Source organism: Nuphar pumila, chromosome 13, assembly GCF_984573655.1.
Source record: "Nuphar pumila chromosome 13, dmNupPumi1.hap1.1, whole genome shotgun sequence".
NCBI lineage: Eukaryota > Viridiplantae > Streptophyta > Magnoliopsida > Nymphaeales > Nymphaeaceae > Nuphar > Nuphar pumila.
In genome coordinates, this window is record NC_143261.1 from 17,880,344 (window position 1) to 18,024,522 (window position 144,179).

The window sequence follows — 144,179 nt, forward strand, 5'->3', positions numbered from 1 at the left end:
GTCGCTATAATGTAAATTCCTCATGCACATGTCTCAATTACATACTACAAATATCTAACAAATCAACACTAGAAAACACTTAATATTTGATAAATTGGTACAAATATCACATAATATATTACTATAACTAACCCTATACCCTAAACCCTAAACCCTTAATATCTTACTAAACCCTAAACCTAAACCTTAATCCTAAACCCCAAACCCTTAATATCTTACTAAGCCCTAACACTAAACCCTAAACCCTTAATATATTACTAAACCCTAATCCTTAAACCCTAAACCCTAACCCTAAACCTAAACCCTAAACTCTAAACCATAAACCATAAACCATAAACCCCAAACACAAACCCTAAGCCCTAAACCCTAAACCCTAACCCTAAGCCCTAAACCCTAAACCCTAAAACCCTAAACCTCAACTGTAAACCCTAATTCTAAACCCTCGATTTGTATGCTGATTGTGTACATCGATTTATGAGCTATCAACAACAATTTCATATCGATTTGTATGATATTTGATCATCGATTTGGGTTATACTATGACATTAAACTCCTCGATTTGTTAAACTGCTTAAAGGTATATATTATTTTATTATAAAATCTTTGGCGGGTCCCATAAGCATTAAACTCCTCTGCTATAAAAGGAACTCCTCACAATATTTCCCCCTAAACGTTCCACAAAAAAATCTTTGCCGTCATCTGCTTTCGCCAAAGCAACCTTTGTCGTCTCGGTGAGTTTCATGTAACCATGTGTTTTTATGATTTATGAAGTTACCATGATTTGTACTTAGGTTTGCTAAATCTTACAATGATGTTTTTGTGTTGTGCAGGTTACCAATGGCTTACATTCATAAGAGAAAAAATACTTCGGCATTAGAGGGGATGACTCTTGACAAAATCATCGAACAATATGCTTTGTATGAGCAATTAGAAGCATACTACAAAATAATAGCACTTGAGAATGATAAAAAAAGAGGAATTGCTGGTAAAGTATAGAGCAGAGCCTAATCCATCAGATATTGAAGATGATAATCCAACGAAGAATGATGAGAAAAAAATAAAGATGAAAAAGAAGAAGGATGACGAAGAGAAGCAAAAGCAAAAGAAGGAGGAGGATAATGAAAAAAAACAAAGGAAATCAAGGCAAAAGAAGGAGGAGGAGGATAGGGAAAAGCAAAAAAAAGAATAAGGAGAAGGAGGAAAAGAAGCGAAGGCAAAAGGAAGAGGAGGAGGAGAGGGAAAAACAAAGGAAGAATAAGGAGAAGGAGGAAGAGAAGCGAAGGCAAAAGGAGGAGGAGGAGGAGAGGGAAAAGCAAAGGAATAATAAGGAGGAGTAAGAGAAGCGAAGGCAAAAGAAGAAGAAGGAGGAGGAGAGAGAAAAGCAAAGGAAGAATAAGGAGGAGGAAGAAAAGCGAAGCGAAGGCAATTGAAGAAGAAGAAGAAGGAGAAAGAGAAGCAAAGACAGTTGAAAAAGAAGGAGGAGAAAGAAGAGAAGCAAAGACAATTGAAGAAGAAGGAAGATGAAAGGCAAAGGAAGCAGATTCATGACAAGGAAGAGAAGGAAAGGCAAAGAAATGAGAAGGAGGACGAGGAAGAGAAGAAAAGACAAATAAAGAAGAAGGAGGATGAGGAAGAGAATGAAAGGCAAAGTAAGGAAAAGGAGGACGAAGAAGAGAAGGAAAGACAAAGGAAGGAGAAGGAGGATGAGGAAGAGAAGAAAAAAGAAAGGAAGAGGCAGGAGGAGGAAGAGAATGAAAGGGAAAGGAAAAAGCAGAGGATGGACGCGAAGAAGCAAATAAAGGAAGAAGTATAAAAGCAGAGGAAGGGAGGGGATGAAGAGGAGAAAAGTGTGACCAAGGTACATTAATCGCTACTGTATATCGTGATGTACTGTTGAAAGTATTATTATGTATAACGATTACTATAAATAGTGATTACTCTATATGGCAATTACTATGATAGAGATTACTATCTATAGTGATTACTCTATATAGTGATTATTGTGATAGCAATTACTTTGTATAGCGATTACTATGTATAGTGATTACTATGTATAGCGATTACTCTGTATAACGATTATTGTGATAGTGATTACTATGATAGCGATTATTGTGATAGCGATTACTATGTATAGCGATTATGAGGTTACCATAATTTGTACTTAAGTTTACTAAATCATATAGCGATGATACGAGCAAATGAAATGATGTTTGGTAAAAATGACTTGAAACGCAAATCGCTCCAGTCGGCCACGATTTACTATGATAGGTACTATTATGTATAGCGATTACTATTTATAGTGATTACTATGTATAATGAGACTAATTGTGATTTGATATTTTGTGTTACAGGCAGGTCAGAAGAGAAGCAAAGCAACAGGTGAAAAGTTGAAAGTTAGAAAGACCGATTACGAAAGATGCACTTCGACGACCTTCTGGACCAACATTATTTTGAAAATTGCTGGAACACCATGACCCATCTGGTCAATAAGTGGAACCATAAGATGAACACGTTCTAGTTTGGGGGTTTTGAGATCACCATGACCCTAGAAGATGTGGTGCAGATTACTGGCCTTAAGTGCCATGAAAGTGTTGTCCTATTACGGGATTCAAACTATAACTCAAGAGAAAAGTGCACGACCCTTCTAGGAATGTCGATGGACGACTGAAGTCGATGTATTTCTGGTGGAAGCAATTCCACATCGATGAAAGTTTCTTCTTTTTGTAATAAATGGGAAAGTCGGTTCACTACATGTGCATTTGAAAGAGCTGACCAAGAGTTGCGTAGCTTCCTTCTTTATTTTTTTGGACTTACTTTATTTTTTGATTGTTCTGGTTTGAGAATAAGTTACTTGTGGCTGCAGTTCCTGGAAGACTTAGATGAAGTCGACAACTGGGCATTGGGTGCTGCTATGCTCGCACACTTGTACAGTCAACTTTACTGTGCGAGTAAGAGTACAAAAACTGTCAGGGGGTTTTGGCCATTTGTTCAGGTATTTATTTATTATATATTTAGTACTTGTAGACTAAACTTATTGAAGGTTGTAGACTTACTAATATATTATTTTTCTAGGCTTGGGCGTGAGAGCATATTGTCGCCTTGCGTCCTCAGTGTGGCCCTGCGATTTATGGTTTTCCGAAAATCGGTCGATGGGCTAGAATGAATGTCAAGGAGGATCATGCTAAGTTCATTTTAGATTGTCTGCAATTAAATGAGGTAAATGGTTTAAAATCTTTGTAATGTTTAGCATTCTTAAGTAATCATCGCTTTAAGATTTTGTTTTCCTTAGTACAAATCGTTATCTCCTTAGCATCTAACTTTTATTAGCATAAATTATTGTAATGTTTAGCATTCTTAAGTAATCATTGCTTTAAGATGTTGTCTTCCTTATTACAAATTGTTATCGCATTTGCATTTAACTTTCATTAGCATAAATTATTGTAATGTTTAGCATTCTTAAGTAATCATCACTTTAGGATTTTGTCTTTCTTAGTACAAATCATTATCGCATTTGCATCTAACTTTCATTAGCGTAAATCGTTGTAATGTTTAGCATTCTTAAGTAATCGTCGCTTTATGATTTTATCTTCCTTAGTACAAATCATTATCGCATTCAGCATTTTGAATGAATAATTATGTCTATATCTAAACCACAATCTCGATTGTACAAGTTGTGTGGAGACCGTATGGAGATGGGGAGGATGAGGACAAAGAGGTTGTTGTTGTGGCTGCGAGACTATCTGCCTGCGATATTTGACTCTTTAGCAAATGTGAAGTTGAGTTGCAGTATGGCAATCGAGTACTCCAAGCTGGCTTGGGACAGGCGATATACCAAAAGTGCTTGTGGTATTGAGAAGGAAGATGAATAGTGGTGGGGCCAAGAACGTGAATTGGCATAAATGCTTCAAGAAACAATTGGATAGCTGGAATAAAGGAGGTGTTTGTGCCATACCATATGATTATAAAGAACGACAATATGACCCCAACTATTTCAAACAATATTGGCAACCCATGCGTCAAAAACGATAGATTAAGGAGAAGCAACCTGAAAGTAAGGTCACTCTTGTCCCCGAGCATGTCGTCTTCCAGCATAGCCGTAATGTCCATCATATCCCTTTCGCAGATACTACGATTCCCTCTATTATAGTACACGATAATGAGCAAACATAGCTCCCAAAGGAGAAGGTATTGTCTGACAAAAGGTTAGCGATACTAGAGAGAGAGAATAAGGAGTTACGAAAGGACGTGTAGAATTTGGGAAGACAAATTGGGTCATTGGTTGAGATGATTACCAGTGGGTTTAATAAGATCAAGGGAATGAAGAGGCCACCGAATAAAGAGACTCAACCAAGGCAAAGAAAGAGATGATTTATATGTCCATCTGAGTCGTCAAGTGCCAGTGAATAAACATATTATGTGATTTGTGTATCCCAATAATTCTATGTTATAATTCTATCATTCTTTGTTGTAATTATATAATTCTTTCATTAATAAGTGTAACACAAAAGTGCCAGTGAATAAACATATTATGTGATTTGTGTATCCAAATAATTCTATGTTGTAATTCTATCATTCTTTGTTGTAATTATATAATTCTTTCATTAATAAGTGTAACACAGAAGTGCCACTGATTTATGTACAATAATTTATGAAATTACCATGATTTGTACTTACGTTTGCTAAATCATATAGCGATTACTAGTTTAGGGTTTATTATTTATAGTGATTCCTGTGATAGCGATTACTCTGTATAGCGATTACTATGTATAACGATTATAAAGTTACCACGATTTGTACTTACGTTTGCTAAATCGTATAACGATTACGAGTTTTGAGTTTATTATTTATAGTGATTCCTGTAATAACGATTACTTAATATAACGATTAATAGGTATAGCGATTATGCAGTTATCATGATTTGTACTTACGTTTGCTCAATCGTATAGCGATTACGAGTTTTGAGTTTATTATGTATAGCGATTCCTATAATAACGATTACTCAGTATAGCGATTACTAGGTATAGTGATTATGAGGTTACCATAATTTGTACTTAGGTTTGCTCAATCGTATAACGATTACTGGTTTAGGGTTTATTATTTATAGCATTTCCTTTAAGAGCAAGGAACATCGCATAACATTAGTTTAGGGTTTAGGGTCTAGAGTTTAGGAAAACGTCATCTGACACACTACTGATGTTATGAGATGTGTCATTCATTTACACGTACTAACATTGTTTCGATGATACTAGCAATAAAATGACGTCTTTTAATTAGTGCGCAATGTAATTTCTTTATTTATTATATTCTTTGGGCATGATTTTTGAAAATGGGTGGGACGTGAGACAACGTGAAGACGTAAAAATGAATGAAGCGTCACATAACTTTAGTAGTGTGTTCCGTAAGGAACACAAGACATTTCCTTTAAGAGCATGAAACAAGTGACATTTCATTTAAAAAAGAACCAGAGCCTTTCCTATAACTTGCTTCGTGAGCAATGAACAGAAAAACTGACATTTCTTTTAACCTCCTTTGTTGCAAAAGTTGTATCGATGTCGAAGAAGGACGCTACGATTCAGTCGAATGTCCACAAAAAAGGGTACCTTCGATTTCTTTAACATGGTTTATCTTTTTTATGTCGTTTACAGTTTGTTTACTGAATATAATGCTACAGTTTGTTTACTAAATATTCAGCTAATTTCAGTATAACATCCACAAAACAAGGTGCCAGAAAACTCAACAAAGTGCTCGAAGAGAACATCGACTGGATGCGAGATGAATTTGCAAACGGAAACACTATCAATAATTTTGTATGTATGAAACCACTATCAGTTATACATTTACGTATACCATGGGTATGTATATTAACAAGTGTATATTTATTGTAAACAGACTATACACGATTTTGTCATGTATATTCAAACAAGGGAACAACCATGTCGGTCTGTGTCATCACCCCTTATTTTATTGTATATCGGTTATCTTATGTGTTTATTTTCTTTTTTGATTTACTAATGTACCTTCATGTTTTAAACTTACTATTATTACTGTTTCGTTCAATAGAGTATTGTCTGCCAAATGCCATACGCGACTGGATTTCAAGATGAACTACAATACTGGGCTAAGGATGACCAAACAGAAGATTTTTGTTCAAGTGAAAAGGTTTGTGACCATATCGATTTGTAAGATGTTAAATCCATTTAAGATCTTGTTTTGATTCTTAATATCGATTTTTAAGCTATCAATAGGAATTTGCATATCGATTTAAGATATTGTTTTGATTCTTAATATTGATTTCTATGCTGATTCTTAATATCTATTTTTAAGATATCAATAGGAATTTTCAAATCGATTTAAGATATTGTTTTGATTCTTAATATCAATTTCTATGTTGATTCTTAATATTGATTTAAGATTACCGTTTTGATTCTTAATATCGATTTAAGATATTATTTTGATTCTAAATATCATTTTTTAAGATATCAATACGAATTTCCAAATCGATTTAAGATATTGTTTTGAATCTTAATATTGATTTCTATGTTGATTCTTAATATCGATTTAAGATATTGTTTTGATTCTTAATATCGATTTCTATGTTGATTCTTAAAATCTATTTTTAAGATATCAATAGAAATTTTCAAATTGATTTAAGATATTGTTTTGATTCTTAATATCGATTTTTATGCTGATCCTTAATATCGATTTAAGATTACCGTTTTGATTCTTAATATCGATTTAAGATATTGTTCTGAATCTTAATATTGATTTCTATGTTGATTTTTAATATCGATTTAAGATATTATTTTGATTCTTAATATCGATTTCTATGTTGATTCTTAATATCTATTTTTAAGATATCAATAGGAATTTTCAAATCGATTTAAGATATTTTTTTATTCTTAATATCGATTTCTATGTTGATTCTTAATATCGATTTAAGATATTGTTTTGATTCTAAATATCAATTTTTAATATATCAATACAAATTTTCAAATCGATTTAAGTTATTGTTCTGAATCTTAATATTGATTTCTATGTTGATTCTTAATATCAATTTAAGATATTGTTTTGATTCTTAATATTGATTTATATGTTGATTCTTAACATCAATTTTTATGCTATCAATACACATTTCTATATCGATTTTGTAAGATATTTTATAATCGATTTGCATATATTGATTCCTACATTGTGGCAATCGGAAAAGCATTCGGTCTTATACGTTTTGGATGTACGAAAATAAAAAATATGGTTATACAACTCTTTGAACTTTAACGTTGGTGTAGATCGTGACATTGTGTATTTGGTAAGTTTCTATCTATAAGATTATTGTATCTTGTATCGTGGCCCAAAATTTACTTGCTTTTGCATAAACCACAAGTTGGATTTTTCAGAGACATGTTGGGTGTCGTCATTGGCCCGTGGAGGCATCACGTCGCAGAGGATGCTCCTTTACAAAATATTGGCATCGATTGTGGCGTCTTTGTAATAAAGTATATTGAAGCAATATACTATGGACGAGAACCAGAATTCACCGATGTATGTTATACACTTAAACATGTTTTATTATCCTATATTATTGGCGACTACATTTCTATATTGGTCTGACTTTTGGGTTTTTTTTCTAGGATGATATACCTGGATTCCGCATAGAACTATGCAAAAAAATGATGGATTTTCTAATTGCGGAAGATACAAAAACCCAACCTACAAGATTACCTAGAAGGCAATGAAGGACGTGAGGCCCCCAGGAATAAGAGGAAGTCATTTTAAATGTCTACCTATTCTCAAGGATAACGTGAAAAGGGTTACATTCTACTGCTGAGAGAGAGAGCAATTTTTGGTTCAACATTCAATTTCCCGAACGTGACAATTTTTTTGTGTACAAACATTTATAACAGATTTTGTAGACTGTGTATACAAATTTTGTAAGACTGTACAAAATTTACATTGATCCATAAACCAACATTACGCACCTGACTGTTATCATCGCCGGATTCTGATCAGACTTGCTGGAGTGGCACAACTCCGACCATAGGTCAAAACCAGAAAGTGTAAAAAGACAAAATCCTTGCCTTACTGTCTTCTGTCACCCCATAAAATTTGGGAAATTTTTATAGAAGTTTGATATCCTAAATCCCCTTTAGAATCAACATTTTAGGCAAAAATCACAAAATTTAGGGTTTTTACTTGAATTTCCATATTTAAAAATACAAAAAATTAGATTTTCGAGCTCCATTATGTTTTTAGGGATATTTTAGGTGTCCATGCCAAATTTTGCTTAATTCCAAGTTCATTTGCTCCATGTGTTAGTTTATCTTTAAGTTCAGAAGCGAAAATCAGGTTAAATTTGATATTTTATGATATTTTCATCATTTTAAGGTTTTTATCATGTACATGAGCATATAGAATTATATTAGGGTTAATTTCAATGTCATTTGCATTTCACATTTTTCATTTTTGCAAAATTTATTTCAGAAAACCCTGGTTTCAAGGCCATAGTCTTGTTATCAGGGGTATTTTGGTCATTTAACCTAAATTTCGAAATTTCAATTTCTAATGCTCCAAAATTTCATGCATATCATCATATTTTATCATATTATGTTTGATTTATTTTATTTGATTTTTAAAATTCCAAAATTTACAAAAAATCTTTCAGAAAATCCTAATTTCAAGGTCATCAGGGGTATTTTGGTCATTTTAACACCAATTTCAAATTTTCAAGTTTATTTTTGAAATTTATTCATTTTTTATCATGTTTATATCAAAGGGAGTATGATTTTGGGTTTATATCTTAATAATATCTGGTAATTTCCCATATTTTCGGATAAATTCAGAAAAACCTACATTTTTGTGCTAACCTTGTTTTCTAGTTTTGCAGAAACATTCAAGAAGAAGATTTAACTTTTATTTCTTTTATTTCAATTCAATGTAAAAATCAATGTAATATTTGGAATAAGAGTTACTTTTCTGCTTAGAATAGGGTTACATTGCATATAGTTTAATTTCTGCAAAATTCCAATATCTGATATATGATCCATGTGCATTTATTTTAAATCCACTATGGTTTACACGAATGGCACGTGCACAAGCTTTTATGGAGTTTATAAACTCGGTGGGATTCGTATTTATGGCCATAGTCAGAATACGAAGAAAACCAAGATTTATGATCTTTATATCAGCCACATTCAGCCTACACTCTTAGGCTAACTTCAAAATGCACTGCATTTCTTAAAGTTTTAAAAGGATTTCCCAATTCCTCAATGAAATTCCCTTTTCAAATTCATATTCATTCATTCATATCATTCAAATTGCATCATTTTCAAATTCATTTTCCAATTTCAATTTCAGATAAATCAGTTTTCCCAAAAATTTCCAAGTTTCTCAGGATTGGATTTTCCCAGAATTCTAAATTTTCAAATGAGATTTCAAAGTATTTCCCAAGTTCAAATCAAGATTTTCCAATGTTAACATTCTCAAATTTCAAAAATCCCAAGTTTTCAAAAATCGATTTTCTCAGAGTTCTCATTTTCCTGAGAATCCATTTTCCATTTCAAAAGTCATTTTCCAATGAATTTCTTGATTTTCTCAGAATTCTCAAATCCATTTTCTCATAAAATCAATTCCAAGTTTTCAATCTCAAAACCAATTTTCTCAGATTTTTAAGTTTTCCTGAGAAATCACTTTCCAATGCAAATTTCTGATTTCTAATGAAATTAAATGATTTTCCCAAAAACTCCAATTTCAAGCACTTTTCCAATCATTTTCCAAATGCATTTCAATTTTCCAAAGCAAACATCATATTTTCTCAAACTTGCATTATTTTCAAAATTTCATAGTACAAGCCTGATTCTCTGTGCATTCTAGAAAAAATAGAGCATAATTTAGATATTTGAGTCAAGTTAAAGCACATAATTGATCCTTGGTTCAATTACCTTTGGTAAAGGCGCCAGGAACGGTTGAACCTCGTACCGACAGGCGGATCTCATTCCACGGAATTTTCCCGCAAATTTTTAAAACGGAGGCGAGTTAATTTTCAAAAACCATTTTCAAAACTTTGGTCGAGTTTGACTCGCGAAATTCGTTTCTCTCTCGCAAGGGAGGGGAAAAATTTTGCGATGATAACACTGACACATATGTTTTGAATACGCAAATCACCACCTCAAGTGCACAAATTGCAACAATATAAATTCCATATGCACATGTTTCAAAATCATAATACAAATATCTTGCAAATCGACATATCTTACAAATCGATATAATATTGCATAATATATTACAAATCGATTCTTAATATCGATTTGTATGCTTATTCTTAATATCAATTTCTAAGCTATTAATAGGAATTTTCCTCTCAATTTTTATGATGTTTTATCACTGATTTGCAGATATTGCTTCCTAACACGATGTCAACTATAAATTTATAGGATATTATATCGATTTTTGTGAGATATTGTTTTGTTTGTTAATATCGATTTGTAATATATTATGCTGAATTATTGTATATCGATTTGTAAGATATTATGTGTTTTCTAGTGTCGATTTATGAGATATTGTTTTAATTGTTAATATCGATTTGTAATATATTATGCTAAATTGCCATATATTGATTTGTAAGATATTATGCTGAATTGCCGTATACCGATTTGTAATATATTATGCTGAATTGTCGTATATCGATTTATAAGATATTATGTGTTTTCTAGTGTCGATTTGTGAGATATGGTTTTGTTTGTTAATATCGATTTGTAAGCTATTATGTTGAATTGTCGTATCAATTTATAATATATTATGCTTAATTATTGTATATCGATTTGTAAGATATTATGTGTTTTATATTATCATTTTTTATGATATTTGTAACATGATTTCTATTGTAGAATTATAACAACGAATTATAACATTACAACAAAGAATTATCGATTTACAACAAAGAATTATAGAATTACAATAAAGAATTGTCGATTTACAACAAAGAATTATCGATTTACAACAAAGAATTATCAAATGCTAAACATTACAATGATTTACACTAATGAAAGTTAAATGCTACAACTATTTTGTAGCTGAAGAATCCATACGTGATTCTTGTGTTGCGTTGCTCACTTTTGAATTGAACTGAGCCTATCATGAAACAGAACAATATCAGACACTATATTAAGTTCAACAAGAAATGCAAACATCCTCCCAAAATTATTACATACCAAAAGACTTGGCAAACTCATGCCAATGTTTCACTCAAACAGGTCAGGAGGATTGCAGGTTCCAACGTTGTAGTGCACGTCTGTAGGGTATTGTTGTATGTTGCAAATTACACAAGTTAGATATTGATAAGTTGCATGTAATACAATTTATATGGAAAGCAATATACTGTATTACATACCTGTTCATGCGAAGGGCTTGGTTGTTTCTTAGATATTTTCTTGCCAACCAATTTCAGTGCACCCTTTGCCCTCCAACGACTACGATCAGAGGCAGGTTTCCTTTTGATACTCTTCGCTTGGTGAATATTTTCATCATAATCTACAACGTTTACTCCTGACTTGTCGAAGATGATGTTTACGCTTCAGCGCAACTTCTTATAAGAGTCAGGGGAAGCATGATTTTCACTTACGTTGTTCGATCCCGTTTTCTTAGATTGGTCTTCATGAGCTGCAATGGACTCATGATGAATTAACTGTACTTTTTCAAGTAATTCTCTTGACACTTTTCTCATACATACATAGGCTTCTTCGCTTTTCGATGCCAAATCTGCAACATGCATAAGTGACCTACATAGTTGTTGGTAACAGGAGGTTATGTGGCACTTCTCATCAACACTAGATGGATTGACATTATTTGTATCCAGCAGTTCAATCTTTGCTTGTTTTGTTCATCTTCGTATTATATATGACTCAGGTATTTCTTGTATCTTCTCTTGATTAAGTGCCTTTAATGCATAATGACATAAAATACCTTTGAATTCAAACATTTTGCACGTACATTCAACTGTTTCATTGTCAACATTGTACGTAACATGTGTTTCTTTTCTTTTTGGATGCTCTTCACCCTCTCATACAACATGGTATTTGTGCATATTCTCATATTGCATACGTCCTTCTATGTTGCAATTCATGAACTATATAACCTCCTTCTTAGTCCATTCAAATATAGTTAGTGTATACGGATCTGTAGGTCGCGTCAATATTTTTATGCCCAAAGTTACAGGGCGGGTGTTAAAGCATTTCACATTTTGTTCAAGCTCATTCTGTCTAAGACCGTCTACAAATAATTCATATTGTTCTATGAAGCGAAACATTGTTAAACATGAATACAAGATTTTCTTCAGTGTGACATGCATAGATTCAACTCTTTGTGTGCTTATCATACATGCACAAAAGTATTATCTTCCATATGTCAGTGCCCACTTCTCTTTGTCTGCGTATAGATTTTGTAACCACACACAGCCTTTAAGCTTGTACATCTGAATCATTTCCTCCCAATCAGACATAAATGTAATCTCGTCTATACTCTCAAGTACACACTTTCTAAACTTTTTATCAAACCCTGTCTTCTAATTAAAAATGTGTCATATGTTCTTTACTGCATTTTGAAAGATATGTCACAAACATAGGCGATGATATGCATATGGCCATACATGAGACACTGCAGCTGCAATTGCATGATCATCATCTGTAAGTACAACTCCAGAGTGCTTCTCATTCATTGCCTGTGTAAATACTCTGAACAACCACTCAAAGGTTTTCTCGGTCTAGTCATACAAAAAAGCACTGCCTAATATGCAACTCTGTGAGTGATGGTTCACTCCAACAAACTGCACAAATGACCACTATTCCGTATTAATCTTCATTGTCGTATAAAAAACAAGCACATCATTGAAGCATTCATAATCTACTCTTGACTTTGAATCTGCCCAAAATATATTTGCAGCATATCCATCATCATCAAGTTGCATTGCACTAAAGAAACCAGGGTCATTGCTTGATTTCTTCTGTAAGTAATCAACAAAAAAATATATTTCTCCATTCTTCATGTTATTTGTCCTCTTCCTTCTCAAGTGGTTTCTTAGATCCATAGGTGTGAATATCATATTCTCGCGACCATCATCTATGTGCTCACACAAATTGTATGTCTTCTTTGGTGCAATGCCGACGCTATCAGCTATTTCAGTAATTGCAGCATGTGCTTCAGTTACTTTACGATGTGACCTTAACATATGAGTCATAAATGAAGTGGCTAATTCATGATTATGATCATTAATTAAAGTACGGACTACATATTTCTCATTCAAAAGTCTTCTTAACACCACTCTCGTTGGACAGCCACATCTTGAATCTGGCTTGCTCCTTGTTGGATTTTCACTTGACTTTTTTCAACCTTGCTTAGAACAAACATGTCTTTCTCACCACGACATCCTGTGCATTTTTTGACCAAGAATACCTTCTAACACTGAAGCCAAGTTTTAAGACATAATCATTATAAAATTTGTATGCAACTTCCTTATTATTAAACTGAATTCCCTCTACAAGAACAGAGTCAAGTGTACTATCATGTAGACTTGAGGTGCCTGCACCTTTGTCAAGTGCAATGTCATGATCGTCTACCTCATTATCGAATTGCATTTCATCTGCTAGAATATTCAAGTCAAGAGTGAATCCAATGTCTGCACCCTTCTTATCATGTGCATCATTAGTGCACATATTCACTTCTTCAGGTGTGTCGATAGTACGGATGTTCATTGCTCCATGACTTTCCAATGATTGAGATATATCATCTTCACTGCAACTAGTTGATATGCTCAATACTTTCATGAGCAAAATAACAATTTATGTTAGCCAACACATACATTTACTACGATTTATTCAAGATGCATATAACAACGTCTACTGATTAGTTAAGCAAGTCAAAGAAACAATTGAATGAATCAAGTATCAAAGCAACAACATAATATCTTACAAATCGATAATAAAAAACAAAATCATATCTCACAAATTGACACTAGAAAATACATAATATCTTACAAATTGATATACGACAATTCAACATAATATATTACAAATCGGTATACGACAATTCAGCATAATATCTTACAAATCGATATACGACAATTCAACATAATATATTACAAATCGGTATACGATAATTCAGCATAATATCTTACAAATCGATATACGACAATTCAACATAATATATTACAAATCGATATTAACAACTAAAACAATATCTCACAAATTAACACTAGAAAACACATAATATCTTACAAATCGATATACTGCAATTCAGCATAATATATTACAAATCGATATTAACAAACAAAATAATATCTCATAAATCGACACTAGAAAACACATAATATCTTATAAATTGATATACGACAATTCAACATAATATATTACAAATTGCTATTAACAAACAAAACAATATCTCACAAATCGATACTAGAAAACACAATATCTTACAAATCGATATACGACAATTCAACATAATATATTACAAATCGATATTAACAAACAAAACAATATCTCACAAATCGAAACACTTCAGCATAATATATTACAAATCGATATTAACAAACAAAATAATATCTCACAAATCGATATACATGTTACTGCAACCGCAATTTGCATTACATTGCATATTCTGAGTGAATGGACGATACCGGATGGGGTAGAGGCCTTGCTTGCATCTGTAACCAGGCATTCTTGTCAACAGATCCCACCGCCTTACAAATATCTTCAAGTTTCCAATCGTCGAAACAATAAAATCTACCTACAATAACAAAACAATGCCTTAATGACACTCACGATGACATACGTTCTTCAACAATAACATGATGACATGAAAAGGTCCTTACCACGCTTTAATGACACTTGTTGGAATGTTTGTGTGTCATTGCTTTTTTCCATACTGCCTAACGAAAATGAAAAGAAGACTGTAAAAAGAGATGACCGACAAATCCCCCTATGACGCCCTCCAATAATCGAACTAGTCGTTCGATTTATAGTTATCTCCATGAGGTAGGAACGAACCCCAAAAAGTTTTCTATCTAACACAAGGCAGGAACTAGAAAGTGGCCATGTGTTGTAACAGAAGCTAAAAACAAAGGCGGAACATACAAATCTATTTATGGAGAGCGGGAGGACATTTTCGTCAACGCATATCTATCTTACAAGAAGACATTTCAGTCAAAAGCATATCTACCTTTTTTATATGTTATTTTATTATAAAGTCATCGTGGGCAACATTGGCATATGAATTATCACAGGTCCCAAGATATTCTTCCGTACACACCAAAACACACGAATTTGTGTTTCAGGGAGAACACACAACACCCTCTCGAAAGATGGGATGGTGGCTCTAGGTTTTTTGTAGGACGCAAATCATAGCATTTGATTTTAGTGTTGTATCCACTCATGATGTAATGACACTACTTTGGGATGCAAATGAATCAGTAATATGTCTGCACTTGGCATAACTTGACCTTCAAATTCTTCTACTAGCAATCCCACCTAGACTTTCACCTGATTCACAGCCCTAAGTCCACTAGCAAAATAAGACTTTATCTAGATCAATTTTTGATATGTTAAGGAGGATCAGGACTTAAAGCCCAACAATCCATAACTGGATGTGCCCATCTTTAAGAGCTCAGACCTGGGTTCAGATTCACCAAGGGTCTTACAGCACCTGCCATTATCCTATAAAAAATGGAGCAAGTAGCATCTTCTAATTGGTCTTGAAAATATGAACCCATGTCAAACAGAATCAGTAAATAATTTATTACAGATGATACTCGGCACACTCCATTGACATCAATTTGCATCATTGTCGCTGCTGTCCGCAAACATTGCGGCCATTTTCATGGCGACCTTTGCCGCCATCTCCTTCCTCTGAATGTCAGGCATGAGTCTCAAGTTCTCTCGCATATGACTGATCTCACACATTAACTGTTCCAGATCCTCAAAACCCTGCTTTGTATCTTCATATTCTGGCTCAGCTACGTTTTTACTAATCCTTGGTGAAGATGCAGTTTCTTCCACTGCCGTAACAGATTCATCCAGCGTAGACACCTGCAGTTGTCCAGAGTTGCAAGCATGTCCCTCAACTGAAACACTTCCATTAACCACTTCTTTCGAATCTTCAGCTCTTTCGGGGTTGTTCAGAGCAACCCATGTGTCTTCTGTATCATCCCAGGGTTCAGCTGAACCTTTTGATAGAACTTCGTATTCAATTTCAATATCAGATTCCTCATCCGAGGATACTGTCAAATAATGTATCATAAAACCATCAGTGGCATGGAAAGAAATGTTGCTAAGCAGATTCAAAGAAACGAAAAAAAAACAAGTCTTCAGAGCAGTGAAAAGAATGTAGTCAATTTATTACAAGCAGCACCTTTCTCCACAGAATACGCATTTGTGTTAGGCATCTTTATTTCGGATTTCATAATCAGTCCAGGCCACATGTGAGCAGAAAGAGCACCATAGATCCGATCTACTCCTTGTACATCTCCATCGACTGACAAACCTGTTAAAATGGCACTACACTCCACGATTACATAGAATTCACACAAAGCCCAGCACAATCAAAGCAAGTACCAGTTGTGGTTCACAAAAATAATGTAAAAAAGAGAAAAAAGTATAAAACAGCTTGAGGGAGGAAATGCTTAAGAAGACACTGCTGGATAGAATAGAAGCTGGCAAATCGGAAAAGCTGTTTTCACTGCTAACAACTCATACACTCTGGTGCATTTGGAAGAGGCAAGTGTAATGAAAGACTAGTGGAAATAACAATGTCACAAACGTGAGTACAAGAGATGCACAAGCATACAAACAAGAAGCCACTAATGGGCAAAAATACAATAAGCCACAAGGGAGTGATAAGCACACAAAATATAAGTGGGAGGACTTAAAAAATATAAAGATTCTTTATTGAAAATGCTTCAAAAAGCATAAAAAATAAGTGGGGCAAGAACCCCTTTTTATACAACTAATGGAAGCAAAGGGGCTCCCCCATAGAGTCGGTGGGAGCACCCCCCCCCCCCCATAGGAGGATCCCAGCCACTCTTATGAGGGCCCATTCAAATGCTTGATAAAAATAAAAGAAAAAAACTAAAAACAAGAAAAAGGTCCCTAATGAACATACGTATTTACAATTGAAAAGACTAATTTGTCCCTAGTGGGCATTACAAAGAACATGAAGAAAATATATATATAGTGCCTTAAGGGATGGTGAGATCACCGAAAGTTTGCTCAAAAGAAAGGAGGACTTAAGGGATGGTAAAGCTTTGGTGAAGAAATTCGCTTGGTATTTTGAGGTGACATGAAAGTTCAATAGTGCCTCTTAAGAATTCATCTTGATGTGCTTTGTTCGTTCATGGAATGTATGATTACTGTAGATGGCATTTTTGCTGTCACAACATAACTTTGAACTAGAGATGATGACTTCCATATATTTGAGAAGACTTCTTAACCAAACAAGTTTAGTTGTGTTGGTGGCCATAGCCCTGTAGTCGGCTTCTGTGGAAGATAAAGACACCTTTTGTTGCTTCTTACATCTCCAAAAAATTAATGATTGTTCAAATAAAACACAATAACCTATAGTAGAAATAAGATCATTAGGGTTTCCACCCCAATCAGAGTCAGTATAAACAATTAAAGTTAGAGATGAAGAAGATAAGAATAACCCTTTTGCTATAGTTTTTTTCATATATCTAATGATTAGCAATGGCAACTACGATGTGAATGGTAGTAGGAGCATTCTGAAACTTACTGACATTGTGTACAACATTAACAATGTATGTCCTAGTAATAGACAAATATGTTACAGATCTAATTAATTGATGATAATGAGTGTGGTCTTTTAAAGGAGGTCCATCATTGGCTCTCATCTTAGCATTTATCACTTCTGGAGTCTTCACATTTTCGTCAGTTAATCCAGATCTAGCAATAATATCTGATACAAACTTCATTTAAGAAAGGACATATCCTCTAGGAGAATATGCAAGAGGATCATATCATCAACACACAATAGTAAAATAGTTATGTGGTCCCCTGTATTCTTAACAAAAATAAGTGTCAGTATAATAAGTAAATCCACTATCAAGAACAACTTTACTGAAACGGTCATACCAAGCATTAGAAGCTTGTTTAAGACCATAAAGAGCTTTATTAAGCTTAAGAGTTTTTTCTTTTTCTATTTCAAGACCCGACGGAGGTGAAAAAGGTACATAGGATCTGACCCGATCCATGTACCCAATCCATGTAACATGTAACGTAACCATGTAACTTTTGTTTTTCGTTTATCGGGTCTGGATACACCAGACCCGGACCCATACTGTAATGTAACTTAAATATCTAAGTTTAGGTCACGATTTCATTACTGAAATCGTGACAGCCGTAACTGCTCTCTCTCCCTCTCTCTCTCTCTATTCTCTTTCTCATCGCAGGTGCAGCGTGAAGAAAAGCTTTCATCGTAAAGGAAAACTTTCATGGTATCAGAGCATTAGATCCATCTAGGGGTCGAAGGGGATTCCAAAGGTGCGACGGATCAAAGGTTTGAGGTCGTTCATCTCCCATCTTCCTTTCTTCAGATTTTTTTTTCTCTACCTCCATCCCCAATTTCTATCTATCGTTTTCCCTTTCTATCTCTCGTTTTTTTTTTCCTTTTTTTTCTGTTTCTCTTCAGTCTTTTCTTCTCCTGTTTAGTGGATTCACACCTCACGTGAATCCCTAAGCTGTTCACGTAAGGGAATCACGTGAAATCTCTTCAGTCTTTTCTTCTTCTACTGGTCTGGATCCGCAGTCTGATCGTGCTTTCGGCACAGACCTGCGACATCAAATCTGGGATTCTAAATCCCTTTGATGTCCAGCCTGCTGTTTGTGTGATAACTTCTTTGAGTCGACTCTCAGAACCCCTTTCTCGTATTATATTCCTTTTGACTGTTACCAGTGGGATTCACATTGAAAATACAGTCTGGATTTTGTTTCTCTTCTTTTTCTTTCGTTCCTCATTACTTCCACGTTAAAATTACAGTCTGAATTTCTTTTCATTGCTTAAATATCCGACCTTAAAAAAAAAAAAATACAGTGGGATTCACATTGAATTTCTTGGAATACAGTCTGCATTTCTTTTGACAGCCTCTGGTCACCAATTTTCGAGTTTCTCAGTCGTCGTAAAAAAAAAAAAAAAGGCAAATCTTTCTGGCTGCAGACTGAGCATTCTGTGGGTACTCTGGTAACACAAAAAGGGGTTCTTTTTCTTGTTAAAACTCTTCTTCATGGATCTTCATTCCTCTTCATCCAATCTTTCTTCAAGTTTTCTCACTCAACTCGTTTCTGAAAAGTTAACTACCTCAAACTTCTTGATTTGGAAGAGACAAATCATTCCTTTTATAAGGAGTCAAGGTCTCTTAGGTCACCTTGATGGAACCACTCTCGCTCCACTCGAATTTGTTACGAGAGAAGAAAAAGATGACAAAGGAGTAAGTTCAATTGTGTATGTCAAGAATGTAGAGTACCTCAACTGGGAAAGGAAAGATCAGTCGGTGGTTGCATATATCACTTTCACCTTGTCCCAAGAGGTCCTTGTTGCAATTCCCGACAATTGTACTGCTTTGCAACTTTGGAAAAAATTGGTTCAAACATATTCACAAGTTTCGCAGGCACGAATGGTTTTTCTCAAGAGGGAATTTCAAATGCTGAGAAAAGATTCCATGACCATCATGGAATATCTAAACAAGATGAAGACTATCACAGACCAACTTGCAGTTATAGGATGCGCGGTGAGTGACAGTGATATGGTGCAACAGACTTTGAGTGGATTGGGATCCGACTACAATATGATCGTCACTTCACTATTGTGTCTCCCTGCCCTTCCTACCTTTGATGAGTTGCGAGCAAAATTGATTCAGTATGAGATGACTCTGAAAGGGTTCTCTGAGGAATCTCACATTCACACAAATTCCCAAGAAGTTTTTGCCACAGGAGTGACTTATGGTAGAGGACGAGGAGGACAATGGCGCAGTGGACACGGAGGGCGTGGTCTGCTTCCCACTCCAAATACGTCAGCTCATGCGCAGGGATCAAGAACCATTCCTACTTGCTTCCTTTGTAACAAAAAGGGGCATATCAAGGCGAATTGTTGGCATAATCTAGAGAATAAAGGAAAGGGTCCACAAACAGAAAACAAAAGGAAGGTATCAAATAGTGTAGAGATTAAAGATCTGCTAATATCTGCCTTGTTAGAGTTGAAATTGAAGCAGAGTGATGAAGGTACTTGGTTTGTCGACTCAGGAGCAGCGACTCATGTGACAGGTGATGCAGGTAAGATTTCTAATCCCATTCCTTATTTTGGAAAAAGTAAGATTGTCACTGGAGATGGATCCCACCATCCTGTTTCTCATGTCGGAAAAACTGTCATTCCCATGTCATATTCCACTCTTACTCTTTCAGACGTTCTTCATGCTCCTGACATTAAGAAAAATATTGTCTCTGTTTCCAAACTTATTGATGATAATAATGCTTCAGTTGAATTCACTCCCTTCTCTGTGCAGGTCAAGGACCTACGCACGAGGGAAACATTCGCTGAAGGAAAGAGACGAGGCAATATGTATGTCTTTGAAGAAGCTCCTTGTCATGCTGTTCGTCCAGTTCACCTGAATTCAAAGCCCTCATTAGAGTCGTGTTCATCCTCTTCTGCTAATGTTTTTAGTATTTCTGAATGTAATAAGCCATTCTTATGGCATAGTCGGTTAGCACATTGTGGGAGTCATTTTATTGAGAAACTTGTATCTAATAATCTCATTCCAAAAGAAAGTCTCAATAGGGATGAGAAAAGTCACAAATGTTCCAGTTGTCTTTCCTGCAAGAGTCATGTATTGCCTTTTCATTCCATTAATAAGAGAGCTTCAAAACCTTTTGAGATAATCTGTTCTGATGTATGGGGACCCGCTCCAATTGCCTCTAGATCTGGAAGCAAATACTATCTAATATTTGTCGATAACTATTCTCGATACACTTGGATATATTTCATAAAAAATAAGTCAGAAGTCTTCTCTTTGTTTCAAAATTTTCTTTCCCTTGTCAAAAATCAATTTTCTGAGTCCGTTCAATTTTTTCAATGTGATGGAGGTGGAGAATTCTCATCCCGTGATTTTATTGCTTTTCTTCAAAATAACGGTATAGGAAGAAGGGTGTCCTGTCCTCACACCCCTCAACAAAATGGAATTGCTGAACGAAAACACAGGCATATCGTTGAAAGTGCCATGAGTATGCTCCATGACAACAATCTTCCCATCAACTTATGGACAGAAGCTTTTCATTCTGCCGTGCATGTGATAAATAGACTACCTATGGTTGTTCTGGAAAATAAGTCTCCTTATCACTGCCTTTTTGGAACTCATCCTAGTTATTATGATCTGCGTGTTTTTGGTTGTGTCTGCTATGTACATATCGATCAGTCCCTGAGAAACAAGTTTCAAGACACCAAAAGTGCAGATTTGTGGGATATGCAGATGACTACAAAGGATATAGGTGTTATGATCCCACTAACAAACGCATCAGAACCTCAAGAAACGTTGTCTTTGATGAACAAAATTTTGATCACAGAGCTGACACAACGAATATGCCAACTGAAATTTATTATCCTTGGCTGAGCTCAGAACTTTTTGCTGGTTCCAATGAAGCATGTTCCTCAGACTGTGTGCAACAAGAAGGAGAGGTGTTTGAGAACACTGGGACGTCGGAGTCACAGAATGCAGAAGAAATACAAATACCGGGCAAATACAAAGGTATTGTCTATTCTAGACAGAGGCCGACAACATCAAGCCATTCAGATCATGTCTCAGTCGCCAATCCTGTGCCTTCTCATACTCTTACAGCCAGAAAATCAAACCGCATACGACATCCTATTGACAGGTGGGTCAGTTATAACAACTTCTCCTTGGATCTTCAACTGTTTTTAACTGCCATCAATAAGGACGAAGAGCCCATCATGTATTATCAGGCAGCCGCTTCTATGAAATGGGTAGAAGCCATGAATGATGAAATGCAAGCCTTGCATGAATGTGGAACATGGGAAGTTGTTCCCAGACCACCTGATAAAAATGTTGTCGGATGCAAATGGGTCTACAAAATCAAGTACAAGCCAGATGGAACAATTGAACGATATAAGGCAAGGCTTGTAACAAAAGGATTCACTCAAGAAGCTGGGCAAGACTATGATGAGACTTTTAGTCCGGTTGTAAGAATGGGAACGATTCGAATCATCATCTCCCTGGCTGTTGAACATGGATGGAATTTGAGTCAGCTTGATGTAAAAAATGCATTCTTACATGGGAATTTGAAGGAAGAAGTATACATGGAACAACCCCTGGATATCAAGAACAAAATTGTAAAACCCATGTATGCAAGCTAAAAAGAGCCATCTACGGCCTGAAGCAAGCATCTCGCTCTTGGTTTGATAGCTTCTCGTTGGAGATTCAGAAACATGGATTTTCACGTTCCATGCTGGACCACTCATTATTTATTTTTAAAAGCCCGCCTGTGACCACTCTATTATTAATTTATGTCGATGATATTATCATCACAGGAAACTCTGCGGACCACATCCAAGAAATAAAAGACTTATTAGGTCAAAGGTTCAAAATGAAAGATCTTGGAATTCTACGCTATTTTCTTGGTGTAGAAGTTGATAACCAGGCTCATGGCTTGACACTCACTCAACACAAGTACACCGTTGACGTTCTCAGCAAGGCAGGCATGAAAGACTGCAAACCTCTAGGAACTCCGAGTGTACTTCACCAAAAACTTAGCGCTCATGATGGAGATCTGTGTGATGACCCCACCAGGTATCGTAGCATAATAGGAATGTTACAATACCTCACATTCACTAGACCTGATATTGTTTATTCAGTCAATCAAGTGTCTCAATTTATGCATGCGCCACGTACTGGACATATGGAAGCAGTCAAGAGGATCCTTCGATATCTGAAAGGCACTATTGGAGATGGATTGATATATTTACCACAGTCATATGGCCAAGACGAGCACCAAATTACTGTATATTGTGATGCAGACTGGGCAGGGGATCCTGACGAACGAAGATCTACATCAGGATATTGTGCCTTCATTGGAAGAAATTTAGTCTCTTGGAGCAGTAGAAAACAAAAAGCTATCGCTAGATTAAGCACTGAGGCTGAATATAGACCCATGGCTGCTGCCACTGCCGAAGTCACATGGATCAGGCATCTTCTTACTAAAGTAGGAGAAAAGATCTCCCACACTACCTTGCTCTGTGACAATCAAAGTGCAATCAACATGTCTTTCAATCCAGTACATCACAGTCGTGCCAAGCACATTGAGATCGACCAACACTTTGTGAGACAGAAGGTTGAAGAAAAAGAGATTGAGCCTGAGTTTGTCAGCACTGAAAGACAGGTTGCAGACATATTTACCAAATGGTTAACCAAGGACCGCTTTTGGATGCTTAAAAGCAAGTTGTTCATGGTTCAAAACCATAATCAACTTGAGGGGGGGTGAAAAAGGTACATAGGATCTGACCCGATCCATGTACCCAATCCATGTAACATGTAACGTAACCATGTAACTTTTGTTTTTCGTTTATCGGGTCTGGATACACCAGACCCGGACCCATACTGTAATGTAACTTAAATATCTAAGTTTAGGTCACGATTTCATTACTGAAATCGTGACAGCCGTAACTGCTCTCTCTCCCTCTCTCTCTCTCTATTCTCTTTCTCATCGCAGGTGCAGCGTGAAGAAAAGCTTTCATCGTAAAGGAAAACTTTCAGGAGGATTCATATAGACTTCTTTACAAAGATTCTCATTTAAAAAGACATTCTTAACATCTAATTGGTAAATAGGCTATTGTTTGATAGACGCTAAGGCTATTAGAGTTCTTACACTAATCATCGTAGCAACCGGTGCAAACGTTTCTTCGTAATCAATTTCATATTCTTGTGCATACCCCTTAGCAACTAAGCTAAATTTATATATTTCTAATGACCCATCACTTTTAGTTTTAACTTTATAAACTTACCTACAACCAATAACCTTTTTACCCAAAGGGATAGTTACAAGTGTTAGCTTTGTTGAGTGCTTCTAGTTCTAGGTGCATAGCATCTACTCAATGCGAATATTGCTTAACTTCTTTAAAGTTTGAAAGCTCATCATATGAACGGATCATCATTAGATAAGCTCTATAATTTGGGAAAAAAGAGTCATGACACAAATTTTTGAGGAGGTCTAATGTTTTTAGAGGATCGTCGAGGTAGGAGTTCCTCAACTTGGTCATTTAAAGGAAGATTTTGTAAATATATGTCAAGGGCATTTTGATACTCATTTCCCTCACACTGGGTATACACATGAATATCATTAGGATTCTCATTGAGAGAATCATCATTTTGATGAGAATTGTCATCACAACCATTATCACAAATAGTATCATTAGAATCTTTAGACTCATTCCTAGGTAATAAGTAAAAGAGAAAAAAATAATCAATATCTTGGGTTTTGGAGGTTTAAATCTATTTTGTTCTTCAAGAAAGTCACATTTCTTGAAACATAAAGTTTGTTATTTTTAACATCATAACACCTATAACCCTTTTGATTTTCACCGTAACAAATAAAAACACATTCAAGAGCTTTTGGTGAAAGTTTATCTTGTCCTTGAAAAAGAACAAAGCATTTACAACAAAAAATTCTTAATCTTTTGAAATCAAGAGATATTTTGAATAATTTTTCAAAGGAGAAAATATTTTTTAAAGATGAAGATGGCATCCTATATATAAGATAAATTGCGGAAAGAGAGGCTTCGACCCAAAAGTTCTTTGAAACATTTTTAGAAATAAGAAGAGTTCTAGTTGTTTAAATAAGATGCCTATGTTTTCTTTCGGCAAGACCATTTTGTTTGGGAGTTTTAGGACAAGATCTTTGATGAATAATGTCATTTTGTTTAAGGTAGTTTTGAAATTTATTTGACATGTATTCCCTTCCAGAATCAGATCTAAAAATTGCCATATTATTTTGAAATTGATTTTGAATAAGGATATAAAATTCTTTAAAAATAAAAAAAAACACTGGATTTGTTTTTAATAAAGTAAACCAAGCGTATCTAGTGAAATCATCAATAAAAACAACATAGTATGAATATCCTCATTTAGACATAACGGGTGTCAGTCCCCATACATTCGAATGCATTAATTTAAATGGTTTCTTAGAAATAAAGTTGCTATGTTGATAAGAGAATGCATTTTTTCAATACAATCATTGCATGTAAATTCTTTTCCATTACAAAATTTTCCCCAAAAAAGAAAAAAGATACAAATTAAAGACACTAGGATGACCAAGCATTTTGTGCCAAGTGACATCTTTAGATTGAACATGATTACAAAATGATTTAGATGGTAATGACAAAAAATCCATATAATATAGGTCTCCTCTTCTATAGCCTTGCCCAATCCACTTTCCGGACCGAAGATGCTGCACATAACAATTGGTAGGTGAAAAAGAGACACTACATTCAAGAGCGATTATTTGAGAAATGGAAAAAAAAATTAAGTTTTAAAATAATTATAATTTTTAGAATATAAAATTCTTTGTCTTTGCTTAAAAACTTTTCAAGGTTTCCTATTCCTTTAACATCTAAAGATGTTTCATCGACTGTGAAAACAAATGCTTTAAAAGGGTTAAGACTTGGTTTTGTAAGGAAATAGGGGAAAATACAAATACCAAGCGATAGCACTTGAAAGTCCACTAATGAACAAGAAATAACAAGCACATAAAGTGCAAATACACAAGCCCACAAAGAGGAAATTACAAGCACATAAAGTGCAAACACATAAACCCACAATGGAGTAATGCCAAAAGGCAAAAGAAATAATTTTATTAAGAGAATATGTGAGAACTACCATTTGAATGAGAGGGGGAACACCCCTTTATATACACAATACAATGAGAGAGGAGGAGTCATTGGGACTCCCACAATGTAGTCGTTGGGGAGCCCCAATGGTCATATTTATGATTGTTGGGTGTAATGAAGTGGATTGAATCTGATACACATGCAAGAGCACTCTTTCAATCAAGTGGAATGATTGATTGAATCACCGAACCACCCACACAAGGGTCTAACAAACTAATATTGCATATATTTACTCAAGAGAGTGTGTTCAAAATACAAGGCCTTCAAGGCCAATTTATAGAGCAAGAGAGGGTTGTTGGGGCAGCTCAATGTGACTGTTGGGCTGCTCCCAACAGTTAGAATTCTAACCGTTGTGAGCATATTCAACACTCATATTGGAGTTGCTCCCAATGACCCAAAAAACAATAAAATAAAAAAGACAAAAAAACAAAAAAACAAAAAAGAAATAGAAATAAAATAAAAAGAGTTGTCAGCCCCTATTGGGCTAACACCTATTACAGTGAAATACTGAAATACCCTTGATGGGTATTTCGGTTTACAACCTTTAAACATACATATATGTATATGTATACATATATACATATGCATACTATAACATATCTTAACCCCCCCCCCCGCCCCCCCTCAAACTCATGGTACAACCACGGAGAGTTTGCCAAGTAGGAAGTGGAATCTGAGTGATGGTAGCGTTTTGGTGAAGAAGTCCGCGAGTTGGTATTCTGATGGAACATAAGGTAGTGTGATGGTCTTTTGCAATAACTCTTCATGAACGTAGTGACAATCCATCTCAATGTGCTTCGTTCTCTCATAAAATGTATAATTGCTTGCAATGTAAACAATGTTCTTATTGTCACAACATAATTTCGAAGGTTCTGCAGTATGAACCCCCAAGTCTTTGAGAAGTTGTCTCAACCAAACTAATTCCGACGTAGTGGTTGCCATGACCCGATACTCAGCTTCAGTCGAAGACACTGACACCTTCTGTTGCTTTTTGCATCACCATGAGATTAGAGAATCACCTACAAAAACACATAAACTAGCGGTTGAGCGTCTATCATTGACATCCCCTCCCCCAATCAGAGTTAGAATATGCAATGACTTCTAGTAAGGAAGAGGATGATAAAAACAAGCCAAGGTTAATAGATTTTTTAATATATCTAACAATTCTCATTACAACACTCATATGTACTGTAGTGGGTGAAAGAATCTCCTCTTTAACCTGTGTTGAGAAGAGAGAGAAAGTAATACGAGAAGAGAGGTTGCGGCTGTCACGATTTCGTTAATGAAATTGTGACCTAACGATTGTATTAATATGTTTAAGTTTACATTGTGGGTTCGGGTCTGGTGTAATATCCAAACCCGGAACAAAAGTAAAAATACAGAGTAGAGAGTTATACATGAATGGACTCGGGTCTGGTATAAGATCCAGACCCGAAACACACACACACTTTTTCAGATCCTCTCAAGTTGATCATGGTTCTGAACCATGAACAACTTGCCTTTAAGCATCCAAAAGCGATCTTTTGTCAAGCCCTTGGTAAAAATGTCAGCAACTTGTCTTTCGGTGTTAACAAATTCAGGCTCAATCTCTTTTTCTTCAACCTTTTGTCTCACAAAATGTTGGTCGATCTCAATATGTTTGGCGTGACTATGGTGTACTGGATTGAATGACATATTGAGAGCACTTTGATTGTCACACAGCAAGGTAGACGGAGAGATAGTTTCTCCTACTTCAGTTAGTAAATGCCTGACCTATGTGACTTCAGCAGTAGCGGCAACCATGGATCTATACTCAGCTTCAGTGCTTGATCTAGCAACAGCCTTTTGTTTTCTACTACTCCAAGAGACTAAATTTCTCCCAATAAAAACACAATATCCCGACGTGGACCTTCGCTCATCAGGATCTCCTGCCCAGTTTGCATCACAATATGCAGTAAGTTCACGCACATTCTTACCAGACGATTGTGGAGAATATATCAGGCTATCTCCAATGGTCCCCTTCAGATATCTGAGTATCCTTTTAACTGCCTCCATGTGTCCAGTACGAGGTGTATGCATAAATTGAGACACTTGATTGACAGAATAAACAATATCAGGTCGAGTAAATGTGAGATACTGCAACATGCCTATTAGACTGCGGTACCTGGTGGGATCCTCATACAGGTCTCCATCATGAGTACTTAATTTTTGGTGGAGCACACTAGGAGTTGTTAAAGGTTTGCAGTCTTTCATACCTGCCTTGCTGAGAACATCTATCGTATACTTGTGCTGAGTGAGGGTCAACCCATGAGCCTAGCTATCGACCTCTATGCCAAGAAAATAGCGCAAGGCTCTGAGATCTTTCATTTTGAACCTCTGTCCTAATAGGTCTTTTACTTCATTGATGTTATCTTCAGAGTTTCCTGTGATAACTATATCATCAACATAAATTAACAATAGAGTGATCACATTCTGACTTCTAAAAATAAATAATGAGTGATCTAGTAGGGAGCGTGAGAATCCATGCTTCTGAATCTCAAGAGAGAAGCTGTCAAACCAAGAGCGAGATGTTTGTTTTAGTCCATAGATAGCCCTTTTGAGCCTGCACACATGCGTTTTGCAGTTTTCCTCTTGATATCCAAGGGGTTGTTCCATGTAGACTTCCTCCTTCAAATCTCCATGTAAAAAGGCAGTCTTAACATCAAGCTGACTCAGCTTCCAACCATGTTCAACAGCCTGTGAAAGAATAATTTGAATTGTTCCCATTCTCACTACTGGACTGAATGTCTCATCATAGTCTTGCCCTGCTTCTTGAGTGAATCCTTTTGCAACCAGTCTCGTCTTGTATCGTTCAATGGTTCTATCTGGTTTATACTTTATTTTGTAAACCCATTTACATCCAACAACATTTTTGTCAGGTGGTCTGGGGACGATTTCCCAGGTTCCACATTCATGTAAGGCTTGCATTTCATCATTCATGGCTTCTACCCATTTGGTAGAAGTAGTTGCCTAATAGTACATGATAGGTTCATCTTCCTTATTCAGAGCAGTTAAGAAGAGCTAAAAGTCCAAGGAGAAATTGTTATAATTGACCCATCTATCAATAGGATGTCGCATGCGATTGGATCTTCTGACCTCAAGAGTATGAAAGGAAGTAGGTGTAGCTGCTGAGGCATGATTTGAAAATTTTGGCGGCGCCATCGTTCTCTGTCTAGTATAGCAAATGCCCTTGTATCTGCCCGATACGGATGGTATTTCTTCCCCATTCTGTAATCCTGATGTGCCAATAGTCTCAGCCATTTCTTCTTCCTGCTGCCCACAAACTGGAGAGCAGACTTCATTGGAACCAGCAAAAAGTTCTAAATTCAGCCAAGGATGGTAGACTTCGGTGGTGGTAGAGGGCATATCCATTGTGTCAGCTTTGTGATCAAAATTGTGTTCATCGAAGATGACATTTCTTGAGATTCTGATACGTCTATTGACGGGATCGTAATACCTATATCCTTTGTAGTCTTCGGCATATCCCACAAATCTACACTTTTGAGCCTTATCCTGAAACTTGTTTCTTAGGGACTGATCAATATGCACATAATAAGGAATAGGTTTAGAAAGTTTACCTGCATCACCAGTCACGTGAGTTGCCGCCCCTGAATCGACGAACCATTTGCCTTGATCATTCTGCTTTGGTTTCAATTCTGATAGGGCAGATATTAACAGATCTCTAATCTCTGCATTGTCTCTGATATTAGTAGGCTTTCTTTTTTGTTCTGTCTGTGGAGTCTTTCCTTTATTTTCTGGGTTGTGCCAACAATTTGCCTTGATATGCCCCATTTTGTTGCAAAGGAAGCAAGTGGGGATTGACCTTTGAACTTGAGTGAAAGTCCAGATATTTAGAGTGGGAAGCAATCCACGTCCTCCGTGTCCATTTCGCCCTTATCCCCCTCGCCCTCGACCATAAGTCACTCCTGTAGCAAAAACTTATTGAGAATTTGCATGAGCATGTGTTTCTTCAGAAAATCCCTTTAAAGTCATTTCATACTGAATCAATTTAGCTCGCAACTCATCAAAAGTAGGAAGAGTAGGCATACACAATAGTGAAGTGACAATCATATTATAATCGGGTCCCAATCCACTGAGAGTTTGTTGCACCATATCACTGTCACTCACGACACATCCTATAACTGCAAGTTAATCTGTGATAGTCTTCATCTTGTTGAGATATTCCATGATGGTCATGGAATCTTTTCTTAGCTGTTGAAATTCCCTTTTTAGAAAAACCACCATTGCCTGTGAAACTTGTGAATACGTCTGAACCAGCCTCTCCCAAAGTTGCAGGGTTGTACAATTGTCGAGGATTGCAACAAGAACCTCTTGAGACAAGGTAGAAGTGATGTAAGCAACTACTGATTGATCTTTCCTTTCTCAATTTAGATATTCTGCATTTTTGACATACACAATTGAACTCGCCCCTTTATCATCTTTCTCTTCTCTCGTAACAAATTCTAGCGGGACTGGAGTGGTTCCATCCAGGTGACCTAAGAGACCTTGGCTCCTTATAAAGGGTATGATTTGTCTCTTCCAAATCAAGAAGTTTGAGGTGGTTAATTTTTTGGAAACAAATTGATTGAGAAAACTCGAAGAAAGACTCGATTGAGAAGAATAAGGATCCATGAAGAAAATGAATCAGACAAGGAAATAACAAGGATATTTGGGTGTTCACGGAGTGCCCAGTCTGCTGTCAAAAAAGGTTGGTTCGTCGCAAAAAAAATTTTTTTGCTGAGCAACCTTCGAGAAAATAGCGATTAGATACTGTCAGATTCAAAAAATCAGATCTGAATATTGCCTTCCCTTCCTTTTTTTTTTAAAAAAAACTGAGATTGACGCAATAGGAATTTCTCACACGAACAAAATTTGAAACTGTCAACTGTGTTTTCAGATTTGGGCAAAAACAACTGAAGATAACGTTGACACTCAACTGTCAATTGAGTGTCAGTTGAGACAGTGAGAAGAAAATAGGTTGAAAGGAGGAGACACTTGATAGAAATGAAAGCAAATTAAAAAAAAGATGTCAAATATCAGATCTAAACAGCAAAAGGTTGATTCCGGTCCAAATGGCAGAAGGATGCGCAGGGGAGTAGTGCTCCAGATCTGGTGCAAAAGCAATCAGATCTGAATACGGCAATATGAGTAAGAAAAGGTTGACTTTAGGGTTTCACGCGAAACAGTAGATTCACGTGAGATGGGATTTTTTGAGGTTCACGATGAGACGAGTTTTTTTTTTAGATTCACGATTCACGATTTACGTGATGGCTTAGAGATTCACGTTAGGGAGATGTGAATCCTTCAGGAAAGAAACCAAAAAGGGGTTCAAGAGAGATGAACAAAATTGAGAGAGGAGAAAAGGAGAGATCTCAAACCTTGGTCGCACCTTGTGGAAGTCTTTTCAAGCCCTAAGTAGATCTTGGCTCTAATACCATGAAAGAATCTCCTCTTTAACCTGTGTTGAGAAGAGAGGTTGCGGCTGTCACGATTTCGTTAATGAAATCGTGACCTAACGACTGTATTAATATGTTTAAGTTTACATTTGTGGGTTCGGGTCTGGTGTAATATCCAAACCCGGAACAAAAGTAAAAATACAGAGTAGAGAGTTATACATAAATGGACTCGAGTCTGGTATAAGATCCAGACCCGAAACACACACACACTTTTTCAGTGGGAGCATGTTGAAATTGACTAGCAAAATGAATAGCATGAGATATATCAGGGCGAGTAATAGAGAGATAAGACAAAACCCCAATCATCTGTCTGTAGGGCGTTGGATCTTGCAAGGGCTCTCCATCATCTATTTTCATTTTAGCATTTATGACTTCCGGAGTGTCAACCAATTTCTCATCCGAGAGTCTTGATCTTTCAATGATCTCTGCCGCATATTTTGTCTGTGATAAAAAGTAACCACGATTTGAGTAAGCAACTTCTATTCCAAGAAAATATCATAAAAAACCAAGATCCGTCATATCAAAGTTGGCTTTAAGCACATCTTTGATATGGTTAACTCCCTGCTTATCATCTCCGATGATTATCATATTGTCTACATACAATAACAGAATCATCATTCTTACATCAAAAGACTTAACAAACAATGCAGTATAAGTAAAACAAGATTTAAAATGAAGTTGAGTCATCATATCACTGAACCTATCATACCAAGCTTTTGGAGCTTGCTTTAGGCCATGCAAGGCCTTACATAATCAGAGAGTTTTTTCATGTGCTAAAGACAAACCAGAAGGAGGATCCATGTATACTTCATCTAAGTTGTCATTTAAAAATGCATTTTTAACGTCCATTTGAAATATAAGTCATTTCCTAATTGATGCTATAGCAATGAGAGTTCTAACAGTAGTCATGTGAGCAATTGGGGCAAATGTCTCATCTTAGTCAATCACATATTCTTGACTGTATCCCTTGGCTATTACCTTAGCCTTATATCTTTTTAATGTTCCGTCGTACTTGGTTTTTACCTTGTAAACCCATCGGCATCCTATAGTTTTTCTTCCTTTAGGTAATGTTTGGATCTCCCAAGTTTTTGCCTTTTCTAATGCTTCCAACTCGTCATTCATAACCTTAATCCATTTATGCCAGTGTTTAGCCTCATGATATGATTGAGGTTCAAAATACGAGTGAAAGGCCATTAGGCAAGATCTAAACTTAGGTTCAAAGGAATCATATGATAAAACTATTGATGAACAGACGTGCTCTCTGGAAAATACAAGAAAGAGTAAGGAGGAGAAGAGAGCTTTCTGGAATCGGTAGCCTCTGCGTTTTCTTAATGGCTGCAGTAATCCTTCATTAGACTTAATAGGGTTACAATAATTTTACACGGACGAAAGTGCCCTGTATTAGTAATACAAATTGCGTTAGAATACAAAACTTGTGAATGGATATGGATCTTTTATTGGATCCATATCCGGTCCATATTCTAATACCCTCACTCAAGTTATGCATGTGAGTGAACCATGTGCAACTTGTTCTTCAGATACCAGAAACGATGACTTGTGAGACCTTTTGTGAACATATCAACAACTTGGTCTTCTGAAGACACATAAACCGGTTCAATCTCTTTGTCTGTTATCTTTTGTCTGATGAAATGTTGGTCAATCTCAATATGCTTAGTCTGACTGTGATGGATAGGATTGAATGCAATTTGTATAGCACTTCTATTATCACACAGAAGTGTCGAACTTGAGATATTCTCTCCCATCTCTTTAAGTAAATGCCTAATCCAGGTCACTTCTGTTGTGGTAGCTACCATAGATCTATACTCTGCCTCTGCGCTAGATCTTGCCACAACCTTCTGTTTTCGGCTACTCCATGAGACAAGATTTCTCCCAATAAAAACACAGTATCACGAAATAAACCTCTCATCTGGATCCCCTGCCCAGTCTGCATTTGTATAGGCCAATATGTCATGTTTTGGTGTCTCCCATGAAGATTGTATATATGTAAGTCCACCCACCGTGCCTTTTAGATAACGAAAGATACGTTTGACAGCATCCATGTGACCAGTATTCGGTTCATGCATGAACTGAGACACTTGATTAACAAAATATAAAATGTTTGGTCTAATAAAAGTAAGGTACTGTAACATACCCACTAAACTGCGATACTTGATTGCATCATGATATAACTCACCATCACAAATATTGAGCTTTTGGTTGACAACACTGGGTGTAGGCAGTGGTTTGCAATCCGTCATTCCTGCTTTAGCCAGAAGATCAAGAGTGTATTTGTGTTGAGTTAATGACATTTTTTCATCCTGTCTGTCCACCTCTACACCAAGAAAATATCTCAATTCCCCAAGATATTTCATTTTGAACCGCATACTCAATAAAACTTTAATTCGTTGAATGTGGTCTGGAGCATTACTAGTGATCACGATATCATTAACATATATAAGTAAGAAAACCATAGTAGTACCATCTTTGTATATAAACAGAGAATGATCTAGTTGGGAACGAAAGAAATCGTGGTTCTGAATCTCTAAGGAGAAGCTTTCAAACCATGACCTGGAGGCTTGCTTCAAACTCTACAAAGCTCTGGTTAATTTGCATACATATTCTTTTGGGTCTCCCTCTGCATAACCTTGAGGCTGCTCCATGTAGACCTCTTCCTTTAAATCCCCATGAAGGAATGCATTTTTAACATCAAGCTGACTAAGGGTCCACCCATGTTCAATTGTCAGGCCAAGTATAGTACGAATTGTTCCCATTTTTTCACCACTGGGCTGAATGTCTCATCATAATCTTGACCGTATTCTTGAGTGAAACCTTTGGCAACAAGACGTGTTTTGTACCGTTCAATGCTACCATCCGATTTATATTTAATCTTATATACCCATTTTGAACCAACAACATTTTTATCTGGAGGACGACCAACTATCTCCCATGTTTGACACTCATGAAGTGCCTCGATCTCTTCATTCATCGCTTCAATCCCTTTGTTGGATTGAATAGCTTGACAAAACCAAGTGGTTCATCGTGTTTTTCAATCTTGGATAGAAAAATCTGAAAATCCATAGAAAAGTTATCATAACTGACCCATTTCTCAATAGGATGCCTTATCCTGCCTGATCTTCTTGGTGCCTCTCTGTTATTAGATAATGCCACGTGTTCTCCAGTAGGTACATTTGTTTGCTCTTTGGGTCTCCTGGTATAGACATTACCTTTGTATCTCATACATTCTGTTTGTGATGCATCATTTGAAACCGTCTCACCATGTATGCTTTCAGGGGCCAAAGTAGTATGTTTTGCAGCATGTGAAATGAGTTCTGCACCGAGCCATGGATCATACCAATTAGCAATTGCGTCAATATGTTCACGATTGTGGTCTGCTTTATTTTTCAGAAAACTATTTTTATCAAAAACAACATTTCTGAAAATTCTAATCTTCTTATTGGCAGGATCATAGCACCTGTAACCCTTGTGTTCATCTGCATAACCTACAAATTGGCATATAGAGGCTTTGTCCTGAAATTTAATTCTCATGGATTTATCAATGTATACATAACATGTGCATCTAAAAGCTCGTAACTCATCATAATCAAGATGTACACCAAAGAGAACATAATAGGGAGACTGATTTTCAAGAATAGGCATAGGAAGATGATTTATCACATGAGTGGCAGTATGAAAAACTTATGTCCAAAGATTAATAGGCAAGTTACAATCATATATCATACTCATTGCACTCTCCACAATATGTCTATGTTTCCGTTCAACAATTCCATTTTGTTGTGGAGTGTACGGGCAAGAAACTCTACGATGTATCCCATTATCTTGGAGGAAATCTAAAACTTCTTTGGAAGAATACTCACCACCTCCATCACATTGGAGAATTTGAATATTTTGGGAGAATTGAGTTTTAACGTAGGCATGAAAATGACGAAAAATAAGAAAAACTTCTGATTTATGTTTCATAAAGAATATCCAGGTAAAGCGAGAAAAATTATGAATAAAGGATACATAGTATTTGCTTCCAGAAAAAGAAAGATTAGAGGCTGGGCCCCAGACATTAGAACATATTATTGTTAAAATGTAAAATTGTACATATATATATATATATAATAATAATATTATATTATTATATATATAAATATATTTTTCATTTCTTTCTTTTATGTAATTTTTTTCCTTTATTTTTATTTGTTGTCTTTATGTCATCTAGTTCAATTTGAACTAGAATGACTGTTGCTAGTCAAGTCTTGTCAAGACTTGACTAGCAATAGAGTTGTTGGACTGACACAGCCCAACAGCTCTATTGAGTCCTCTTTCAGCTGTGTATATAAAGGGGTGCAACCCCTTTTGTATTTTAATTCCAATGCTTCTTAAGCAATTGGTTTTTCATATCAATAAAGAATACATTTTTATTTTTATTTTGTTTCCAGTTATACCCTTTTTAAGGGTTATGCTTTAGTGTCATTCTTGACACTTGCCCTTGTGAATATAAGCTCGTGTTTCGAAGATCCCCATTTCATTTCATGGTATTAGAGCCGCGAAAGTACTAAATCTTGAGGAAAAACTGTCTCGATTTCCATGCCTGTTTGCAAAAGTGTTCGCCACTTGAAGAGAAGTGTTTTATCACTTCATTGGAGAAGATTTCACATCTTGTTGTATTGTTTTTTCTTCTTTCTTTTTCATTTTCCTTCTTGTTTCTCTTTTATCCCTATTCTTTCTCTCCTTGTAATCGATGGATGACAATGATAAAGTCACCATCATGCCTATGAAACTAAGCGATACGAACTATGTAACATGGGCTTCAATAATGAAGCACCATATATGGGGAAAAGGCCTATGGGGGATTGTGGATGGTTCCGATTCGGAACCTAAGCTATCTCTTACTAAAAAGGAGGAAGATAAAGAGGTCCCTTTATCGAAAGAAGAGAAAATCAAGGCTATTGCCTCATACGAGAAGAAATGGAAAGAATGAAGAATATCTCATGCAAAGATAATGTCATGACTTATCAATAGCGTTGAAATTAAAAAATGCTCAAGTCTTGCCAAATTTGATCATGCTGATAAGGCATGAGAATACCTTAAGAATATATATTCCCTTAAAGATATTGCACACGTGTGCAACCTCCAAGAAAAAGTTCGAATGATGACACACAAGGAGACAAAACTATTCGTGAATATTATAATGGGTTGTCTGAACTTTGGGAAGAACTTTCCCTTTTAGAACCAAAGTGGCATTGTGTCGAAGACATCGAGCTTCGTCAGAAACAACTCGATGTTGAACATTTTTACCAGTTTATCACTGGATTAAGGCCGGAATTTGAAACCACTAAATCGGCCCCTACTTCACCGAGGAAAAATTCCTTCTATTGTTGAAACTATTGAAGAGTTAACAATAGAAGAAAATCGTCTCCGAAAAGGTTCTTCAAAAATTGAAGATGATTCCGTTTTAGTCATGTCTAGACCAGAGAATCATGTTCGATCATATAGGTCTCCTCACTTTAACCGACAAAATGGTGACTATGATAAGAAGAAAGTTATTTGTCATCACTGTCATGAACCGAGACACTACAGGCCACAATGTCCCAAACTTAAAGAGCTGAGAGAAAAAATAACTGCAATTGCTGGATCGGAGCCTAAAGATCAGGATGCACCAGTTTCCCTGGCCCAACTAATGGAGATTCTTCAGCCTCTCATCAAAGGTGCCTCTTCCTCATCTGAAGCTTCAACCGGCGCAGCAACCTCATCTTTTTCTGATCCAGGTAAAATTTCTTGGCTCATTGACTCTGGTGCATCTTTTCATATGACCCCAAATAATCAAAGTCTATCCAAATGTGTTAAAAATAAAACAAGTGTGTCAAAGGTCTTTACTGCTGATGGGACTTCTCTTGAAATAGAAGGAATAGAAAATTTTGAAAAAAATTATAAAACAAAAAAAAATTCTATTCCAGAAATTAGACATGTTCCCAAATTAAATTTAAATCTTTTATCTGTATCTCAAATTTCTAATTATGGGTGTAATATTTCATTTTCTTCTCATGGTTGTTGGGTACAGGATCGCCAGTCAGGCAAGCTGATTGGGGAAGGCCATAGAGAAGGACTCTATTACATGGATTTTTTGGAAATGCTGAAGAAAGCTTTTTGTTATAATATTCAAAAAATAGAGTTGGAACTGTGGCATAAGAGACTTGGTCACCCACATATAGCCAAAATCCAACATTTTCCAAATCTACGAAAATTCTGTAACTCTGAATCATTTGATTGTAAAGATTGTATTCTCGGCAAAATGAAAAGATTACCATTTCAGAACAGAACCTTTTTCTCTTCAAGACCACTTAAATTAATACACTCGAATGTTTGAGGTCCTGCACCAGTAATTTCTAAAGGAGGATTTGTTTACTATGTTATTTTTGTCGATGATTTCTCCCGACATACATGAATTTACTTTCTCAAACACAAGTCTGAAGTATTTTCATACTTTCAAACTTTTCATAATATGGTTAAAAACAAGTTTCAAAATGTTATTACTATTTTTCGCACAGATTCAGAGGGAGAGTTTTTATCCACAGATTTTTAAAATTATCTTAAATTATATGGCATCACACATCAAAGATCTTGTCCTTATACACCTCAACAAAATGGACTGACAGAACAAAAACATTGTCATATTATAGAAACCACTAGGACTTTATTAATAGAAAATCAAGTCCCGAAAGACTTTTGGACAAAAGTTGCCTTAACTACCACCTATCTCATCAATAGGATGTCATCTTCTTCGTTACAAAATATCACTTCCATTGAAAAACTTATGAAAATTTCTTCAGACTACTCTAGACTAAGAATATTTGGGTGCAAATGTTCATATTTACTGACAAAAATGATAAACTTTCCCCTCGTGCGATTCCCTATGCCTTTTTAGGATATGCTGAAAATCAAAAAGGTTATAGATGTTTTGACTTCAAAAATAATAGACTATATGTGTCTAGAAATGTTTCCTTTCTTGAAAAGAAGAGCTTCTTTGATTTTAGAAAATTAAAAGACATCACTGAGTACTCCTTTTTGCTAGATCTAACATGAATATGATTTTGACTGTAACTTTGATGATGATCAAAGAATTATTGATCTTAATGTTGAAAATGAAGAAGTTCATAGAGATAATAGTATTCAATATTCCAGGCGACAAGAGTCTAATCCTCCATGTGCACTTGAAAAATATTCTAACATTCCAACTAGACAATCATCCCGAGTCTCGAGGCCTCCAAGAAAGTTTGTATCATACGAGTCTTTCTCACCCACATATAGGGCAATTATTGCATTAATTCACTCATATGAAGAACCATCCACTTATTTTCAAGCAAAAAATGATATCAAATGGATAGAAGCCATGAAAGCTGAATTAGATGCACTTGAAAAGGCTTCTACATGGAATATTCAAGATCTTCCTCTAGGGAAGAAAACTATAGGATGTCGATGGGTTTATAAAATTAAAACCAAGAGTGATGGTACTCTTGAAAGATATAAAGCCCGTTTAGTAGCCAAAGGTTATGCCCAAGAATATGGGATTGATTATGAAGAAACCTTTGCTTCGGTGGCTCGTATGACAACTGTCTGAACTTTAATTACCTTAGCTTCTATCAAAAAATAGTCTATTTTTCAAATGGATGTCAAAAATGCTTTTTTAAATGGAAAGCTAGTTGAAGAAATATACATGGAACCCCCTCCTGGTCTAAGTATTCCTAAGGGTAAAGTCCTTCGCTTAGAAAAAGCTCTTTATGAACTTAAACAAACACCAAAAGCTTGGTATGATAGGTTTAGTCGTGTTATGATTGATATTGGTTTTCAATTCTGTTTAACTGACACTGCTTTGTTTATTAAGAATTCTGATGCAAGGATCATTGTGCTTCTTCTCTATGTGGATGATATGATCATCATCAGAAGCGATAAACAAGGAGTTGAAACAATCAAAACACTTCTTAAATCTCATTTTGAAATGACTGATTTGGGCTTGTTGAGATATTTTTTAGACATTGAAGTTGCTTATTCTCCTAGAGGATATTTATTATCTCAGACTAAATTTGCTTTTGATATTGTTTTCAGGTCTGGTATTACTGATGATAAGAAAGTTGACACTCCAAAAGTTGTTAATGTTAAAATGAAGATTGATGATAGAGAACTTCTTGCAGACCCTACTTCTTACAGACAGCTTGTCGGGGCACTTTCCTATCTATCTATTACCAGACCAAATATAGCACATGTTGTTCACACAGCAAGTCAATTTAAACATGCTCCTACTTATGTTCATATGGGAGCAGTCATGCGTATTATCAGATACATCAAGTCCTCTTTTTCACGAGGACTTTTCTTATCTTCCTCCTCTTCTCTTGATTTAATTGCATATACTGATGCTGATTGGGGAGGTGATCCCAATAACAGACACTCAACCACTGACTTTTGTGTCTTTTTAGGAGAATCATTGATCTCGTGGAGGTGTAAAAAGCAGCAGAAGGTATCTCTCTCATCCACCGAAGCTGAATATAGAGTCATGGCATCCACGACCATGGAAGTAGTTTGGCTCCGACGACTGCTTGCTGACATGAGAGCTGAAGCAACAAAGGCTTTATAAATGTGTTGTGACAACAAAAGTGCGATCTACATTGCCAGTAATAGAACATCCCACGAACGCACCAAACACATTGAAATGGATTGTCACTACGTCAGAGAGGAATATCTACACGGGATAATTGATCTGCCATATGTTACTTCAGAATATCAGTTAGCAAACTTCTTTACAAAGCCTCTCGCTGCTCCCCGATTTCACTTTCTCTTAGACAAACTTTCGGTCATTGTACCATAAGTTTGAGGGGGAGTGTTAAAATGTAAAACTGTATATATATATAATAATATTATAATATTATTATATATATATATATAAATATATTTTTCATTTTTTTTCTTTTCTGTAATTTTTTTTTCTTTATTTTTATTTTTTGTCTTTATGTCATGTAGTTCAGTTTGAACTAGAATGACTGTTGCTAGTCAAGTCATGTCCAGACTTGACTAGCAATAGAGTTGTTGGACTGACACCTCTTAATAGAGTTGTTAGACTGTGTCCAATAGCTCTATTGAGTCCTCTTTCAGCTGTGTATATAAAGGGGTGCAACCCCTCTTGTATTTTAATTTTAATGCTTCTTAAGCAATTGGTTTTTCATATCAATAAAGAATACATTTTTATTTTTATTTTGTTTCCAGTTATAACCTTTTTAAGGGTTATACTTTAGTGTCATTCTTGACACTTGCCCTTGTGAATCTAAGCTCGTGTTTCGAAGATCCCCATTTCATTTCAATTATTTCAAAAGGCATGGAAGCTCTTTTATTTATCTGATGAAAGAGAACTACATGACTCTTGCAGACCTGACAACCGGGACACACTTTGTCCTTCGGTAATGAAGGTGAAACAGACTCTGAAAGAAAACCATTGGACACTAATTTTTCAATAAAGACTCGACTACAATGACCAAGACGAGAATGTCAAAGATCTGGCTTATTGCATTTGGATATACTTAGAACACTTTTAGAGACATGACCGGACTTTGGCTTCAGGACACTGGAGGCTGGATCTTCATTGAAAATATACATGTTTCTACGCCGCTCTCCTTTAGCGAACGTCTCCTTCGTTTGAAGATCCTTGACAAAGACAGAGGTAGGAGTAAATTCCACAGATGAATTGGTAGAATCAACAAGCTTAGAAACAGAGATCATATTTTTCTTTATATTTGGTGCATGGACAACATTAGATAAAGGAATGGATGAAGACTCAAACAAAGAAATGAGGACATTACCTACGTTCGAAATAGGGTGGTGAGTCTCATCTCCAGTTACAATATTAGATTTACCAAAATATGGGGTCAAAGTAGAGAACTTACATGCATTGCTAGTGACATAAGTTGCTGCCTCAGAGTCTACATACTATATTCCATCACCATTCTGTTTCAAATTCAAGTTGGCCATTGTAGACAAGAGAAGATCATTAGCATCATCACTGACCCGAAAGCTACCTGCAGTTCCTGATGTGACAACATTTCTATGGTTTTGCATTTTGTTACGATTTTGTGGGTTGAACCAGCAGTTAGCTTTGATATGACCACGTTTGTTGCACTGGTAGCATGTGAGAACACTCTTTGAAAGGCCAACAGTGAAATTGGGCGTAGGTAGCAACCCACGTCCACCCTGGATTTGTACTCCTCTGTCTCTGCCACACCCCCCTCTATAGGAGGGATCTCCTCGTGCACAATCAACAGTCATGCCTGTGGTAAAAACATCATGTGTAGATGATTGCCCTGTTGAAGCATCTGGCATGCTTTTCAAAGACATCTCGTACTGGAACAGTTTAGCACGTAAATCCTCAAAACTGGGCAACGCAGGCAAGCACGATAAAGAAGTGACAAGAACATGATACTCGGACCCAAGGGCACTCAGTGTCTGCTGCACTTTTTCTTTATCTGACATTGGATATCCGATAATTGCTAATTGATCTATGATGCTTTTGACTTTATTTAAAAATTCAATAATGGTCATTGACTCTTTTTTTAAAAGCTGGAATTTACGTTTGAGAAATAACACCTTAGCCTCTGATATCTGAGAGTAGGTCTAAGCTAGAGTCTCCCACAATACTTTAGTTGTGCAATCATCTGGAATAAAAACTAATACCTCTTGTGACAATGTGGAAGTGATATACGCGACAAATGCAGGATTGCGAACAATGTTTGGCAATCCTCCTTCCTCTTTTGCTTCTTGTGTGATAAACACTGAAGGCACTGAAATTGAGCCATCCAAGTGACCTGAAAAATCTTGACTTCGAATGAAAGGAGTAATCTGCCTTTTCCAAGTCAGATAGTTATTAGTATTTAGTTTTTCAGAGACTAGCTACCCCAGAAAAAATGGAAGAAAGACCAGAGTTGGCAGAAGTATCCATTTGCAAACCTTGGAAATTAATATTTGAAGTTAAGAGGAATTAAGAACAAGAACAATGACTTTGAAGGGAAATCTGAAATCGAATCAGTGAAGCAAGTTCAACGTGACTGATTTCAGATTGAGTATAGGGCCAAAATAAGGAGGAAAACGTGAGATAACCTACACGACACAGTCGGCTGGTGAAGGAGAACAGAGATATAGTTGTTGGTTTTAGGGCTCAGTCAGAAATGGAGCAGAAATATATGAAGATGGAGACAGACGCAGAGATGTAGTTGCTGATTTTAGATGCAGAGATGTAGTTATTGATTTTAGGGCTAAGTCAGAGGGGCGGAAATAAAAAAAAAATATTTTAGGGTTTTAAATAGAAAGATAGAGGATGTCACGAAAGGTTTTAACTACAACAGATCTGAAGAGAAGGGGACGACAATGGATCTAAATTTTATTTCAGATCTACACAGCAGATCTGAATGCGTTTCAGATTTGCGATAAGAATATTGGACCTTTAGCAGACGAAGATAGAAGAAGAAGAAGAAGAAGGCGACAGGAGGCAGATCGCGACCTATTGACGACAAGAAGAGGTCGGAAGGAAACAGGAAGAAGAAGATAACGTAACCTGTTGACGGCAAGGAGAAGTCGAATTTTCACATCACCGAGCAAGACCCTTCACGTCCATAAGTTTTGCTGCTCTGATACCATGATAAAACTACTGATGAACAGACGTGATCTCTGGAAAATACAAGAGTAAGGAGGAGAAGAGAGTTTTCTGGAATCGACAGCCTCTGCGTTTTCTTAATGGCTATAGTAATCCTTCATTAGACTTAATAGGGTTACAATAATTTTACACGGACAAAAGTGCCCTGTATTAGTAATACAAATTACGTTAGAATACAAAACTCGTGAATGGATATGGATCTTTTATTGGATCCATATCTGATCCATATTCTAATATCATATGATACGAATCTATTAGGAGCTTTCGAAATTCTTATGGATTTTCTAATGTTAGAAGAATCTTCTTCTTGGCATTGGGAGTATCTTTCTAAATCACTTTATGGGTGATCTTTAGTACGACGGGCATAGGTTTGTAAATTATCGTGAGGTAGGTCCACATTGTCAAGACTCTTACTCATATTCTCATTTGCCTCATGAATGTTTTGACTCTCATGAATATATTCACTTTTGTCATTGACAAGGTCAAAGAGAAACGAATAATCACAACTTTCTTGGATATTCTCTTTGGAAAACCCTCTTTCATTTTCAAGAAATGTAACATTTCTAGAAACATATAACTTTTTTCTTTCACTGTCATAACACTTATATCCTTTTTGGTTTTCGGCATAGTCTAAAAACACACAAGGAATGGCTTTAGGGGAGAGTTTATCATTTTTGTTAGTAAGAATAAAACATTTGCTCCCGAAAACCCTCAATCTTTTGTAAGCGAGAGATATTTTACAAAGTTTTTCAATAGGAGAAATGTTTTCAATATTTTTTGAAGGCATTCTATTAATCAAGAAGACTGACGTGAGGGCAGCTTCAGCCCCAAAAAAAATTGGAACATTTTCAGACACTAGAAGAGTTCTAGTGGTTTCAATAATGTGTCTATGCTTTCTTTCAGCAAGACCATTTTTTTGAGGGGTATAGGGACATGATTTTTGATGTACAATTCCATTTGAGCCAAGATAATTTTTAAATTCTTTTGACACAAATTCTCCCCCAGAATCCGTTCTAAAAATTTAGATATTGGTTTTAAATTGATTTTGTATATAACTATGAAATTTTTTAAAACAATCAAATACTTCAGATTTGTGTTTTAAAAAGAATATCCAAGAGTGTCTGCTATAATCGTTCACAAACACAACATAATAAGAAACACCTCATTCGGATATAACTGGTGTAGGTCCCCATACATCTGAATGCACAAGTTCAAATTGATTCTTAGTTATAAGATGTCTTGTTCCAAAAGGTAAAGACTTCATTTTGCCAAGAATGCAATCTTCACATACAAAATTTTCTTTTTTATAATTTGAAAGAAATAAAAATAATTGTAATTTGGTCACATTAGGATGTCCTAGTCATTTGTGCCAAATTCCTACATCTTTCTTTTCCACAAAATTACAAAAAGGTTGTTTTGACAATTCAAGATTGTCCATAACATAGAGGTTTCATCTTCTATAGCCTTGCCCAATCGGCTTCCCGGACTGGAGATCCTGTATTAGACAATCATTAGATGAAAAAACTATTTTGCAACCATAATCCGCAATTTGAAAAATCGATAGGAGGTTTAAATTTAATTTTGGTACTACTCTAATATTTGATATGTGAAATATAGGTGTTTTTTAATAAATACCAAAACTTTTGATTTTTAAAGTAGTGCCATCGACAGTGAAAACACAAGAATCATTTGAGTTAAAATTGCATTAAGACAATATAGACTTATTAGGGGTCATATGAAATGAAGCACCAAAATCTAAGATCCAAGAGGTCTTACCATGATTGTTACTGGTCAATACGACCACTCCCGAATACGAGGAAGATTGAACTTTGAACATAGGTTGCAAAGCCTCCATCAATTGAGCTAAGGAGAGCGAACCGATGCATTTGGAGTCGTCTACTTCACTCCTTTCCACTGAAGTCACTTTTTTATCTTCTTTATAATCCTTCTTTCTTTTGGGACAAAAATGTTTGATGTGTCCCAGTTCATAGCAATGGTAGCAAATAATTTTTTCACCTTTCTTTGACTCATGATCACCCCTTTTTTCATAGTTGTTGGGGTTTCTTCCATTCTCATTTCTTACAAAATGAGGTGGTTTATAACTCTTTGTATGGTTTCTGGGCTTTGACATAGCAAGCACGAATTCTTCATCCTTAGAAGTGGATGACCTTTTCAACCTATTCTCTTCCTTAGTTAATTCTTCAAGAGTCTCAACTATGGAAAGAACACCTCCTCTATGAAGTAAAGCGGACTTAGTTCCTTCAAATTCGAGCCTAAGCTCATTTATGAATTGATAAAAATGCTCTGATTTGATTTGATTTTCGCGGAGCTCAACATCTTGTAGGCAATGCCACTTTGGCTCAAAAAGAGCCAATTCATCTCAAAGGAGAGAGGAGAGCATTGTAGTATTCTCTTATGCTCATCTTCCCTTAACTCACAGTCCTCACTTTATTTTGAACATTACATATATGCGCAATATCCTTAAGACTATACATGTCTTTAAGATATTTCCAAGCATCACTAGCGAAGTCAAACTTGGCCAAACTAGAACATTTGTGAATATCCACACTATTGATGAGTCATCCAATGATTTTGGAATGACCCATCCTTCATTCTTTTCATCTTTTCTCATATTCGGAAACGACTTTAGCCATTTCCTCTCCTTGAAGCGCAATTTCTTTTTCATTTTCCAACTTTGTAAGGATGAGCTTAGGCTCCTTGTCGGTGCCGTCAACCAACCCCCAAAACCCTTTTTCTCATATCTTATGTTTTACTATGGATGCCCACATCATATAGTTGGTGTCATTTAAGCATATGGAAATGGAGACAATTACTTCCCTTTCATTCTCCATTTACAACAAGCAAAAATAAAACACAAGAGAAGATGAGTGGAAGAAAGAAGAAAGTGATACAAGGCCTTTTTTGGAGATGGTCTGCTTCCCGATGCACCGATCAAAATTTTCTCAAGTTCAAGATCCTCTCTTTGATCACGACCTTCTTTCTAACAAACATCCCTTGGAACACCAAAGCTCTGATACCATGTAATGAAGTGGATTGAATCTGATACACATGCAAGAGCACTCTTTCAATCAAGTGGAATGATTGATTAAATCACCGAACCACCCACATAAGGGTCTAACAAATTAATATTGCATATATTCACTCAAGGGAGTGTGTTGAAAATAAAAGGCCTTCAAGGCCAATTTATAGAGCAAGAGAGGGTTGTTGGGGCAGCTCAATGTGACTGTCGGGCTACTCCCAACGGTTAGAATTCTAACCGTTGGGAGCAGATCCAACAGTCATATTGGAGTTGCTCCCAATGACCCAAAAAACAATAAAATAAAAAAGACAAAAAAACAAAAAAGAAATAGAAATAAAATAAAAAATAAAAAGAGTTGTCAACCCCTATTGGGCTAATGCCTATTACAGTGAAAGTACTGAAATACCCTTGATAAGTATTTCGGTTTACAACCTTTAAACATACATATATGTACATGTATACATATATACATATATGTATATGCATACTATAACATATCTTAACATTGGGGACCCCAACGACTCCATATGTGGGGTCCCCAATGGTTCCCAAAAAAAGAGAAAAATGGAAATTAAAAAATAAAAAGAAAATAAAGCCTAGAATAAGTTGTTTTAATAACCAACTTATTATTACATGTGAAAAAACCAAAATACCTCTATCGGGTATTTTGGATAAAACAAACACACACATACACACACACACACACACACACACATATATATATATATATATATATATATATATATATATATATATATATATATATATATGTTTTTTTAAACACGCCCCCTCAAACTTTACGAGGAGAAGATGTAAAGTTTGAAAATACGAAAGGAAGGACTCTAAGTCTTCAAGAAGTTTCAAGGAAAATCTTCATCTTTATGGCATCTCAGAAAATTCTTGCAAGTATAAGTCTTCAAAACATCTGTATTGATAATCATCCTCAAGCACCTTCATTGGTTATCTACATGATGTATCGAAGGTATCACATCTTAAAGATCCGGTAGAGAGAGAACAAACTAAAGGAAGACGCTAAATACACAAGAAAAATATCTTTGTCGAATATAATTTAAAAATAAGAATAAAATATTTCGAACAAGATATATTAAGTCAACTCATTTTTCAAGAAACCATAACATTGATCATGCATAAAACATATGATTCAAAAAAAAGATAAAACAATGATGCATAAAAAGTATTCTACACGTTTCAATCAAGCACCATGCTAAAATATTGTTAAGAGGATCAAGCTCAAAGACAACTTGATAAACTTTCTATATTCTTAAAGAAAGATATGTATGAAAAGGCACAAGAAATCGCTCACAAAAAAGCAAACATGCACAAAGGCATAAAAAGAAGTTCTTTATTGAAAGAGAGTAAGCATTACAAGAGATTTAAAAAAAGCTAATTAACTTTATGCATACAATTACAATTATGTGAACACATATATGCATCATGCAATTAAAGCATTTTTAATGCACATAAAACAATAATAAAAAGATAACTATTTTTATCAATAGAATGCATATAACAAGCATGAATCTAATCTAAAGATCATGGACCTTGAGTTATAACAATACTCAAGTATTTATTTAAGAGACATACTCACAAAAACCTCAAGGGGATACACAAAAAGACTCATAATATAAAGATTATGCGAAAATGCTTGAAGTTTTTATCTATAAACATCTTTCACAAAAAGATTAGAAATTTCAAAGAGAGAATTTTAAAAGAAACTTATATAAGGAGAAATGAAACTTGCAAATCAACACCAATTTGTGAAAAATTACATTCTCACAAATATCAAGAAGTGATATTTTACAAACTTTTAATAATGCAATACAAGATGCATGAAATTATTTCAATCAATCATTTATCATAAAAAAGAATATGAGTTCGACAATTTTGAATAGATTAAAAGTTTCCTAACATTTGAACGTGTAAATTAGAACATCAGTTTAACCATCACAAACAATCACCTCCTAGTCCTTCAAACTTCAAATATCAAGTGTATCAACGACTAGACCAAGAGTATAAACAACATGACACTAAAGGGCCAAAGGCACACACGAAGGTGTGTAAAAACACCTCTTGTCTATATATAATGACACTTGAAACGAGTGTATCAGCGACTAGAACAAGAGCACAAAACCAACAATGGGCTAAAAATCACACACGAAAGTGTGAATAAATATCTCTTGTCTACATATAGTGATACTCAAAATCAAGTGTATCAGCGACTAGAACAAGAGTATAAAGCCAACAATTGGCTAAAAATCACACACAAAGGTGTGAATCAATATCTTCTATCTACATATAATGACACTTAAAACAAGTGTATCAGCTACTAGAGCAAGAGTACAAAGCCAACAATAGGCTAAAAATCATACACGAATGTGTGAATAAACATCTCTTGTCTACATATAATGACACTTAGATAAGAGGCATAAAAAGAAAATGACAAACGAGGTAAGAAAGCTTGTAATGAAAACACATTAATGCAATTAATATTAATTTTAACCACATTTTGAAACACCATGATTTCAAAAAATAGAGTCATTACAGATACACATAATTAAAAGCATCCATAATAAAGTCAATGGCCAAAGAACAAAGGAGTAATACAACACATTCACAATAAGAGATCACATAACTGTCAGTTAGAGTCAGACTACAAGTTGACAATCTAAAATGACATAAAGCGAGTTGCACACAACTCACCTCAACAAACATCTCTGATTCAACAATAATAAGGCCAAGAAGATTGATGCATCATATAAACGTCTGTGATGGACAACACAAATGTCATAAGAAGGCAATAATTACTCACGGAAATCATTTTTTCGAACAAAATACCTATTTGAAAAACAAAAATTCAAATTAACTTAAATAATTAAAAACTTGGTCTCATATGCTCATGTAATTATAATCATGTAATGAAATGGTGGTCTTCTATAAAAGCACTTGAATCTCTCAAAAGAGTGTCTATCAAAGATACTTCAAACAAGACCCATAAAAGGGTATAAACGGAAGAACACAAAATGAAATAATAAATTTTTATTTATAACCAAAATGCTTAAGAAGCATTGATCCATAAGCAAGTTATGTAAAGTGCTAACTTGATTTGATTCATAAAAAGGAACCGATTTGAACATATAGAGATCCAAATTTAAAACTTCCACAACTAAGATGAAATCTTAGAAAGAATCCCATGTTCAACAATATGTCCCATGACAATTTTTACGATCTTTAATAAGCAAATAAGAATCATGCTTATTATAAGCAATTCTTCAAAAAAGAGTTCATGAATACATCAATCAAGAGATAAGTGCACTAAGGTATATCATATCTAAAAGATCCAATGACTCTTAAAAGAAAAATTATATATATATATATGATCTCGAAAAAAGCTATTTAGATTTAACTCACATGTCTCTTATGAGACAATCAATGCTTATTAAAGAGAACCAAAACATATGTAAAGATTCTCAAAGAATACTACGAAAATCCAAGTGCATACATTCTCATATAGATATCAAAGAGACTCATTTATATGCAATAATCTAAGTAACTTAAAGCCACATATCTCATACAAAAGACATGCATACAAACAAATTTAAGCATATATGCAAGTGATAGATTAAAAAAATTATATTTTAAGTGTACAATGAGTCAAGAGTTTTAAATATGAACACTCATATCTACCAAGTATGCAACACAATATTTAAATCATATGCAAGGGATATAAGATAATTCTATGAGATATATAACATAATCATAAGTTCCAAATACCTAATGTCATCACTATTGTTATACACACAAGTTCAAGTAAAATTATACTTTGTGAAATACAACATCATTATCAAATTATTTTAAGATATGAACATGATTGACTTTTATAACCATGATTGGTTCAAACGAATCATCTAAGGCCAACAACACATGTTCAAACATACATACATATATATAAGCAAGTTTTGAAAATTCTTAAGATTCAAACATGATACATATATCTAGTTTTTTTAAGATAAGCAAAAAAGATAGGAAAAACAAGTTCAATGATGATAAAAATGTCATTTTTTTTAAAATTTCAAAGCATACATTTTGTTTTTTTTTTAATTTAAAAAAAATAACACAGAAAAGTATATATATATAACGATAAAAAAAATAAGTTATACATATATATGTATAACGATAAAGAAAATAGATGTTTTTCTCATGCATAATGCATGAGCTAAAAAAGCACAAAGAATACTTAAGAAATGTAAAATTCATACCGAGTAAATCCAAGGAAAAGAGAAGAAATGAGAGGTAACGAATACTTCACCACCTTCTCAAATTTTGAATGACACGCTTCTCGATGCACCAAAAGAATAGTTTGATCACAACCGAGCTCTTATACCATGTAAGAAAATAGGCGAAAATACAAATAACAAGTGATAACACTTGAAAATCCATTAATGGACAAGAAATCACAAGGACATAAAGTGTAAATACACAAGCTTACTAAGGAAAAATTACAAGCATATAAAGTGCAAATACATAAACCCACAATGGGGTAATGCCAAAAGGCAAAAGAAATAATTTTATTAAGAGAATGTGTGAGAACTACCATTTGAATGAGAGGAGGAACACCCCTTTATATACATAACACAATGAGAGAGAGGGAGTCATTGGGGCTCCCACAATATATGACCGGTGGGGACCCCAACGACTCCATATGTGGGGTCCCCAATGGTTCCCAAAAAAGGAGAAAAGGGAAATAAAAAAAATAAAGCCTAGAATAAGTTGTTTTAATAACCAACTTATTGTTACATGTGAAAAGATCAAAATACCTCTATCAGGTATTTTGGATAAAACAAAAAAAATACTTATATATATATATATATATATATATATATATATATATTAAACAAGTTTAGATAAAAAAGATGCATTTGGAGTCATATGAAAGGAGGCACCCAAATCAAGAATTCATGAGGACATACTAGGAGTTGATAAGACCGCGACACCGGAGGTGGAAGGTGCAGAAGAGTTTTTTCTCATAAATTGTTGGAGAGTTTCCGTAAGTTGAGCAATGGAGTCATTTATGTCTCCATCTCTTCTCGATTCTTCACTTGAGTTGCTTAGACTATCTCCAACGAAAAACACTTTCTTTTTAAGCTTAGGACAATTGGGTCTAAGATGTCCTGGTTCATTACAATTGTGACAAACAATTCTTCTACTTTCACCATTGTTATTTTTCCAAAAGTGAGGAGGTTTGAATGTCCTCATGTTGTTTCCCGGTTTAGATAATGCAAGGACCTCATCAATGTCTTTTTTAAGAGCCAAGCGAGTGTCTTCTTGACATAGATCGGCAAGAATTTCGCTAAGAGGAGTAGACGTCCTATGAAGAAGGGATCCTCTTAGTTGTTCAAATTCGGGTTGAAGCCCATGAATGAATTAAAAAAATCTTTCTCTCTCTATTTGCTCTTGTCTCATGGCAATAGCACTTTCTTCTCATTGTGGTTCAAGGAGAGCAAGTTCATCCCATAGAGGAGATAGAGTGTAACGACCCCAACTCATCCCCGTTGAAAAGTGATTTTTTTTTAAACAATTGCGAAAACCAAAACCCAAGGATCTGGAGCCTCACAGACTTATCAAATTCCAAATCACAAGGGATCTTTATATTGAACCAACCAATCGAAATAACTAACTTTATTAATCAATAATCAAAGTCTGAGAACATAATTGAAATAAAATATAAAATCCAGAGCCACACTGTCTAGAAAATATCAAAACTAGTCACGCAATCTCGCAGGCTCCCTATGGCAGTCTTCCCCCATCACTAAGTTCCAGGTCCTATGAAAAACATACGAAGTACTGGGTAGGAATCAAAGATTCTTTGTACGAATTCTTCTAAAAATCCAAATATGCAAGAAAAAGCATAAATCAAATTCATGCAAGTTTTCAAAAGAACATAATTACAACAATCTCATAATTCAGTTACCATTTAAGCATTTAAAAACAATTATCATGTAATAACAATATCTCACATGAAATAGAACAAGTAAAAACACATTAACTAATGCAAAACAGTAAATATGCATGATTCAATGCACATGCATGAATAATTTATTAAGTTATTATTAGAGTTCTCTTTTGCATTAATGTCCCTATTAAATGCACACAAGTTTAGTTTCACTTTTCATTAAAACCCGCGGATACTCAAAACGGGTACAACAATTTCCAAAGTCCAAGATGGGTTCCCAATTGTAGCTTAACACACAATTTGTATTTTATTACTGGGTTTCACGCTCGTTTCTCGACCGATATCAAGAATCAACATCATTCATTAAAACATTGAAAATCAACATCTAATGTCGGGACACGAGAAAAATCAACATCCACTGATGTCACTTTCTTGGTATACCAATAACAAAAGTTGTGTCTACAACACCACCTCCAGACAAAGTGGCTGAAAACTCCCTAAAACCGTGGTCAGGAGGCGAACCACCATATCAGGTTTAGGAGCATAATCGCACACAAAGTTTTAGTATCCTCACGGTTTCTCCAAAACCGCCATCCAGGATTCCCGCACTGTAGAAGGAACATCTAAGAAGAAAAACATTAATTACACTGTATGTCTCTTTTATCTTTTTTTTTAGCAAAAGACAAATTCTTTACTAAAAGAATAGTTTTGCAAATCAGCATTCAAAGCACAACACGGGACCTGACCCGCTATAAATTAACAATGCAATTAATTTAGAAAGCCAATAATTTCAAAAGTAAATTTTACAATGCATAACACTAATTTTAGAGTTACACATGCTCTTGGCCCACATGGCTTACAATGGTTCACATCTAACCACCAATGCATCTTACGCAAAATCCTCAGTGAACATGCACATACAACTATTGAAACATGTCCACAATGCACATTCATTCAGACACAATCAAGAATGTACATATAAACCAAATTGCATATACACATGAACAATTGCTTGCAACATGCATTTTTCTTTCATGATTCATCTCATGCATAACATCCAAATATGTATATGATCATGTTAATACCACATCAAAATAACTTTAGAAATAACGTGTTCATGATATGCATATTTATGTCAACACGATATTCAATTGCATGAGCATACATAACCACTAAACATTGTTACCACTCACATGAGCAAATATATATATATATGTTCGCATCAAACCGCATGAGATAAATCACAAAGCTATCTTTCTAGATAAACCTAGGTTCATACATAACCAAAAGAATCCTATTCTTAACATAGTAAAAACAATCAGATTTAACAATTTACTAAAATCGAATCAGATTTATAAACAAGGTCCCAAATTTAGATAATTAACAAGAATTTAGTTTTAACATTCCGGATTACAAATCATTTAACAAAAATCCAGAACTAAGTAACACAATTCTAGGTTTAGACACATGTTTAAACTAAGCTTAACTCACATGATCAAACTCAGATTTAATTAATTCTGTCCAAATTTAAACCTACTTTCAAATTAAGCTTAACCTCACTTAATCAAACTCAGATTTAATTAATTCTGTCCAGATTTAAGCCCACTTTTAAATTACCGATTTGAAGCCTGTTCAATATAAACCTAAAATCAGACATTCAGTTTTAAGGCAAACCAAGAAATCAGCTTCATAATGGTGAAAAAATCGGATTTTATCTATCAACCAAAAATTAGATTTGACCAGTTAAGTAGAACTCAATTTTTTTTTCTAAAGCCAGATTTAGCAATCAAATAAAAACTCAGATTTTTATCAACTCTAATACCATATTTAACAATCAAGAAAAACAGAGATTTTTAAATATTAACCACAGTAAAGAATCTCCAAAACGCAAGGCGGAAACAGTTCTTTATATATATATATATATATATATATATATATATATATATTTCCAAACCTACCAAAAATAAGACATCCTGATTTCTGTTATGGGTCAGTCCAAAGTTCAAACCCAACGTGAGTCTGGGTTTTGGATAGATCCTGGAGTTCAAATCATACCCCGCAAGAAAATCAGTCCAATCTGATTCTTAAGTTCAGTCGGACATGAACCCTCAAAACTGATATGAAGTTCAGTCCAAGAAAACCAAACGCTGACCCTCAACCGGCAGGGCGTATTGGATCATAACTCGGTACTTTAACCACTAGCAAAATAGATTATAATAAATCCAAACTGCACATACACTATCCATAAAAGAATCGATGCACAAATGAATCGATACTCTGAACATGCTTCCTTAATAGAAACGATACATGATAAAAATAAAAAACTGCATATGCATTTAAATCTAAACATGCTTATCAATCTAAGCATGTTATTATGTTCATCATGCGATTAATAAAACCTGCTAAGTCAAATCTGTACATACACTTAACAAGAAAACTCAGTGCATGAACACATAAAAACCAAGATCTGAGTCATCAGGCTATATCAAATTTGTACATGCACTTAACAATAAACATTAGAACACATGCAAATTTTTAAACTCCCAGATTTATGATTTCCAAAACCAAGCATACATACTGATCTTTATTAAACAGAACATCCAACCAAGAAAAACGCAGATTCAAATAACTGAACGTCAAACCAAAAAATGCAGTTGTAAAATAAACTGAACTGCAATCAGGAAAAATGCAGATTAAGTTAAAGCCTGATAAACCCAATAAAAAAAAAAAAACTGGTTTAATTTACATTCATCACTAATAAAGATTTAGATTTAAGGCCTATTAAACCTAATCAAAGAATTTGTATATGAACCATCACATAAATATGATTTAAACTGTCACTTCTTGTTCGAATCAAAAGAGGAACCTGTACCTTCGATCGGAGATGGAAAAAAAACGGAAAAATGTTTGTCTGACAATCGGAACGGAAAGGGATCCTCCTTTCCTTCTTCTCCTTCTTTCCTTTCCTTTCCCTCTCTTCTCACTTTTTTTCTCTTTCTTTTCCCTCTCTCTCTCTCTCTCTCTCTCTCTCTCTCTCTCTCTCTCTCTCTCTCTCTCTCTCTCAAACGAAATCTAGAGAGAGGGGCAAGTTAGACCCTTTTAATTTTTTTTTTGGTCTTCTAGAGAGAGGGTGACATCCCTTCCGGAGTCCCTCAATAGAGGATAGAGTTCTATAAAATGTAGAACTCTCCCTCTCTAACTACTTCTATTTATTCTCTTATTTTATTTGTTTTACTATTTTACTTTAACCACATTTGGGCTCTTCTAGAGGGTGACACCCCATTCTCGAATCCCTACATAATAGGTAGAGTTCCACAAATGTAGAACTTTGCTACATCCAAAATAAATTTTTAGAACTAATTAAATATTTATTTATTTATTAAATAATATATTTCCAAAAAAATTCAAAGGGTGTCTTCCCCCTCTGAAAGTCTTTTTAACATAGAATTTCACTCAATTAACTTTTATATTGAATTTAAAACTGTAAAATAGTAGGACTTGAATTTTGGGTTTGGAGATCCAAATCCATATCTAATATCCATATGGATCTCAACCTGGACTAGATCCTAATTAATATGGGTCTTGAACTGGGTTTAGATCCATATCAATTTAGATCATACGGATCAGATCGGATCCGATTCAATCAAGAACTGGTCACATTGAGGTGGGTCATTTTTGAAAAAATGTGATTTTCGGGCCAAGTGTAGCTCGAATTCAGAAAAACAAAATATCAATGTTTTCGGAATTTCGAGACGCATCTAATGATATATTACCTGAATTTTGCCTGAATTTAACCCGAATTTCGCTCGATTTTAAAGGTCAAAAATAAAAAGTTTTACTAAATCTTAATTGGTTTGTTTAGGTCTTGTCAATGGGTCCTATGCCACGCCCATACTTAGTTGACGCCACCTAAAATCGAAGATTTTATCAACTTTACCAAAACACTTAGCCAAATTTTCAAAAATCTCATAATTTAACAAGGAAAACACACGATATTATATAGAGTACTATAATAGTCGTTAATGCTCATATCCCCTTGCTTAATTCCTCCTACTTTTTCTTGTAAGAAGAAATGTCAAACAAGGTCTTTTTGAGTATACATACTTTTTATGAAGAACCATGCTTCATTTGCCTTCTTAAATTTAGCTAGATTAACATAAATTTTGAGCTCCACATTATTCATGAACCATGTCAATATTTTGGCATGTTCACTTTTCCAATCTTCAACTTTGGATTGATATTCTTCAATAACTTTGACTTTTTCTTCATCACCCAAAGCTTTTTATTCATTTTTTTTCTTTATTTTTTTCCTTTTTATTGTGGTTTCGGAACGGTGTCACATACATATCTCCAAAGTTTCTTGCCTTTCAGATTGTTTTCCATAGCGGACGCCCACATTCTATAGTTGGTCCCACTCAATTTGAATGAGAGATCAATCTTTGCATCTTTGTTGGCCATTGCGGAAGAGTTGAAGAAGAACAAGAGTGTGAAGCTTAGACACACTCTAATATAAAAGAAAGAAGTTCCAAGAGTGTTCAAACACCTAAGGGCTCTGATACCATGTAATGAAACACTAGTGCAAATAACAATGTCACACCATGACCACAAGAGATGCACAAGCATAAGAAGCCACTAATGGGCAAAAATACAATAAGCCACAAGGGCCCAATTGATAAGCACACACAATATAAGTGGGAGAGGACTTAAAAAATATAAAGATTCTTTATTGAAAATGCTTAAAAAAGCATAACAAATAATGCGTATTTACAAGTGAAAAGACTAATTTTCCCCTAGTGGGCATTACAAAGAACATGAAGAAAATACGTGTATATATATATGTATAGTAACCATATGTTTTAACAGCAAGGTGTCAATCAATTGCAGAGCAGGCTGTACATCTCCATTAGGGGTTTCATAGGCACCTATACATAGTCTTCTTCTTCTTCTTCTATCTGTTTTGCGTGCTTTTAGCAACACTGTTTGAGACAAAATATCATTCTTCATAAGACAGCAAATAAAGCATTCACAATGACCGGTTCATAGAATATCTGTTTTAAATTTACTCCAATCAACCGAAAGAAAAAGAAAGATCAAATAGGGCAGTCAAAAGGATCAGAATTAATCTCAACATAACCAGGATCCAACTTGTTTACAACACTAGCATGTATTAGCAAAGAAAAGGCTGGGAGATACTGAAAAGCATGTCCATAGTTACTTAAACTATTGTGTAAGTTAACCTTACATTTGTCAAAATCAGCATTTCCTGCACAGGCTTCAACATATTCAATGTTCTTCTCTCTACACCAATCCAAGCATAACTTCCTGATTTCAGATAAATCACCTTCTTCTTCTCCAAGCAAGCTACAACCTTCATTGTCAAGGATTCCATAATCCAGGAACTCTGGATGGGGATCATTGGAGCACTCTCCCTGCCTCTGCAAGCGTCGCCTGTATTCAGTATGAGCAAAGTGACCGGGGACAAGGTCTGCTTTGTTACCAACACATAACAGTATTTCAAAGTTTCTGAGATCATTAGCAGAAACCCAATCTTGGAGAGCTACAAAAGATGAAATCTGCATAACATGACGATTGCACTTAAGATAGCATGCACCATTTTCATCCTCTATCAAAACATTAAAACATTTTAAAAATAAATCATGACATTTCTGTAAGGTGCTAACATTACTTAAGTCGAACACCATCACCAGTGCTGATGGCTGCTGGCAGGTTGGCTCCGAACTCACAGGAAATATATCACAAAGATGTTCAATCCATATGGAAAGATCTGCAGTGTAATATTTTGTATCAATTGTCCACCTGTTATATTAACGAGGGAGAATCATTTTTTAGCAGAGACATGCTAAAGAGCGTGATTGGAAACAAATCATCAAGAGAAATGGGGTATGACAGTGAGAAAGAATACACACCCATAGCAAGAAAATTTAGATGTTATATCACCCGTATCTGAAAAATCTTCTGAAAGCAACCCTGCAAAGGATCAAACTTTTCAAAAGAGGCATTTAGATTTTCACACTGAATGTGCATGTAGGAAGAGATGGTTTGCAATGCATGAAAACAGTGTTGTAAGTATCGTACCGTATCGTATGATACGGTACGTTACTTTTAGGTTTTGCGATACGATACATACTCGTATCGCAATACGAGTGTGTATCATACCCGTATCGGGTGTATCATACGATACACCCCTGTATTGTGTCGTATCGTACAATACGGTGTGTATCATATGATACACCTTCGGCGCACTTTAAAAAGGCCGAAAGTTACTTTTTTCATTTTAGGTTTTAAATACCTTTTGAGGGCCGACTTCTCCATTTGTCTAGAGGCCATTAGAAGTGCATTTTCATCATTTTAGGTTTTACCCAAAAAAGTGGGTTAAGGTAAAAAAAATGTATTTCTACCATTGGCTACACACTCCTTCAACAAAGATGGCATAAGATGATCTGGTATGACAATGGGGCTATCAAGTAATGAGTGAAAACCGATTGAAAATCGAATGCAACTATTGCCATAATATTTTTGTTTATATAGTATGAAAGTATAAGTCTTGTGGCATGTTCTTAATTGCAAGATATTTAATATTTTGCATTGTTCTTATGAGATATGCATGCAACATTATCTATGATTCTATATTAGTTGATATCTTATGTGGCTCATAGAGACATAAATGCTTCATATGTGATTTTATGGTTGTATTTTGTGCAATTCATCATTGTTTCATGTGATATGATTTTTTTAGAATTTTTGCTATTTTTCTCTATTTTTTTTGGAGTTTTAAAAAAAATTATTAAAAGTTTGTGATACGATATGGTGTTACTTTGGGCCCAACCGATACAGGCATCGATACGATACTTACAACCTTGCATGAAAACACACTTTGTTTTTGTTTTATATTAAACTTGAAGAACACAGCTCGAGGAGAAGAAAGGTATTTATTTACAACTATATCATGTGATTACAAGGATTTAGAAGAGGGAGAGTGTGCCAGATAAGCACATGAAGTAAACATGTGACACCAAAATAAAGCAAAGTATAAACACCTCAAACACCACTTTTTCTATCTGCAAATCAGCAGTCAACAAAACATCCTTCAAACACCAATTCTGCTATCTGTAAACCAGTGTTCAACATCCCACAAATTTCACAAATGGACGTGATCATGGGAGTTTTCATGCCCAAGATGACATTTTGTAGATGCAGTTCTCTAACAAAAATATATCCTACCTTTTAGACAACAGTGAACGACAATTCATTGGAGTTATCATCTCCAGTATGTGTTTTGCCAGATGCAATTCTTTAGGAACAACCAACAAAAGACTTCTAAAATACAAGACAGAAGCAATAATTTATTCCAAGGCTAACTACAAAGTCTTCAATCAGGTAGAGGAAAATATAGAGTGTTTAACTGCATAAAACTAAAATGCTAGTCTGAAAAATTTAGAGAAGCCTTTTCTAATCAATTTATCCAGAGGAAGGACCTCTCAATTCATTCTAAAACCTTTTTTGTCTTTACAAGCCATAGTTACACATATTCATCATTAAAATCACTTTGAGTGAAATTTATTCACTTATATGCTGCAATATTAGAAGCTCTTTACTAAAATCCCTGCAATCCAGCTTATTCAGCCATGTGTAGAAATTAACTTAGACATTTTTTAGTCCAGTAATAACTGAGGCCAGCAATGTGCGGTTGGCTATGTTTTTTCTGTCCGTTACCATCAACGGTATCTAAAGCTCTTATGGAAAGGCAGGAAGGAAAGACCATCTTCCAAAAGAGAAGCAGGAAGTTTCAATTGTTCCACCTCCTTAGCTCCAAGGGCGTGCTCACTCACCAAAAAGCGGAAGGGGGGTTACACATCCGGAAGGTAGGAATAAATCGGAGGGCAACGCTCAACCATTTTTTTGACAATGAGAAAACCAACTTCTGACCAACTTGTAATCAATGCCTGTTTTGAGAAAATCATTAGTTACATTTTCCAATCCACTTCTATACACTAGGTTGACCAATCAACAAGAAATCACTCAGAAATTTCTAAACTAGCAACATCCCAATGCCCATCAATCAAAGTCAATATAAAGCAATTCTTTGAAATAGTCAATTCTGTCAACAATCTGATCCCATGAACCGACTAACCATCGTCCAGAAAAGTACCTAACAGTTTACTTATCCAGCAACATACCAACTGCCATCAAACAAAACCAAAGCAAATCAGTTTCATATTCAACATAGTAGTCTATATAACAATCTGATCCCGTGCACCACATTCACAACCCAACTAAAACCTGGAAACGTCACAACATTGTGCGGTTTTACATGGACAAAGAATATTCTGATGTAATTCTGGTGGGGGTCTGCCTAACCCCAGCTTGCCAATCAAAAAAAAAAAAAAGGAACAACAATTCTAACTAAAAGAACGAGAGAAAGAAAGAAAAAAGGAATGCCCATGTGGAAATAAATAGATAAATTGGATCAACGATTTGGACATACAAATTACCCAAGAAATGTTCATCCCCAAATGGAAAAAGCAAGAACCAAACTATCAAAAACTGGAATGAGAAACCAAGAATGAAAAACGGGAAATAAGAGCAGAGGTAGAACGGGGAAACGGGAGAAACGGGGTTTTACTTAAGAGGAGGGTGCGTTTCCCCGCGTTGGAGGATCCAACCATCAGAATTGACGGCCGCTTCTCGAGTGGGGTCTGAGTCCTCTCTGAAATCTCCCTCCCCATCTCTCTCTCTCTCTCTCTCTCTCTCTCTCTCTCTCTGGAAAGACGATCTCTTTCCCTCAAAAACAACGTCTTCTTCAGGGCCTGTGCTACCTCGTATCGCCCAATGGCTTAAGGGTATCAGGTAAAATGCTGTTTTACCATTCTATTGTGAAACCTCAACATAAAAAAATAGCCCCCATAGGACTCGGATAATGTCATCCAACCCCAAATCCGAATCCAATTAGTCAGATTCGATTAAAAAAAATGAACCCGGTATTAATTGGATTTGGGTTTGGTTTAGAATTTCATAACCGAATTCGACAGATAAATTATTCAACTTTGTTTGGATTTCGTATTAGCTTTTCTCCATCTGAATCCCAATTCAAGCATGATTGACCAATATCCGATTAGTTGGATTTGATATTTGATTGTATCCAAACCGAATCTGAAACATTTACATCCCTTAAGAACTCCCATCTCCATGCTGACAACCAAAATACTTACCGTTTAGGGATGTAGACGGTTTGGATTCGGATCAGATGTGGCCAATACCACATTTGATTAATTGGATGTTGGCTAAACGGATTCCAATTTGGGTTCAGATGCTGACAAGCTCATACCAGATCCACCTTTCTACATGTAAACAGATTCAGATATTCATCAAATCTGGATTCAGTAGCAAAAAAAACAAAAAACAAATCCACATCCTATTTAACCGGATATTGTTTTGGCTTACCAAATGCAACTAAATTCAATAGAATTGCATTCGGTCTGATATTGGATAAAAATCAAGTTCATTGACATCCCTGGTCGCTGTTACCATTGAATTAACCAATGACCCCATAAATCACCAGTCCCATATATGGATCAGACTTTGGATCCATATGTTGCAAGTCCCTTATTGAGACCAAGTGGTGGTTAGATTTAGCAGCCGAACTGTCCCCCAGCTTCTTTTATATATATAGAGAAACTTCCCACATGATCAGAGACCTAACCGTGCTGGCTCTGCCTGCTGTACTTACTTACTATTGATGTCTTGACAGTGTAAAACTTTGTGGACTTATCCTTTACTGCCAAAAAGTCACCACGCTTCGGCTTGCAATTATCCCCCAGGTTCTTCAAATGTAGGGGGCACAAATGGATTGAAAACGGGCTTGATCGTTGTAGATCCAAATCTTGATTTGAATCTAAGAAACAAGTTTGAATCTAGATAGAAGCTAGATTAGATATGGTAAAGATTAACCCATATATTAAAGTGATATACCGAATCCAGCAGCAGGTCCGAGACGAGTTTTGTAAGTAAAATGTGTAAATGGATCTGATGAAATCCGGATCGGAACATATCCAACAGAAAATGTTGATCAGAATTTGTATCTGAATCATATTAAAAAAAATCTTGCTATATCCGGATTTTCTCACTAGGGAAAATGTCCTGATAAATTAGAACATTTGTTTCTTATTGGAAAAATCTGGGTTCATATTGTGCCACAGTTTGTGATGATGCTCTGTAGTGCCAAGAATCGCAATAGACGGAGCCAGTCCATTCGATTCTTTGGGGGCAACACTCAACTCCAATCTGGGAAAGATCATTAAGCAGTCAACATGCCTCTTTAAATGATCAAAGGGGCAACCTCTACCTTCACTGCTCTCTTTGATTTCTCTTAGTTGGTCATTCCTGTGGCACAGTAAAGGTTCATTGCAGTGCAACATCTATATAATCATACATTCAATAGAATAGGGTCAGTGAGCGAGACCCGGTCGTGCCAATCAATTTGCAAAATATTTGCAGATGAATTAAACATTACCGTTCTCATAATATGTGTTTTGCAAAAACCTTTCAAGGAAATAAATCATTCATTTGAGCATAAAATACTAATTGAACCAACTTTGCAAAAATACACCTGCATATATTATTTTGCATGAAATGACAGTCAAAACTATCAGTTTTTTTTCATTTTTCTTTGTATTAAAGTCATGCATATACAACTTATAAACAATCACTACTTATATATATATATATATATATATATATATATATATATATATATATATATATATATATATTTCCATTTTTGAACTTGTCATTTGTAGTGGTTGAATCACACACACGTATATATTTATTGTACCTTCCTTTCTTTTTTTTTAGGGCACGGCTGCAAGCCAGTTATTGCAGTCACATCAGCAAGGTAGCGCACCCTGCTGGTCACCCATGACCATCAAAGGAGCTGGGGTCGGCAGACCCAGCATCAACAGGTGCAGCAACTGCTGCTCAACATAGCAATCAGACGCTATTGTACTCAGCAGGAAAGCAACACCATACCGCACATCTATTGGTAGTCGGCTAGTGTCTGTAAACCCAGCCGGCATGCTATATATTGCAGCGCCAGGCTGCAAAAGTCACGGCAGTCGGCTGGAGTCAGTTGACTCAGCATGTCTGCAATACATAAAAATATATTTTAGTTTTTTTATAGGTTAGGCAGAACTCTTACAGCCTTGCGGCTGTCACATTGTCCACGAAGTCTCAATAATGAGATTGAAACCAACAGGAACACAGTTAGGAATCCTTGGAGCTCGAATGGTCAATCAATGAAACAGCCTGCTGTTGGTGGTTTCTAATCGCGAAACCTACCTGCCATCGATTCCTAAAAATGCTTGAAACTGGATTAAAGTCTTGGATAATAGAAATCCAAGATATTCGATCAATGGTTTTGGGGAGGCCCATGGGTCTAGCCAAAAAGAAAATCACAGGCCATTACCCAGATGCCATTGGATGTCTTATTGGATACTATGCAGGCCATGCATTAGGTTTTTCCATCTGTGAGATCCTCTTGAAACAAAATTAGAGAGCCAAATTGAAGTCCTCTAAAGGTATTTGCAGTGAATAAGCCTGGCCCAAGGATTGGAATCTACCTGCAATACCGCCGAACCCTGTTCTGCTAGTGAAAATGGTAGTTGGTGGGTGAATCATACCAGAGAAACTAACACATAATCCTCTTCATTTGGTGAATAACCGAGCTCCAGAGTAAAAAACATGACATCCATTGAAAGGATTTAATTAGAATTAACCTGTCTGACATCGAGAGGATTCGACTACAATTCTCAAGTCTAATGCAAAACTTGAACACCAAAGGTTCTTATAGAAATTTTTTAGATGACCACCGCAACATAATTGGTTGGGTCCAAAATTCCGCAAAGCCTATTCTCCAGAATGCATCCTCTAAGAAGCGCCAGTCAAGGCGATCGTATGCTTTCGCCCATTTTGAACATGATGGATGAGATTCTGTTGTGCGCCATCGAGTCTACCAGTTCCAAAAATGGATTCAAATGTTAAACACAACGCAGCCTGTAATTTCGGATTTATATATCAGACCCATTATCCTTCATCTCATGATCATTGTCAACAAGCAATCAATTGTCACAATGTAAAACCACCATCATGACATTAACAAGCCATCATCACACCGAGTACACCCAGCTTTGACGTTGCAGCAAGAGAAGCCCTCCATAGTTTTCGAACCATAGTCATCCTATGTCAAATGGCAAACAGTGGACGCTCCCTAGCCAGGATTTACAGGATTGTATGCATTTGAGCAAAAAATGACTTTATCATGAGCACTAAGCATTGCCAAACCAACCAGAGAGAGGGAGAGAGAGAGAGAGTAGTTCCAGAAAGATTCATTCGACCCACCAAGGCTCCGCTTGTCTGGTAGGAGAAGCTAGTGCACGTCCCCATGTGTTGGGACGTTGCAGGTTCAAAACCCAATGGTGTAGTTGTATAACTGATAGGGGTCTGCCAAACCCCAGCTTGCCTATCCAAAAAAAAAGAAAGATTTATTCAACAATATAACAATATTATGAAAAAAATGTTTACTTATATAACAGGGTTTCTGTTGCTTTTAACTGAGACTGAATTACCCAGCGTGTCAGGGAGCACCAAGAAACATCAAAGATGGCAGTCCAATATATATTACAAACGCCTTTTACCATCTTATATTAATTTAAAATTGTTAGAAGAAAATCTTGTTGCAAGTGTACATACATCACTCATATGCCTAAGCAGAAGAAACAAAATAACAGGCACTAGCTAACACAATTCTCTTGCTTTCCATTTTGATCAGCTAGCAGTTTTTTCAGATTTGATCAATAGCATCAAGAAGCTCATCAACCTCTTGGTTCAAGACAGCAAGCCTCTGGTCGTGAACCACAACACGATTGGCGATATCCCGCCCACTGGACTTCCTCTCATAGCCATCCATAACAATAGAATGCTTGATCAAAAGCTTCTCCTGCTTCTCTTTCTCCTTTGCAACAAGCTCCTCCACCTGCAAATGCATTTATAATATAAACTGAGTACATGGAAGAAAAAAAAATCCCTGCACAGAGAACTAATATATGAATTCCGACGGAGTTAGAAAGCCATGGTCAATCAACTCTTCAAGTGAAGACAGTTTGCAATTGAGTTGTAACGCAAATAACCGTGCAAGACCGTCCAATCCTTTGGCCCATCTATCTTCAAAATATATGAAAATATGCAGCTCCTCGTGTCCTACCACAGACTTGGTTAATTATGCATCTCAAAATTGGAGTAAAATGCACTATGTAAACAATGCACATAACTCTGCTCCCATACATGAATCATCATGCACAAGCAGCAGTGCCCATGTGATTGATTATTAGTAAGAAAACCAGGGAATTGGATTCAGATGGTAAGCATGGTTATAAGTGATCCCAATAACTGAAGGCAACTGATGCCTAGGATGGATCCTGCAGCTTACCCCTGCTCCAGCATCTTTATTTCATGGATCTATTTAGGAGCACCAAAGGAAAAAAAAACATGGAACAAGAGAAATCTCCAGAATCTGAGAAAGATCTTTTGTAAAAACATACTTTCTACAAGAATAGGGAAAAAGACGAAGAAATAAAATCATATTTGAAAGTGTTGTAGGATCGAGGCAACGAGCACTAGAGGAGGGGGGGTGAATAATGCTTTTAAATAACGTCTTTGAAATTTTGAAGGATTTTGAGATTTACAAAGCAATCACACAAAAAAAAACCACAAGAATTTATCTTGCTTCGGTCTTCTTGACCTACATCCAGTCCCCAAGCAAAACCCGCTTGAGATTTTCACTATCAACCATGTGTCACCACAAGAATATACAGACCAAATCTGGTCTCACTTTTAGTAACAAACCTACTGAAAGCAAACAACTCCTTTAAACCAAGGAGTCATTTTCTTTTACAGAAAAATATAAGTAAGCAAACTTACAATCAACCTACGAGCCCTTCTTATGAATGCAATTAGCTTTTGAGGTTGTTGAAATACTCAACTCATGAATTCACTCTCTCAAAGGAATTTGAGTGAAAAACTAGAGTGAAAATATCAAGTGAGTAAGAAAACATATACTTGAATGAATATGAGTGAAAAACAAAGAATTCGATCTTTGTAATTCAATGTAATTCGATATGATTCGATGTTTTTTAGTGTGAAATGCACTCATATTTATAGTTGAAAGATTTCATACGTTGAAGGTACGAAGGGGTGTCAAAACAGTCACTTTTGAACGGTCAATTCGTTTGAAAAATGAAAAGACACGCCTTTTAAAAGTTTCCGAAAAAACGGCAAAATTAGTCGACTGGAATAGTAGTTAGTCAACTGAAATCAAATATTAGTAGACTAACAGTTATCGTCAGTCGACTACTGAGTTTAACATAGCCGTTTTAAAATCTGAAGTTTGCAACTTAGTCGGCTAAAGAAAAGTTAGTCAACTGACAACATCATCAGTAGACTGAAAAACTTTTCAGTCGACTCCTGCTAAATTTTTCTGAAAACACACATTCTGTCTGATCAACTAGGAAAACCTGTAGTCAACTGCTGCTAAATTTTTTAGAAAACAGACATTTTGTCTGGTCGACTAAGAGTCGATTAGTCGACTAATTCAGAAAGTTGACGTTTTAGCTTAAAAAAAGTTGGTTGACTAGTGAGTCTGATGGTCGACTAATAAACATGAAAGATTAAGTAAAGAGTTTTCTAAAATGATTTTCATCAAAGGTTCTTTTAGAAAAGTTTTTCTAAAGACTTTTTAGGTGAAATGCAATTGAAATATGCACTCTAAGTAAGGCTCTTACAAGAATCTAAGACATTTAATGAAATTTACATTTGCACACTAGTCTTTAAAGATTCTTCATCGAATTCTTCAATTCTTGTCATATTTGTTCATTGCCTTAGCTGAAATGCAGTTGATTCACTTATTCATCATCAAAATCTAGTTCGAGAAATGTCATCAACGGCTTCATTGTCATAACAATATTAATTTGTTCTTTGCTAAAATATGGATGAATTAATCAACACTACGTGCATCAATACTATGAGCAACCTTACAAACACAAATATATCCATGTCAGGGTCACCCATTTCATTGGATTTGATTCTACAAAATTTTCCTCTTAAAAACTCTAGCCATTAGCCATGAGCAAAAGAAGACAAAACATAAATGTATAACAATACATGAATTAAATAACACTACATGCATCAATACAATGAGCAACCTTACAAGCACAAATATACCCATGTCAGGGTCATCCATTTTATTGGATTTGATTTACAAAAAAAATCTCAAAAACTCTAGCCATTTGCCTTGAGTGAAAGAAGACGATGTAAAAGACTAGACACAGCAAATGGTAAGCTAAAAAAGAAAAACAAAAACAAGGCATCAAACCTTTGGCCATATTTGTGTAGCCTGTGCTGACGATTGCAAGAATGCAAGTGTAGGCTTCAACTCCTTCAATAGTTCCTTGAGCAATCCATCAGCTGTCTTTCGAGCAGTTTTACAAGCTTGAACATCCCCTGTCCTGGATAGTTCATGCAATGAAGCCTCAAGCTTTTGGTCAACAGCTATACAACGGCTGAGAACATTCTGCACATTCTGAATAGCTGCTTGCACCTAATTTAAGACCAAAATCCAATATGGAGAAGATCTATGTGTTGGTAAATCATGGCCTTTATCTATACACTCCAATGTCAATTTACAAGAACAGAGCATTCAAACTTAAAAGAAAAATTAAGAACAATATAACGATGGCAAAATTATGCTTTATTAGGTGGAAATGTGCAGTCACACGCACACAGTGACATCTAAATAAAAACTATTGTTAAATTTATTTGATCATGATAATTTGAAGCTATCAGCTTAATATAATTGTGAAAATAAGATGTTATTTTTCCTTTTTAAAATGAAATTATCTTCAATTCCCCCTTCTATATATGCTATATTTTCTTATTTTATATATTTCCACAAATAACACTATAAAATTTTTCTTTGTTTTCCTTTTGTGTTTTCTCGTATTGTGCTCCCAAGTGAAAAACTGAACTTAAATTCTTGAAAACAATTAACAACTCATGCATATCTACACGTGTGTGTGTGCCTTACTACTACAACATGTTCCACTCCCTTAGTAACATCCCCTGATACTTCCAATTGGTAACATGTATCTATTGTACTTGTGGTTAATTCTTCAATTATTCCCCACCACAAATGAAACCTATATAGGAAATATAGACTTGTTACAAGTGGACCCATAGGATCGGTTTGTCCATAACTTTAATTCATAATCTCATTTTTTTTTTGCTCTGAACCAATTCTCCTCCCCCCCCCCCCCCTCCTCTCTCTCTCTCTCTCTCTCTCTCTATATATATATATATATATATATATATATATATAGGAGAAATCGCCACTTTTTTCCTACCTTTTTTTTTATTCTTTTGTATATCAGACCCTACAGATGTGATGTGCATTTGTTTAGTAGGAAATGGATTTTAGATCATGTATTTCTGAAGTGTAAGCAGCTTTTCAAAGGGCTTCTTGATTTTAGTTTTATACAAAGAAACAAAAAAATGGACATCTATATGAGTTTTTCCATGGAAATCAAGTTAGAGTATAGGAACTATGGGTTTGAATCCAAGACATGACATGATCCAAACCCAAGATCGGATCAAATTTGATCCACATTAGACTTTTTTGGAGTGTATTTTTTCTAAATGTAAATATTCATGCTCTAAATTTTTTCCATCAAAAAAACAAGTTTTCTTGCCAATGTTTTGAAAAAGACGAAGCTTCTACTAGAAGATGCAATAAAAACTTTTGGAGTATAACTTAAAAAATGAAGACTTTGGATGTCAAGGTCTGTTGATTTCATGCATTAATATTTCATAAACTTAGGATATCAATATTTGTTTATGCTCTTCATTTGACCTGGTTCATTCAGCTTTTCAATCAGAAATTTTTCAAGTCCATCAGATGAGTGAATTTCTAACATTTCACATGAATAGTTTCTCAAAGAAAAGGATGAATGCCTCAAATAATAGAAACCACTCTGCTCATTTTTCAAATTTTCCTTTACTGCATGAACAAATGCTATTTTGAAGAGAGAATGTCAATAAGGCCATCACATTAAAATTTTGATTTCATAATTTGATTACCTCATCCCATTGCAGTTTTGCAATATATGCAGCAGATGACTTTGAGATTGATACATCTGTGTGCTTGAACACAATGCAAGCGACAAAAAAGAGGAAAAATCCAGAAATCAGCATCATTGGCTTCTGTAGCATTGATAGGTTGTTGAATTTGTAATAAACCTGAAAGAAAAGAGGAAAATCACATTATATGGAAGCATTATTTAGTTCAAGAAGACATCAATTGGATGCTTCAACAACAGCTGATGGACAATTTGACAGGATAGACATAACTACAATGTGTTCTTGCATCTGATTCATCATTTAATTGATACTTGACAGTGATTCCTAGCAAACTGAATTGAATTGATTAACATAAATGGATTTAATTTCTTTCAAAAGTGTACAAAAAAGGCTCTGATAGAGTGATATTTCATGCAGAATCAGAGGAATTGTTTTGAATTGACTGCATAATCATGCCTAGAGAATAGGACATAAAATGGATCAGCCATTGCCGTAATTTTTATATCATATAGCTCTTAACTAGTTCTCAGTCTATGTCACACGGACTCAGCTAGGGAGGCGCCGCACCCGAGTCGACACGCCCCGACACGGGTGCGGACACGGGTGCGGCTTCGGACTCGGCCCAGACTCGGTCAACGCCGAGTCGGACTCGGTCAAAGAGTCGAGGCCGAGTCCGTCCACATTTTGGACTCGGTCAACTTTGACCAAGTCCAAAAATGTCCATTTTTAAGACGAAAAACAAACAAAAAATCATTTTTTATATAACTTTTTTAAAAATATATATATATATAACCAGACTGCAATGCAGTTGCACAGTCTGACTGTGCACAGTCTGTGCAACTGCAACTGCACAGTCTGTGACTGTGCACAGTCACAGACTGCATTGCACAGTCTATGCAACTGCAGTCCACTTGATTGGTGATGTGTGATCTTTAAGGGGAAGCGTGATTCCTCCAACGAAGGGTGAGCTGCCTACTAGAAAGTTGCTTTGAAATATCTTTCAATTTATCAATTTAAAGGAATATAAATACAGTACAACCAGGATTTAGCCAGAGCAAAGGTAACTGAAACATGAATGTGCCCTCTTCCTGTAAGATGTATATTTTCATATGCAAGTCATATTTTCTCTACTGAAAAACTTGATATTTTTATATATTCATGTACTGATAAATGACAATGAAATTGCTAATAAATTTTTTTTGTTGCTATGTTATTGCTTCTATATATATATAGCCGAGTCCCCGTGTCCAAAATTTTTGAAATTGCGCCGCACCTGTGTCGCACCCGCACCCATGTGACATAGTTCTCAGTGTTATGTGCCGTAATTTCAGTGATTTCACGTATTTTAAATGCATTTGTGTCTATTTGCATGCTTGCCTGTGTGCATGCATGTGTGTGAATGAGAGGGAGGGAGAGAGAGAGTAGTTGATGTAAGAGTAGTTTGGCAAAATCCGTCCACTTTATAAGAATTTTGTAAATGATAACAAAAACTTTTTTGGTTATGATGCCACTTAACCATCTGCTATTTATCCTGATCTTAAGGGGTTCCTTTTTTTTCCTTTTTACTGTAAAATAAAAGTTTTTCTTGAGGAAACACAAAAGATTACATCATAGTTGACTTAGCTAACACACATTGAGAAGATAAAATACTGAAGCTTATATTTTGAAATTCAAGAGAACTAATCACCTTCCTTTTAGCTAGTGTTTGTATGTAGCACACACACACAAGTATGTAGTAGGGATGGCAGTGGACCGGGGGGAAATGGGGCCCCGCCTCGCCATGTTTGGACCGGGGATGGAGGACATGAAATGGGGATGGAAGCGGGGATGGACTTATGCTTTCCCCCACCCCGCCTCATCACCGATCCCCGTTAGTAAAATGCTAATATACTCTTTAAGGATGGCAGTGGACTGAGAGGGAACGGGGCCCTGCCCTGCCTCGCCCCGTTTGGACAGGGGATGGAGGACATGAAATGGGGATGGAGGTTAAAATCAAAACCCGTGCGGGGATGGAGGCAGGGATGGAGGGTAGAATTTTGAGACAGGGCGAAGGTGGAGACCTTGTCCCCTGCCCCACCCCCGGTCCACTGCCATCCCTAGTATGTAGCTTGTGCAGTTTCATCAGGGGCTGGGGCATTTGTCTCTCTGCCAATTTCATATGTTCTTTGATTTGCTGATAACAGCCACTAAAAATATCACAATGTACTGAAAAAAAAAACATAATAAAAATATTACAATTGCATAGAATGTTTTGTTTATGTTTTTTATCTTTTATTTTTTGAATATAAATCCACAGGATGCTCCTATAGAACCACTTCATTGTCAAATTCTCCAGAGAACAAACTTTCACGATATTACTGCAAGACCGACACTGGTGACTATGGTATATAGGTAGATTTTATTATCTTTAGCTCTTGTATTTTGGTTTTGTGAGCCCCTTCATTCAATAGCAATATATGAAGTCATTTTGTCTCCAAGTTTTCCTCTACTTTCCTATCTACTGCATATACTTGGAGACCTATTGCAGCTCTTTATCCATTGGCAATGTTAACGCTATAATGAGAACCAATGTTGATACTCACTGTCATCGACCTTGCTGGTCATTTATGGCAGCTGCGGAAATGCTAGACTTTGATAAATTTGAAGGTGATTGTCATCACAGATTAGCAAATGGCAGGATATTTACAGAGAAAGCACTTCCAAATTCCTCCATCTACCTATTAAATATAACATCTGAATCACGGATACTGAGTGTACAATAGTTCAAAAGTCATGACCATGTTCACTGTCATCATGGATTCCAGCTCGCCATTACTATACGCTGAATGAATTAACACAGTTACACAGCCAGAGTGCTACACTATCTTTAACCAATGGGTCTAAGCTTAGAGTTCCATCAAACCTCAGCTTGGGCAAATTTTCATGCATATTCACATTCTGCCACATCATATAAAAAAATTGTTCATGGATCGGCTAAGTAATATATTTCTTTATTCATTATCATTTGGAAAGACAAAACTCCAGCACAACCATTCATTGATTTCATGGCAGCAAAAGAAAAGCATCTGCATCATAAAGATTGAAATACGTTATCAAATTCACGTACTTGAAAATGTTTATTATGCTCAGGAACGACATTCTCCTTCTCCAAGATGACCACCGGCCTCCCAAAAAAGTCAAGGTGTGAAAATTTAATCTGCAGTTGATTTGAAGCATCATAAATGGTATGTAACAATAACCACACCGTTTGATGACAAAAACATCAGAACACGAAAGTAAATAAAATAATCGCTCAACCACCAAATATGAGTATTGATGAAGACCTCTTTCCGTTCATTTGTATGAAAAGGAATATGGACAGACATATCCTTAGATCCTTCTGGCAAAACCACCTGCAGGTTTTATGCATTGTTAGGTGCACTAATATGACATTGGGGTAAAAAAAAAAGGAATAACATACACATAGACAAATAGTGCATAGCAATGTGTTTTAACACAGCTAAAACAAAAGGAAAAATAGATCAGCCATGCAGAAACATGCCAACTCAATACTCTAGGAATCTACCCTATATTATGGCAGAACCCTTGGAGCTATAGCCTTCAACTGGAAGAAATACTATGCATTTGTTACACTAAAAAAAAAATCACAAACCATTATTCATGAACAGCAAAAACTAAAACATATGCCTATGTCAAATATTTTATTTTTTGCTTACATATTTTCATTATTAAAAATCTGTTTTGTCTCAAAAAAGAAAAAGAAAAAGAAAAAACAAGACTATGAGCTGAGATACCTGCCTTTACAACAAGATTATCAACGACAACTTCATCAATAGGGCAACCAAAAGAGAAATTAAGGACTCGCTTTCCCTCTGACTCGAACAAAAAGTCCTGGAGTGGTAAACCATAGCCAATAGTAAAAGCTGTCTTCCAACCACCAAATATAGGATATCTGGGTTCAACCATCAGTTCTGTCTGCAGAGAGAAACAGCTCACCTGAATATCACATAAGCTACTATTGCCAACTGTATAATGTTAAACAGTGTGAATTTGCATTTATATCTTCTGATATAAATAAAAAGTTCAAGATTCTTCATTCATCAAAAGCTTCAAGTCCTTAACCTTTCGAGAATCAGACCACAAATTTGATGTTGAAATATTGCCAATCTCATCTCTATAATAGATTGAATGAGCTCTGGGCGGTAACCGTGCAACAAAATGCCTAAATGATGATGCCCCGCGAATGTCGGGTCTAGCTTGATACTCAATCCTGCATAATGATGTGTCAAAATCCATATCCACAAGTGAATCATGGAAGAGAGCCACATGATGGAAAAATCTTACCTGGAAAATCCACCCTTATTGCGTGCACCCCCATGTACAAGACTATAATGCTCAGTCACCTGAATACTCCCCCAGTGAGAAATTTCAATTTCACGAACCAACTTCTGAGCAACTGCAAAAGGCCGATTATTCTCAAAGTGAACTATTATTGGTTTGAATGAGAAGGGAGGGAGGTTCTCATATGGACCATATTTTATCTCTGACTCCACAAATTTCGTATTGGGAAGTTTGGTATATGACTCAACTCTTGGACTAGGAACTTGAAGAGCAAGGGACTGAGCCTTAACTTCATATGGGGACAGATAATAAGCACTATCCTGGTATAAGACTAACTGAATATCTGCCTGTGTTATTTCTTCAGGGAAAGGTCTCAGAGAATGCGTAAACACTGAAAGCACATCAAAGGACAGACTCCCTCCTTGATTTACTTTTTTGGGCAGGGAAACTGAATATACTGTAATATCTGGTGGCATTCCATCTTGTTGCACCATGTTCACTGCTAAACCTACAGAGGAACCTTTGGCCTTTCCCTTTCCTTCATAAGTAGATGCCTTCAAGTATGACAAATTTTTGGCCTGAACATTGGGAAGGGCCACTAAAAATTCAGAAACCACAGCAGGCCCAGTATTTTCAACCTACAAAACAAGCATAAGAGATTATATTAACAGATGAAAATTCATCCAGGAACAAGTTCCCTTGTCCAGAGACTTTCAAAGGTCAGATTACTGAAAATGTTTAATTAGGACAAAAACCTGGAGAACCACAATGACTATACATACCCTTCATGGTGAAGTATGTTAATGTATATTCCTATATATCATCATGGACTATTGGCAATTTTGTTTCTTCACAGCTCATTTTTTATTTTTATTGGATTTCCTTCTTTTAGATGCACTGCTTAATATTTCGCCTCAGTATATTGTATTATATTGTATATTTGGGTGGTCAATGCCTAATTTTCATGAATGAATGAGAAACTGGCTATATTCTTATTATCGAGTAGGGATGCAGAACGAGTCGAGCTAGCTCGGGCTCGGCTCAAGCTCAACCTATTTAAGCTCAGCTCGAACTCGTTCGAAAAAATAAATGAGCCGAGCTTGAACAAGGGTTCAGACTCGGTACACATAAACGAGCTGACCTTGAACAGCCAGTCAAGCTCGGATAAGCTCGCTAAGCCCGATTAAGCTCAGCTCACATAGGTATATAAAGATATTAGATTTTATATATGTATTATTTTGTTCATAATATGGTTATAAAGAAAGGTCCTACCTTAATGGGTAGGTTGTTGGTCTTTCCTGGAAGTGGCGTGAGTTCAAATCCCATTGTCTTCCCTTCTTTCAAAAAGGCTTTTGACACGATTTTCAAAAGCTTTTAAAAAAATTAAATTAAAAGGTATTCAGCTCGAGATGAGACGAGCCAAGCCAAGCTTTGCTCGAGCTCGACTCGAGCCAATCCCAGGCAAAAGGTAATCGAGCTTGAACAACCAAAATTTTTTCTCAAGCCGAGCCGAGCCAGCCCACGCTCCGCTCGAACCCGGCTCGTGTGCATCCCTAATCATGAGTATTTTTACAAAGTCATAGAGCTGTCATTCAGTGCTTCTATTATTAATTCAATTCTTGTAGGTTCAACACAGAGTTACTGGAAGTTTCTTAGATAGGTGGGAAGCCCGCATCCTGAAAACTCGCTTTGAAAGCACGATACTCCTCGCTTCCGAAACTTGATGAGAATCTCGATTCTCCCACGGTTTTCCTATGTGTTTCACACGCTTCATCTATTATTCTTATGTGTCCTCTCACTTTACTTTTCATTTTTTTGTATGTTTCCTCTCACGCTTCTCACTCAATTCGATGTGCTTTCTCCGATTCCCATTCAATTCTTATATTGTTTTTTTATTCCTCGCTTCCTGATTCCTATATATTTTAAAATAAATTGGTTCTCGCTTCCACTTCCAGTATCGTTTCTCGCTTGCGCTTCCTACTTTGGCAACCTTGGTTCAGCATTTTCCTGATTAGTAGACTTGTGATTCATCTCCATTTTGTTTATAAACATATACAATGCGGCAATGCCACATCAGCAGCTGACATCATTTATTAGTGTTAATATTTCCAATCATCAAAAAATTCAAACAAACCATTCTAATTATCATCTTCAATCCCGAATAATTTTTTACTTTTCTTGCACTGAGTTCTTTCCATCAGCCATTTCCAAGAACCAAGAGTTATCCACGTGCACACAGCAATTTTCAAATTTTTTTCTTTTCTCTTTATCCTGCCAACAAAATTGCCCTTGGAGATTTGTTCTTCCTTCATACTCCATCTATGTGGAAATTATTTTGGTATCTAAGGTTTTGTAAAGATCTTTTTTCTTACACCTTTCAGTTTTACCACCTGAAATCAGTTACTGCAGCTGCTTGCTGTGCGCTGAGATTCATCTTTCAGGTTTATATCAACCAGGTTTGAGGTGAATAAGGACTAAAGTGAACTTGGTGAGTATTTTTTTTGGGTGTCAAGTCAACAAAACAAGGCCTCCCAATGTTAAAGTTATTGCATTAGGGGCTTCGTACCCTTTTCTTTTTTTCACCTAGTTAACAAGTGTTTATAATTACATCTCTCGATTTCAGATCATTTGTCCATTCCCCTTCATGTATTTTATGGGTTATGTGGCTGAGATTTATTGCTAAAGTCATGAACTGCACAAACTATGTTCTGGGTTGCTGGACTGCTGGAAATTGATGCATAGCCTGCTTCATCGATGTTAATCTTGAGAAAAGAATTGGAGACAAACTGATTCAGCAATTTGCTATTAGTATGTTGCTCAGTGATTTATTGCTCTTAGCAGAATTGGGATAGGATATCCCCAATGTAAAATGAGTGTTTCTGGTCAAGGTTGTCACCCTTTCTGTGATCTACCGGTAAAGTCCATCTTGTTTACTGGATAAAGAGAATGGGCAGCCACATATAGCTTTTGGGTTTGGCAAAACTACCTAGTGATGGTGCACATTTAAATGTCGTAATGAGGACTTAATGTTGCCAAATCCTTTCTCCTTTTTGTCTTTGTTGTCTCCAAGCTCTTAAATAGGAGAGGGCATCAGGATTTCCAAGAAACCATTTTGACACCTCAAATAGAAGCTAAAAGGAAGAAAGGATAAAAAGAGAAGGGAAACTGTTCACCATAGTCACCGATATCACTGATGTTTTGAAAATATAGCAATATTATCCATATTTTTGGCGAGCCAATAATATCAGTAAAATATCACCAAAAAATAAATGTCGTGATATTTTCAAGAGATTTTTTATTTTTTTCTGTTTTGATACATTTAGGCCTATGTCTTCTTTTTTTATTCTTTAGCATTTTAAGGACTTTGTACTTATTTCTTTATGTTTTTGCAAGAAAAATTAATACAAAACCCTTATCCTTTAATTTCTTTGACTATTCTTTATATTTTAAATTTTTTTTAAATGCCGAAATTTTCCCCAAAAAAAACATTTGGAAAAAAAACTACAAGAAAAATCCATGGCAAGAGATTGTCCAGAATGAATATTGGTGGCTATGGTGTCCACTATCCTAGAAATAAAGGAAACAAAAATCCCCTGGTTTAATATAAGGTGCAATGGCATCTGTGGATGGGGCATAATCAATGGCCAAAAAACACCCTGCTCGAATGTGTGCATGTGTGTGTGTCATAAAATGAGGATTGCCAAGACTACAATGCATACAAGGTGCAAGTTCTCTCAATTATATGACGAATCAAAAGAAAACTAGAAAACAAAGTAAAAGTTCAATTTAATGAACCCAGCAGAACTTGTTCAACTGTAGTGTTACCAACAAGCCCCTCTCAGTAGAGTCAAGGTATGTTGAGCCTCTGAAAGATGGAGTGGCAAACAAGTTTGAGCAACCTTCTTTTAGTTTCATATGGTATTTTATTCTATGAAGTCATGTCATTCAATTAGATATTTATTTCTAGATGCATTGTAGCAAAGGTGTAGTATAAAATATAAATAACTGCTAAAACCAACGATGGTGTTATACCTTTATTGAAGTAGTAACCCGTACAATATGTGTTCTCAAATCAACCTGCGAACATGGCATGACAAAGAAGTGAAAACAGTAACCAGAAGTTAAAATGTAAAAGGGTAAGATTAATGAAATTTTTTAGTACGAGAACATCATTCTGCGTCTTTCAACAAATCATGATCATCGACAACCCTTACCCCACCTAAGTGACAGAAATTATCAAGGAACTCAACAGGGTAACTCAATATGCCATATATGCCATGCGTTTTTATAATTGTAAAAAAGGAAACATCCTACCAACACAAGCACCAAATTATAAGAATGTAAGAGAAGAGGCAAGGCTGCAAGAGAAGGAGAACACTTGAAGAAAAGAAGAGTAGCTCACTAATTCCTTCAGCGTGGGATGAGCCGGATGGCCCACTTTATTAAACATGTAGGGTTACATGAAAAACTGCAAATAACCTTACTTATAGTTTGTTTTTGCAATATACAACAACTTACAGTTTGCTTTTGCAATATATAACAAACATATGAAAATAACAAAGTTTCACTTTATATCGCTTCATATCAGCCACCCTCAAGTTGTGCATGCTTTCTCGTCATGGACAGCTTGCCTTTGAGGGACTAATACCAAGTCTTGGTAAACAATTTGCTGAACATGTCAGCTATCTGGTTTTTAGTTCCAACAAATTGTGCTTCTATCTCCTTATCTTCTATTTTTCCACATTATGAATTGTGATTCTATGTCAATATGTTTTGCCTTCTCATGTTGCACAGGGTTAAGTGTGATCATAAAAGCATTCCGATTATCATAATATAAATTATATAATGGATCTCCCTATACTTTGATTCAGACCTGTTTCATATAAAAAAAATAAAACAAAGCAACTCCTCTCTATTGTGAAAAACACCAGGGGTCACAACTCACAACCAAGTCTTCTACTTGTCACCTCTTAACCTTCTTTTGTTATTTGCTAGGTATTTTCAGATGGTATCGAAAGTTCTATAGGGTATCAAAGCCATTGATCCAGGTTTCAAGTTCGGGTATTATTAAATCTTTGATCTGTTATCTTTCTTAAGTATTGTTCAATATTCTTTGAAGCCATACTTTGTTCTTTACTCTTACTCAATCTCTTTTCATTCTTTAGTATGATCCATAATTTTCTCCTTCATCAAATCTAACACTACCATTAGATTCTTTTTTGCATCTTCCCTTTCAGTACTTTATGTTCACCTTTATTATCATTGTTCTCTTTCTAAATCATTTTCACTATCTTGTTCTTTTCTTTTTCTATCCTAGTCATCTCCTTCAATTTTGTTCCATTTTACACTTTATTTGTTAATGGCATCATTGACACCAAACTGCCATCATAACCAATGTCAGCATATTATCCATATCATCCTATGCATCAGACTAGTCATAAGACTCATAACTCGTTCTACTTTATTTGTGTGAACGTTCTTTTTTCAACCCTCTTGTGCCCTAATGTACCTATCATCCTCTTTTTATTCAAATAATTTTGGCATTTCCCAAAGTGTGAATTACTGTAGCATCTTCTTTCATTTAGAAAAGGCACAACAGTTCCCTAAATAGGATATATGAGACTTGGACACTATTAATGGTTAAATACCACCTAATGAATTCTTATTAAAGATCAAAATGATGAAATGGGGCAAGTTATACAAGTCTGTATTCATACTCCACACTATGAGGACCAAAGACCAAGGTCTTGGTGGTTCGATAACTTCAACATTGTGTAAGGAGGTTCTAACCTGTGTCACATGGATACGAATGTGGAAGGGGACACGATGCGGATATGCAAGGTACGATACGCTAAATTTTAAAAATTAGGACAAGGGGTCACGGCTGTACACAGATAGATGTATGTATGTGTGTGTATAAAACAATAATTCTAAATCTCTATAATTAGGAACATCAGATAATGAAACCAAGTTGAAATTGACATGTAATGTAATTGATGAGAAAATTTAAAAGAAAAATAACTTAAGTGAATATAAAATAAGTAAATAGATCATAAAAGGAAATAGATAAAGTTAATTACACAATGTTGATTGTGTGGGAAATTGGTTTGACTATGTCCATGAAGTGTTTTGTCATGTGACTCATGTCCATGAAGTGTCCGAGTGTCGCGTTGGTACGAAATGCACATGCTAGGTGAAGTGTCCATGTGACATAGGTTCTAAGTTCTAACCTAAGTCATTAACCTAACTATTGATATTGGCCTTTGGAGAAAGTTTCACAATTCATAAAGTTTCACAAGCCAGCTTAATAGAGAAGAATTGATACATAGTAAGGAGGAGAAATCCATCTTGGAGTACCTGACAAAGATTAAGAATATTTATGATCAATGATGGTGATAACTTACATTAGTTTTATGTGGACTTGGATTCAAAATCTTTGTAACAAGTGTCACAACAAAGCCTCTATATTCACAATTTGTTAAATTTTGCCCCATATTAATACATTATGAGTCTTTATTTCCAAGTAAGAAGAAGTCCAAGTCGGATTCCAACAGCAGCAGCCATGAAGTATGGCTTTCCAATAACAGTGCAAATTATAGAGAACATAGAAAGGAGAGAAGTGATTTCCAAGGACAAGAAAGAGGAATAGTTATTATAGTAGTAATGGAAGTGGAAATTACATAAATCAGCCTGAAATTTTCAAAAGAGGATATGATATTGCTGGATGTGATGTAGGCAGTGGAGGACATCCATGTGGTCAAGGTTATAACAACGGTAGCTGTGGTTTACTTTCTACTCCAGGAAGTAACAATAATCAGCAATACTCAAGAATTATGTAACAATGTTGCTGCACTTCGTCAGAAACTCAAAATTTTCATTTTTCAATATGCTAATTTCAATTCCTCTCTTTCTAGAAATGCAAGAAACAAAAATCAAGAGGTAGTTGCAACCCTTAACTCATCCATTAAAGATCTCACTATTATTTCTTTCCTCATAAGGGTTCATAATATAACAAGGTAGCGATCCATGTTATGGGAATTGAAGACATACTTAGTTCTTTTGTTCCTCACAAAGGTAGTGGTTCAATCATCAGTGGATATGGAATTACACATTCAATTGTACATGAAGGAAATGTTAATTTGTTGTTCTTACAAGGCCATATTACTATCAAATATGTGTTTATACTGCCTCGTTTCCATAGAAATCTTATTTTTGTTTCAAATCATTATTATTTACTCCGAAATATAAACTATGTTTTCTTGAAAGATTTGGCACCAGAGACCACATACACTAAGGGAATGTAGTGTGCAGAGATTTATGTGATTCAGTGGGATCTCAGAAAAGCTCAAAGTTCTCATTACTTCCAATGTTAAGAATGACAAGGGTGGCAGAGGTTTATTTCTTGCTCCTTTCACTGTTGAGATAAACATCTTTGCCAAGTTTGTCGACATACTCATACCTTTTATCTTGACCAATAAGAGAGCTTTTTCAATCTTTGAGTTGATCCATACTGACGTGTGAGGCCCCTCCACTGTAGCCTCTTTTTCTAGTTTGCATTACTACACCATTTTTTTAGATGATTTTTCAAGATTCACAAGGATATCTTTCTTTGAGGATGCATCCAATGCATTTGAAATCTTTAAAAGTTTCAAGAACTATATTGAAAAGCACCAATGAAGACAAATACAATCCCTCCCAAGTGATTGAGGGGGAGAGTAAATGCTTCTCAACACTATTTTAAAGGATAATGGAATTGAACAGCAAATTTTCTATGCAATTTGCAACAAAATGAAATAGAAAAAATAACTCCAACACATAACCGAAGCAGGAATGAAAAGAATTCTAGTGGAGTCCCTAAAATCAAGGCATTTTTCTCATCCATCGCAAGCTTGAAGGAGGCAGTCACAAACCGAAATCAAGGCAATTTTGCAAATCAACTTGCATAATTTAAGCTCTTGCGATGATTCACCGAAAAGAAAATCTTATTATGACATATTCTATGGGTCATCTTCACAATCCTTGTTATTAATATTACAAATGGAGCATACGTCATAGCATTAAAGGCACTTTTGGCTCCCCAATACTTACCTCTCCTTGCTTGCAGACACAGGTATTTCTCAAAACCTACATGGAGAAACACCCCTCCCCCCACCCCACCGCACCCTACCCCCCGAACCCAAAAAAAAAGGATACGTAGTTTGAGTAAAGTCCATAACACCACAGTTGATAGCCAAAACAACGAAGGCGAGATATCGTCGGCGCAAGTATCTTTAAACAGCAAATATGCTTAGAATTCAGATTTTTTTCGAGTTTCTTGATCGAATCATAACCAACAAACTTACGAATCCGCGCCTTCGGAGAAGAACTTAAAACGAAGCGATCCATCAATGTTTCCAAAGCACTCGTTCCCAAAAGCACGCAAGATAGAGTAACCCGAGTGCTTATTAAAGAGCACACAGTGAGATAAGTACTCCAACTTGATTATAGAAAAGTGAATCAAGGTTCACGAAGAGTGTCTCAAGAGAAACCCTAGAGAGACTGATGCTAAAGTTCAGTTTTATCCCACAGGATGCAAGAAAAGCAATTAGGCGAACATGGGAAAATTCGAAGATTGCGAAGGGGATCGGATAGATTCCTAGACTCACCCGTCGATCGCACTTGAGGATGACCAGATCGGAGAATGCAGTCGCGGAGAGAATCGAGAGGAGGAGGAAGATGAAGGCGGTGCGATTCCCCATCTTTTTTTTTTCTTCTTCTTCTTCTTCTTCTTCTTTCTCCTGCTTCTTGAGTGAGAGAGAGATACTTAAATGGTTGAACCTAGGCCTGTCAGCGGGACGGATCTGTCTTGATCACGACCCGGTTTGGATCCGAACGGGCTAGGGTTCAAAACGAATGAGATAGGTCCAATTGGTTACCCGGATATGTGGATCCGGGTTTGAGTTTATTTCCATTTAACGTCCAATTTTTTTAAATAAAGAATAGATATAAATATTTTATTGGGTTTGAAAGGCATGTACATACAGGGATCCGATCTAGTCCTGGTTTACATTGGGTCTAGTGAGACACGGATCTGGTAGTGGAACCTTAAAGTTGCACCCAGTCTGGACCCAGAGGGTCTGGGCTGGTCCGACCCAACGCGATATTTTCAAATCTTATACATTCCTGAAAAAGAAAATGATACTTTCAAAATATCACATATCCTAAAAATTAGGCCATTTTCTTTTTTATATTTTATTATGCTAAGTTTTTCTGTAATAAATAAATATATTAATATATTTATATAAAAATATTATCTATTTATTTATTTTTTAAGCACTCCCCACTTTCCCAAAAAGAAAAAGAAAAACAGTTGGCAAAAGAGAAAATTAAGGAGGGTATAGTGTAGGTAAAGTAATTATAAATAGTAAGGCAATAGTTAACTAGTCATGTAAAGATATGAATGGTAAAATCCTGAATAATATAATATAAAATAATTATTCAAAATAGTCATTAGAAATTGCAATGGTAACTCTCCAAATATGATTACCGAAAGCTATGTCCTTGGTGACAAGGATAGACATGCATATTTGGTCACTAACTCGTACTGTTTTTATTTGTTATATTTTTAATTTCTATTTTTTATTGCATATCAATAAAAAAGCTCTTATAAATAGTAAAATATCAAAAAATAATTGGTTAAAAATAAAAACATTATGTGCACTTGTGCCCCATTTTTTTAAAACTTTTCCAGACTTGCAAGTCAAACCCCCATCCTCTATCATCGAGTCCACGAATCTTTGTGTGTGTGAGAGAGAGATGGGAGGTAGAATCTTAAATAATATAGGTAAATTAATTATCTAGTTAGGCAATTGTGAGAAAATATTATGTACACTCTAGAGTACCATACTTTCTATATAAAATTCATAGGCGCAAGCTTTATTTCGTCAATTTGACCCCATGGATGCAGTCAGCGTATTCCATTTAAATTTAGATGTAAAGACGTGATTTTCTCAATAATGATATCTTTACACGTTGTGGACCATTAAATCTTGAAGTATTTAAAAGAGCTCCTTATACAATAATATCAGATTATCTAAAATGCTTTTTGACCAGACAGATCATATGAATGACAATGAAAATGTGATGGATGAGAAAAATGCCTTGATTTTTCTACTAGTGGATATGGTATACTTGAGGGTAGCCAATATTTTCCCAGTAATTACAATTGTAAATATCTACAGATGACCACTAAGATATATATAGAGAGAGAGATTTTAAAAATTGTAAACGACAACTCTAAGAACTATGTCATAAGAAAGATTAAATGGATTAACTATGCTATCTATTAAAAAAGATATAATAACAAAGCTTGACTATAAAAATTTAATCAATAGATTTGTATTCATTAAAAGCAAGAAATGTGGATTTTAGATTTTATATATATATATATATATATATATATATATATATATATATATATATATATATATATATATATATATATATATATATATTGTAGTTGTTTAGTCTTCTAAACAAAAAAGGGAGTCTACAGCACATCCCAAATCCATTTCTCCTGAATTCTAATAGCTCTACTTCCAAAAACTCCTTTCAACTCCCTCCAACATGGGTTCCCCCAACAGAGCCTTATGGTCACCACACTCGCACTTCTTGTTACCACAACCAAATAACTTATATATTCCTACATATTAAGCCTTTTCCTACGGCACCAAAAAAATGAAATGAGTTGCTATAATGGATTGACTCTCTCTCTCTCTCTCAACCGTTCCATCTAAATGTTTTAAATTATAAAAGATAACCCATTTTTTCCATGTAAAAATTGTTGGTTTTCATAAAAGTAAGGCACACTATCAACAAAATAAGCAAAAAATGCATTATTTTTTTATTTTGGTCTGTCTTCACAACATATGCACTCATTTTTGCAGACCAGATCTCTCTCTCTCTCTCTCTCTCTCTCTCTCTCTCTCTCTCTCTCTATATATATATATATATATATATATATATATATATATATAGTGCTTTCTAATGTCTCATACTTTCATCTTAACTTGCTATTTGCCAATGTTCATCAAGGGGCTGAAATAAAAGAGAATCAATCTTGTGGTAAGTTCATTAGATAAATAAGAAATAAAGGGTTTGGATGGCCCATCTATCATATTTTCTAGAATCAAAGAGTATCATGACAACTGAAAGAACCACTCAATGCAGAGTATGGTAGTGATGGTTTGTAGTTGTCTGATGCACCGAAGGCAACATATCGAGGAGGATCAGGGAAAGCACGTTGTTGCGCTTTCGATCTCCAAAAATGGAGTATTCACATCCTTAGGTAAAAATGTTCTCTCACTGTAGTTCGTTCTCTCTGTTTCCTTTTTGGTATGTATTTTGAGAATGATAGAGAACCCTTTACGTAGACCAGGCTGAAGAACTTTCCAATTCCCTGGTGAAAATACCCTCTAATCCTCTCTTATTATTAACTGTCAACATGCAATATAATTGAATTATTTCTAAATGTATTTGACAGTTTTCAAGCATGCACATGAGAGGTAGGCCAACCTCTCATACACACACTTATGATTTCAGGCCATTTAGATGCCCCCCTCTCAATGGTCCTAGATCCTCTCATTAAGGATTATTAACATCCCTTAATTAGATGATCGAGCCAATTATGACCATAAATTGTTACACCTCCCACTTGGCCATAAGCCTTTTGAGGATGTACAGTGACACAAAACCAATTCTCACTTTAATGGGCTTTTGTATTTGTATACTCACCACCTCGTATTGTATTCAAGCATATTGTGAACTTTAATACAAGCATCATGAGGATTTTTTTCACACCAATTGAACTTTTTACTCATGATAAAGTTACACATAACTGAGTCTCGTTTGACTCACATGTCTTGCAAAGACATCCTCGATAACAACCATCATCAATAGATAGACTACCATATTTGTTGAAGGTAAATAACTAACTAAGATTTCATTTTTCTTTATCATGTCATGAATACTGGTATTTTACCTCAATATGTTCACTCTTAGAGCTATCTCCTTTGGAGTTCATTAGGCCTATTGCAGCTTTATTGTCATAGTATATTTAGACTTGTTTATTTAGGATATCCAGTTTCAACTCACTCAAGAACTGACCAATCCAGACCCTGAAGGTCATAGCTATATTACAAGTTATATATTTAGTTTCTTGAGTGTGAAATGCTACATAACCTTGTTTCTTGCAGAACCAAGACACATCTCCACCTCCCAATGTAAAGGCATATCTATAAGTGAATTTTCCATCATCAATGTTTAATGCAAAGTCAGCATCTGAATTGTAAAACCCGAAATTTTTCTTGATAATTAAAAAGAATAAATAATAAATTATTGGTGTATTCATGACTATAATCGTAAATTCTTGATTTTCTTGATTTTCTTGATTTTTTTAATATTCTTGATTTTCTTGATTTTGATTAATTATAAACATTTGTCTCAAGTTATGAAGATCATTTCAAGAATAATTGAGCATTTTTATCACTGATCGAAGTTCGTGCCTAATTATAGGTTGAAAATTAACATTTTTTAATATTGACTAAATTTTCTTGTCAATTCATATGAGCACGATTAAATCTAAGACCACCATGATGATTTACGTTTCAAGGGCTATCAAATTGACTATTTAAATGTTCAATTCTGATAAGTCTTTGAGTCTGTAGGCCTCCCGAAAGGTTACATTTGTCACTAGAGCCCAAGATAGGGTAAAAAGTCTCTACTTTTCTTTTATAGCTTAAGTAATTTAAAATTTTATTGAATTAGTTATTATAATTTATTGTCTTATTTTATTAATAAAATAAATTAATAAATATTAACTTCTTATATTAGAGATAAGACTCTTGTCTAAGCCCATCTATAAATAGAGGCCCTCATGAGAAGGATTAATAAGGTTAGTTATCTCTTTTTCTCTCATCTCTTTTATAAGCCACATAGGGATTTTCTTCTTCTTTCTTGGGTTCAAGATCAGCTTTCAAGTGATTCCAAAGGGTGTCTAAGGCCCTTCTCTAGCTGGAAGAAGGTGTAGATTGGTCAAATCATGCAAAAAAAAACTGTTGGAACCTACGAAAAATGTTTTTGCGATAAGAGGTAGGTGATTTATGCTTCTCTTGCAAGAACAAAGTTCTTGGCATAGATTTTAATGTTTTTTCATGAGTTTAGACCATGATCAGACCCTCCTAACCGTGGGTTTGACTCAGATCTAAAAATTCATGGAGAAAGAACGTTTTTCCCAAAGGAAAACCCCTTTTGAAATTAGGTTTTTCATAAAAAATGGTTTCTTAAAAAAGAAATCTATAAAATTTATAAATATTTGATTTATGCCATGTTTTTCTTGCAAGTATCAATTTATATTGGTAGAATATGTTATTGTAGATCTTTTATAAAAAATTTAAGAATTTCTATAGTCAAAATCTTGAGATATTGCGATTTTAGCAATATCGGGTTTCTTAGAAAAGAAATCGGTAAATTTAGAAAGAAAGTAGATTTCGTAGTTGGATTCATGCAAGATTTGATGGTTTCTAATATATTATGATTTTTTAGATATTTTGTGAATTTTATGGATTTTTTAAAATTTTATTTCATGAATATTACATATTTTAGTTAATTTATTGTGTATTCTTCCGAATTAATTCTTGAGAAAATAAAGCATATGCATGTCAGGCATATTTTTCTGGCCAAAAGGCTGAGAAAAAATATGGTTTATCTCAGATAAAATATATCAGATTTAATTATGTATTTTATTCTAGTTTTTATTTAAAATATGCAAGAAAAATCACGGGTGTACGGATTCGAGTAACTCGGTTTGGTCCAATCTGAATGCTTAGAGTAGGAATTTCAGATTTTTGGCCTGACCTCCGACCAGTAAAACATTTGTATCTCTCTTGTTTAGAGAAGTTTTGATGAAAGGTTTATTGCATTAAAAAGCTAACAAAAATTTTCATCTATTGTGAAATTTTGGGCTCTGTTAATGGACTGAGCATGACCCTGTGATAGTCAGAACAAAATATAGCTTGTCTGCAGTAAAACGTTCATAACTCCCTCATATAGAGAAATTTTCAAGAACAGTTTGCGGCTACAGAAAACTAACAAAATTTTCTCTGTACTGTGGAAAAACAACTCTATTCACTGAACATAAAGTTTTCTGTGAGCTCTGTAATAGTCTGATAGAGTTATTGGTTTCATAAATTAAGATTGGTCTTTGGACCAAGGGTCGACCTATGCATAGTTCACATATTTTTGTGTAAATTTTTTTGTTTCGAATAGCATGCAATATGTGAATAAGTATGCAGGTCTGATCCTATGAAAAATCTTATATAAATATGCGTATGACCTAAATAGTTAATAAAACCTACACATTAAGATCAAAAATCAAAGGGTCCAATGAATGCAAGTTTATGTTTTAAATTCTGAATATGTGTTGGCTACAAGTATGCTCATGTTATGATGATGATATGATTGTTTCACTAATATGGATGTTCATATTCATATTCTTTATTGCATTGTCCATGTATATGCATTTGTGTTAGCTGAAGTATAAAAATGAATAAGATTTACATCTACGCATATGCTCAAGTTTATGTTATAAGTATGATTAAGTAAATATTTCAATGTTTTATAAGAATGCATCTATAACCCATAAAGTGGCTCAAGTTTTGATGTTGCATGAAAATAAACTATGTATATAATCAAGTAATCATGTGTCATTAAAACTCAAGATACTTGCTGAGAGAGTGGTAGGTGGTACAAAACTTTGTGGGGCAAGTATGTTTCGAGTATGGAAGGTTACTCCTTCCCTCCCATGATTTTATGGGAAAACCTCTGCATTAGACTGCAGCATAAATGATATAAGGTACTCATGAGAAAAATCGGTACATCGAGTTGAAAGGTGTAAGAAATCTCTCTCGTATTAACGTCCTTCACCCCGTCTTGGTAAATGGATCTGGCCAGGCTAAAGCCACCCCTATATGTAAAACATGTTTTGAGTCATGGTTCTAATCTGGGAATATAAGCATGTATCATATTAGCAAGGCTAAAAAGTGATAACTTAAGATGTATGTGCATTAGTTAGGCATTGCATGCATCATTTAAGAAAGAAAATGTAATTAAAGATAAGAATATATGCATGCATTGAAGGGCTTCTGCATATGATAAGTCATGGATATTAATTGCTCATATATTTTATTTCTTGAATGTATGAATTGATGATCTTTTGTTAAAATTATAAATTTTGAACATGCATGATTAATTGTGTAATTGTTTTAATTAATTTCAAATGCTAAACTATGAAATTTCTATTAAAATTTCTGCTTTGAATTTCTGTCTTACAAGCTTTGCATATTTCACCCTACTGAGACATATTTTGTCTGACTCTATATGGTTTAATATTTTTCAGGTAATGAAGAATAGTTTATATGCAAAGGCGGGAGGTTGCGACGGAAACCGCGTGTACCTTTTCTTTGCATTAATAAGATTTTCTAGACTCTGATTTATTATTTGATTATTATGTCAATGGACAAAAGTAATTAATATTTTTCATGATTGTGGACATTGATTCATTTTATGCAAGATGAAATCTATTTATTTTAAGTTCTTACAATCGTATGGTTATACATGAATAAGAGAAGTAGCATGCCAACTTTTAGACCCAATGAGTTTTTCTGCTGTTATATGTTAAAATATTTAAAGGTATTTGAAAAAAAATCCACCATTTTTGGGTTATAAAAAATGGGGTGTTACATGAATAATCAGTAAGCTTTAGCTACCTTAAAGATACCTAAAGATTTTTTTTCACTACTTCTCAATGAAAAATTCAGGATTACTTTGGTATCCACTCACTAGGTTCACAACAAAGCTAATGTCTGGACTATTCATAACATAGCATACATTAAGCTACCAACCGCTTGAGCATAAGCAACTTCAAGTTTCTCTTGTCCATCTTTTGGATAATCATTCTTACTTAATTACATTCCATTCACAATATGAGTTAACTTGGATTTATCGTTGTTCATTTTGAATTTCTTCAAAATATTGTAAAGATATCGTTCTTGACATAGGTGCAACAATCTAGATCGTTTCTTTCTTGTGATTTTAATCCTAAGCATGTATGATGCATCACCCAATCTTTCATCTCAAACTGAGATGATAGCTAAGTCTTGGTTTCGATAATCATTCTCATGTCATTCTCTGCTATAAGTATATCATCAACATATAATGACAGAATGCTAAAATTATTTTCACTTTTCCTGACATATACACAGTGGTCTAGTTTATTTACAATATAACTCAATTTGGTAATTGTCTTATGAAAGGTCATGTACCATTGTTTGGGTAATTGCTTATGCCCATAAAGAGATTTTTTCAACTTGCACACCTTATCTTCTTAACCTTCTATAACAAAGCTCTCTGGTTATTGCGTATATATAGTCTATTTTAGTTCACCATTCAGAAGGGTTGTCTTTACATCCATGTGATGTAATTCAAGGTCATAGAATGCCAATATAATTCGAATATAAGCGAACTTCACCACTGGTAAGTAAGTTTCATCATAATAGATGCTCTCACGTTGAGTATAACCTTTTACAACCAATCTTGTTTTAAACTTGTCAAGAGTCACATCAGCTTTATATTTATTTCTTAGGACCTATATGGAACCAATTGCCTTATGATCATCAAGCAATATTACGAGTTCTCATACTCCATTATTTTTAATTGAATCAATTTTGACCTGCATTGCTTTAATCCATTCATTGGATTCATGTGAACTGATTGCATCTTGAAAGCTCAGATTATCAATATATTTATCCAAATCAAGAGAGTAACACAATTCCTTTGTCAAGAACACATAATAATGATCCAAATAAAATGGAGGAACTTTGGACCTTTTATGTCCAGTTATACTCTGTGGATACTGCTCATCGTCTACAACTATCTCTTGATTATCTGTAAATGGCACATAGACCTCTGGTTCATTTAATTACAAACTATCATTATTTACCATGTCAAATGGTGCATAATCTTTTTAATAATCAAATTCTTATTGCTTGTCTTTTAGGAATTCAACATCCCTACTCACTATAAAACCTTTTTCAGGGTCATACAATCTATACCCATTTTAACCTTCAGGATAACCCACAAAAATATATCTTAGTGTCTTATTGTTCAACTTATCCCTTAAACGTCTAGAAATTAATGCATGTGTAACTGATCCCCACTTGCGAAGATTAGTCAAATATGATTTTCTACCCATCCATAACTCATAAGGTGTTAGCTTAACATACTATGAGGCAATCCTGTTCAAAATATATATGGCAGTGCAAATAGCTTCTCTCCAAAATATCTTTGAAAGTTTCGCATGTGCCAACATGGACCGAGTCATGTCCATCAGGGTTCGATTTTGCCTTTCGGCTACACCATTCTACTGAAGGGTGTCAAATATAGTAGTATTATGAGTAATATGGTTGTCATAGCAAAAAGCTTTAAACTCATCAGAGTTGCACTCACCTCGTCAATCAGATCTAATGACCTTGATCTTCCTACTTAACAACCCTTCTACTTCGTATCTATACTCCTTAAACTTTTTCAAAGCCTCTGATTTTCTAAAAATCAGATAAACATACTTATATCTTGAATAGTCATCTGTAAATGTGATAAAGTTAGATTTCTTCCCATGGGTATCAACAGTGAAAGGACCATAAATTTTTGAGTGGACTATGGTCAACAACTCATTGGCCATACTAGCCTTTGGAAAAGGTTTTCTAGACATCTTTTCAGTTATGCAAGGTTTGAAAATGTCAAAATTTATGTTTTCAAGAGTATGTAACATGCCATGACTTATCATCATTTTTATTTTGTTAATATTTATATGGCCTAATGTTAAATGCCACATATATGCATCAACGTTCAAGGCACAATCATAACCAAACATGTTTATTTTATTCATATTAGAAACAGTTACATCAAGGCAAAACAAACCATGATTTTGGTCAAAGCGACAAGTGAATTTCACTTGTCCATGTTTCCCAAAAGTGACCTTATATGGTAAAAAATGGACTTCAAAATCCTTCCTCACAAATTTAACAACAGACACAAGATTCTTTTTCATGGAAGCTATATACAAAATATTAGTCAATAATATGTTCATGTTTTTAACAGACAACCTATACGACCCAATACCTATGATGTCAAAATAGGTGTTGTTCCCTATATAGACTCTCTGATCTCTTGTCTTCAATTCTTTCATCTCTATAAGGCCCTTCTTGGTTTTGGCAACATGCTGAGACAAACCTGAGTTGATCCACCATCCAGGCAGGTCTCCATCACTTACTAGCAACTCAGAGACTGTGCAGACAATCTCACGACTACCTCCTGACTTAGTCATTTTTTTTTCCTTTTTAGATTTGGGCAATTTCTCTTGAAATGCTCAAGTTTTCTGCAATGGTAAAAATTTTCTTTTGGTGCAAGTCATGGATTTTTCTTCTGCACAAATCATCTTTTATTGTTATTATCCTTAAATTTATTGGTTTTCTTGAAACTAGGGGCCTTGGGTCGGAATCCTTGGGATGTTGATAGTCTAGGGCTCGCAGACTGGATCGTCATCACCTCGCTCTTCTTATCCTTATTCATGTGCTCCTGCTCTATGATGGGCTGCTGAGGAAGTTCAACTAGAGTCAAATTCTTCTGATTCAGCCTCATAGCAATTGCTACCATCCTCCACGAAGGAGAGAGGTTAGACATAATGGTAGACATCTGCATGCGATCATGAATGATGTTTTCTGCCATAACCAAATCTTTAGTCATGAGAAACATGCGATTTACATGCTCCACAACATCATCTGACTCCTTCATCTTGTAGAAATTATACTGCTCTAGAAGTATCTAGATACAAGTTTTAGAAGTTGTAGCGTACTTCTCCTTTAATGCTTCCATCATCATCTTTGCAAATTCACAATCCTCAAAAACATGAATGAGGTCATCTTACATGAATGTAAAGAGAGTAGTCTTTGACAGTAAGTCATCCTCAACGAACATGGCTAGGTTCTTTTTATCATCTTCACTAACTTTATCTCCAAGGATTGGTTTATTTTTATTCAGAATGTATAAAGTTTTGTTGTGAATAAGCAGATACTCTGTCTTGTGTTGCCATATCGTGAAGTTTGTACCATTGAGTTTCTCGATTTTAGAGAGATCAACCATAATTACACGATTTGTCATTTTTTTAACCTTAAAAAAATAGATAATACTAGGATTAAATTAAATTATTCTACTATTATTATCATTATTATTTTTTCTAAAAAAATTAAAAATGCCTAAAAAGCTCTTTTCTACAGTATTTGAAAGTTCTAAGCCTTTTTCTATAATTTTAAAAAAGTTATGTTCTTATTCTATAATTTAATAAAAAAAATGCTTTTTAACCATTTTAATAAAGTTCAAGTACCAAACAAAAATTATTTTATCATAGAACTATCAAGTTGCAAATAAACAGAAATGAAGTATTGAATAACAAATTACAGGCTAACCGGGTACCAATAAGAAATAACAGTAATATTATACACTGAGTAGTAAATAGTGGTGTAACTTTTATGAAATAAAATTTTAAAACAATGTTTTTAATAAAAGCTAGACACCAAATAATAAAAATCGGCTCACACGAGTGGTAGAGTCTGGGTCAATCTCAGGGAACGAAAAAAATATTTTGTATTCCATAAATAAATAAGCTACTCTTTATTGCCTTAAAAACTAAAAATAATAATTAATTAAATAAATTAAGAGTGTTGCCCCCCTGCAGAGGGCTTAAACAAATAATTAAGTGGTTTTATTACAGACCCAAATGAATAAATAAATGAAATCCTAATCTAAAAATAAGAGAAAAGTCTTCAGTGCTTGAGCTTTGTCCCTTGATTTGAAGTTGTAATCTTTTTACTTCTCCTTTACTGATCCTTATGTCTGAGAGCTCCCTGAGGGGCTCAAAAGGGGCCTAAAGGGCCTTTTGAGGTGAGCTTTTAGGGACCTCAGAGGGCTCTTTGGGAGTACTTTTGAGAGCTCATCGCACGTCTAAATGCTTCCCTGCAAAAAATCAAAAGACAAAATACAAAACAAAACACAAAAACTCATAGAAATTCAAGGTTAGTTTCAGCTAAAAATCACAAAATCATGAATTAAACTAACTTGCAATAAACTAACTACATGAAACTATGAACTAACTTAAGTGAACTTAAACACTAAATGACAAAATAGCAAAACAAACAAACTAACTATCAAGAAACTAATTCATGTAACAACCTAACTATGACTTATTCAAGAAATCAAGAAACTAATTTAACCAAAAGATCAAGAAAGTAATCAGCCTAATATGATTGTCTAACTAGTTATTTACCCTAACATTAATAAGTAACACAAATCAACAAGAGTAAAATACCAAGAAAATTACCTAACAAATAATGCTAACCGACTAACAAAAAATCACTTTAAACTAGCTATGGGACTAAATCAAAATTGCAAATTTGCGTAAATAACCTAACTACCCTTAACATGAATAAAAAAATATCACTGCATACTAAATCAATTGAAAACTGGGTTTACTTGAAACGTGAACAACAACGTCAACTATGTTAATTAAGTAAGATCGACAGAACATATAACTTGGCTAAAGCAAAAAGATTATTTTTAAGTTAATATAAGCAATACTAAAAACTGCTGGAACTAAATAAATTAGCTGTCTACTCAATAAGGATGGCAGAGATTAAAACTATTTTATTTGGCTAAAAAAAATTAACTAGCCACTTACAACAAAGAAAACGCTACACTATATGGTTATCAATTTTTTTTTCTTTTCTTCTAATCTAATAAGTAATCTAGCTAACTAAAAACTAATCTAATGTTTAATGTAAGCTTAATGGCAGATATTGAACAGTAAATAAAACAAATAAACTATGATCTATTTGACATCATCTAAAAAGATTTAGAAAAACTATGCAAGAAAAGCTAAATCGACTAATATTAAAAAGACTATTCACGTGATCTATAAAACACCAAGTATTAAAAAAAATATGATGCAGACTAACTCTAACATAAAAACTAATTGAAAATCAAGAAAATACCAGAAAACACTATATGCAAACTATCGATTTGATTAAACTACAGTTATTCTAGGCACAATCAAGAAAAAATAGCTACTCTAGATTAAGCAAATATATATACTTTCAGATGCTAAATTTAAACTAATCTAAACTAAATGTGCAAAATATGCAATGATCAAATGAAACTACATGGAATGCTAAGATTTATGATATGCGAAAATTAAAACTACAATGAAACGGGGGAGAAGAAGCAAATCGTACGATCCGCTTCCGATGGATGGGTTGAGAAGAAAAAGCTGGTTTCTCCATTGCAATCATATGCAGCTCCAATACCTCTCCGATGATGAGAGCAAGAAAACATCGACGACAATGGGGTTTAGAAGATAGAACGAGGAAGAAAGATAAGAGAACCGTCTTGAGAAGAGAACCGGCTTGAGAAGAGAAAAGGGAAAAAAGGAGAGGAAGAAGAGGTAGAGAGGAAAGAGAAGGGGGGGCACAGATCTTCAGAGGAAAAATGTGGGCTATTTCTAAAAATTAGTATTTATACTAAAACCCTATGCTACATAATTTTTTGAAGAAGTTCAAGTAGTTTTTAAAATTCCCAAAAGGGTCTTCTTCTAAAAAAATGTGTTTTGCAAAAAGAATTACTTCTAAACTGTCTAGAATTAGTAAATAACATTCCTAATCTAACTAAGCTACATATTAGAACATTATAAAACAACTAAAACTCTAAAAAACATAGGACAAGGTCTAAAAAGGTGATTTTTCTTTTATTTTTAATTTAAATGCAGTTTCTCAAAAACACCAGAAAGACTTGGTTTTTAGTATGATTTTTCACTAGATCATGAATAAAATGCAAAATATATGCATGATCAAATTCTCCCAAGCTTATTGTTTGCTAGTCCTCGAGCAAACTGAAGCAAAAAGCAAAAATAACAACTAACCAAAACAAAAACCTAACTCACTTTTGTAGGAATCACGGTTGCATTTAGCATATGCAACAAGCCCTTTAAAACCCTGGGTTACCCCAGTGGATGGGTAAGGTCTCATGAGGGTTTGCAGTGATGCTACCCACAAAGATCTCTGTCATGTATGCATAAAAATTTTAAGTCACAAAGCATTAGGCTGTTAAGGAGTTTGTTTTCACAAACATTTCATGCCATTACATTTTTAAAACATAATTAGATCCTTTTACATGCCACTATAGAATAAAACCTTTTCTAAATATCATAATCATTTATGCTTTATTCTCAGAAAATCGAATATATGCATGTCATTATTTACTTATCCTCACTCATATATTTTATGCATAAGTTTTTTCAATACTTATTCCTAAGCAGTGAACTTTTTCTTTTGTGCTTTTTCTTTTTCCAGATTTTTAAATTTTCTACACTTTTTCTTTCTTTTTGTTGAGCAATATTTCAAATTTCCAGTTTCGTGACCCATGTAATGAGCTTTGGGTCAATGACATTAAGGCCAAACAACCTTAGGGCACCAGATACAAAGTATCCCTCAGACTTAATTGCTCAAGTCACTAGACCTTTCATTTTTAGAGTTTTACGTATAGCTTGCTTCTTGTCATATGCAATATCAACATCTATTAGGCTATCTATAAAGTCTATGTAACTGGCTTTTTGGTCGGTGGCTCCCAAACCAGATGGCTTTAGGGCACCAGGTGTAAACACCCCTTAGTCTCTACTTGCTCGAACAAAATAGGCCACAAATATTAACTTAGACAAAGAAGTAACTTTCTTCATTATCCTTTTCGATATAGAACTCAACCACTTCAACTTGTGTCTGAGCCCAGTTACTAAGAAATAGGAAGACATCAAACAACTAAACATATGCTCTTTTTCACTTTTTAAGCTCTTCTTTTTAATGTTGTTTATTTGCTTAGTTTTCAAAAATAAAACTATGCATACTCATACTTGTGGTTCAAAATAAATTCTAACATGCATCTATCGCCATTTCTTTGAAATCCACATAAATAACCATGTTTTTCTATATCAGTGTCAGAAAAAAAAATCGTGGGGCTTAAAAATTCTCTAAAAACATTAGATTATGTAAAATATTTATATATGGTTAAACTCATTCCTTAAAAGCTCATTTTTTATGAGTTTTCATCTGTGCGTAAGTACAAAGACAAAAAAAGATTTTGGTGTGCAAACTACACCCTCCCCCATGCTTAAATGATACTGTCCTCAGTGACACTCTCCCATGCTTACATGAAACTGAGTGAATGCACATGAGAAACAAAATAATTGGGAAAAAAGTAGTAGAAGTCACCTGATCCACACTGTGGGATCTTACCTGATGCTGCATTGTACTGGCTCTGCAGAGATTTCACTTGTCTCAATGTATATAACTCATAAAAATTGCACAAAATATAATACATACATGATCATCTATCATTCATGAACAAGGAAAACATATCCTAAGAAAACTATGAAAGAACAAAAAATCTAATCCTAAAAATACAACATACAAACATTGTGTATTGCCGCATTCATCAATGAGGTCAATGACCTCGATGTCCTGACTAACCACGTCATCAAAAATACAGAGCTTCAGTCGCTGCCCATTGACGTTGAAAATGTTTCCCGTTCGAGAATTCAAAATAGTTCTAGCTCCATATGAAAAAACTCTGTGGATTGTGAACGAGCCATACTATCTAGACTTCAACTTCCCTGAAAAAAAATGGAGACACAAATTATAAAGCTAGACCCTCTGACCAGGCATGAACTATTTTCTCAAAATATGTTGATCATGAAAATGCTTCGTTTGAGCCTTGTAGATCTTGGCACTCTCATAAGCCTCATTTCTCAACTCCTCAAGCTCACTCATCTGCAGTTTGCGCTCTGCGGAAGCTTGGGCCATATCAAAATTGAACTTCTTAATCGCCCAATATGCCCTATGCTCCAACTCAACAGGGAGATGACATGGCTTCCAAAAAAACAATCGGTTTGGGGACATGCCAATCAGAGTCTTGAAAGCAGTCCTATATGCCCATAAGGCATTGTCAAGGCGTTGGGACCAGTCCTTTCAGTCTAGCTGGACTGTCTTTTCAAGAATCCACTTGATCTCTTTGTTGGAGACCTCGACCTGACCACTCGTCTGTGGATGGTATGGTGTAGCAATCTGGTGATGTACTGAATATTTCCTGAGTAAGGAAGCAACATGCACATTCCTGAAGTACTTACCGCTGTCACTAATCATCGCTCTCGAGACATGAAACCTACTAAAGATATTGTGCTTGATAAATCAAGGCACCTCTTTATGATCATTGGTCCGGGTGGCCACGACCTCGACCCACTTGGACACATAATCGATCACCACTAAAATGTAAACAAAACCGAACGATGGCGGGAAGACGCCCATAAAGTCGATATCCCACACATCAAAAATCTCAACGACAAGAATGGGAAGAAGGGCATCATATCACGCTTGGAAATGCTCCTTGTCCGCTGACAACGTAAGCATCTCTGACAAAAATTATTAGCATCTCTATGAAGTGTTGGCCACCAAAATCCAGACTGGAGGACCTTTGCGATAGTCTTTTGGCTAGAAAAGTGGCCTCCATAGGCCAAGGAATGACAGAACTATAGAATAGAATCAAATTCTTCCTTGGAAATGCACCTCCCAATCATCTGATCCGGGAATAATCGAAACAACTCAGGATCCTCATAAAAATAATGTTTCATCTGCGACAAAAAGCGATCTCTTTCATTCATGTTCCTATGCTCAGAGAACTCCCCAATCACCAAGAAGTCGATATGCGCGAACCAGGGCAGACGCTTGACATGAAGAAGCTGATCATCCAAGAATGAATCATCAATCTGCCCCTGATCAGTGGATGTCTCCATGGTCAGTCTGGACAGATAATCTACTACAAGATTCTCACATCCACTCTTATCTCAAATCTCAAGATCAAATTCTTGTAGCAGAAGAATCCAATAGATGAGTCACGGTTTAGCATCCTTTTTACTCGTCAAATACTGCAAGGCGACATGATTGAAATAAATGATGACTTTAGAGCCCAATAAATATGAACAAAACTTCTCAAGCGCAAATACTACAGCTAGCAATTCCTTCTTTGTGGTCGTATAATTTATCTGCACATCGAAAAGGGTCATGCTGGCGTAATAAATGATATGAGATCGTCGTTCGATCTTCTGACCAAGAATGAATCCAACCGCGTAATCAGAAGCATCGCACATGATCTTGAAAAGCACTGACCAATCGGGGGAATGAAGCATGAAAGTTGTAGTCAGGGCTTCCTTCAGAGACACAAACGCCTTCAGACAGGCATCATAAAAAAAAATGGCTGGCCTTTCGACAACAAGGTACATAACGGTCTAAAAATCCTACTAAAATCCTTGATGAACCGTCTATAAAAACTTGCATGCCCTAAGAATGAATTCACTTGCCGTACAAAGCTCGGTGGAGATAATTTGGCAATCGACTCCACTTTGGCCTTATCAACCTCAATCCCTTTTTCGGACATAATATGTCCAAGAACAATCTTCTGCTGAACTATAAAATGGCTCTTCTCCCAGCTAAACACGAGATTTGTCTCCGTACAACACTTCAACACTCTTAATAACTTTTGAAGACAATCATTAAAGGAAGAGCCATAGACCAAAAAGTCATCCATGAAAATCTCAAGGACGTCATCTACCACATGAGAAAAGATTGCTATCATGCACCACTGAAATATTGTCGGGGCATTGCAGAGCCTAAATGTCATTCTCCTAAATGCAAAAGTGTCATATGGGCAAGTGAACGCCATCTTCTCCTGGTCCTCAGGGTGAACAACCACCTGATTGTATTTTGAATAACCGTCCAGGAAACAAAAATAATGCTGGCCTACAAGTCTCTCCAAAATCTTGTCGATGAACAACAATATGAAATTATCCTTTCGTGTTGTACTGTTCAACTTCCTATAATCATTACACACTCGCCACTTCGTAGTAGTCCTCATGGAGACACTCTGTCCCTTCTCATTCAGCGCAATGCTTAACCTAGACTTCTTAGGGACAACTTGGGTGGGGCTCACCCATTGACTGTCAAAGTTGGGATAAATGATCTGTGCATCCAACTACTTAACTACCTTCTTCTTCACCACCTCCATATTGCGGGGATTCAACCTCCTTTATATCTCTCTTGAGGGCTTTTCACTCTCATCCATGATAATCTAATGCAAGTAAAAGGAGGGGTCTGTCCCCTTCAAATCCGCCATCGACCATCCAATCACCTCCTTATACTCATGTAGAACCTGCAGAAGCTGACACTCCTGAGTGTCAGTTAGGTCTGCAAAAATAATGACGAGAAGAGTCTGATCTTTGCCTAAAAAGGCATACTTGAGTGAAGCTAGTAAGGGCTTTAACTCAAGTTCAAGCAGACTCTTAATGGAAGGTTGGGCAAGCTTCTCTGCCAACTCAGGGAGTGGGCCAAAGTGCCCGGTCCAATTCAGCTCACTTGATCGACTATCAATCAATCCCAAGCAATCTCACTCGAGTGATTCATCCTCCTCCTTCTTAGGTGGATCACTCAATGTCCAAGCATGTTCTGCTTCTACGAGGTCCTGAATGAGATCGACCTCAAAATAAGCCTTATTGCCTGCAGGGCCCTTCACGGCATGAAAAAAGTTCAGCCTCATCTTTCTGTTGCCAAATGAAATGTCCAATGCACCTGTGCGACAATTGATGCACACATTGGCGGTGGCCAGGAAGGGGCGACCTAAAATGATGGGGGTCTGCCTCATATCACCCACTCTTTCTATATCCAAGATGATAAAGTCATCAGGGAAGTAGAAGTCTTCCACCTTGACTAGAACATCATCAAGAATCCCTCGCGGGACCTTGATCGATTTGTCTGCCAGCTACAGAGTCATAGGTGTTGGCTAGGGATGGTAGTGGACCAGAGCAGGGGTGGGGGACAAGGTATCCACCCCCGTCTTATTTCAAAATCAAAACCTTCATCCCCGCCTCCATCCCCGCACGGGGATGGATTTTAACCTCCACCCCCGCCTCCATCCCCGTTTCATGTCCTCCATCCCCGGTCCAAACAGGGGTGAGGCGGGGCGGGGCCCCGTTTCCCCACGGTCTATAGTCATTCCTTGAAGGATTGAGGGCGGGGCGGGGCAGGGCAGGGCAAGGTTTGAGACGAGGATGTGGCAGGGCGGGGGAAAGCGTAAGTCCATCCCCACATGAGGATAGATTTTAACCTCCATCCCCATCTCCATCCCCATTTCATGACCTTCATCCCCGGTCCAAACGGGGCGAGGTGGGGCGGAGGCCTGTTGTCCCTCGATCCACTACCATCCCTAGTATCGGCTTCATCTCCCATAAAAGAAACTCGACAAGATATTCACACTTTCCCTAAGGTCAATCAAGGTACGTTCAACAGTGATGTCTCCTATGCCACACAAAATAATGGGTCCCTAGGTCCTTGAGCTTAGGTGGAGTTTGGTGTTGTAGCATCACACTCACCTGCTCAGTCAGATAGATTTTCTTTGGCATATAGGACCTCAACTTTCTCTTTTGTGTACAAAGAACCTTCAGGAACTTTGCATATGCAGAGACTTGCTAAATGGTATCTAGCAAGGAGAAGTTTATCTGAACGTGCTTGAATATCTCAAGCATCTCCTACATGTTCACTCCCTGCTTGCCAAATGACTTTGGTCTCTCTAATGCCTTAGGAAAGGAGGCTTTGGGGATATGGGACTTGAAAGGTTCAGATAAGGGAGCCCTCTTGCTTTTCTGAGGTATGACAGTAGGGACTGATTGCTTTTTATTAGGTCTCTTACTTTTTTCTACAGCCTCTCTCGATTGGTATTGCTTCCTACTCCTAAGGGTTACGATCGCTTGAGCTTGCTCTTGATGGGCATCTGTCATGTGCAGGCCATGTATCAGCTCCTTACCCCTAGGGTTAACCAACAACTGGCTAGGTAAAACCTCCTTGCTTTGACTGCTAAGCGCCTCGGTGAGCTATCACATCTGCGTCTTGAGTTTCGCAATGGAGTGTGTGTGGGAACTCAAGTTCGCCTTGAGATCCGAGAAGGCCTGCAACATCTTGTCCTCGAAGGGCTGGCTAGAAGTAGTCTCTTGGGATGGAGGCTGACTATAGGAAGGATGGGCTAGGGGGTAGCTAGATCGCTGAAAACCAGGGGCAGAACTGCCTTGCCTAGGTTGGTTCTGGGAAGGGATGGGGGTATGGACTTATGGATTTCTCCACAAGAAATTAGGATGGTTACGCCAACTATGATTATAAGTGTTGGAAAATGGGTTAGGTGCAGGCTTGATGAAACCTTGCGACATTTGAGCTTGCTCCTGGACAAACTCAAGGTACTATGGCGCCACGGGCAGTCAAAAACATGGTGTGCTGGGCTAGCACACAGCGCACACACCTGCATGGGCCAGAGGAGGGGGGGGGGGATTCGACAACAACTGATCCAATTTCTAGGTTAGCAGGTATGCCTTGTTATACAACTCAAGGTTCATCCCTAACTTGAATATACCAGCCTTCTTAGCTCCAACAAGGGCAGGTGTAGCCCTCTCAGATCGTGAGGTGGAAATGTGGTACATCAAATTCTCACTCAGGGTCTCAAACAAGGCCCATGCCTCATCCTCACTCTTCAGTCTGAAAGTGCCCCTACAGGCAACATCAACCATTTGACGGTTCTTCTCAGTCAACCCATCATAAAAATATTGCACTTGTTGCCAACGGGGCACCTGGTGGTGGGAATACTTTCAGAGATCTTTCATCCTCTCCCATGTCTCATGAAATATTTCTCCCTCAATTTGTGAAAAGCTAGTGATGGCTTTTCAATATTGGTTCATCTTACCAATCGAGAAGTATTTCTTGAGGAACTCTCTTTGTATGTGTTCCCAAGTGGTAATCTGAACAGTATCTAAGGCTTTTAGCTAGTGCTTGACTTTGTCCTTAAGGGAGAAAGGGAACAATGCCAACCTCAACGCATCATTTCTGAAATTATTGATCCACACTATAAGTTGATCTCGAGGAACTCATCAAGATGACAGTAGGAGTCTTCATTGCTAACGCCATAAAATAATGGTAACATTTGAATGACATTGGCCTTGATCTCAAAATGGTTTACTCCTATATCAGGTCTCGTGATGCAGGAGGTGGGAGTGTAAACATTGGAAATGAAGTACTCCATGAGAGGATGGGTTAATTGCTGATCCTCAGCCATGGAGTCAGGTCTGCGAGCTCTCCTAACGAGGGACTCGGGGTCCTCTAAAGTCTCTACACACTTGGGTTCAAGCGAGCGTCACTCTTGCATGCACCCGAGGGTAGACCGATGCAGCAACCGTCCTAAGGCATTGGTTTTCTATCTACCTAATATGCAGAGTGGTCAAACCATAATAAACCACAATGCAGATAAAGAAAAAGAAAACTCAAAAGTAGTAAACCCAGCACCACACACTTGCACTCAACAAATATCTTGTAAAAAGTAAACTACGAGCATGGTATCATTCATGCACAATCACCTCCTAAGGGAAGCCTAATAGGTGAACCGTGCAAGATAAGTAAGTTGGTCTCTAGGGCTCGCAAGCAACGTGGTTCTAACTTTTAAGTACTGAAAGAAACTAGCAATCCTAAATAAGTAAGCAGGAAAATAAATTAGCAATCCCAAGCAAAGAACAAGAAGAAAACTAGCAACCTAAGTAAAACGAGAACACACAAGAGACAATAAAGTGAATACTCATATTTCAATCATCATTCCTCGACAACGGTGCCAAAAATTTGGTGTAACTTTTATGAAATAGATTTTTAAAATAATATTTTTAATAAAAGCAGTGTGAAAGTGTGATCATTGCAAAAATTTTCCTCATGGTTCTCCCTTTTCCTTCTCTTAGCCTTTCTAACCTCTATTCCCTTTTTTGAAGGGAAAATAAAAGATAGAAAAAGAGAGAGAAGAGAAAGAGAGAGGAACTTTTTTTACAAAGGTCTCATTTGACCTCAATTTTGAAAATATTTTAAAAAATTACTCACCTCCATTTTGAAATATTTACGAGAAAATTGAGAGACGGGGATTCGCTCGTCGGTACGAGATTTGACCGTTCCTGGCGCCTTTACCAGGGGTAATCGAACCAATGATCGAATTTATGCCTTTTTGCTTTGCTAAAATATTATCTAAGAATTTATTCTAAAAAAATGCATAAAGAATCATGTTTGTGCAAATGCGAGGATGTATGCTCTTTTGGGAAAATAATTTAGAAATTTTGGGATTTTTCAAGTGACTCTGAAATAAATTTGATAATGGAGTGAAGAAATGATTCAAAGGTTTGAAATTGTTTTGAAAAAGTTAGATCTTGAATCTAACTCAAAATTTGAAATAGATCTAGAAGAAGACACTTGAATTTTCAAGTCTTGGAGTGATCAGAATTTGGAAAAATAATCCTTTAGATAAAGAGAAAAGGAATTTAGAATTGGAATTTTGAAAATAAGAATGAATTTTTCAAAGTCAGAATGGACTTTGAATTTGGATCGATTTTCAAGAATCAATTTTTTTGAAAAAGGAAATTTTGAATTCAGAACCTAAAACAGGAATTGAACTTGAATTTAGACTTTGATAAATGAATTTGGAATTGGCTTTGGAAATGAGAATTGGAAATGGAACTGGATTTTAAATCTGGAATAGAATTTGATCTGAAATCTGGAATCCTAGATGGATTTCAATCCGAAATATGAATCCTAAATAAAATTGGATCTGAAGTCTAGAATCCAATATGAGATTTGAATCCGAAATCTGGAATCCTAAATGGAATTGGATCCGAAGTCTGGAATCCAAGATAGAGTTGAATCCAAAATCTGGAACCCTAAAGGGAACTGGATCCAAAGTCTGGAATCCAAGATGGATTTGGATCCGAAATCTGGAATAGAATTGGATCCGAAGTCTGAAATCCAAGATGGAGTTGAATTCAAAATCTGGAATCCTAAATGAGATTGAATCCAAAATCTGGAATACAAGGTGGAATTGGATTCTAAATCTAGAATCCAAGATGGAATTTGGATTTTAAAGATCCAAATGGGACTTTGAGGATGGATCTGGATTTTGGAAATCCAGTTTTGATTTTAAAAGTGGGCTTTAAGCTTAGGAAAAATCGAGTTTTGAGATTCAGAATTAATCTCAAAACCTTGATTTTGAATTGAGAATCAAGACTCAATCTTTAGATAGAACTTTGGAGATTTTAAAAAATAAAGAATAAACTTGATTTTAAACTTGAGTTTAAAAATCAGAAGATGACTCTGGAATCTCAAAGTTGAATTGAACTTTGAAATTCAATCTAGAATATTGAATTGAATTTGAATCCTGAAAATGAATTAGGAATTTCAAAGTTGATTTGATCTTTGAAATTTGATTTGAATTGGAAATTGAATTTTGAATATGAAAATGAATTTGAATTTTCAAAGTCAAATGGAACTTTGAAACTGAATTTTTGAATTTTTAAAATGAGATATAAAGATGAAAAGAAATTGCAGATTGGTTTGAAAAATAAAGAAGATATTTGAAAATATATCTCAGAATCACTTGGATTTTTTTTTAAAAAGAATTTTTGAAAATATGATGTAATTCTATCCTAAATGATGAAATGAACTAAAGAATTTGAAATTGGATTTGAAAAGCATATTTTATTCTTTAGGTGAATTAAAATAAGATTAAAGATATAATACATTTCTGACTATGGTCATTAAATGTATTATATAATAATATGTATTTAAATTCACATGAAGAATAAAATACATTTTGGTGCCTTTATAGAGTTTAAAATAAAATTAACTCTTAATATATCCTGACTATGGCCATTGATATATATTTTGAGTTGATTCTAAGTTAAACTTTGATAAAAGAAGAAAGTATTTAGAAAAATATGATGATTTTTTGAAAAAGATCTAGTGTGGATCCAGTGTTATTCCATAAAAGATGAAAATCCTAAGCATTGTCCACATTTTGACTATGGCCATCAATGTGGGTCATTTGCTTAGGATTAATCACCTCCTATTAGAATGGTGCACATGCCATTCGTGTTCCCATTCATGAAATTTTAAAATAAAATAAAAAAATGACATGAAACAAGCAATTCTGGAAAAATATGCATGCTCATACATTCTAATCTAGTACAGGAGATGTAAATTTCTCATTATAATCTAACTATTACATTATGAAATTAAAATTTGAAAATATCAAAGTCTCTAATCTTAGAAAAGAAGTCTGAATTTTTTATGCATTTATGCAAAAGCAGAGTTAGCACAAAAAGATGCATATAGCAAGAGATATCATATTGCATTTAGGATATAAATGATGAAATGCATATATCTGAATAGAGAATGTTTACACAACATCTAAATGCCATACATGGGTTATTGAGGGTATATATATATATATATATATATATATATATATATATATATATATATATATATATATATATATATATATATATATATATATATATATATATATATATATATATATATATATATATATATGAGGATGCCTAGGTCATGCATGAAATGCTATATTTATGCTATTGAAAAGCTACTTATGATAATGCATTTAAGATGAAAATATATGAAAACATGGATCTACAGTGCATGAATGGGACTAACATGTATACAAACTAGAATTATGGTGGAGGTTCAATGAGAAGGCTAAATACACATGCCCCCAAAGCCATGAAAGGCATTGTATGATGCGCAAGTGTATGAGTGACAGTGGTGCAACAATGAATGTCACTGTGAAAGATGTTGGGATGGCTATTAGTGTTTGAAGAAAGATGTTGACAGCAAAGGGGAGCCATAAACATCAGTACAAATGCAATCACCACTCACTATTCTTGATCAGGAAATTTTGTGTAGGCAAGAAAACAAATTTTGGGGTTAGCCTAAATCTGGAGCCTTCACAATATCCACCATCGATTTCTCTGTTTGAAAGAGGCTTGCAGGGAAGGTATGCAGAGCTAATTCGGAGATGCAGGTGGTAGATACATGAGATATACAGGTAGTGAGAGGGTTAAGGTGTTGAAGCTGGGTGTATTAGCAGGTATATAAAAGGGGAATGAGGGTTGTGTAGGGTAAGTGCAGATAAATGGGGTATGGTGCGCAAAGCGCAAGTATAGTTAATATGATATCGATTGTTAAGATGGATGGCCTAAGCATACTGCTAATGACATGCAAATGGTGGATAGATGTCGATGATGCTGTTGCAGGAGAATACAACAAAAGGGAGGTGGTATAGGCAAATACAATGGATGCTCCAAAATGCTATGATGGATGAGCCAATGAACATGCTGAAATGTATCTAAATATAGCATGGTGCTACAAAAAGGGTATATGGTGAATAGTGACTGTTGCAGGACATTATGAATCACTGCGGGGGAGGGATGATATGACCTGCCCCACCATTGATAGCTTCAGATTGGTCAGGCTTGACAATCTCTCCTGGATTTTGATTTAGAAAACAATTGCCTACCATCAAGACATGTGCAAACAAATTGAAAAATCCCACAGAACCTTTATCAAGCTGAGTGCATAATCCATGACACTATCACCAGATTTTTTTTTTTTGAGAATACAATTGCCTCCAGCGTCAGGAACTTCATCAGCTCCACTTTCCCTTTACATTTTGAACATAGCCCATTTCTTGATAAAGACAACCTCTTAGAAGTTTCACTATACAGATCCTCAAGAGAAACCTTCCAAGTATGAACAGTATCCTTACCAGGCTTTTATTCCCTGATGTTCAGACACAGCATTGGGTGATGCACAAGAGGACCACAACTCAGGCACAATGAAATGGTGGTTAGTGTCAAATCATTTGGTCATCCCTATAGCAAGAAAGATAGCATTTCCTTCAGCCATGGAGAGGCAAATGTCAAATCCCATCTCTCCACCACTCCGATCATTCCCAAAAGAGAGAAAAAAAAGGAAACCGCAAGCAGTGCGATAATATCAAGGACCTGATCGTAGCAGGAAAGGGAGGGGATTTGCTGGGAATATTCTCACTCTCAGTAGCAGCTATCTGTTTCGAGAAGGACGACCTCAGAACCTGAGAAGTTCTCTGAAGATCTCCAGCCGATAACCACACATGGCAACGATATTGGCAAATAATAAATGGGCTTTTGTAGACCCACTGAACTTAACATCTTAACACGTTGAAAGCTTTTGGCCAAAGAATTTCTCACATCTTTGAAATGAACACCATGGAATGAGCTTAGTTAATAGATCGACTTCAGCAAAAGATGTGGCAACATCAAATGATGCTCGCATCAAGGAAAAGTTATGATGTAACATGACAATAATGCAATAGTGCTATGAAATGATACTTGCAATTGACGTTCCCCTGGATGAAATGCAAATGTTTGCTGGAAACAAACATGGATGCAGCTAAACACAGATAACAGTAGCGAACATCTGAGAAAATAGCAAATGCTGGGCATAGAAAAAAGGAAAATAAAAATAAGATAAAAAAAGAAATGAAAGATCAATGTAAAAAAAATATCACGCAACAGGAAGAAAATAACAAAATGGTTTTAAGACAATTCGTAATAGGATTTTGTAATCTATGTTGTGTAAGTAAGTACCTAAAGGGGAGAGGATGCATATTCTGAGAAATAAAATGGGATACCAGATTTCAACCGTAACTAATATATGAAAACAGATTTGTCCTGATCAGACACAGAGAACATAAATCCAATGAAACATGTTTATTTTAATTCATGAAATAAGCAATGGTGGCTAGTAAAATCAAGGGTAAAAACATAGAGAATCAGGAAAAAGAAGAAAAAAAAAGAAAAAAAATGAAACTGGTTGGTAAAATCAAGTGAGATGTGATGTTTAATTCAAGTTTCCTTATTCATCTAATGAACTCAGAGAAACAGGATTCGTGAGATGAAATGAGATGCTGGGAGAAACAAAATGCTTATAAGAGCTCAAATACTAAAAAAAAAGGTGGGTGGGGGGGGGGGGGGGGGGAAGCAGATGAAGATATCGAGATGTACAAATATAAAGACATAGGCGGGTGAATGGATTACCTGCAGAGCAAACAAGAAAGACTAAAAGAGTTGGGTGAAGTGAAATGAGAATGCTATAAGTTGTTGCGAAAGGCAGGGGAAATGCCATGAACTAGTATGCCAATGCAATATTGAAAAGAGAATGCATAGGGCGTTAAAGTGAAGAAGCTGAAACGAAACAACAAATGGGATGGTTCTAATGTACCTACAGGTAAAATGCAAGATCAATAAAGGATTACTGCAAAGTAGATCCGATCTGATACTGGATCAGAATGGATGCTATTGTGAAGGTTACCTCTGAATCTGCATAGATGATGCAACGTATGGTAGAACATAAATGATGAACAAATTCCTTTACGCCGTAGTTGAGCAGGCATATGCAAGCTAAATTAAAATGGAAAATAAACGAACTACTACTTATTGCACAGAAGCATAAGAAGTAATGTAGAACATGGAATGCAATGAATATTGAAATTGAGGCCATGTGGAGAGGGCGTAGATGAAATAAAATTTTGGCACAGATCTGAAGCTACGAAGCTTGCAGACTCGATGATAATGAAATGCAAGAGTGGATGATGATGAAATCTAATTAAAACAGAAAGTAAATTATGCAGATGCAATATAACAGAAAATGGTATGCTGGAATGAAACGACATACAAAACAAAAGTAAATAAGATGTGGCAATATGCAGGCCGACGTTGTTATATGCAAATCAGCACTGCAAATTATGCTTTTATTGAAACCAAGGGAAATAGGAAAAGCAGATAAAATTGTGCTAAATAAAAGAGAACAAGAAGAAATCGTGCTAGAAGCGTAATTTTACAGAAAAACAAAAAGGGAGAGGGGATGATCCTTACCTTGGATTGACAGAAATTGAGATCGAAGTGGTGAGTCCTCTATACATAGCTGTTGAATGGGATTCTCTTGGATTCAGAAGATATCAAGATAAAAAAGGGGCGGTTCCTCCACCCGTTGCTGCTAGATGAAGCTTTGAAGGAGAAAGAAAAATCTGAAGAGGGATCGAGAGGAAGGGGGAGATCATGCGTGAGAAGAAGAGGTTGTGGAATGGGGAGGTCGGAAACGGATGCCCGACCCCTTCCCCTGTGCCTCTTTTTATAGAGGGAGGAGGAAGAAGCGGGAAGGGGAGGTCGTTGGAGATCGATGGGTGAAAACAAAGGAGATCGATCGAAGGGTTGAGGAAGAAGGAGGCAGGCGGCTAGCGATGAGCGGATGAGGCTAGTGGGAAGAAGAACGACAGGTGAGTGCTTTGGGAAGGATCGAGCATGATCAGCCGTTAGGGAAGGTCGTTTGGAGGTTTTCCAAATTTCAAAAACAAGGCTTTCTCTTGAAAAACTTTCCCAAAAAGGAGTTTTAAAACTATTTTTTATTTTTTTGTAATTTTCTTTGTGTTTTGATTTTTTGTTTCTTTTTATTTGCATTTTTTGTATTTTTTTTTGTATTTTTGACATAAAAAACTATGAAACTAAGGGAAAATAAGGGATTAAAAACCGTTTTGTAATTTTTGAGAAATATTTACAAAAGAAGGGTTTTCTAAGGATTCTGGTTTAAACCTTGGAAATTTTCTCAGAAAATGGCTTCGGATCTGGGTTTTGAGGAAATATTCAAGTTTTTAACCTCGAATCAAGGAATACAAAGCAGTGGATCCAAATGGATACCGGATGGACTGTTCGAGCCATTCAGAAACTATTTTTGGTATTTTTGTAATTTTAATTTGAAAATTGGATAACGAGGCTCAGATTTGGGTTTAGATAATGCACCTAGAACTAAAATCGAGTCAAATGTAGAAAATGGATTTGATTCCAGTAAATCTGAGTGATAAACTGGAATTTTGAGTGAAAATGACTCAATTTACTCAAAAAATGGGTGCCAGGGACAAAAAAAGAATATTTATAAAATTTTGAAAAATTTGGGGTGTTCACAGAAAGCCATACACCAAATAATAAAAACTAGCTTGCACGAGTGGTGGAGTTTGGGTCGATCTCAGGGAACGAGAAAAATACTTTGTATTCTATAAATAACTAAGTTACTCTTTATTGCCTTGAAAACTAAAAGAATTAATTAAATAAATAAACTAAGAGTGTTGCCCCCCCCCCTATAGAGGGCTTAAACAAATAATTAAGTGGTTTTATTATAGACCCAAATGAATAAATAAATGAAATCCTAATCTAAAAATAAGAGAAAAGTCTTCAATGCTTGAGCTTTGTCCCTTGATTTGCAGTTATTGTGATCTTTTTACTTCTCCTTTACTGTTTCTTATGTCTGAGGGCTCCCTGAGGGGCTCAAAAGGGGCTTGAAGGGTCTTTTGAGGGGAGCTTTTAGGGATCTCAGAGGGCTTTTCGGGGGTACTTTCGAGGGCTCACCGCACATTAAAATGCTTCCCTGTAAAAAATCAAAAGACAAAAGACAAAACAAAACACAAAAACTCACATAAATTCAAGGTTAGTTTCAACTAAAAATCACAAAATCATAAATTAAACTAACTTGCAATAAACTAACTGCATGAAACTATGAACTAACTTAAATGAACTTAAACACTAAATGACAAAATAGCAAAACAAACTAACTAACTATCAAGAAACTAATTCATGTAACAACCTAACTATGACTTATTCATGAAATCAAGAAACTAATTTAACCAAAAGATCAAGAAAGCAAACAACCTAATATGATTGTCTAACTAGTTATTTACCCTAACATTAATAAGTAACACAAATCAACAAGAGTAAAATACCAAGAAAATTACCTAACAAATAATGCTAACTGACTGTGATCATTACAAATTTTTTCCTCTTTCCATCTTATCCTTCTCTTTCGCTTTCTAGCCTCTTTTCCCTTTTTGAAGGGAAAAGATAGAAAAGAAGAGAGAAAAGAAAAGAAAGAAGAGAGAGGAACTTTTTTGTGAAGGTCTCACTTGACCTTAATTTTGAAAATATTTTAAAATTACTCGCCTTCATTTTTGAAAATTTATGAAAAAATGGAGAGACGAGATTCAATCATTGGTACGAGGTTTGACCGTTCCTAGTGTATTTACCAGAAGTAATCGAACCAAAGATTGAACTTATGCCTTTTACTTTGCCTAAATATTGTCTAAAAATTTATTCTAAATCTAAAAAATGCACAAGGAATCATGTTTGTGCAATGCAAATGCAGAGATGTATACTTTTGAGAAGAATAATTATTAAAACTTTTGGATTTATCCAAGTGATTTTTGAAATAAATTTGAAGATACTTGGAGAAATAATTCAAAGGGTTTGAAATTGGTTTGAAAAAGTTAGATTTTGAATCTAATTTAGAACTTTGAACAATGGATCTGGAAAAAGAGACTTTGAAATTCTATGTCTTGGAATAATCAGAGTTTGAAAAATAAATCTTGGATGAAGAGAAAAGGAGAATTGGAATTCGAAATTAGAATTTTGAAGTAAGAATGAAATTTCAAAGTCAAGACGAACTTTGAATTTGGATAGATTTTCATAAATCAATTTTGAAAAGGGATCTTTGGTTTTGAGTTCTGAATTCAGAACCTGAAATAAGAATTTTTTATTTGGAAATTGAATTTAGACTTGGAGAAATAGATTTAAAAGTGGGTTTGGAAAATAAAAATTGAAATTGGAATCTTGAAATCCAGATGATATTTGAAAATGGAATTGATTTTGAAATTGGAAATCAAATTGGAAAATAGAACTGGATTTGAAAAATCTGAATCCAAGGTGGAATTGGATTTGAAAATCTGGAATTCTAGATGGAATTTGGAAAATTTGGAATTGAAATATGAAATCCTAGATGGATTTGGATTTTGCAATATGGAATCCAAGATAAAATTGGATTTAAAAATCTGAATCCAAGGTGGAATTGGATTTGAAAATCTTGAATCCAAGATGGAATTGGATTTGAAATTCTGGAATCCTAGATGGAATTTGAAAATTTTGGAATTGAAATCTGGAATCCTAGATGGATTTGGATTTTGCAATCTGGAATCCAAGATGGAATTGGTTTTGAAATCTGGAATCCAAGATGGAATTGGATTTGAAATCTGGAGTCCAAGATGAAATTGGATTTGAAATCTGGAATCCAAGATGGAATTGGATTTGAAATCTGGAATCTAAGATGGAATTTGATTTTTGGAAGTGGATTTGAGGAAATCCTAAATTGATTTCAAATTTGGATTAGAGATGAATTTAAAATTTCAAAGTTGAATTGAACTTTAAAATTTGATCTGGAATATTGAATTGATCTTGAACTAGGAAACGAATTTGGAATTTCAAAGTTAAATTAAAACTTTAAAATTTGATTTGGGTTGGAAATTGAATTTTGAATCTGGAAATGAATTTGAAATTTCAAAGTTGAATTGAACTTTGAGATATTGAAGTCTGAGCTTTAAAAACAAGATACAATTGGAAATAGAAAGATGAATTTGAATTTATAAATAAGAATTGAAGATTGATTCAAGAAATGAGAGAAATATTTGAAAATATATCTCAAAATCACTTGGATTTTGAAGATAACTTGAAATAATTTAAAAGAATAATGCAATTTTATCTTAAATGATGAATGAATTAAAAGAATTTGAAAATTGAATATTGAAAAGCATATTTCATTCTTTAGGAGAATTAAAAATAAGATTAAGATTATAATATATTTCTGACTATGGTCATAGATGTATTATAAAATAATCTGTATTTAAATTCAGATAAAGAATAAAATACATTTTTGTGCCTTTATAGAGTTTGAAATGGAATTAACTTTCAATGTATCATGACTATGGCTATTGATATATATTTTAAGTTAATTTACAAGTCAAACTCTGATAAGGGAGAAAAAATTCGAAAAATATGATGATTTTTTAAAAGCGACCCATTGTGGATCCAATGTTATTCCATAAAAGATGAAAACTTTAAGTATTGTTCACATTTTGACTATGGCCATAAATGCAAATTGTCTACTTAGGATTTAATCACCTTTTATTAGAATGGTGCACGTGCCATTCGTGTTCCCATTCATAAATTTTTAAGATAAAAGAGAAGGATGATATGAAAACAAATAATTCTATAGAAATACATGCTCATTCATTCTATTCTAGTGCTGAAAAGTAAAGCTTCTCATTGATATCTAACGATCACATTATTGAAAATGGAATTTGACAATATCAAAGTTTCTAATCTAAGAAAAGAAGTCTAGATTTTTTTCATGTATTCTTGCAAAAGATGAATTAGTACAAGTAATATAGAAAAGGAATATCATATTGAAAGAATTAACATGCATATGTACATATCTAAGAGCTAAATGTGAGTATGCATATCTGGAATGCATGAGTAGCATTCTAAGTTGATGGAAAAATGAATGTGATCATACATGCATAATATACTAAACTAATGAGAAAATATACATTGCTATTAGAGGTATATACATGTAAATCTTTAAGCCAAATGAAAACTACATGAGGAGGTGTATATAATGGTGTATGTCAAAAGTTAAATCAAAATTCGTACATTTTACAGCAAATAAAACATCAATTTTTGAATTAGCATATCAATTGTTTCATATCATATCAATAAACTGACTTATGAACTGATGGATCAGAGTTTTGCAGCAAAACTCTGATAATATTATAGCAAGATGCCAATCAATTTGTTGATAAGATAGCAATCCAAATGGACCACCGACAATAGATCAATTTTCTGTAAACTGACGTTCATGACAGTAGTCAAAGAACAAGCTAAGGTGCAAAGGGGATAGCGTAAACAGTGCTGGCAGGGCTTGGAGATGGTGACAATTGCAAGTATACTTTGCAAGGGGTGAAAACATACTGAATCATTCTTAACCCCTTCATTACGATATGCACATCAGATGCTGATGCATTTCCACTAGTGTCATCAGATAAAGGTTGAACACCTAGATTTTGATCTGTAGTGGACAGTTCATCTAGCCAAGAGCTGGAAGTCATATTGATCATTTTGATCTGCAAACTTAGTATATTATCTAGGTCAACGTAAATTTCAGAAGCGGTGAGTAGCTATGAAAATGGAAGACGCCTTTATGGGGGACTATTTGACCACTGACCAGCCATCGCCAGTCATATGTTGGGTCATGGCTATATCTGACTCACAGTTCAATGCATTCTGGACCCTGGGATGAATGATTTTGCGAAGTCAGAACCCCTTGTGGATGTACAGATGGAGTTGGGGCCATTTGGCGACTCGTCCACTGAGTAAATGTTGCTCTAAAATGTATTTGAGAGGATTGAGTTTGGACAAGATTTTGACTTCAGATGCCAGCAGGTAGTGTCTTAGCTTCTGACACATCCATACCAGAGCTAGGCAGGTCTTCTCTATTTGAGAGTATTTCTTTTCATAGTCTATGAAAGTCTTACTCACATAATAAATGGCGTGCTCTATCAGGCTGCCTTCTTTATACTGTGCCAAGAATCCGCCGCATGCGACTTGATTGACTGAGATGTATAGTAAAAGGAGTTTTCCCAATTCTGGCGGCTTCAGGATGGGAGGATTGAGGAGATATTTCTTGATGCGATCGAACGATTGCTGACACTCTGGTCCCCATTCGAACTTCACTCTTTTTCTGAGCAAGTGGTTAAAAGGTTCGCATCTTATTGCCAAGTTGAAAATAAATCACCGGATTGATTGCATGCATCCCTGAAGGCTACGCAATTCTTTGAGATTTTTCGGGGGTGGCATATCAATGATAGCCTTTGCTTTGGCTGGGTCAACTTCAATTCCCTTTTTGCTGACCAGAAAACCCAACAGTTTGCTTGATTTGACTCCGAAAACACACTTTTGGGGGTTAAGTCTTAACTTATAAAGGACGAGTCGTTTAAACACTTGATTAAGAGCTTCGAGGTAATCTTCTTCCTCTTTGGATTTCACGAGGATATCATCAACATACGCATCCATGATTTTGCGCATCTGATCGTGAAAGATAATGGTCATCGCACGTTGATACGTTGCTCCGGCATTCTTGAGCCCAAAAGGCATAACTGTATAGCAGAAAGTGCCCCAAGGCGTAGTAAAGAAAGTTTTGGATTGGTCGCGGGCAGCCAACTTAATCTGTTTGTAGCCAGAATATGCATCCATGAAAGAGAACATGGCGTGCTCTGCTGTGCTATCGACTAGAAGATCAATGCTTGGAAGTGGATAATCATCTTTCAGAGTCGCTTTATTGAGGTCTCTGAAGTCTATGCAAATTCTCACTTTGCCACTTTTCTTTGGGACAACGACAATATTGGCTAACCAATCTAGGTAGTCAATAGTCTGAATGAATCCTGCTTTGAGCAGATCCTCAAGTCCTTCCTTGACTTGTTGTCCTATCCTGGGATCCATTTTTCTTAATTTCTGCTTGACTGGCTTAGCATCTGGCTTCAAAACGAGTTGGTGTTCGACCAATTTGGGGTCTAAGCCTGACATATCTTCATATGTCCATGCGAACACTTCTTCATGTTGCTTGAGAAAATTAGTGAGCCTTTCTTTCTCTTCCGGGCTCAGACTGGTTTCTATCTTCAGAATCTTGGGATTGTCCTCTGAACTGATATTGACATCTTCAGTCGGATCTTGTACTAGAGCAGATGGTTCATCCTGTTTCTGAACTGAGGCGAACTCTGGTAATTCCTGAAGAGACTGATCAAATTCTGTGTAATCATCTGACTGCTTTGCAGCCTTGCTATCTTCTGTGTTTGCTTTGACTCGGTGAATTGCTGTCAACTTCTGGAAAGCCTTTGGATTGAGAACGAGCTTCTTGATTGCTCGGTAAGACATTCTGAAATTTTAGATAAGAAATTTGATTCAGGAAAATTGCCCATCATAAAACAAACAATCATTTAAAAAGAACCATGCGTAAAATGGCATTAGAATTATAAAACGAGGAGATAGAGGGAAAGAAGACAGATGGCATCCAGATAGACAAAGAAGCTTGAAATTTTATTGATTTTGAATTAATCAAGGACATTGATAAAATGAGACATTTATTGAAAAGAATAGAAAGAAAATAATAAATGGTCCTCAATGTGCCCCTTTGATAAAAACAGTCTTCTTTGGTGAGCTTTCGTCGGAAAACCCTAGTCCTGCTCTGTGGGGACGATGCTTTTGGATTATTGGCTCGATACAACCATCTTCATTTTTGCCCAGTCCTTTGAAAAGTTGGTAACCATGCTTCAAGAGTAAATCAAATCCCTTTCTTGCTTTTATGAATTGAGGGAACAACAGATGATCTTTGATGGCACTGTAGTTGATTTGGCCTCCAATCTTGAAGAATTGCTACTGTGTGCAGAGATAATTCTGGTGTTGTCTGGAATATTTCTCGACTTTCTCTGAGACTGATTTCTTCACTTTCCCTAATGCTAGGGATGTCTGTTGTAAATGATGGTCGAGGGATCATGGGCTGCGGGAGCCTTTCTTCTGGGTCCTCTCCCAATACTGTTGTAATCATTCCACCTTTTGACCATTTTACACATTTATGAAGGGTGGAAGGTACCACATTCACATTGTGGATCCATATCCTTCCGAGAAACAGGTTATAGGTGGGCTGTACATTGACCACATGAAAGAGGACAGAGTGCACTGAGTAATTGATGAACACCTCCAGAAATATCTTACCTTTAGCTGTTTGACCATGATTGTCAAACCCATAGATAGTGATAGGATCTAGAATGTATTCTTCTTCCTTAATCCCTAGTGCCTTCGCTGTCATTTCGGGACATGTATTGAGGCTGCTGCCTCCATCAACTAGCACATGGGGTGTTGTCTTTCCTCTTACTCGAACGACGATGTACAAAGCATTATTATGAAAGGAATGAGGCTTTGGAAGGTCCTCATCCGAGAAGGTGATCGACGCATTAGTCATGACTGAATTCACAATCTGTGCCATGTCTTTGGGTGTGGTACTGGGTTTGACCTTAATCTTTCTGAGCAAATCATTTAGTACTTGCTGATGCTTGCAAGAACTCTTGGCTAAGTCAAAAATTGAAATATTAGACAGAGCAGTCAAAGGCTTTTGACTTTCATTTTTCGGCCTGGGCTTGATGAACTGATTAAGGAAATCAGGAATTCCTCTTAACTTGGGGGATGACTTCGTGGGCTCTTCAGACACTTTCATTCTGCCAAATGTTGAGATTATGTCCATCTTCTTAGAAGTTGGAGCTGCTTGTCGTAGCACTGACACCTGATGCTGAACTTGGAGATCTTGGACGGAACATGGCTTGATGTGTTCGTGAGGTAGGAATGGTCGTTCAACTATCACTGCTGTGGTGTGTGGAGGAAAGGGCTGATTTAGAATATCCATTTTCTCTTCTTCTTCTCCTTCCACCAATAAGGTTCTGCATGATGTTCTTGAGAACGAAACAGTTCTCAGTGTTGTGTCCCACTGTCCTGTGGAACTTGCAAAATTGGTCTTTCCACTTTCCCATAGGCACAGGGGGATCAGCCAGTCTTGGCAACTTTACCATTTTCTTTGACAACATGTACTCAAGCACATCTTCGAGTGATTGGTCTAAAAGAGTGAATTTTCGATCATAGCTCCATCCTTCATGTTTGATCTTCTCACACAGTTTCGGCCCTTGAACCTGCTGAGGAGGCTTGCTGTATTGAGAGGCAGGTTTTACTTTCTGCTCTCCTTTGTTGTTAGAATTGCCTGCGCCGTAGCAGTAATCTTTCTTCTGCCCTTTGTACTGATTTCGGCTATTGTTGTTGTTGTTGGCAAAATAGGTGAAGTGAGCTTTCTTCTTCTGTTCACCTTGAGGGTTGTTCTTGGAAAACGTAAAGCCTTCATAGACTCTATTCTCTACGCTCAGCTCGAGCTATTCAGCTCGTTCGGTCAGCTCAATGAAAGTACGGGATGGTGCGGTGGAGATTAATCCTCTCAGTGGTTGCGAAAAGTTGTTGAGGATTAGGGATAAGGCATGCCTTTTTGATATAGGATCTCTCATTTTATTGCAGATTGACCTCCTTTTATGGATAAAGTCCCGTGCCTTTTCATTTTCGTTCTGCCTTAGATTGCAGAGATGGCTTAGTGTCGGGAGCGCCTCTATGTTGAACAAGAAGCGTTCAATAAATAAATTCACCACTTTATCGAACTCCTTGAGCTCGATGGTGTTGATATGCTCAGCATACCATTTGGCTGCAACTCCTTCCAAGCTGCAGGGGAAACATAGGAATAGTGCTCTGTTGTCCCTCTTGAACCTCGAGCACTCAGCAAAAAACGTGGCGAGATGAGCTTTCATGTCGCCAGAACCATCGAACTTGATGAATTTACGGGGTAGATTCTCTAGATCTTCATCACCTTCTAAGCCATCATAAAAATCCTCGCTAGTGAAGACTTTCTTGTCCTTGTCGCGGGCTTGCAGATCTTTAACCACTCTGGCCATTTCCCTGAATTGTGCTTGCATGGGCTCTTCTGCGACTTGACTTTTTGATTTGCGGCTTTTCCTTTATTCTCGGCCATGTTTCTGAAATGCCGGAGGTACCTCATATTCTTCATCGGTGTTCTCAGTTGAGTCTGATTCATCTGAAATTTCGTCTGGCTGAACCCGCTTCTTGGAAGCCTTCTTATCCTTGTGCCCGTGGAACTTCTCTCTAAATGGATTCTTTTCTGAACTGGTCCCAGGCTGCTCGTTCATCATCTTGTTTATCATCTTTCGGAACATGGCATACATTTGCAGGTCTATACCATCATCCTCTTGTTGCTGATCTTGACTTCTGTCGGATCGCGTGGAGCCCATCTCTTCTTCTGAAGCTGACGAGTGTTGAGATGCCGTTGTTCTTTTGCCTGATCTTGTTCGAACCATCAAATGTCGTGGATGCTCTCTGCAGGGCAAAGATCGGATTAGATTTTGAAGGATTTGGTTTTTGGAAGAAATATTTGCTGGAAATATGGTAGACAATTTGAAAAAGATATCCCATTACTAGGGACTGAGTCATCGCAGAAATCACGATAATTGTGTTGTCATTCTTTTTGCAAGAGAAAATGAACAACAAAAATGTGTCTTGTTACCTAGGCGAGGTCGTCAAACCACAATTTGCCACCATTCATGATAGTCGGCAGACACCCTAGGACCAGGAAAGATTTTAAGAGAAACAAAGGAATCACAGCCGTGGCGAGTAGAATGATATGCCTCAGACCATTGTGCGGAAGTAAGATCGAATTCTGCCATAGCTCCTGATAGCAATCGGGCTTCGACGTACTGCTGCCTCTGAGAGAACTGTCGAACGCACCGCTCCGGTTGGTAGTAAGTGCAAAAGAATGGTCCCAGCAATTTGAACCGCTTGCCATAAGCGTACGTATATTTGGGAGGAGATAATTGTCGACCAAAATAGTCTCAGACTATGTCATCTTCTTGAATGCTGTTAATCATGGATTGGTATTGCGCCACTGTAAGAAGTTCTTGGCCATTGTATCTGAAAGAGCTCGCTCGGGCTGGAACGTGCTGGAAGAACCATGATTGAAGTGCGTAGATGCATCCTTCAACTAAGATGGATTCTCCAAGTGAGAAACAAGTCAAACCCCGATACATGAAAGCAAGTGTTGTCATGGCTATGGAGAGACGGTTGGTTTGTTGACTTCCCCATCTTTGCATAAGCTGGATTATTCTGATGTCCATGTAGTTTTGTCCATCTGGAAAGAAGGCTAATCCTACAGTGCATAAAACCATTGCATTCTGAATCATTTCTCTAGTTGTCCTTGATAGTGAGCTGACTTCGACGAAGGTCCCATATTGACGGTACAACTCAAGCAGATTGACATATTCATTTCCGTCCAACTGGATCAGGGGCCAGGATCAGCGACCTGTCATACGAGCTAATGAGTCTCGGGGGTCCAAACCCTTGACATTGATCAGGAATTGATGCTCTAATGGATCTCCTAGTTGACCAGCTGGTTCCGGTAATCCCATAATTTCTGAAAATTCATCCATTAAAAGGGTCATCTCTCCCCATGGGAACCAGAAGGTGCATGTCCGTGGATTCCATTGCTTTGCCATTGTGTGGATCAGGTTGCCATTCACCGTCTGCTTTCCGACTGCTGATGCCAATTCTAATCCACACTCACTCAAATGGTCTGGGAACATGCGAGAAAAGCTTTTAAGCCATGAATAGTACCACCGGGGAATGAAAGTTCTGGTGCTAAGGGCTTGATGTTCAGGACAACCTTGTCGCACCTCGTAGGAGATGTGACCTTCTGAAAAGATAGGATCGACTTGACTGGATGCCATCGGACTGAAAACAAAGAAAGACTCGAAATGAGACTTAAGAAAATATAAGAAAATTTGAAAATTGTAGACAGGATATAAAATGTAGTTGGAAATTTGAGATCCAGTAGAACGGGAAAATGGAAAATCACCTGGAGTTTTGAAAGAAATAGGATATTTTGAAAAGTCATCCAGGGTTTGAAAAAATAAAGGAAAAGGTAAGAAATATGGATATTTGGAAAATACTTTTGGGAAAATGTGAGAGAACTAAAGGTAACATACAAACCGTCACATTTTGCACAAACATTTATGCACATACAACACTCCCTAAAAGGCTGACTCTAGATGCATCATTTTGAAAACAGCTGTAGGACCTTAATCCTAACTTTAGGTTCATATCATCTTTGTTTAATCCAGTTATGTCGATATACCCAAACCAAAATCCGAGGTACGTGGCATATAATTTCAACTCCGGTTCTAAGATAAAGTTTTTCAACATCCTTGAGCGCCTACCGATATACTTCGGACTGTGGCCCGCGGTATGTGGTAGGGAGGCGTTAACCCAAATAAGTGGCCCAGTTGTGAGGCTCTGTCCCGAACTAGGGTTCTGGAAGAGAGCCCAGCAACGTGAAGACCGAGTAAAAGTAGGTAAGGGAGGTTTGAAAAAAAAATGATCACATGCAAGAAATAGAAGGCTCTAAAACTTAAAGAGATAGATTTTGAAAATCTTTGAAGAAACATACATTGTTTGCATTCAGATCCTAAATTGAGGAGAGTTGTATTTAGACCTAAGTCTATGTGAGCATGAAAATATCTCCTCAATCTGGTCCTACCAAACCATGCCTAGTCTATATGCAATAAATGTCAGCTAGGTCAGAATCTAGGCTCCTAGGTTCGCATGATATCAAAAGTAAAAGAGCTGACATTTTGTGAACACAGTTTCGATAATTGAACTAAGTCAAGCACAATTTTAATCAAACAAAGACAGGTCCCATCACGGTCGCCAAACCTGTTATCGTCGTGAAATTTTTCCCTCTTCCCTTCCCTACGGGAGAGAGAGGAAAATGCTTTTGCAAGTCAAACTTGACCAGAGTTTTGGAAATTTTTTTAAAATACTCGCCTCCATTTTTTAAAATAGCGGAAAAATCCATGGGATGGGGCTCGACCTGTCGATACGAGGTTCGACCGTTCCTGCCACCTTTAACAGGGGTAATCAAACCAAGAACCAAAAATGTGCTTGACTTAGTTAAATCATCGAAATCGTGTTCTATCCTAAATGCACAGAGAATTCAGACATGTGCTATGAGATTTTGTAAAATGTGAGTTGGTAAAATATGATGTATGCTTAGAAAACATTTGGAGTTGAAAAGCATTTCTCAAAAAAAAGTGGAAATCAGTCTCTCAGGAAACTCTGATGAAAAGGGTTTAAAATCTCGAGAAAATTTATGAAGTTTTGGGAAAATCGTGAATGGTTGAAAATCCTGGGAAAATAGAAGTAATTCTTAGGAAAAGAGGAAACATTTGAAGAGAGAATGTCTGTCAGGGAAAATTCCAACTTTGAAAACTTTCTTTGGAAAATGATTGAAATTCATTAGAAAACTCTTTGGAGAAGGAAAATCAAAACTAGGGAAAATGAAATCCCGAGAATCTTAGCCTTGAAACACTTGAAAATTGATTTTGATTCTTGAGAAAGATGAGAAATTTCTTTTAAAAATGAATCTTAAGAAGATGACATTTTTTTAGGGAAAATCACGGGAAAACTTGACTTGAGAAATCCAATTTCAAAAATTTTCAGAGTTTCTTGAGGAATGGGTTTCCAGAGAATGACATTTTCTTGAAAAAGTCATGAGAAAAGCAGATGATGCCATGATGCAGATGATTTGAATGAATAAATGCACTTTGAAAAGATTTTCTGAGAAATTTGTTGGAAAATTGTGTATTAAGTCAAAGTAAATTCTTCACATATTCTGACTGTGGCGACGAATATGTTCAGAGTTTAATTGATTTAATTCATAATATTTTGCAAAATTAGAAATATGATGTGCACTTTTGAAGATAGCCTAAGAGTGTAGGCTCGGTGTGACTAATAGAAAGATGCTGAATCTGGGTCTCGTCCATATTCCGACTAGGGCCATAAATATGGACTCCACCGAGTTCATCAACTCCCTAAGAGTTGGTGCACGTGCCATTCATGTACATCCATAGTGCTTTTGAAATAAAATGCATGAAACACATAATCAGGATATTGCATGAATTCAAACTATATGATATGCATCCTAGTCTAAGCAGCAAATTAAACCTCTTATTCCAAAATTTAAATTATTACATCACTAAATAAAAAGAAATAAAGATAATTGCAGACTTCATCTCCTTCCTTTGAATATCCCTGCCAAACTTGAAATGGGGTTAGCTCAAATATGTGGGTTTTTCCAAGATTTTTCAATAATATTCTGAAATTATTGGACTTAGTTGGATACAAACCCTATTTTCACACTTCCTTGATATTTTAAATGATGTAAATGCAAGAAAAATCAGCAATAAATAGTTTGAAATTCAGAATTAGGGTCAAAATGACCAAAATACCCCTAATATTGAAGTTATACCTTAAAAATCAAGGTTATTTGAAGGAATTTTGGTAAAATTTGGGACTTTGAAATTTGAATTGAACCAAATGATGATGAAATGTATGCTGAGATATGAGGACATGCTGATACACACATTAAGACTGTGAAATTAGAATTTGACATTTTGAAACTTCGCTAAAATAACGAATTTTGCTTGTTTTTCGCCTGGATCAGGGTCTTACGGGGCCCTATTTTGATGATTAGGCTAAACCGATTATCAAAAGGATTCCAAATTGTACCAAATTCGGTAGGAATCACCTCTCTACCCTTAAAAACAATTTAGAATGATAAAATGCATGAAAAGACATGGCCTAAATGCAAAATTTTAAAGGAAATCCTAAAATAGGCAAATTTCGCATGTGGGCACGAACCAAATGTAGTATTTAATGCAATAAGGAAAAAATTCCACCATAGAAACCTCTGATATTCTGCAGACTGCTAAATGACATGGAAATGGACAGATTTTGCTTTTACAGCTCTGAGATTTGAACTACGGTGAGTTCGGTAATAGGAATGTGGTTCTCCGGAGGTAAAATCGATCTGTTCTGATGTAAAATTGAATGGAAAATAGCATCCGACCCTAGAAACTCCTAAAATTTAAATGGAGAACTAATGAAATGTCCGAGAACAACTTTCATTTTTATGTCTTTGGCATTTGGTCAACAAGAATAGGGATAAAAATGCAACATTATATGCCTAAATCAGAAGAACAGAGAAACATGCCAAAACAGAAGACTGACAAGAAAAATCTGAAACGGATATTAAGACTGTCTTAAAAATCATAAATTTTTTGAGTCAAATAGAAGACATTCGTAACATAAACTTCACCTTTTGCAGATCTGGATTTGTAGTTATATCCAGAGAGAAACCATCGACTTAAGTTGATCCAGAGTCTCAGAGACTCAAATCAAGCTCTAACACGTGTCTCGAACTCTCGAATTTTTGTCAGACATCAGAAAAATCATAAAAATCTGAGAACATCATGTTAAATACTAGACATCATTCTGAGTTTAGTCATTTTTTTGGATAAAAAATTGGATCTCATATGAGGGATATCTCGATTTTACAACTCGGAAATAAATCTTCAAAACGTTTTCTGGGTAACAAAATCCGAGTGAACATTTCGAACTTTAAACACAATAAATAAATTCAAATCATTCCGATTTTTTTGCAGCTTGTTAAGGACACCCAAGGGCGCATACTGTGATTTTTTAGCATTTTTAACGAAAAATAAACACATGAAATAACATGTAAACTGACTCACAAAAACAGGGAACTACAAAAATGAAACAGAATGCATGAAACATCAAATAAATTCCTAGAATAATGCTATTTTAATGAAACAAAATATAAATCTACCTTATTTTAATGCATGAACATGATGAAATGCGAAAATTTGAGTCAAGGAAGCATAAAAATTTCTTTTGATATACGTCATTTTATGAGAATAGCTCGATCCATCCATTGGATGAGCTCTTTCTTCAAAACGACAATACGAATCAAGGCAATGGTGTTGCTATGATCAAATCGATTGGAATAGAAGTGCACCTTGCGTTCTTCTGTAGTTTTGGAACTCCCGAAGTGAGCGACTATGAATGAATTCTCTCGTCCTTCGATCCAGACTTCAGAAGGTTCACGAAAATCGACTCACACGCCTAGGTTGAACTTGAAGTGATGTGAGCAAGGTTGGTGCTTCACTGCACTCTCTCAAATGAGCCCAGGGGGGAGCATGATTTCAGAAAGCAAAATTGGCTTCTAGAAAATCTTAATTGAAGTTCAAAATCCAAAAAAAATGAGTTCCCTTCAGCTGGGCATGGGCTGAGGTATTTGTAGAAATTTTGGAATTTTTTGAAATTCAAACAGAGTCAATCTGAGCCTTCCTTGTGGCGCCATCTCAAGGCATGCCATTTTGGATTTTTAAAATAAATAAAAATGTGAATTTTGTGGGTGAGACACCTCAGCAGGAGTTTTTTGAAATTTTTTAAAACCTTGCTTGATTTTCTCTGCAGGAATCTCTCCTATGGCGCCACCTCAAAGGTTGCTACCTGGGGCTTGAAATTCAAAGTTTGCTTTTTGCAGGGAGTCCTCATATGGCGCCACCTCATGGTGGGCTACTTTTATTTTGAACATAATAAAATAAAATAAAAAGAAAATTGAAGACAAGTGGGAGCTCTGGAATGGCGCCACCTCAAAAGGGGTTTGAGATTTAAAACTGGAAGAAGGGGAGAATGTCATGTGGCGCCACCTCAGAGTGGCTCCACACTGACACGTGTCAGAAGGACAGGGCAGTGGGCTCAGATGGCGCCACCTCTGAGGAATTTGAATATTTAAAATTTCTGCTTTTTCTAGAGGAAGCAGGGGCTGACATGTGGCGCCACCTCAGGGTGGCTCTATACTGCCATGTGGCAAGAAGACAAGAGCAGAGGGAGCAGAAGGCGCCACCTCATGGTAGAGTTGTTTCTACTTTTTCTGATGCAGGGAGATTTGGACATGTGGCAGTTCAGGATGGTTCTGCCTTTGACAAGTGTCAGCTAGCTGGAAGAGTCTTTTCAAATGGCGCCACCTCAGGGAGGGATTTGAAATTCAAATGAGGCTGGCTCTGGAAGAATGGAGGGTGTCCATGTGGCGCCACCTCTGGAAGATCCTGCAGTGACACATGGCGAGAGGGAAGAGAAGGAGGAGAGAGGCCATGTGGCGCCACCTCAATTTAAATAAAAATTGAATTTTATGAAGGAAAAATCAGAATTTGCGCCACCTAAGCTTGGGTTTGAACTTTTGAATTGTTGCTTTTTCTGAAGGAGGCAAAGAGTGACACATGTCCTTTGCTTTTTCTGAGAAAAGCTAAGAGTGACATGTGTCCTTTACTTTTCTGAGAAAAATAGGGAAAGACATGTGTCAGTCTACTTTTTCTGAAGAAGGGAGAGAGTGACATATGTCACTTGCAGGAGACATACTTCAAATGGTGCCACCTCAGAGGAGACAAGCTCTACTTTTTCTGGACAGGGCAGCACATGACACGTGGCGTTCTCAGAGCAACATCAGAATGACACATGGCAAGGGGTGAAGGTGGTAGACATTGACATGTGGCATAGGATAAAGAGTGTGGCTAATGACATGTGGCACCATCTTAAAGCGGCCCCACACTGACACGTGTCAGAGGATGGAAGGAGAGAGAAGGTGACATGTGGCGCCAATCCCTTGGGTGAACCTCACGCTGACACATGACAGGGAAATGGGAGGAGAGAGAAAATGGTCCAGTGGCGCCAATCCAGGGACAAGGCTCCTATATTTTTGGGCTTTTCAAAATTGAAGTTTTTCAAAAGGAAAGGCCGTGTGACACCACTTCAGGGTGGACCTCACGTTGCTTCTTTATTAAAGTAAATGTAAGACAGTAAAACCTCTTTTTGGAATTTTCATAAAAGCCTAGACTAATTGGTAAATACGAAATACTTGGCCTAATTACAAAGATTTTGAAAAGAGGTGGCCCCTGTAGGGCAATTTTGTAAAAGAAAGACATTTGAAATTGTTGACAAAAGAGCAAGATCTGAGGTAAAATGGCTAAATTCAGAGTTAAAAATCCATATTGAAAATATCCAGATCATTCTCCTGAGAAAATATTTGAAATTCAGAGTCCTGGGGGTAAAATGGGAATAATTGACAATTTTGAAGACCTAGGGTTTTGAAATTAATTTTGAAAAGAGTTGAAATTCAAATCTGGATTGAAAATTTTGAAATCAAGAGTTTTGGACCTCGAAATGGCATGCTGTGCAGTGCAGTGATATGAGATGCTCATGCAGTGCTATGCAATGACATGTCTTATGAAATGTAATCTTGAACCAGGATTTGGAGATTCCCGTTTTCTATCAGGGATAAAAAATTTAACATTTGAGCTAAAATAGAGAAATTTTGAGAGTTACAGATGAAATTTGGGCTTTTGCAAGTTTCAGGCTCAAAAAATGACCATTTTGCCCTCCAGTGATCTCAGTGGATGAATGATGATGCTTAGTGAAAATGTCGGGGAGGTGAGTGAAAATTTAGGGTGTTTACAGGTGTGTATATGAATGAGTGCACATTAGGTACTTGTGACAAGTGTGAATAGTGATGAAAGACTAATGCTAACATTCAGAATTGAAGCACAGGCTAACAAACTTATAACAACACATACTAAGTGATATCCTAAACATATTTATCATCAATGCATCTGTAAACTAATGTATGACTTTGAAATGACATGTACATGGTACACATATTTTGCATAAAATATATGCAGGGGAGGAGTGAGATGATGAGATGTGTAATTAAAAGTGCAGAAATGCATGTTGTTGCAGTAGTAATGAAGAGGATCCAAAGATATTATGCGATGAACATATGCAGTGAATAGGGATGCTGGAAACGAGAATACAGGGGAATATAAAATGTAAAGGTAAGTATACAAGTACTGTATTGATGAGCAATGGAGATGCTGAACGTGAATCATAAAAGGGTGGTGATGCTATTAGACCTTCCAGCCAGCAACTTTCCAACACCAGTCTCTGTATGTACTCTTATGTTGCATACCCATGCCTCTCCCTTCCAAAGTCGATTTGGTGAGGGAAAGGAGGCTCCTGTGAGACCCTTTAATAATGATAGGGTTAACTGTGTGAGATATCTGTTGTAGCTAGGGATTTGGATATCCTTGCTGTGGGGATGTAATTGAGATAGATCTTGTGATAGACTTCAAATTTCCCAGCTCTTGACAGGAAATCTCGCTGCAACCCTGAAAGTGTGTGTGTGTGGAGGCAAACTCATCTAACAAAATATGATCAGATAGTCTTTTAATGCACAATATCATCTCATATTCAATAGTATAAAAGCTTTTTCAAATACCCAACTGATCCATGAACTAAGACCAAGTTTTTGACAAGGATCAAGGGCCAACTTTAGTAGTCATGGCACGACAAGGAATATAAGAGTTTCCTTGAGATAAAAAAAAAACAATTAGATAGGCCATGGATTTCCAGCATTTTGAGATCCTGAAGAGCCTGCTGATTCGTTACCTGCTGGATCCTGTCACCGCCAGATAAAGTGAAGATAACAAGTTTGTTGCAATCATCAAGCGAGGACACTCAAAAGGGATGCCTGAATGGACTAATAGTGGAATCTGACCTTAGATCCACCATGGAGCACATTTTTGCCAATTAACTAAGAAAAAGAGCAACCGTAGCTGCAATTTAACCGAGAAGGGAATGATACACATTAATCTAAGAAAAAGAAACAAAATCTGCACCAACTATAGCTGCTAAATGCTGAAAACTGAAACAAATATAACAAGAGTGGATACAATTGTCTTCACAAATCATCCTTCTCCCAAAGAAATCGCATGCTTCAACAAGAACCAGGTACCCATTTTAAGCAGAGGAACAATTTCCCGCTCCATCGAATACAGATAGCAGAGATAGGGTTTTAATGGATGCGAAAAAGGAGAAGATGACATATAGCACAAAATGGAAATGACGATTAATGTAGGGGCTGGATTGAGAACACCATATGCCGATTTATATATATACTGTATAGAAGTAATAAGAACCTGAGGATAACATGGAGGATGGATGCTTAATCGAGATTTTATAAATGCACATAGGGATGAAACAGAGGAATGAGGGGAGACATAGATACTTGCAGGAATACAGGAAAGTGAACGATAATGCAAACATGAGCAAGTGGATCATCAGATGAAATGAAATAAATTAAACAAAATGATGCAAATAAACAAAGGGAGTAACAGAAAATCCCAATAAAATAAAAGAAACAGTGAACCAAACTGGAAAAGATATCTGACCTCGTAGAAGATACGATGAGCCAGAGGATAATTAAAAGGGATGAAAATATAGCAAATCATAAAATACGATTGGGAGGACGATCAAGTGCAACCCAAAACAAAGAAATCAGGTATAAATCATAAGTTAAAACGCAGAGTAAAAGTCAGAATAAAACAGGAAATCGAAATGGCTTACGATGCATATAAGTCAATGGAGATACAGAAAATAAAGAAACATATAAAATAAAAATGAAATAAGATGTGTCCTAGCAAAGGACCGAATTCCTATTGCAAGATGCAAATCGGTATCACTATAGATGAACCGATATTGCATACGATGTTCATGCCAAAAGAGGAAAACAATGCCCAGAACACAAATTAGCAGAAAAATGAATAGAGAGAGGAGATTTACTACTCACCGTGGATGAAGCTGGTTCAGATCAGAGGAATGCTTCTCCTCCATTCTATTTTTATTGGATATCACGCTCTTTTCGATTGAGCAAGCAGAGAGAAAGAAGAAAAGGGGATTAGAGGAAAAAGATGGAGAGGTGAATGGCGGATCATGATGCACAAAAGGGGGGAAGGGTGAAGACGGATGATCAAATGCAAGGCATATCATGAATTTGAAAATTGCGATAAGTGTGGATTCAATATCTCAAAATGAGAAATCAAAAAATAAAATCAGATCAACATAATGGTTATGTTGAAATATGAGATCATCATTCGACAGATCCCTTGCTCAGATGCATCAAATTCTAGGAATACACAGAGATGAGGGCACAGACATGATGCCATGATTAATATGAAACAGAGAAATTAAACATCACTCAGAAACAAGGATGAATACGAGAACTTAAAATGTTAACGAAGATCAAAATATAATGACCAATAAAAATGGAAAAATCAAATTTCGAGAACAGAGATAATAACGTGAACGAGAAATTGAAAATTCTTAGAAAGATCGAAATGAAAATAAAATCAAGAATCAATAGGAAAGTAGGATGAGGATCCAAATGAACTATATAAAATTACTGAAACCGATAGCATAAACATAATAAAAATAAATTACAAAACAAAAAAATGTTGTAATGTATTCGTTCCTTTTTTATGTTGCATATTTACATAGATCGATATTTGCTATAAGCAAAACCGATGCTATGTGGATGCTCCGATGGGGACAAAGCAAGAAAATTAGAAGAAGAAAAAATCAGAATCAGAGGGAGAAGAAATTCTTACCTGGCTTCCTTGTGTTGTTGGAGCTGAAGACCCTCCAGTCGATCAAAAGAGAAACTCTAAGGAGAAAGTAAAGGGGAAGAGGGAATGAAGAAGAGGGAGATGGGGAAGGAGAAGAAGAAGGAATCGAAATGCGTGAAATGGAGGGGTGAATGGCGGATGAGAAGCGATCGTGAAATGGTGAGGCAGAAGACATATGGGAAATGTCGATCCTCTGCGGCTTCTTTTATAACAATAAGCCGTTAGGAGATTTTCAAATCAGGTCTAATAGTTTTCAAATTTTTTTCAAAAAGTGGTTCCTTTTAGGATTTTCTCAAAAGGTGGTTTTAATAAAAAGAAACTTTCAAAAAGGGGCTTTTAAACCATTTTTTCGTATTTTCTTTTTCTATTTTTCTATTTTTGTTCTTTTGTTCATATTTTATGTATTTTTTTTGTTTTTTTGTTTTTTTGAAATAAAAACTCCAAAACTATGATAAAACAATGGATTTAAAAATATATATATTTTGTGAAATTTAAGAATATTTATATAAGAGGGGTTTTCTGAGAATCTGGGGTTGTTCTTCGAGAATTTCTTCAAAAACGAGTTTGGATCCGGAGTTTTGAGGAAATATTCATGTTTTTTGATCTCGAATTGAGAAATACAGAATAATGGATCCAAATGGATACCGTATGGACTGTCTGAGCCATTCAGAAACTATTTTTGGTATTTTTGTAACTTCAATTTAAAATTGGATAGCGAGGCTCAGATTTGGATTTTGACACCGGATCCGAAATTGAGTCACATATAGAAAATGGATTTGAATTCCAGTGAATTTGAGAAATAACTGGAATTTAGATTAAAACTGACTCAATTATTCAGAAAATGAGGGTCGGGGATAAAAAGAGATTTTTTTATAAAATTTTAAAAAATTTGGGGTGTTCACACCGACTAACAAAAAATCAATTGAAACTAGCTATGGGACTAAATCAAAATTGCAGATTTGTGTAAATAACCTAAGTACCCTTAACATGAATAAAAAAAATATCACAGCATACTAAATCAATTGAAAACTAAGTTTACTTGCAACATGAACAACAACGTCAACTATGTTAATTAAGTAAGATCGACAGAACATATAACTCGTCTAAACCAAAAAGATTATTTTTAAGTTAATATAAGCAATACTAAAACCTGATGGAACTAAATAAATTAGCTGTCTACTCAATAAGGACGACAGAGATTAAAACTATTTTATTTGGCTAAAAAAAATTAACTAGCCACTTGCAATAAAGAAAACGCTACACTATATGGTTATCATTTTTTTTCTTCTAATCCAATAAGTAATCTAACTAACTAAAAACTAATCTAATGTTTAATGTAAGCTTAATGGCAGATATCGAATAGTAAATAAAACAAAAAAACTATGATCTATTTGACACCATCTAAAAAGATTCAAAAAAACTATGCAAGAAAAGCTAAATCGGCTAATATTAAAAAGATTGTTCACGTGATCTATAGGACACCAAGTATTAAAAAAATGATGCAGACTAACTCTAACATAAAAACTAATTGAAAATCAAGAAAATACCAGAAAATGCTATGTGCAAACTATCAATTTGATTAAACTACAGTTATTCTAGGCACAATCAAGAAAAAATAGCTACTCTAGATTAAGCAAAATATATACTTTCAAATGCTAAATTTAAACTAATCTAAACTAAATATGCAGAATATGCAATGATCAAATAAAACTACATGCAATGCTAAGATTTATGATATGCGAAAATTAAAACTACAGTGAAATGGGGAAGAAGAAGCAAACCATATGATTCACTTCCGATGGATGGGTTGAGAAGAAGAAGATGGTTTCTCCATTGCAATCATACGCAGCTCTAATACCTCTCCGATGATGAGGGCAAGAAAACACCGATGATGATGGGGTTTAGAAGATAGAACGAGGAAGAAAGAGAAGAAAAAAGAGCGAAGAAGAGAACTGGCTTGAGAAGAGAAAAGGGAAAAAAGGAGAGGAAGAAGAAGTAGAGAGGAAAGAGAAGGGAGGGGGGGGGGCACAGATCTCCAGAGGAAAAATGTGGGCTATTTCTAAAAATTAGTATTTATACTAAAACCCTATGCTACATGATTTCGTGAAGAAGTTCAAGTAGTTTTTAAATTCCCAAAAGGGTCTTCTTCTAAAAAAAATGTGTTTTGCAAAAAGAATTACTTCTAAACTGTCTAGAATTAGCAAATAACATTCATAATCATACTAAGCTATAGATTAGAACATTATAAAACAACTAAAACTCTAAAAAACACAAGGCAGGGTTTAAAAAAGGTGAGTTTTCTTTTATTTTTAATTTAAATATATTTTCTTAAAAATACCAATAAGACTGGGTTTTTAATATGATTTTTCACTAGATCATGAATAAGAATAAAATGCAAAATATATGCATGATCAAATTTGTTCAAGCTTATCGTTTGTTAGTTCTCGAGTAAACGAAAGCAAAAAGGAAAAATAAGAACTAACCAAAATAATAACCTAACACACTTTCATAGGAATTATGGTTGCATTTAGCATATATAACAAACCCTTTAAACCCCTGGGTTACCTGAGTGGACGAGTAAGGTCTCGTGAGGGTTTGCGGTGATGCTACCCACAAACATCTTTGTCATGTATGTATAAAAATTTCAAGTCACAAAGCATTAGGCAGTTAGGAAGTTTGTTTTCACAAATATTTTGTGCCATTAAAATTTTAAAATATAATTAGAGCCTCTTACAGACCACCACAGAATAAAACCTTTTCTGTAACTTTTCTAAATATCATAATCATTTATGCTTTATTATTAAAAAATCAAATATATACATGTCATTATTTACTTATCTTCACTCATATGTTTTCTGCACAGGTTTTCTCAATACTTATTCTTAAGTAGTGAACGTTTTCTTTTATGCTCTTTCTTTCTTTTTCTTTTTACAGATTTTTAATTTTAAATACTTTTTCTTTTTCTTTTTTGTTAAGCACTATTTTAAATTTCTAGTTTCGTGACCCGTGTAACAGGCTTTGGGTCACTGACTCCCAAGCCAGATGACCTTATGGCACTAGATACAAAGTATCCCTCTGACTTAATTGCTCAAGTCACAAGACTTTTCATTTTCATAGTTTTACGTATAGCTTGCTTCTTGTCATGTGTAATGTCAACATCTATTAGGCTCTATATAAAGTCCTTGTAAGGGGCTTTTGTGCTGGTGGCTCCCAAACTAGATGACTTTAAGGCACTAGGTTTAAACACCCCTCAAGCTCTACTTGCTCGAACAAAATAGGCTACAGATATTAACTTAGACAAAGAAGTGACTTTCTTTGTTATCTTTTTCGACATGAAACTCAACCACTTCAACTTGTGTCTGAGCCCAGCTACTAGGGAATAGGAAGACATCAAACAACTAAACGTGTGCTCGTTTTCACTTTTTAAGCTCTTCTTTTTAATGTTGTTCATTTGCTTAGTTTTTAAAAATAAAATTATGCATACTCATACTTGTGGTTCAAAATAAATTCTAACATTTATCTATCACCATTTCTTTGAAATTCACATAAATAACTATGTTTTCTAGATTAGTGTCAATTTTTTTTCGTGGGGCTTAAAAATTCTTTAAAAACATTAGATTATGTAAAGCATTTATATACGGTCAAACTCATTCCTTAAAAGTCCATTTTTTATGAGTTTTCATCTGTGCGCAAATACAAAGACAGAAAAAGATTTGGGTGTGCAAACTACACCCTCCCCCATGCTTGAATGACACTATCCTCAGTGGCACTCTCCCATGCTTGCATGAAACTGAGTGAATGCATGTGAGAAACAAAATAATTGGGAGGAAAGTAGTAGAAGTCACCTGATCCACACTGTGGGATCTTACCTGATATTGCATTGTATTGGCTCTACAGAGATTCCACCTATCTCAATGTATATAACTCATAAAAAATTACACAAAATCTAATGCATACATGATATATCATTCATGAACAATAAAAACATATCCTAAGAAAACTATGAAAGAACCAAAAATTTAATCCTAAAAATACAACATACAAACACTGTGTATTGCCTCATTCATCAATGAGGTCAATGACCTCGATGTCTTAACTAACCACTGCATTAGAAATACAAGGCTTCAGTTGTTGCCCATTGACCTTGAAAATGTTGCCCGTTTGAGGATCCAAAATAGCTATAGCTCCATGTAAAAAAACTCTGTGGACTATGAACGGGCCATCCCATCTGGACTTCAGCTTCCCTGAAAAAAGGTGGAGACATAAATTATAAAGCTAGACCCTCTGACCAGGCTCAAACTATTTTCTCAAAAAATGTTGATCATAAAAATGCTTCGTTCAAGCCTTATAGATCTTGGCACTCTTGTAAGCCTCATTTATCAACTCCTCAAGCTCACTCATCTGCAGTTTGAGCTCTGCAAAAGCTTGGGCCATATCAAAATTGAACTTCTTTATCGCCCAATATTCTATATGTTCCAACTCAATAGTGAGATGATATGGCTTCCCAAAAACCAATCGGTATGGGGACATGCTAATCAGAGTCTTGAAAGCAGTCTTATATGTCCATAAGGCATCATCAAGGCACTAGGACCAGTTCTTGCGGTCTGGTCAGACTATCTTTTCAAGAATTTGCTTGATCTCCCTGTTGGAGACCTCGATCTGGCCACCTGTCTGTGGATGGTATGGTGTAGCAATCCGGTGATGTACTAAATACTTCTTGAGTAAGGAAGCAACATGCACGTTCCTGAAGTGCTTACCCCCATCACTAATCATTGCTCTGAGGACACTGAACCTACTAAATATATTGTGCTTTATAAATTAAAGCACCTCTTTATGATCATTGGTCTGGGTGGCCACTACCTTGACCCACTTGGACACATAATCGACTACCACTAAAATGTAAACAAAATCGAATGATGGCAGGAAGGGGCCCATAAAGTTGATACCCCACACATCAAAAATCTCAACAACAAGAATAGGAAGAAGGGGCATCATATCACGATTGGAAATGCTCCTTGTCCGTTGACAGCGTAAGCACCTCTGACAAAAATCATGAGCATTTCTATGAAGTGTCGGCCACCAAAATTCAGACTGGAGGACCTTTGCGACGGTCTTTCGGCTAGAAAACTGGCCTCCACAGGCCAGGGAATGACAGAACTATAGAAAAAAATCGAACTCTTCCTTGGAGACACACGTCCCAATCATCTGATCCAGGCATAATAAAAACAACTCAAGATCCTCACAAAAATAATGTTTCATCTGCGACAAGAAGTGATCTCTCTCATTCATGTTTCAATGCGCATGAAACTCTCTGATCACCAAGAAGTTGATATGCGTGAACCAGAGCAGACACTTGACATGAAGAAGCTGCTCATCAATCTGTCCCTGATCAGTGGATGTCTCCATGGTCAGTCTGGATAGATAATCTGCTACAATATTCTCACATCCACTCTTATCTCGAATCTCAAGATCAAATTCTTGTAGCAGAATAATCCAACAGATGAGTCACGATTTAGCATCTTTTTTACTCATCAAATGTCGTAAGGCAGCATGATTGAAATAAACGATGACTTTGGAACCCAATAAATATGAATGAAACTTCTCAAGCATAAATATTACAGCTATCAGTTCCTTCTTCGTGGTCCTATAATTCATTTGCGCATCAGAAAGGGTCCTGCTGGCGTAATAAATGACATGAGACCACCGTTCGATCTTCTAGCCAAGAATGACTCCAACCGCATAATCTGAAGCATCACACATGATCTTGAAAGACACTAACCAATCGAGAGAACGAAGGATGAGAGTTGTGGTCAGGACTTCCTTAAGAGACACAAATGCCTTCATACACACATCATAAAAAACAAATGTCTGGTCTTTCGATAGCAGGTGACCATGCAATTATTTTAGCATTTAATTCATATTAATTCATGCATGATCCAATAAGAAATCGCATTAAAATCCCACATTTATCATTAGTTTCAAAAAATTACGCAAAAAAGATAAATATTGGAAAAAGCATGAATTGTAAGTTTTATTTTACGAATTAGTGTTTTAAAGAAGTTAGTCACTTGTATTTCTTTTAGTGGTTTAGATTTTAAGTAGATTAGGTTAAAAAAAATAAAGAATCATATTCATATTTCTTTAGTAAAATTGTAGGAAAGAGCTTTAGTAAAATTGTAGATTAGTACTTTAGTAAAATTGTAGGAAAGAGCTTTAGAGAAAGCATTGTTTTTCGCAAGCTCCTTTTTGGAATTTATGAGAATTAAAGAAAACATTTTTGAAAACAACAAAAATCAACCTAAAACCCTCTTTAAAATCTCACGAGTTGGGAAGAGGGGGCTGTCCCCACCCATGCTATGTAGCCCTCTCTCCTTCCCCTTCCCCTTCTCTTCCTTCTCTCTTTTCCCTTTCTTGTTCTTTCTCTTCTTCCCTTTCCCTCTTCTCCGGTGGAGCAACTCAGTCCGACGACAGCGCATACGGTGGAGGCCACCAAATCTCCTCTCCACCCTTCCAAAATCCAATAAGTATCTCTTCCCCCTTGTGTTTCTCATTTTAGATTAGTATTGAATTGGATTATAGAAGAAAAAAATGATGAAAAAAAACTAGTTTACGTTATTTCTAATATGCATTTCATTTAGTTTTGATTTTTCATTTAGTTTATGTTGCTTTGATTTGTGCATTTTGTTCCTTTTGAATTTACATTTCAGTTAATTTTCATCACATCATTTTTTGTTCATCTCATTCCATCGCATCATCTGCTTCATCGTGCATCTCATTGCATACTTATTGTTTTGATTTTACTGCATACATTTTCATATGCCGTGAAGTCTTAATCCACCATTCAGCATCATCCGACATCCTCGTCTCAAGTTCACAGTGAAATCATCAGCAGATCTCATCAGATCTATCATGAAAAGCCGATCTTCTTAGATCTGTCAGGAATCTGATTTGCATCTGCTAGAACTTCACCGTGAGATCAGATCAACTCAGATCTGATCTGTCGTGAAATTAGAAACCTGCCTGCCGTGAAATCAGTTCAAAGGCAGAGCAGCCACCAGATTCACTTGCTTCAGTGGATGGATTCTTCTTCTGCTTGCCGGAACCACTCATCATCCACCATGAATCAGGCCTGCCGGAATCCCTCATTTGGACTTGCCATGAAAATGCTCTACCGTGAAATGATTTTGAGTTTCAGGGCTGTTTCATTTTAAACTTCACGGCAGCCACTTCATTGGCTGTTTTAAATTTCACGGTAGCTTGTTCCTTTGATTTTCACGGCAGTGGTTTTTTCAATTTCATGGCAACACTTCATTCTGCATCTTCATGGCATTTTAGGCATTGCATTTTAGGTATTTTTATTTTAGGCATTGCATTTTAGGTATTTTTATTTTAGGCATCACATTTTATGCATTTTAGGCAATTTAGGTATTTTAGGTATTTTTGATTTTTAAGTTTTGCATCTCTTTTTATTTTTGCATATTTTTGTATATCTCACATTTTTAGCATAGTATTAGTCTTTCATCTTTTCGTTGCTTGTGTGTTCATGTTTTGCAAGATAGCATGGAGTGAAGGCAAGCGAGCAAGATACGTGGTGGCGCACATCCGACACGCGACACAAGGCACGAGCATAGAAGATTGTTTTTACTCTTATTTTAGAATTAGGAATTTAATTTTTATTTAATTTTTGGGTTTGTAATAAAACCATTTTAAACCCACTGTGTTGGGTAAACATTTGATGTAATAGCTAAGTAGTTTTATTTTCTTGCACTTTTTCATTTTGGGCAATAAAGTGTAATTTAGTTGTATGTTTGAGTACCAGTATCCCCCGTTCCTGAGATCGACCCGAACTTCACCACTCGTGCGAGTCAGTTTTATTTTTTGTGTATGACTTTCACGTTGCTTTTAATTAAAAAAATCTTTTCAAAAATCATTTTCATAAAATTGACATCAAATTTTGGTGTCATTGCCGGGGATTGGCAAAATACAAGTATTCACTTTATTGCCTTTGTTTGTTCTTGGATTTTAGGTAGCTAGTTTAATTCAGTGCATTAATTAGGATTATTTAGTTTATATTCCTGTTGATTAATTAGGATTGCTTAGTTTGCTTTTCGTAATTAGGGTTAGAACCATGTGTTTGCACAACGTAGAGACCATTTTACTTTTTCTGCACAGCCCACCTATTAGACTGCGCACAATTGGTACCGTGCTCTTAGTTTGCTTTTCGCAAATTCCCTGCTGAGTGCAAGTGTATGGTGTTTTGTTTATTTCTAGTTTTTCATTATTGCTTTTTGTTTTACTCGCTTTGTGGTTTGCGTGGTTTGTCCACTTAGTTCATTAGTTAGGTAGAAAACCCAAATTCAGGACGTTTGTCACACCGGTCTACTCTGTTGGTGCATGTAAGGGCGATGATCGCTCGACCTTGAGCTTGTTGAGCCTATTAAGGATCCCAAGTCTCTTGTTAGGAGAGCCCATCATCCCTTCACCATGGTCGATGATCAGCCTTTGATTCATCCTCTTAGGGAGTATTTCATGCCAAATCAATACACTCTCACCTCCTGCATCACGAGACCTGATGTAGGAGCGAACCAGTTTGAGATCAAGACCAGTGTAATCCAAATGTTACCATCTTTCTATGGCCTTAGCAACGAAGGCCCCTACCATCATCTCGATGAGTTTATCGAGATCTACTCCATAGTGCGGATCAACAATTTTGGGGATGATGCATTGAGGTTGATGTTGTTTCCGTTCTCCCTCAAAGATAAAGCCAAGCACAGGCTAAAGACCCTCAATATGGTTCAGATTACCACTTAGGAAGGAATGCAACATGAGTTCCTCAAAAAATACTTCCCAATTGGTAAGACAAATCAGTTTCATAAAACTATCACCAGTTTTTCTCAGATTGAGGGAGAACAAGTGCCCTCACCACTAGGTGCCCCGTTGGCAACTGGTGCAGTATTTTTATGATGGCCTGACCGAGAAGGACAGACAAATAGTTGATTCATCGTGTAAGGGCACATTCATGCTCAAAAGTGAGGACAAGGCATGGACTTTATTTGAGACTTTGAGTGAAAATATCATGCATCATGCCTTGTCCTCACGACTCGATAAGACCACATTTGTTTCTAATGGTCTTAGAAAAGTTGGGATTTTCAAAGTAGGGTCCGAGCGCGAATTGTAAACCAAAGTTGACTAGGAATTTAGATCAATTCCTAGCCATATCATCTTCAAGAAGTCTAGTAGGAAAAGTGTGCGAGCTATGCGCTAGCCCTACACATTTTGTTTCTGAGTGTCTGGCAGCACCGGTATATCCTGAATTCGTTCAAGAGCAGGTGAAGGCTGCCCAAGGTTTCGCTAGACCCGTGCATGATCCTTTTGCACCTACATATAACCCGGGATGGCGAAATCACCCCATCAGCCCTCCCAGACATAGCATAGACAAAGTAACTTTTTACACGGTTACTCGCATCTCATATTTCCACAGGTCCACCCCCAGTTTAGCTTGCCTTCTTCTCAGAAGCCCACATCGAGCACATCATTTCAGGAGAAGATGTTAGAGGCCTTTTCTGATATTAAGGCCACTCTTTGTTCCCACACGCAATCAATATCGAAGCTAGCGACTCAAATGGGACAATTGGTTGAGGCCTTGAGCAGACGCAGCGAGGGGAGCCTACCTAGTCAGCCTATTGTCAACCTAAAGAAAAAGGATCCCATGTCACTTGACTTGCATCCCTCAGATTCTCACCATGAGCAGGTCAAATCTGTTGTATCCCTTCGGAGTGAGAAAGCATATCACCCCATTTAGGAATCGACAGATGAGCCCATTGTTATACCTACTGACCAGCCGATCTCCTCCACCAGGCCCCAGAAGAATGGACAGGTCCCACAACTTGAGTTTTCATCATCTACTTCTCGAGCCCCAGTTTTCTAGGCCTTAGGGCAACCAATTGCTTTTAAAAAGCAAGAGGCATATATTCATGAGATGTTTGACCTAGGTCAAGCAGGATCACATCCATCCCTTGTTTGATGTTGCAGATACTGATAGTTGATCGGTTCTTGACTCTCCTTTCGAGAGTAGTTTCCATGAGGAGACTAACCTCATGCCATACAATGTTGAGAGTCATGATATCACTTTCAAAGGCAGAATGGGCGAAAATACAACGCGCAGTGTCATGGATGACACTCTTTTTCTCAGAGAGCTTGATTGAGCATGACTTCACGTCTATTGTTCTTATGGATGATGAAGGGTTTTCTAGAGATCCGTTTGACTGAGGATGTGAAACTTAGCGCTTTATGGGAGGCAACTCATATGTTTGTATATTATTAGATTTGACCTTTAGGATTTGTAGATTTTCTTAGGTTGTGTTTTTATTTTCGTTCATGAGTTTCATGTCATGTCATTTGAGTATTACATTCATTGCAGTCATAGGACGTGCATTCATATTTTATGTCAGGTTATTTATACTCTTTTCCCTCATTTATTATGTCTCATGTGCATTCACTTAGTTTCATATAAGCATGGGGGAGTGCCACTGGGAAAGTGTCATTCAAGCATGGGGGAGGGTGTAGTTGCACACCCTGATATTTCTGTCTACGTACTTGCACAAGTTCACACATCTTTCATGAAAAGTAGATTTTTAAAGAAAGAGTTTGAACTTATATGAATGCTATTTAAAATCTAATATTTTTAGAGGATTTTTAAGCCCCACGATTTTTTTTTGACATGGATCTAGAAATCATGGTTGTTTATGTAGATTTTAAAGAAATGATGATAAATGCATGTTAGAGTTTATTTTGAATCAAAAATATGATTATCCATAGTGTTATTTTTAAAAAACCAAGCAAATGAACAAAAGTGCAAAAATAAGCTCAAAAGTGAAAAAGAGCATGCATTAGGTTGTTTGGATATATTTCATAATTCTTAGTAGTTGGGCTCAAAAGCAAGTTGAAGCGTTTAAGTTTTATTTCGAAAAGGAGAGTGAAAATCTTCGTGATCCCTAGTAGCTGGGAGCAGACACAAGTTGAAGTGTTTGAGTCTTATATCGAAAAGGTGAATGAAGGAAGTCACTTTTGTGTCATAGTCAATATCTTTGGCCTATATTGATCTTATAAGTATAAAAGATATTGGCATTGCACAAGGCATAAAAGTAGACCATACGCAAGCCATAAAATAAAAATAGTGCGCAAAAAGAAAAAGTATGAAAAAATGAAAATCAAGAAAAAAAAAGAGCTCAAAAAGAAAAAGTTCACTGCTTAGAGGTATGATTGAGAAAACCTGTGCAGAAAACATGTGAGTGAGGATGAGTAAATAATAACATGTATTTATTTGTTTTTCCAAGAATAAAACATAATTAATTATGATATTTAGAAAAGTGAAAGAAATCTTTTTATTCTATGGTGGTATATAAAAGACTCTAATTATGTTTTGATTATATAATAACAAGAAATATTTGTGAAAACAAAGTCTTTAATTACTTATTACTTGTGAAGATGAGTACTTTTATGCATACATGACAGAGATGTTTGTGGGTAGCATCACTGCAAACCCTCACGAGACCTCACTCATCCACTGGGGTAACCCAGAGGTTGAAAGGGCTTATTGCATGTGCTAAATGCAATTGTGATTCCTACGAAAGTGAGTTAGTTTGAGTAGTTTTGATTCTTACATTTTTGCTTCAGTTTGCTCAAGGACTAGCAAATGATAAGCATGAGGGCATTTGATCATGCATTTATTTTAACATTTAATTCATATTAATTCATGCATGATCCAATAAGAAATCACATTAAAATCCCACATTTATCATTAGTTTCAAGAAATTGCACGAAAAAGATAAATATTGGAAAAAGCATGAATTGTAAGTTTTATTTTACGAATTAGTGTTTTTTAGAAGTTAGTCACTTGTATTTCTTTTAGTAGTTTAGATTTTAAGTAGATTAGGTTAAAAAAAAATAAAGAATCACATTCATATTTCTTAGAGTTTTAAGTAGTTTAGTAAAATTGTAGGAAAGAGCTTTAGAGAAAGCATTCTTTTTAGCAAGCCCCTTTTTGGAATTTATGAGAATTAAAGAAGACATTTTTTAAAACAACAAAAATCAACCTAAAACCCTCTTTAACTTCTCACGAGTTGGGAAGAGGGGGTTGTCTCCACCCATGCTACGTAGCCCTCTCTCCTTCCCCTTCTTTCCCATTCAGATTTCCTTGCCCCTTCTCTTCCTTCTCTCTTTTCCCTTGTTCTTTACCTTCTTCCCTTTCCCTCTTCTCCGGTGGAGCAACTCAATCTGGCGGTGGCGCATACGGTGGAGGCCACCAAATCTCCTCTCAACCCTTTCAAAATCCAATAAGTATCTCTTCCCCCTTGTGTTTCTCATTTTAGATTATTATTGAATCGGATTATAGAAGAAAAAATGATGAAAAAAAAACTAGTTTACGTTATTTCTAATATGCATTTCATTTAGTTTTGATTTTTCATTTAGTTTATGTTGCTTTCATTTGTGCATTTTGTTCCTTTTGAATTTACATTTCAGTTAATTTGCATCACATCATTTTTGTTCATCTCATTCCATCGCATCATCTGCTTCATCGTGCATCTCATTGCATACTTGTTGTTTTGATTTTACTGCATACATTTGCATATGCTGTGAAGTCTTAATCCACCATTCAGCATCATCCAGCATCCTCGTCTTAAGTTCACAGTGAAATCATCAGCAGATCTCATCAGATCTATCATGAAAAGTCGATCTTCTTAGATCTGTCAGGAATCCGATTTGCATCTGCTGGAACTTCACCGTGAGATCAGATCAACTCAGATCTGATCTGCCGTGAAATTAGAAACCTACCTGCCGTGAAATCAGAAACCTGCCTGCCGTGAAATCAGTTCAAAGGCAGAGCAGCCACCAGATTCACTTGCTTCAGTGGATGGATTCTTCTTCTGCTTGCCGAAACCACTCATCATCCACCATGAATCAGGCCTGCCGGAATCCCTCATTTGGACTTGCCATGAAAATGCTCTACCGTGAAATGATTTTGAGTTTCACGGCTGTTCCATTTTAAACTTCACGGCAGCCACTTCATTGGCTGTTTTAAATTTCACGGTAGCTTGTTCCTTTGATTTTCACGGCAGTGGTTTTTTCAATTTCATGGCAACACTTCATTCTGCATCTTCATGGCATTTTAGGCATTGCATTTTAGGTATTTTTATTTTAGGCGTCACATTTTATGCATTTTAGGCATTTTAGGTATTTTTTATTTTTAAGTTTTGCATCTCTTTTATTTTTGCATATCTTACATTTTTAGCATAGTGTTAGTCTTTCATCTTTTCGTTGCTTGTGTGTTTGTGTTTTGTAGGATAGCATGGAGTGAAGGCAAGTGAGCGAGACACGTGGTGGCGCGCATCCGACATGAGACACGAGGCACAAGCATAGAAGATTGTTTTTACTCTTCTTTTAGAATCGGGAATTTAATTTTCATTTAATTTTTGGGTTTGTAAT

The 144,179-nt window shown here is 35.9% G+C and overlaps 3 protein-coding genes across 3 annotated transcripts; all 3 read right to left on the reverse strand.

The window, feature by feature from the left end:
* Positions 1-15,723: 15,723 nt before the first annotated feature.
* LOC149817961 (uncharacterized) lies at positions 15,724-60,912 on the reverse strand. The gene is made up of 6 exons (XM_089983982.1): positions 60,760-60,912; positions 58,043-58,103; positions 57,797-57,932; positions 57,358-57,688; positions 16,390-16,521; positions 15,724-16,258 (listed from the first exon to the last, which is right to left on the reverse strand). The coding sequence occupies exons 1-6, from the start codon at positions 60,860-60,862 to the stop codon at positions 15,810-15,812; spliced, it is 1,212 nt and encodes a 403-aa protein (XP_089840108.1). The 5' UTR covers positions 60,863-60,912; the 3' UTR covers positions 15,724-15,809.
* A 3,894-nt stretch (positions 60,913-64,806) lies between these two features.
* On the reverse strand, positions 64,807-82,433 carry LOC149817962 (dolichyl-diphosphooligosaccharide--protein glycosyltransferase subunit 1A-like). Its single transcript, XM_089985999.1, has 10 exons — positions 82,304-82,433; positions 77,691-77,735; positions 73,662-74,296; positions 73,440-73,587; positions 73,116-73,292; positions 72,641-72,709; positions 72,424-72,513; positions 69,318-69,476; positions 67,558-67,782; positions 64,807-65,163 (listed from the first exon to the last, which is right to left on the reverse strand). Exons 1-10 carry the CDS (start codon positions 82,394-82,396, stop codon positions 64,972-64,974), a joined length of 1,833 nt encoding a protein of 610 aa, XP_089842125.1. The 5' UTR covers positions 82,397-82,433; the 3' UTR covers positions 64,807-64,971.
* Positions 82,434-100,283: 17,850 nt separating this feature from the next.
* LOC149817963 (uncharacterized) lies at positions 100,284-102,447 on the reverse strand. The gene is made up of 3 exons (XM_089986125.1): positions 102,253-102,447; positions 101,266-101,361; positions 100,284-100,655 (listed from the first exon to the last, which is right to left on the reverse strand). Exons 1-3 carry the CDS (start codon positions 102,445-102,447, stop codon positions 100,284-100,286), a joined length of 663 nt encoding a protein of 220 aa, XP_089842251.1.
* Positions 102,448-144,179: the final 41,732 nt, after the last annotated feature.

Excerpts from the sequence above, each read along its gene's own strand:
- LOC149817961 (XM_089983982.1), bottom strand. The coding sequence starts at position 60,862 with ATGGGGAGGGAGATTTCAGAGAGGACTCAGACCCCACTCGAGAAGCGG. Across the intron at positions 57,933-58,042 it reads TCTAAATTTTCTTGCTATGG|GTGGACAATTGATACAAAAT; the intron begins GTGTGTATTCTT and ends TTAATATAACAG. Across the intron at positions 16,259-16,389 it reads TGCGTATTCTGTGGAGAAAG|TATCCTCGGATGAGGAATCT; the intron begins GTGCTGCTTGTA and ends ATTATTTGACAG.
- LOC149817962 (XM_089985999.1), bottom strand. The coding sequence starts at position 82,396 with ATGGGGAATCGCACCGCCTTCATCTTCCTCCTCCTCTCGATTCTCTCC. Across the intron at positions 69,477-72,423 it reads AGCATAATAAACATTTTCAA|GTTTATTACAAATTCAACAA; the intron begins GTACGTGAATTT and ends CTTTTCTTTCAG. Across the intron at positions 67,783-69,317 it reads CAAAACTGCAATGGGATGAG|GTGCAAGCAGCTATTCAGAA; the intron begins GTAATCAAATTA and ends GTCTTAAATTAG.
- LOC149817963 (XM_089986125.1), bottom strand. The coding sequence starts at position 102,447 with ATGGTTGATGTTGCCTGTAGGGGCACTTTCAGACTGAAGAGTGAGGAT. Across the intron at positions 101,362-102,252 it reads ACCTTGAGTTGTATAACAAG|CAAGTCTCTGCATATGCAAA; the intron begins GCATACCTGCTA and ends GATACCATTTAG. Across the intron at positions 100,656-101,265 it reads AAATCTATCTGACTGAGCAG|CTGGCAGACAAATCGATCAA; the intron begins GTGAGTGTGATG and ends ATGACTCTGTAG.